The sequence below is a fragment of the Myodes glareolus genome, chromosome 16 (assembly GCF_982192425.1).
Source record: "Myodes glareolus chromosome 16, mMyoGla1.1, whole genome shotgun sequence".
Taxonomy (NCBI): domain Eukaryota; kingdom Metazoa; phylum Chordata; class Mammalia; order Rodentia; family Cricetidae; genus Myodes; species Myodes glareolus.
This window is the reverse complement of record NC_142041.1, coordinates 32,633,880-32,753,555: the sequence shown is the minus strand read 5'-3', so window position 1 is coordinate 32,753,555 and position 119,676 is coordinate 32,633,880. Positions and strand designations below refer to the sequence as shown.

General features: G+C 49.3%; 9 protein-coding genes and 2 long non-coding RNA genes across 18 annotated transcripts; 4 read left to right on the top strand and 7 right to left on the bottom strand.

Moving 5' to 3' along the window:
* Window positions 1-16,697: 16,697 nt before the first annotated feature.
* Rpp25l (ribonuclease P/MRP subunit p25 like) lies at window positions 16,698-18,302 on the bottom strand. Its single transcript, XM_048420164.3, has 2 exons — window positions 18,148-18,302; window positions 16,698-17,500 (listed from the first exon to the last, which is right to left on the bottom strand). Exon 2 carries the CDS (start codon window positions 17,460-17,462, stop codon window positions 16,971-16,973), a length of 492 nt encoding a protein of 163 aa, XP_048276121.1. The 5' UTR covers window positions 17,463-17,500; window positions 18,148-18,302; the 3' UTR covers window positions 16,698-16,970.
* Window positions 18,303-19,474: 1,172 nt separating this feature from the next.
* Dctn3 (dynactin subunit 3) lies at window positions 19,475-27,160 on the bottom strand. Its single transcript, XM_048420163.3, has 7 exons — window positions 27,003-27,160; window positions 25,357-25,441; window positions 24,442-24,528; window positions 21,692-21,775; window positions 20,709-20,767; window positions 19,950-20,009; window positions 19,475-19,783 (listed from the first exon to the last, which is right to left on the bottom strand). The coding sequence occupies exons 1-7, from the start codon at window positions 27,096-27,098 to the stop codon at window positions 19,694-19,696; spliced, it is 561 nt and encodes a 186-aa protein (XP_048276120.1). The 5' UTR covers window positions 27,099-27,160; the 3' UTR covers window positions 19,475-19,693.
* A 788-nt stretch (window positions 27,161-27,948) lies between these two features.
* On the bottom strand, window positions 27,949-34,511 carry Arid3c (AT-rich interaction domain 3C). Its single transcript, XM_048420640.3, has 7 exons — window positions 33,886-34,511; window positions 32,104-32,176; window positions 30,248-30,431; window positions 29,826-30,115; window positions 29,107-29,289; window positions 28,805-28,894; window positions 27,949-28,373 (listed from the first exon to the last, which is right to left on the bottom strand). The coding sequence occupies exons 1-7, from the start codon at window positions 34,192-34,194 to the stop codon at window positions 28,273-28,275; spliced, it is 1,230 nt and encodes a 409-aa protein (XP_048276597.1). The 5' UTR covers window positions 34,195-34,511; the 3' UTR covers window positions 27,949-28,272.
* Window positions 34,512-44,202: 9,691 nt separating this feature from the next.
* Window positions 44,203-46,482, bottom strand: Sigmar1 (sigma non-opioid intracellular receptor 1). The gene is made up of 4 exons (XM_048419948.3): window positions 46,226-46,482; window positions 45,882-46,082; window positions 45,656-45,748; window positions 44,203-44,623 (listed from the first exon to the last, which is right to left on the bottom strand). Exons 1-4 carry the CDS (start codon window positions 46,386-46,388, stop codon window positions 44,397-44,399), a joined length of 684 nt encoding a protein of 227 aa, XP_048275905.2. The 5' UTR covers window positions 46,389-46,482; the 3' UTR covers window positions 44,203-44,396.
* Window positions 46,483-52,277: 5,795 nt separating this feature from the next.
* Window positions 52,278-55,607, top strand: Galt (galactose-1-phosphate uridylyltransferase). Of its 3 annotated transcripts, none has more exons than XM_048419944.3 (11): window positions 52,278-52,539; window positions 52,854-53,023; window positions 53,240-53,315; window positions 53,406-53,454; window positions 53,561-53,690; window positions 53,816-53,872; window positions 54,038-54,160; window positions 54,380-54,512; window positions 54,613-54,696; window positions 54,999-55,153; window positions 55,427-55,607. In XM_048419944.3, exons 1-11 carry the CDS (start codon window positions 52,458-52,460, stop codon window positions 55,505-55,507), a joined length of 1,140 nt encoding a protein of 379 aa, XP_048275901.3. In that variant the 5' UTR covers window positions 52,278-52,457; the 3' UTR covers window positions 55,508-55,607. The 3 variants fall into 3 exon arrangements, with proteins under 3 accessions (XP_048275901.3, XP_087753300.1, XP_087753299.1); XM_087897174.1 differs by having other exon boundaries at window positions 52,477-52,621; XM_087897173.1 differs by lacking the exon at window positions 52,278-52,539 and having other exon boundaries at window positions 52,883-53,023; window positions 53,237-53,315.
* A 1,766-nt stretch (window positions 55,608-57,373) lies between these two features.
* Window positions 57,374-67,182, top strand: Il11ra (interleukin 11 receptor subunit alpha). Of its 3 annotated transcripts, none has more exons than XM_048419937.3 (13): window positions 57,374-57,535; window positions 60,621-60,720; window positions 61,039-61,099; window positions 61,930-62,099; window positions 62,226-62,340; window positions 62,494-62,526; window positions 62,661-62,827; window positions 63,781-63,944; window positions 64,979-65,120; window positions 65,452-65,571; window positions 65,681-65,777; window positions 66,032-66,114; window positions 66,767-67,182. In XM_048419937.3, the coding sequence occupies exons 1-13, from the start codon at window positions 57,389-57,391 to the stop codon at window positions 66,805-66,807; spliced, it is 1,440 nt and encodes a 479-aa protein (XP_048275894.3). In that variant the 5' UTR covers window positions 57,374-57,388; the 3' UTR covers window positions 66,808-67,182. The 3 variants fall into 3 exon arrangements, with proteins under 3 accessions (XP_048275894.3, XP_085533361.2, XP_048275898.3); XM_085677235.2 differs by lacking the exon at window positions 57,374-57,535 and adding an exon at window positions 57,668-58,253; XM_048419941.3 differs by lacking the exon at window positions 57,374-57,535 and adding an exon at window positions 59,357-59,488.
* Window positions 67,175-71,611, bottom strand: LOC125390810 (C-C motif chemokine 27-like). Of its 4 annotated transcripts, none has more exons than XM_048419953.3 (6): window positions 71,548-71,611; window positions 71,186-71,252; window positions 70,908-70,967; window positions 68,755-68,834; window positions 67,535-67,667; window positions 67,175-67,360 (listed from the first exon to the last, which is right to left on the bottom strand). In XM_048419953.3, exons 2-6 carry the CDS (start codon window positions 71,230-71,232, stop codon window positions 67,204-67,206), a joined length of 477 nt encoding a protein of 158 aa, XP_048275910.3. In that variant the 5' UTR covers window positions 71,233-71,252; window positions 71,548-71,611; the 3' UTR covers window positions 67,175-67,203. The 4 variants fall into 4 exon arrangements, with proteins under 4 accessions (XP_048275910.3, XP_048275911.3, XP_048275913.1 ...); XM_048419954.3 differs by having other exon boundaries at window positions 68,755-68,807; XM_048419955.2 differs by lacking the exons at window positions 67,175-67,360; window positions 67,535-67,667; window positions 68,755-68,834 and adding an exon at window positions 70,632-70,793.
* On the top strand, window positions 67,584-68,543 carry LOC148119562 (uncharacterized). The gene is made up of 2 exons (XR_015735110.1): window positions 67,584-67,699; window positions 68,437-68,543. It is a non-coding gene; the product is annotated as an uncharacterized LOC148119562 (long non-coding RNA).
* On the top strand, window positions 71,206-106,930 carry LOC125390812 (uncharacterized). Its single transcript, XR_014997330.2, has 3 exons — window positions 71,206-71,338; window positions 102,164-102,242; window positions 102,339-106,930. It is a non-coding gene; the product is annotated as an uncharacterized LOC125390812 (long non-coding RNA).
* Window positions 95,855-97,889, bottom strand: Ccl19 (C-C motif chemokine ligand 19). Its single transcript, XM_087897172.1, has 4 exons — window positions 97,594-97,889; window positions 96,478-96,610; window positions 96,197-96,287; window positions 95,855-96,106 (listed from the first exon to the last, which is right to left on the bottom strand). The coding sequence occupies exons 1-4, from the start codon at window positions 97,652-97,654 to the stop codon at window positions 96,086-96,088; spliced, it is 306 nt and encodes a 101-aa protein (XP_087753298.1). The 5' UTR covers window positions 97,655-97,889; the 3' UTR covers window positions 95,855-96,085.
* Window positions 106,931-115,840: 8,910 nt separating the features above from the next.
* Window positions 115,841-117,002, bottom strand: Ccl21 (C-C motif chemokine ligand 21). The gene is made up of 4 exons (XM_048420073.3): window positions 116,843-117,002; window positions 116,633-116,753; window positions 116,356-116,538; window positions 115,841-116,274 (listed from the first exon to the last, which is right to left on the bottom strand). The coding sequence occupies exons 1-4, from the start codon at window positions 116,907-116,909 to the stop codon at window positions 116,241-116,243; spliced, it is 405 nt and encodes a 134-aa protein (XP_048276030.3). The 5' UTR covers window positions 116,910-117,002; the 3' UTR covers window positions 115,841-116,240.
* Between the last annotated feature and the right edge of the window lie 2,674 nt (window positions 117,003-119,676).

The following is a 119,676-nucleotide window of genomic DNA, read 5'->3' as shown; positions in this document are numbered from 1 at the left end:
GCTTTTCGCTTTCACTTCCACGGCTCCACCGTGCCGCAGTCTGGTTTCAGGAAGGACTTAAGCTCAGAGAGGGTGGGCCAGGACTTAGGGACTCACAGCGACGACGACGAGCCCTGCTGAGGTCAGAGCATAACCACCGACAGTAGAAGTTTCCTAACTGACTTCTCTGGACCCACCTCAGGTCCCCCAGGCTACAGACCCTAGCAAGGTAGTGGGCTGAGGGAGGGAGCGCAGGAGGTGCAACGAAACACGGAGCGGTGGAGATGGGACACACACACAAGAAAGTCTTTCTGTACTGATGGTAGGCCTGGATCAGGTTAGGTTCTGGAGAAGGGGCGAATGCTGATGAACTCATGCGCTGCTATCAGACTCAGGACAGGCAGGCAAACGGACACCGGGATCGGCGGGTCCTGAGTGGGCCGACTTGGCTTTCCAGATAATCCTTTTTCAAGTTGAGGGGCAGTCAGGAATTACCCGACGACAGACGTCCCCAAACGACACCAGGGCACAGGGAGGCTGCCGTCATCACTGCTGCAGCCACCTGGTGCTGGTCAGGGTTCTCACCAGACGTCACGAGTCCAGGAATACGACTGAGCGTGGGGGAGGACGAGGAGGGACGCAGGTCGGACCCGGGGTGGTAGTAGTGGGGGGGACGTCAGTCGGCTGGCAGCTCCTGGAGCGGGACCAGCAACCGCGCTCTCTTCCCCGGGGCCGCAGCGACACCTGGCGGGCAGAGCGGGGCGTGCGTTCTTGGGCTGCGACTGCGGCTGGGCGCTGAGGCCTTGGGGATCTAGGGAACCAGGCAGGGTCTATCCCCTTTCCATCTTGTGGTCGCCTAGCTCAGAACCCACGATCTTTCCTCTGAGCCGGGCCAACAGAGTACTGGTAGCTTTTCGCTACTGCCGTTTCGGATGCCCGGTCTACTCCCTAGCCTCTGTGCTTCCTCAGCCTTGTGAAAGCCAGCTAGACGCTTAGACCTCTGGTCACCCCCTTCCCAGCTCTCCTGGAAAAAGAGTTAGCCGTTCCATTTCCCCACCAGCCCCTTCTCTTATCCTTAAGGTCGACCCCACTCACGGACACCTTCCCTCAAACCCTATCTCAGTCGATTCTTACTGTCCTTCCATTTTCACCATCTGCCTCACCTGTGACAGAGTGGCAGGATGTCATACCCCCAGACCACAGTCCCCACAATAATGGGGGTGGTGTCCCCAGAATCTGTAAACTTGAGAGGCCTTGGGACACTGGAGAAGTTTTTCTTGACTTCAGGTGTCTTTGCTCTTGTCCTTGTAGAGACTGAACCCAGGGGAGGTAGGCAAGTGGTCTACCACTGAGCTACCCTAACCTCCCTGGGGTGTATGGAGCACTTGACCAGGTCTTCCAATCTCAGCCTCCTGGCAGAGCGACCCTAAGCAGAATCCCCCACCGCTGGAGTTGACTGTGTCATCTCAGGCCTTTAGGCTACATTGACACTTTCCCATCTATATTGGTCTGTCTCCAGGACGGAAGGCGACTTCTGTGGGTCTCACCTTTCCAAGTGCTGCTACAGAATATCGTTTCTTTTCTAACCAGCTATGCCCCCGAAGGTTCCATAGCGAGGCAGCCTCCTGGCCAAGAGCTCCATGCTCACACGAGCCACTTTAAAAGAACCAAACAAGGGGTAACAAACTCACACGCCCAGTCTCACAGAACCTTCAAGCTCACTGTGGTACAGAAGGAGTCATGGAACCCTTGTTTGGGCTAGGAGCCTGAGGTCCTGGGAGAACGGGACTGAACCCATAGCATAGACGTTCAAGGCACAGCCATGGTACGCTGTGTGTCACACAGGCACACACTCAGTCACACACGCTCTCAATCACACTGGGGTTGGCGGGTCGGGGCGGGCTCTGGGAGGCAGTTACGTAAACGCCCTCGCAGCCCCCCCTCACTCCCCCCTTACCCCCCCCCTCCTGCTTCCTCGCACAGTGCCAGCGCCCGGGGCGGCTTGGCCGGGGCCCGGGAACAGCTCGGCCTCGCGGAGGCTCCAGGCGCCGAGAAACCCGATCCCGACACAGCCCCGGGCCGAGCCAGGGAGGGGGGCCCAGAGCCCCCCCCAAGTCAGGGACCAGCCCAGCCACCCCCATGGGCGACTCACCGCCCCCGCCCCCATCCTGAAACAGCTCCAGCACCATCTTGGGACAGCACCTGGAGCGCACTCACAACAACACCCCCCTCCTGGAATCCTACCGTGGAAACCGCTGCCTCTCTGGGCCATGACCCTTCTGATCTCTGAAGGTGGAGGTGGGGGAAGACGGGAGTCCCAGTAGCGAGGCTAAGCATTCAAAGTGAAATCACCCAGATTCCCTAGAACCACCTTCCCTTCCCACCCTACTAGAACCCTTAAATCCACACTGATACAGGGGCTTCCACTACTGTCGTTCTAAACTCACGTCAGATTTTTTTTTTTTTTTTACCTACCAGATTACCAATTCCAACACACCCTATCAAAATCCTAAATTATTCAACAGGCCCAAGGCCTCCATCCCTCCTTAATCTTTCTTTGCTCCCATCAGGAAGTTCTAACTCCAGTCTAATCAGAGTTCCTCCTGCTTCGCTAAGAAGGAATTCTGAGGACAGATGGAAGCATTGGGAATCAAATCCCTGGAAGGAGGAAGGATTAAGGCCTAGGAACCCCCAGGAAGCCAGAAATCTGAATGGAGGACAGAGTCTGCTCCTGTTAAGGTCTTCAATATAGCCCTTACCCTACCCTGCAGCCCAGGGCTCTGTTTTTCACAATAGCTTTTGAGTGTCCAATTGGGCTGCCCAGACCCAAGAAGAAAGGGATTTTCCTCCCATGTCCTCTGCTAATGAACAAAACATTTCGTGTTTAAATTCCTCTACCCCCAGTTCAGAGTCTCTGCCCTCCCCCACCCAATATGCCTGAGCTGGGGGGACCACTAGGAGGGGTTCAGAACGAGAGCAAGCTCCTGGAGGGAGCATAACTTACTTTGGGGGCATCTTTCAAAATAAGTCATTAAAATGTCTTTTTTCTTTCTTTCTGCTTTTGGCTAAAATTACCCACTCCTGTGGCTGCTTCCCAGAAAGGGTGGCCGAAGCTGTCCCAAGGCCCAGGACATGGCCCCCCTCCCCTGGGCAAGGAGCCTTCCCGAAGTTGTTTTCCTGGTCTCTTCCTCTTGGATGTTTTTTTGATTATTAATCACATTTTCCATCCACAGACTCAGTCCAGACCCCTTCCCCCCGCCTGGGGTCAGGGCTGGACAGGAAGGAGAAGGCGGGTCTGGGAAGATGAGTTGGGGCCTCGACAGGCAGTGACCTTGGCCCTGGGTGACCTGGAAGAGACTGTCACCCCCTCTGCCTGCTGGCACTTAGTAGGTGCCATCCTTAAGCAGCACAAGTGAGATAAGTGGATGAACAGGTGGCTTGTGTTCCTAGCTCCCAGCTGGCACTGGGCAGCAGGGCCCTGGGTATTGGTTGTTCTGCTACAGATAGGGAAAGATCCCGAAACCAGGGAGACAGCTGCCAGTCACTGGGCAAGTAACTGCTGAACTCAGAGCAACAGATAGCAATGATGACGGCACCTCCTGTTCTTGAGTAGGCGTGTGTGCCCTACTGTGTGCCAGGCATTGGTATAAGCCAGACACTGTCCTCTGAAGGATGTAGAACAAGTAGATTCCATGCATGGCTCGTGCTGGCGCACTCGGCACATCTTAGAAAATGGCAGGAGCCACTAAAAGGAATGAAGATCCCAGGACCTGGCAACTCTATTTCCAGATACACGCCTCAAAGAAAGGATCCAATGTGCTTTATTCATTATATTCCAAATTTGGAGACAACCCAAATAGATACATAGTGTCCTGGTCACAGCAATGGAAAAGAACCAACTACAGCTATGTATGACACCATGGGCAAACCTCAGGCAAAGTGCCGAGCAAAGAGGAGAAAGGACTCGGAGAAGAAGCGAAGCTAAAGTTGAACTTGTAATTTGAACTATTTATCCTTAAAATTTGTGCACTTTACTCTTTACATTTTGCCTCAAATTTGTTTTAAGTTACCACCCTCATGGGGCTCACATTCTAATCAAGAAAGATGGATATTTTTAAAAAAGAAAATATAGACAATTGCACAGTTATCCCATGCAAAATTCCCAATGCTAACTTCCAGCCTCTTCAGCCAAGAAGCAAAGCTTCGATGTCTCTCCTAAGAGAGGCATGGCCTAAGGTCCTTCCTTTCCTCTCCTGGTACCATATTCCTTTGCCTAATATGGTCAGTGTGAAGTCTAAGTTAATGGCTAATTGGCGTCTAGCTCATTGCCTAGTTAGCTGTGTGATGTCTCTGAGCTCTGGTGGGTGGCCCTGTGGCCTTTATTGCTAGTGCTGGATCTGGCATAAAACGGGGGATTCTGTATGTATTATACTGGAGGAACCGCCTACCGCTGAGTTATACCCCCAGTTCTCTTTTCATTTATATTTATTGATTTATTGATTTTGAGACAGCATTTCTCTATGTAGACCTGGCTATCCTGGAACTCACTATGTAGACCAGGCTGGCCTCCAACGCAGAGATCTTCCAGCTCTGCTTCCTGAGTGCTGGAATTAAAAGTATGTGCCACCTCAATTTTCTTCTTTTTAATTTTCCATTTTGAGACAGAATCTCAGCAAATTGCTCAGCCTGGCTTTGAAGTCACTCTCTAGTCCGGCCTCGAACTCGGGACCTTCCTGTCTCTGCTTTCCAAGTAGCTAGGATCACTGACTTGCATCACCAGACCCAGCTTGAAATAAATTTAAATAAATCTAATTCAATGTTTAAATGCATAAATCCTTCAAAATAGATCAAATGAGTGTGTGGCGTGAGGAGAGTGGGACGGCTCTGACCTATGAGAGGTGGCACGGGGGTGCGAGCCTTGGTGTAGGGGCTTCTGCCATCAGTGATGAGAAGCAGGCTTAGTAAGCTCAACGAGGACAAAGAAGAGGCCTGGGAGGCAGGCTGAGGCAGCAGTGGGTCAGAGACCACATCCTAAAATACCTTTGGTGTCAAGACCATGGTGGTCTGGAAGGCACAAAGTAGATAAGACCATAGAACAGCTGGCCGTTAGATCTTTCTGAAATTTATTTCTGTGTATGTGTGTGTTTGAGTGTATGTGCATGTACCACACGTATGCAGAAGCCTGTGGTGGTCAGAAGAGGGCATCAGATCTCCTAGAACTGGTGGTATATGATTGTGAGTCACCATGTGGGTGCTGAGGACTGAACCCAGATCCACAGCAAGAGCAGTAAATGCCTTTAATCCCTGAGCCGTCTCTCCAGCTTCTGCTAGTGAAATCTCGAGCTGTTTGGCATGGACAAGATCCTGGGGCTGGAAAGAGAGGACAATCAGCGCCTTGGTGGAGAAAAGCCACTTGTTAATCTTTCCTATCTCTATCATGAGCCTGGCGTGGGGGACAAGTCCCCTGGATACCTAATTCAGTGTCTGCTCTCCCTAGGATCTTCCCCATGAACCTGGGGGGGTGGCGTGTCAGGTGTACCTAGAGGACAGGTCCCCTGGATTCCCAATCCAACTCTCCTGAGGATCTCCCCAGGGTGATTGATCCTGGGGTCTGGGTTAAGTTTGGAAAGAGAAGCTGCTGAGAGCAGAGGATCCAGATAAGAAGATGGGGAGGGCCAGGGAGAACAAGGACATTTAAGACCAGGGGACTTTATGTTATATTTCTTTTCTTTTCTTTTCTTTTTCTTTCTTTCTTTCTTTCTTTTTTCTTTCTTTCTTTCTTTTTCTTTTGAAGTCAAAAACAGGGACACAACACAGACTTGCAAAATCACAGATGAAATTTTCATTTTGCAAAAATTCACATGAAACTAACTCACTACTCAGAAATTGCCTCTCCGCCCTGGCGGGCTCTGATCCCCCCTCCAAGTTTTCACAGTGGAGACATCATCTATGCTCAAGGGACCGTCCCCACTGCTGATAATAAGGTCCTCAAGACTGTTTCTCTCCCTTCTCCTTCCCTTCATTCCTGATGAGCCTGTGACCCCTCGGGTAGGAAATAAGGGGGAAAGAAGCACTGACCCCCCCACACGCAAATTCAACGATGGTGATTAGGAAGACCAAGACAATTACAAGATCTGGAGACTTACACTAGCGACACCAAGTACCAAGGATTAGGCAGAGGCAGAAGAGGAAGTCCAAGAGAGAAAATTGAGTTAAATTCAGTTCAACAGACATTTATTAGCGCCTACTGTGTGCCAGGCCCAGAGGGAACATTGTGTCCAAAAGCACAGACGACTCCCAGGCTTTTGGCATGAGTGACTGGGAGATGCTGGTGCCATTCACAAGGCCTTGACATGTTCAGCCCAAGGGTCTGTGGAATGACGGCTAGGCAGGGACACAGCTAGGGCGGGAGAGAATGTCCTCAAAGCTGAGTGAGGGCAAGCTGGCTGGAGGTGTGCGATCCAGCTCAACAGTTCCCAGGGTCCTCTATGCCAGCACATGGGAAGGTTTAGGTATCACCGAAGTCCTGGACTGACCTGGGCATTGTGACAGTGCTGGGGATGGCAAGATTTGAATAAGGGAGCAGGCATGAAATGAGACAAGAGATGGGGGAGGGTTAAGATAGAAACTGTGAACTTTGGTTTGGTTTGACAGAGAGAAAGACAGACAGACAGACAGACACACACACACACACAGAGAGACCAAGAAAGACAGACAGACAGACAGACAGACACACACACACACACAGAGAGAGACCAAGAAAGACAGACAGACAAACAGACAGACAGACAGACAGACACACACACACACACAGAGAAAAAAAGAGACCAAGAAAGACAGATAGACAGAGTGTGTGTGTGTGTGTGTGTGTGTGTGTGCTGGGTAGGTATGGTGGCACACACCTGCAATCTTAGCACTTGAATGGTAAAGGAAGGAGTATCAGAAACCCAAGGCAACCCTTAGCCACACAGTGAGTCCCAAGGCAAGCCTGGACCACACGAGACCCATCTCAAAACAAATGCTACAGAATAGATAATCACCAGTGCTCCAGAGGCTAAGGCAGGAGGACGGCTGTGAATTTGAAACCAGTCTGGGCTACAAAGTGAGATCTTACCTGAAAAAATCAGAAGAGCAAAACATAACCAACTTAACAACAACAATGAATAAGAAAATGAAAAGGAAGGAAGCGGAAGATGTGGGACTCCCAGGAAAAAAGAGTTGTGATGGCCTTGAGAGCAAAAAAATTCTTGGATCAGGGTTCGTTATGAGGCTTGAAAAAGAGCTTAGTGAGACCGAGCCCTAGCTGTCAGCGGCACGACTGGGCTGGGGGCAACAGGGCCAAGATGGAGCTAAGGAACTGGTTGGACCTTGCTCACAAGCACTGTGTTTACCGCTCCTCCCCAGCTTCCCACTATTTCTGGGAGCCCTGTGTGGTCTGGGGGCCTCACACAGTCCTGTAGAAGAGTATGAAAAGGCTCCCTCCAGGCCTGGGCTTCTACTCCGGAGCCCCTAGTTTCTTAGTCTCCCCAGAGACTCCTGAACCTTCTTCAAGCTCAGGAGCCTGTCTGCAGTGGTGGGAGAACCCTGGGGACCTTGAGAGTAATTGAAACCAGGGCTAAGACATTAGAAACCATAACGCCAACTCCCGGGCTCCCCCAGGATAGCTCCTGGTTTTCTTCTCACCCCGATCCCCCCTGTTGTTGACAGGCTGGCTCTCTCAAGCCCCCACCAGCTGGGCTGTTGACCCTCCTCTCCAAACTGACTAGAAGGGACCTCCAACCAGAGACACCCAAGTCAGACCTTGGGGACTTCTCCTCTGCGCTTCAAGAATCCTAGTGTATACCAGGTTAACCTCTTTATTTTGAAGTGTCCCAGATTCTAGTCTTAATTGCTTTTTGCAGAGGTTGTACTGGGGAGGGGGTGAAGTTAGACAATACGGGTTTCTCTAGAGTGAAGGGAAAGGGGAAAGGAGATGTGGGTGTGGGGGCAGGAGTGTCCTGCAGCCAGCAGGTGCTCAATAAATACATGGAGAAGGAAGAATTCCCAAAGTCAGGGGCCCTGTGCAAGGAGGCTTTGGCTGGCTGTTCTAAAGCAGTTCTGGGAGGAGAAGGGTCAGCTAAGGAATCCCATGATGTGGGGGCCTTTCCTCCCTCCCTCCTCTCCTCCCTCCTTCCCTTCCTCCATCACTGACAAGAAGACCCAGAGTTGCTTTTCCTTTTGTCAGCTTGGTGGGAACGCCCTCCCCTAACAGCTGCCTGAAGATTCCTGGATTCCCAGATTACCCAAGAGGGTTGGTATGGGAGTTTATCTGTCCCCACCTCTGTCTCCATGTCTGTCTCTCTCCCTGGCTCTCAGGCAAGCTGAAAAATTCGAATACCTGCATCACAGCTTTCTGGCTTTGAAGCCTCAGGCAAGTGACTTAATGTCTCAATTACTTTAGGAGGAAAATGAGCCTCAATTACCCCAGGAATAAAATGGGATCATAACAGCACCACCTCTTTCCTGAGACTGCTGTAAAGATTCAGTTAAAGGAGACAGCCCACCAGGGTGCTTAGCACTAGGTTTGGCCAGTACTGAAGCCTTCCACAGTTGACGTCATCCTGTCTCCTCTGTCAGGTCTTCTCCCGCTGTCTATGTTATCTCTCATCTCTGTTTCTGTCTCTATCTCTCCATCTCTCTCCCGATCTTTTGCTTTTTCTATGTCTGGCTCTACAGGCCTGTTACTCCACCCCATAGCCCTGTCTGACTTTCTGGTATCCCTTGGCACAGCTCGGGTGGACTGGGGCAAGGGGGGGACTTTTAAAATTTCAGTCATAGGATTCCTGGTAGTAGGATCACGCCTGGGCCTGAACATGGGTGAATCATGGTGGTTCGAGTACCCAAGAATATGGTCCTTCCTGGACGGGTAGGAGAGATGGGGGCTTTGGCCCCACCACCTCTTGGAGGAGAGGGACTTGTCCTGACTGCTTCAGCCGCCCCCACACCTGGGTCCAGGCCAGATCCCCCACGACTAGTGCCTTCCTGGAGGCAAGGCAACTTGCCCAGAGCTGAGGGGGAAGCCCTCTACCTTCAGATAGAGTGGTTTCCTGCTCTCAAAACATTCTGGAACCTCCCACTCTCCGTTCCAAACACTGGATGGAAGTGTCCTTCCTAGACCTCTTTTGTCTCTCAAAATCTGAGCCACGACTTTTAAGAAATAACTTATTTCACTTTATTATATGTGCATTGGTGTGAAGGTGTCAGATCCCAGTGAACTGGAGTTACAGACAGTTGTGAGCTGCCATGTGGATGCTGGGAATTGAACTCGGGTCCTCTGGAAGAGCAGTCAGTGTTCTTAACCACTGAGCCATCTCTCCAGCCCCTGACTTTTGCATCTGCATTGTTATATTCCCAAACCAAGGCTGCCAGAGAAAGGAAAGTGTGAGGGGGCTTCACCTGGCCAAAGACCTCCTTCTTAGTGTTGAGTGAGGCACACAATCTGCAGGTATCACTCTGTGTCACTGAGGGCCCTATACAGGCAGGGGCCATGGGGTAAAGGGACTGAGAGAGAGGCACTTAGAGGGTCCCAAATAAGGAAGTGGATGACCGAGGGACAGCAGAAGGGAGCATGGGCAGACCACAGAAAGAAGCTTCCGCTCAGTTTTTTGGCTCAGCAAGGAGTCTTTACCGGGGACCAGGATAGGTCTGAACTGGCCCCAGACACCTCCACACCTGGGCCTAAGCCAGACTCCTCACGTCAGCTTTTGGGCAGAGGGCCAGATGGGCAAGCAATTAAGCCTCTTCCCTCATTTCCCTATTCTCAGTACATCAGTGCCTCAAGGTGCCCACCGGCTTCAAGGAGCGCTTGTGGGAAGATCAACCCAGAGAGGCAGGGATGCTGGGTACAGTCACACAGCAGGCAAAGGCTGGGACAGAAGACCGCTAGCCTGGCAGCCAGCCAAGGCCTGTCACGGGGATCTTGTGTCAGTGCTGTGACAGGGGCCAGATCCAAACCAGGATTTTATGTGGGGAAAGTGCTTAGGAATCCTCGGACATGTGGGCAGCTGGTCCGGGGTGGTGCATCCCATCAGGCAAGGACAGATGTGCGGCGTTCTGTCTTTCCCATCAGAGACAAGCTGTGGGACACAAGGTCCAGAAAGGCAGACAAGAGCAATTGAGAGGAGACAGACCAAGAAACCCAGAGACCCAAGCACAAACACCAGAGGCTTGGTCAGAGATGTGAGACAGATGCAGGCTGACAGGGAGACGCAGGAGGGAAAGTCATGCAATCACAGATGCAGAGACCGGAAGAGAGAGAGAGAGAGAGAGAGAGAGAGAGAGAGAGAGACAGAGAGACAGAGAGACAGAGAGAGAGACAACAGCATGGAGAAACTCAGGCAGGAAAACTCAGAAAGAGGAAAAAAAAACAGCCGAGGAGAGAGAGAGATCAAAAGAGGTAGAGAAGTGGAAGGAGAGTCAGGCCGAGAGACAAAGACAGAAGGAAGCAAAGAAATAGATCAAAAGCACTATGGTGGGGAAAAAAGGGGCCCAGCAAAGTCTCCTGGTCTCAGTCTCTCCTCTCCGCCCAGGTCTCCCCAGGGTGTGCCCCTCCTTGCTATTCACTCGTTTCCATAGCAACCACGAGGACAGCACCAAATTTGCATACACATTTACATCCTCCCTATCTGCATAATTCAACAGGTTTGTGCATATTCATAAGACGGAATGAAGGTGACTCCTCAATTCCAACTCAAGGCTGACTCTGGTGCTCCCTGCTGGCAGTACGTGGTTATGGCTCCGACCTGAACCTGTGAGACCTGGCAGACGACATTCCTTCCCACTTCTACCTCCAAATGTGCCTTTTATTCTCCCACTTCCGGGCATTTCTCTTAGGCTTGCGCCCCTTTTCCTGGCGGGACGCCCCTCCGACATCAATACGCACGCGCACGCAGGCATGTGAGTGGATTTCGGGAGAAGGTTGTCGAAGGTGGCAGGGCGTGGCCAATACTCTGGCTCCCTCGTAGGGGAGGCCCCTTAGCCGTACTGAGGATACTGTGAGAGTCACTGAGAGACGCTATGATGCAGGGTGAGCTGAAAGTTGACAGATCTACTAACGGGCAGGAATGTAGATGCTGTGGCCTCTCAATATGGAAGCTGACCAAGACCCTGGTTCTAGCCAAAATAGCCAGAGGAGCTAGGGCCAGAGTTCAAAAGACCAGATGGTACAGTAGCTCCTACCCTGGGGCAGAGGGAGCATAGGGTAACAGCACTTTCAGAAGAGCGAACAGGCATTGATAGGCCTGTGGGCTGGAAACGACTCCCTAGGGCCTACCCCAGTCAGAATTTTGGCCTGCTAATATCTATCTTCCTGGCTTCCTCACTGCTATTTCGGCCCTGTGCTCGCTTCATGCAGCAAGTTGTAGCATCCAGGGTTTTCATTCTAAAACAGTCTGACATTTTACCTCATGCCCTCTCAGAGACTTCCGGGACCTCTCAGTACTCTCAAGGTAAAGTACAAACTCCCTGGCCAGGCATGCAGGTCGTTCTGTATCCAGTGCGGCCCCAAGCCATCCCTGAGACTCACTCCTCACAGGCCCTTCCTTGAGCTTCATTCACCAAGTTCTGCTTATTCTTCTTGTCTGCTCCTGTACCTCAGCTCACGACTTCCCTTCATCCTGGTTCTTCCCGTGTCTCTCTCAGAAGGTCTCCAAGCTTCTCCACAGGCATTGCTTCCTTTTCCTTCGAGATTTTTCCTGTCCCTAAGTGCTGGACTAGGGGTCTCTTATTTCTGCACTGAAGAACTTCCTGAATCGGTGTGCTTTTTATGGCTGTCACATTTTAGCTAAAGGTGAAATGCTGAAATTATGGAACCGGTCTACAGCTCACACAAGACGGGAGGTTCTGAGTACAAAGACTAGGCTTGCCATACTGTGGATTTTCAGTCACTGTCTTTTTGAACAGTTGAGATGTCACTCAATCTATTAAGGACCGATTTTCAAGACTAGATTGTTTTGCTTCTATTTGGGGGCTTCTAGCAAAGCAGATTTACAAAGGCTAGATGGGTTATCCCTTTGTGAACGCTGCCACCTTGTGGCCATAGATGGAAGTTCTCCGGGTATTTTGGGACATCGTCTCTGGCAATCACTGTGTTGCCCAAGATGGCCTCAGATGGCGATCCTCCTACTTCAGCTTTCCAAGTGCTAGAGTTTGAACCTCCAAGTCTTGATTTTGAACAGTCTTGAATTTGGTAAGGGAGGATGTCTGAGACAAAGATCAGAGAAAAAAAAATCTAATGATGCTTGGAAGAGGCGGGGCATCGGTGTGGTCAACCCAGAGTGCAACAACCAAGCCAAATAAAGACAAAGACGGCAGGCAAGGGGGTATTCCATGAATAAATCTGGATCTTGTCCTCTCATCTGGGAATGGAGGGCCAACGGAACAGGGTGTGACAGAGTCAGATCTAGGTGTGTCCTCACACTTGGGGGGGGGTCTCAACATCCACCCCTTCATTGAATGATTATTGCACAACTACTGTGTGCAAATCACGTTCAAGATTCCTAGGTTGGGGGCTGGAGAGATGGCTCAGAGGTTAAGAACACTGACTGCTCTTCCAGAGGTCCTGAGTTCAATTCCCAGCAACCACATGGTGGCTCACAGGCATCTGTAATGAGATCTGGTGCCCTCTTCTGGCCAGCAAGCATACAGACAGACAGAACACTGTATACATAATAAATGAATAAATCTTTTTTTTTTTTTAAAAAAAAAAAAGATTCCTAGGTTACCTCAGCAAATGAAGCAGACATCTGCCCATTAGACTCACACTCTAAGCAGCAGACAACAAATAAAAGTTCTATTTTATCTCATTTATGCTTTACTTCTTAAAGAATTTTATGTGTATGGCCTTTTTTTCCTTGCCTTTATATCAGTGCACCACATACATGACTGGTGCTTTATATCAGTGCATACTACATACATGACTGGTGCTTTATATCAGTGCATACTACATACATGACTGGTGCTTTCTCTTTTTTTAGTTTTTTTTTTTTCCCACTACTCTATGCGGATCTACGGATCTATGGTGGAGAATGGAAGATTGTGGGTCGTTCTGCAGGCCGGCGGGGGGCGCTGACAGACGGTAACGGAACTACTTGCGCTGGGCCGGGAATCGAACTCAGGTCCTTAGGCGGAGCGGTCAGGCGCTCTACCCCCTGAGCTGTCTCTCCGGCTGGTGACTGGTGCTTTCTATCAGTGCACCACATACATGACTGGAGCTTTATGTGAGTGCACTACATACATGACTGGTGCTTTATATCAGGCACTACATACATGACTGGTGCTTGAGGCGGCCAGAAGAGGGCGTCAGACCCCCTAGCACTGGAGTTACCGATGGTTTTGAGCCACCATGTGGTTTCTAGGAATCAAGTCAGGGTTCTCCGAAAGAGCAGCCAGTGCTCTTACCCACTGAGTCACCTCGCCAGGTCCCCACAATACTATTTTAAAGAAGAAAATTATATTTAGAAGGTGAAAAAATGCACGACATAAAGGGGGCAGGGTTGGTAAGACTGCTCCCTGGGAAAGCACTTGCTGCTAAGCCCGAGACCTAAGTTTGATTCCCAGGCCCCACTTGATGGGAGGAGAGAAATGACTCTGGCAAATTGACCTCTGACCTCTGTGAGCTACAGCACATACATGCCTACCCAATAAATAAATAGATAGTAAATAGAAAGCGCCCTTTGAATTGTGAGATGGCCTTTGTTATAGAGCTGCGCTTCCCATGGCTGTGGTAGTCCACCTCGCGCACTCCAGGCAGCTCGAGGATTCCAGGCGACACAAACCTGTGCCCCTTTAGCTTTCCTTCCCACTCAGCGTGGGCTCCTGGCCCTACTATTCATCCTTCACTGGCTCCTGTGTCGCTCTCTGTGTAAAACGGGGCATCTTCACCTGTCTCTCGGATGCTACCGGAGCCCACATCCTGCCACTGACACTTCAAGCTCAGAGGCATCAGCCCACACTGGGCTTAGAGCCTCGCAGGACCGTGTCATCTCTCTCTCTTGTAACAACTATTTCAGACTTCCTTCCCATCCGTGGAAACCCTCCTGCCTGACGAAGAAAGGACTTCTGAACGCTCCTATCCCCACCGACAGCTCCACACCATCTGCAAGCTTGCTTGCCCTCAACTCTTTCCCTTCTGATACAGAAAGTCATTCTTGTTCCTACTTACAGAACTTTTTTTGTTTGTTTGTCTGCTTAAATGCCTCCATGTGTGCGTGTGGATGGAGCTAGAAAGCAACCTGTGGGAGTCAGTTTTCTTTTTCCACACAGGTTCTGGGATTGAAATCAGGTTAAGATCAATGATAAACAAGAGAGTCCATCCTCTGAGCCATCTTAGTGACCCCTGCTCTGGCCTGTATGTGAATCACAGGTGTCTGGTGCCTGCTGAGATCAGGAGAGGGCACCAGATGTCCTGGGACTGGACTTGCAGTTGTGAGCTGACATGTGGATTCTAGGAATTGAACAAGTGCTTTTCGGTTTTTTGTTCTCCTTGTTTATGTATGTGACTGTTTTGTCTGCTTGCACGTCTGCACACCAGAACAGGGCACCGGATCTTTAGGTTCTATAGTTAAAGCTGGTTGTAAAGTGCTGTGGAGCCGCTGGGAATTGAACTTGGGTCCTCCGGCAGAGCAGAGCAAACCCCCTGAGCCTGCCTCACTCTCCGAAAGAGATCCTCACACCTCCCCACCTGTCCCAAGGGAAAGCTTTTGTAAGGCATTATGGAAGCAAGTGTCACAATACAGCGGATTAAGGAGAAATCGGGAGTAGAGCCGTGTACAAACGCTCAGCTCAGGTTCTCTCCTAAGGTTGAACTCACTCCCCAGGCCTAATCTCTGGTTCCATTCCTCCTAAAGATGTCAGTCAGGCAGACTCTCTAGGGGTCAAAGGTTAGGGGAAGCACCCTAGCATCTGTCTTCTTAGGGGCTTCTGACCACAGGTGTTTCCGTCTCCAATAGCTCGATATCATCGCCTGCCCTTTTCCCTAGTGCCCTCCTCTCACCGAGGGACAGCCTGCCTTGGAAAGCAAAGGATGGAGTGTTTAAAGTCCAGGTCACAGTCTGATCGTCTATGGTCACTCATCCCTATTGAAATCCATATCAAGTCCTGAATTCCCCCAACTCCCCCATCATGCCAATCTCTCCTGCCCAGACTGCTACAGGAGCCCAGGGGAGCCCCGATTCTATCTGTTTGTAATTGGACATCTAGGTTACTAGACACACTGGAGGAAACCTTGACTCACAGTTAGTGCAGCAGATCAGTTCTCAAGACCCCTGCTGCCTACGATCCCTCTATGACCTGGAGTCAGCTGACTACCAATATAACCAATCTCTCTCTTCAGATGCCTGCGGTAAATCTGAATCTAAGGCCAAAGTGAGGCAGAAAAACAGCAATGGGAAGAAAGGCCAGGGTGCTATCCAAAGAAAGAGGTGGGATTGAGGCCTACTTTAAAAAAAAAAATAAAAAAAAATATTGTGTATAGTGTTCTGCCAGAGGAGGGCGCCAGATCTCATTATGGATGGTTGTAAGTCACCATGTGGTTGCTGAGAATTGAACTCAGGTCCTCTGCCACCTCTCCAACCCACTTTTTTTTTTTGGTAGGGGGGGAATGACAGGGTTTCTCTGTAGCTTTGGAGCCTGTCTTTGAACTCACTCTTGTAGACCAGGCTGGCCTTGAACTCACAGAGATCCACCTGCCTCTACCTCCCGAATGCTGGGATTAGAGGAGTGCACCACCACTGCCCGGCTAGAGGTCTACTTTTAAGATAAGAGAACAGCATGTTTGTAAACTTAAGTCACTATGACATTTATATAGCACCAGGTGCTCAGATGGTATCTAAGTGTCCAATATGTATATATATATGCCTCTTTATAAGAATGCTAATGAGCGGGCTGGAGAAATGGCTCAGCAGTTAGCACTGGCTGCCTTTCCAGAAGACCTGGGTTCAAACATTCCCAGCACCCACATGGCAGCTCATATCTGTCTGTAACTCAGTTCCATGGAATCTGACACTGTCACACCAATGAGTATAAAATTAAATAAATTATTAAAAAACAAAAAAGAATGCTAATGAGAAGGCCGGAGAGATGGCTCAGCAGTTAAGAGCACTGACTGTTCTTCCAGGGGACGCAAATTCAATTCCCAGCACCCACATGGCAGCTCTCAACTCTCTGTAACTCCAGTTCCAGGGATCTGACATCTCCACACCAATGCACATAATTTTAACATATGTGCATATTACATATGTAACATAAATTTAAACAAATTAGCATAAATTTAAACAATTTAAACAAATTATTAAGAAAAAAAAGAACCCTAGTGAGGTAAGCATCCCTAAACCGCCATTTTGCAGACAAGAACACTAAGGTCCAGTAAGTAACTTTATCCGAAACCACAAAGCAGTAACTTGTGAGCGCCAGGATTAAAATCCTGACAGGGAAAGCCTGAGCTCACGATCCCACTATACTAAAGCATATGTCACAGATGGGAGAAATGCCTGACCTAGCAGAGTCCCAAACCAGCTTAATGCAGGGGGCAAAAAGCCATCCAGGTTACTGCTTGAAATTTATTGATACCAGATCCACCCAGCACCAGCCTCGATCTAGCCTTTCTGTCTCCAACCCAGGAGCTCCGGGGAACGGTGGGCCTCACACTCCTTCAATCCCACTTACACACAGCAGGCCAGACACATGGGCACGATCTTTATTTGCCTTGCCTAGACTGATGTCCAAACGGCAAGACAGACATCCTGCAGATGGAGACAGAAGAAGCCCTCCTCAAGCAGTCTTTAACTCAGCGCTGACCCCACCACCCGCCCTTCTTCAGGGCAGTGCCACCCCACATTCCCGGGAAAGGGAGGCGGGACTTCAGTGGTCGCAAGCCTTGCTGGCATGTCACACAAGTGCTTCGGAGAGAAGGCACAGATACTCAGGTCTAGAGTCCAGTCAGGTCCAGCCGGTCTTCAGGACCGGGTGTCCCGAGCCCTTCTTCGGGGTCTGGGACCACAGCTGGAACTAGGTATGGAGCCCAGGCCGGGGGGTGCTCCCGGAGGTTGGTAGCCACATTCATTGGGGTCCAAGGGGTCCCGACTGAGCAGTACCCACACTGCTGGCACATGGCGTCGAACTGTAAGCGGGTCTAGGCCCGTGTCTGGTGAGGTTGGGACCCAGCTGTCCTCAGTCTGCAGGAAGCGAAGCTTGGTGAGTTGGTGCAGGCCTGGAACTCGCCGTTTAACAATCTCCGCACAGCTGACGGCCTTTCCCGCAGCCCGGCCAGAGCCTGAGAACACCACGTGCCTTGTGCTTCCCCCCTCCAGCCGACCCAGCGCCAGTCCGAGCAGATTTCGGATTTTGCTTCCATCTCGGACTCGCATTTCCAGGGTGTCGGGAGGTAGCTGGGGCATCGGGGAGGATGCTGGCAGCTCAACAGAGCCGGCCCTCCGGTAATGTTCCATTCTGCTCCCGTGGCCTCGGGAACCTCTCTTGCTGTGCACTGGGAGAGAGGACCAAATGAGAGATAGGAATATGACCAGGTGCGTCCTCCATCACTCCGTCCGGGACATGGTCCTGTTCCTTGCCACGGAAGGGGATACACCCCTCATCCTAGCTTCTCAAGGCTGGGCCAAGAGTTACCCCTAGTGCCTTCTCGAAGTCCTTTCACGAGTCTCAGACACAGACAGAACCAAGTCCCCCTCCCCTCCCCCCGCACCTAACCCAAGCTATCTGGGATAGGGCCATGCTTCATCATCTCAAGCTCTTCAGGGCTAAGTCCCGGACCCTCACCCACAACTCGCTAAGAACAAGAGCATCTGGGCTTCTGAGGACTGGGACAAGGGTCCCTCACTCTGCCTTCAGGGAACAGGAGCAAGACTCTTGGCCCCAGGTTGTCTGGGGCACAGCCACGAACTCGCACAAAGTACTCCCGAAGGAAAGACCCGACCCCTCCGAGCTCTCGGCCGGGCCGGGTTAGAGGGCTGGAGCCAGGCCACCCGGGAACTCGAGAGTGGGCGCTCGCACGGAGGACTGCTCGGACCAATCGTGGGAGGTCCGGCGAGCTCCCCGGTCGTGGGCCGCTGTCCCAGGCAGCAGATATCCCCTTTCCCCACGTCTGAGTCCCAGCCCCTGGAATTGGGCTCTTACCACTGTGGCCAGTCCACGCTCCAGCCTCCCGGCGTAGACAAGATGGCGCGCGGACCAGGAGCGCGCGGGGTCTCGGGGCCGCGCACGCAGGGGGCGGGGCCTGAGGCGAACCCGGGAGGCCGTGCGGCTCAGCGGACCTGGTACCCGCACCTCGCCAGCCTTCTGCGGTTCGTGCGGTGTTGCCGGAGCACGCCAGCGCTTGTAGAGGTGATGCCCGGGAGAGGAACACCTATCGGAGGAGTCCTGCACCTGAAGAACGCGGATTTGTGCCCTTAAATGATGGATGGCGCGCGTCACCATTGACACACCAGATCAGTGAAGGTGGATACAAACTAAGGAAAGACCCTTAGTTACGGAGTTCTGAACTCCAGGGACACTGGACAACCCAGGCGATCTTCAGTAGGGACTAAGTCTTAGCTTGTGCACAACTCATTGCCCGCAGAAGATTGGCGTATAGGCTGGGAGGATCCGATAGTGGTGACCCTGGGAAGGGCCTGTGCCCTACACACCATCTTAGCGCTTCGGCCCCGGGGGCGTGCCCACAGAGCCTAGTACAGTATCTAGAGTAACATAGGCTCTCCAATATTTGTCCAGTGATATGCTAATTAACCACCGAAATGGCAAGAATTGAGAAGAAATTTAACTTTTAATTTGGTAAAAAACTCATAGGAAGCTTTGGGGAAGAGCCGGCAACTATTTGGTTGGAATAGTCGAGGATGATTGCTAGTTTCCGATTATTTTGGACACGCCGCATTTTGCATGCCAGCAACACTGGGGTTGCGTGGTCTACAGGCGATTGAAGAAGCCGAGGCAGTCCCTCAGACCACAAGAGGGCAGCAGACACTTGGTGGAGCGCGGTGCTTTCCTATCCATATTCTCTGCTTCTCATTCCCTCCCCCAGATTTTGAAATTTACTACATCCAAACCTCTTGGGCTCCTCTTCTGGCTACTGGTATTTGGTAGGCACAAAGTTATGCTGCCTTGGCTCTAAACGTACCTGCTTGTTCCTCCATGACCATCCAGGCAGATGGGCACACCTGGTAGGCCTACCACTTTCCTGGTCTTTCCCCAAACTCTATACGTAGATTAGGTGACCCTACCTGTGCCCTCGTTACCTGCCATGGGATCTGGTTCTTAGAGGGTAGTTGGCAAATGTGGGATAAATAAATAAACAATGCCCCTCGGTATCAATCAGATGAGCATTCTACATCTCTCAGTAAGCTAGACCAGTACAGCTCCCGGGCCCACCCTGATGGGGGTTGACAGCTCTCTGTGTCACCACTCTGTTCTCACAGCCACGCCCATCCTAGCACCGCAAGCCAACACACTCCTTCAGGGGTCGGTTTATTGTCAGTGGAATAAATACACAGGTGGGGTGTGCCAACCACGATGCTAAGGTAATCCGATCTCTGAACGCTGGGCCCCAGTCGAGCACAGAGGTCTTTGCGTTCAATAAATACAAAGCTGCTTCTGCCCTGTAAAGACAGGCTGGCTGTCACAGGACCCTGGAGCTGCCCGCCTTTCCCTGGCCTGGCCTCGCAAGCCGTCATTCTTCTGCTGGCTTCACTTGCTTGGCAGCCTCCAGCTGGCAGAGCAGTTCATCCCACTGCACGAACTGCTTGGAGAGAAGCATTGTCTGCTCGCAAGTCAAGGTGCTAACGGGGGTCTGAACGGGGAAGCAGAGAGACTGTGCATGTGCCCAGAGGGGTGGAGGAGGGAGAGGGCAGAATGGGATGAGAGCTTAGGGGGAGCAGGACAGGCTGGGGGAGAACACCCACTAGGCCCACAAGCACGAAAGATACAGTCTTGTTATACTCCTCCAGCAGAGCCTTGGACTCCTCGGTGATGTCCACACACTGGTCCTGTGGGCCAGAGGATAGCTCAGAAAGGAGTTGAACAAAGTCCAATCCCCCACTGAACTGCCTGCCTCATCTTTCCCTCCAAACCTAGAGAGGACGGTGCTTAGAGAACCCAGAGGAAAAAGAACAAACTGCAAACAGGCATTTTCAGTCCTAGGCCCCGTGCCCTAGACAGCAGCCCAAGGTTTCCACGCATTAACACCCCCTCCTCTTCTGTCCCTATGTTTTTAAAGGATTTATTTATTTTTATTTTATGTGTTTGGGTGTTTTGCCTGTATGTGTGCACCATGTACAGGCAATACCCTAAAAGACCAGAAGAGGGCGTCAGATCCTCTGGAATTGGAGCTACACAGAGGTTGGTTTTTAGTGGCCATGTGGGTGTATGGAACTGAACCCAGACCCTTGGCAAGAGCAAGTAACCCTAAGGGCCAAGCCACTTCTCCAGCCTCTTTGTCCCTATTTCTAAAAAGTCTCTGAACTTGAAGAAAGATATTTCACCCATAGTCAAAAACAAATTCCCAGGGATTATTTGGTTCCTCTCAACCTCACCCTCTACTGTGGAAGGCAAGAGACCTAGGCAAAGTCCTTCCCCTCTCCCACATTTCCTCTGCTGACCACACAAGGGTCTAGGAGCCTACCCGGTGTCAACAGACATGGTGACACCATCTCTGCCTTCCCTTCTGGTCCCCTCTCCTTCCATACCTGCTGCTGGATGTGGATCTGAGCCAAGCGCTGCAGGCGGGCAGCATGCTCGGGAACGGCTGTAAAACACAACGCATGCTGCCAGTGATGCCTGTGCCCTCCCCCGGGACTGCTCGATAGTCTATTAGGTCGTCGGCAGGATTAGAGTATTGAGTAGAGAAGCTAAACAAACGCCAGGCTTCATCGACCCCTGTAAGCTGGAGGTGACGGCGGGGCTCCCTGCCCACCCCAGCCTTGCTCCAGGACCCATGGGGTGGGGGTAAGGGGAGAACAGGTACCCGGAAGGCAGATCCATAAAGCCCTCAGTATTGCTTCCTTAGAGCAGGGCCATGTAAAGAGAGCTTTACCTGTTATAGGCCCTGCCCCTTTTCTGAGCCCAGCAGGGCTAGGGCTCCCTGGCCTAAGGGATAAGGAACTTAGGTGGGCTGGGAATGAATACCAGGTCCCTACACGGGCCCCTTGGGCTCCGACACGGAGAACCTTGACCACCATGTTACGCCTGCAGCTTTAGGCTGTCAGATACTCAAGCGGGTAGCTGATCAGGACAGGGAGAGGGAGCTGAGAGAAATACCTCTAGAGACAGACAAGATGGATATCTGGATTCAATTAAAGCCGCTGCCTGCTTGTCAAAGCTCAGGCCCAGGACTCTCTTAGCAAATGCAGCAGAAAACATTCACACAGTCGGCAGGAGCCCTGACAATAAAACCTGGGCTCTGCAGCACCCTGAAGGAGATGCTTAGGGGTAGAAAGCAGACGCAATCTCCAGAGTTGGGACTGCTGGAGTCTGTGCTGGTGTCCTAGGCCCAAACTGCCTGAGGTCCTGGACCTAGGCTCTTACTTGCAAATTTTAACCATAGTCAGGGGCAGCTACCCACAGGGTAGGGAAACGATAAGGAGCAGATCCCGCATTCACACAGGGAAGCCTTGGCCCCACCAACCACCTCCCCAAGCACGAGAATGGAGCTGCAGCCCCAGAGGGGTACCTTTGATAGATGCGCTGTCCAGCATAGGCATCAAGGCGTCCACTTGTTCCAAGAGTGCCACCTGGGAGAGGATGAACTGTTCCTCTGCGGGACACAGACAAGACAGCAGCGGTGAGGCGAGCATGGGCGTTGCTACAGCTCTGTACCAGCGGGCGCAAGGCTGGGCCCCAGAGCTCTGAGCAGCAACTGTGCCCACTGGTCCCCTCCCCTGGGTGTTCAGTCCTATCCCGCCTGGCCTTTCCTGGGTGCCCCTGCCTGACCCATCCTAAGCCGAAGAGCATTTCAGTCTATACAAATCCCTGCCCCCAAGTTTCAAACCCAGATCCTTCTTCTCCAAGCTCCTACCGACCCCTTAACAAGGGCTCCAGGAAAGATCTGGAAGAGGAGACACGCAGCAGACTGTCAGGCAAGGTCTGCTCATGGGCCTTCAGAGCTGAGACGGACTGGGAGAGGCCAGGGCAGAGAGCAGGACCTGGGCTCTTCATGTACAGGGGGTTTCAGCACCCTGAAATCCATAGAGCGGAAGGAGCTCGAGAGCGAGGCTGTCACGTGCAAACGATTGGGGGAAAGGACACCCGGCCATCAGAGAAGAGAATTCACAGAGCTGGCGGGATGGCAGGTTCGGCAGGGCAAACTGAAAGGCTAAAGTGAGGATCTCATCCTAGCAAGGAGAAGCCGGCACTGGGGCTCATAAGCAGGCCAGTGATGTGCTGGAAATGCTTGTGAAGATGGGACAGCATGCAAAAAGGAAGAGAAGGTGACGGAGGAGACTGCCATTGTCCACGTCTCTGTGGACGCCCACTTCCCAAGGCGGGGCACAGGAAGCGGTGGGGAAGCGGGAAGACTCCTGGAACTGGGTGTCTGAGCCATGGCACTGGATCTAGGAGCCCTCTGAGAACTCTGACAGCCCCCGCAGCAGGAGTTGCCCCTCTTCCCTCGGGTCCTGAGTGTAAATACAGCCATTAGTGTCTCATCAATGACCCCTGCTTGTGCTCATGAGGACAGAGACTTTCTGATTTCACCACTCTGTACCTCGTGCCCAGAATAAAGCCTGGGTCACAGAGTGTGACAATAAATGTTTTGTTTCCCTTTACATTTTTTTCTCTTCCTTATTGTTTTTTGAGTCAGGATCATGCTATGCTGACTCGGGTAGCCTTGGACTTGTAATCCTCCTGCCTCAGTCTCCCAAGTATGTAGGAATCTAGTCACATGCCCACTGTGCCAAACTTGGTGTCTTCTAGATGAATGAATGATACAAGTGCTCAGAAAAACTCTCCCTGGAGAATGACCGAGTGACTAGAATCTCGGCCTAGAATGCTGAAGTCCTAGAGATTTCTCCCAGGGAAGATGCTGCTCTTTCAGGGAGAGCCACCCTCTTCCATAATTTGCCAAATAGCAAACAAAAAGGGAAAGAGGAAAGGAACTGGCTCTATGTTCTCTAAACCTCTTAGAAAATAAGCAATGGGGCTGGAGAGAAAACTCCAGTTAAGAGCGCCTGCTCTTCCAGAGACCTGAGTTAGCTTCCAGCACCCATGTCGGGTAGCTCACAACTACTTGTAACTCCAGCTCCAGGGAGATAGGAAGCCTTTGGCCTCTGTGAGCACCTACGCTCAAGTGCACATACCTATACTCCGACACGCACCAACACATGGGTAAAAAGTAATAAATCTTGCCAGGCGGTGGTGGCGCGCGTCTTTTATCCCAGCATTTGAAAGACAGAGACAGGTGGATCTTTGCGAGTTTGAGGCCAGTATGGTCTACAGAGTGAGTTCCAGGACAGGCTCCAAAGCTACAAAGAAACTCTGCCTCAAAACCTGCCCCCGCCCAAAAAAAAACTAAAAAGAAAGGAAGAAAAAAATCAACCACCTACTAAACAGTTGTTCCTTTGGCCACATTATAGGTAATTCTATAAAGGTGATATTGTCGACACTAAGCAGGTATTGTTCAAAAAGGAATGCCCTGTGTTATCATGGCAAAGCATGCCACAGTGTCACTCGGCATGCTGTTGGCATTGTTGCAGACAGTTAAGAGCAAAGTTCTTGCCAAGAGAATTAGCGTGTGACCTGCATACTAAACACTACCAGAGCCGAGACAGCTTCCTGCAATGAGCGAAGGGAAATGATCAAAGAAGGGAGTCAGAGAAAGGGGTTGGCACCTGGTCCAACCCGAGCGGCAGACCGCCCGCTAGGGAGGCACGCTGCAGGAGGGTGTGAGGGGGGCCTGAGCACTAAGCCATCACCTATGAACTTAAGACTTCACATACAGAAAGGAAGGATACAGACTGTAAAGAACAAAAGATGAGATAGTCTCGCTTCTCCTGAATGACAATGGTCTCTGCGCCCACTCCTTCCAGGAAGAGCCTCTGAGTGAGCGATGAGGAAGACCATAAAGGAGAAAGTCCTAGACGGGCCTTTGATAGGTGTACACTACGCCCAGCGTTGACTATAAACTCGCAGGATCACCATGGGCCTCAGCCCAGAGCAAGGCCCACATTCAAGTGGGTAGTTGGAGCCGGGTGGTGGTGGCACACACCTTTAATCCCAGCACTTGGGAGGCAGAGGCAGGTGGATCTCTGTGAGTTTGAGGCCAGCCTGATCTAAAAGAGCTGGTTCCAGGACAGGCTCCAAAGCTACAGAGAAACCCTGTCTCAAGGCTATATGTATGGTAGCATAGAAGAGGAATGCAGTCACTGCGTGGCTCTTCCACAGCTGATACCCTCAGGAGCCTGTGCACATGGAGTCTAGCATCACCTGCTAAGATGAACTGCAACTTTGAAGCATCAGGCATGGCGATGCGATCGATGTATTCAGGATCCAGGTATTTGATCAGGTCTTCAACTAGCAAGGTTGCAGGAAAGAAAAAAAAAACAAACAAAAAAACAGAAACAGGACCTTAGTTTATAAAGGAAATCAAGAGACTGGCAAAATGGTTGAACAGGTATAGGGAATTGCTGCCAAGTCTGGTGACCTGAGTTTGATCCCTGGAACCTACATGGTGAAAGGAAAACTGACTCCCACAGGCTGTCCTCTACCCCCCCCCCACACACACATACACACACAATACATAAATGTTCATACATGCACACACAATACATAAATGTTAAAAATATTCAAGTTTGGGAAAGGCTAATCCTTGGGGAGATCCCTGAATTATGAGCTGAGCACACAGTGCCAGATCAGCAGCATCCATCGGGTCCCCTACTCCCCAGATCATCTAGTATCACCATCTGCGGGCTGACCTCATGCTTTGGGGCCAAAACCAAAAAAGCTGCCACCGCTCTGCCACACCCCTCCCCCCAGATTCCCGCTGACCTAGTCTTCGCCAGGGTGCCTTTCTCCTCAGTGCCACAAGACATTCTGTCTAATTCCTAGTCACTGAAACAGTTACTAGCTACAGTCATTTAAAATGTTGGCTGAACCAACACTGCCCAGCAAAATGCCACATCCTGTCCCCCTTCTCCACCGGGGAGAGCTCTGTGGAAGAGCTTACTTTCAGCTGCCAACCCTGGACACTGGGCATAGGCCTGGCATTCGTCCATAAGAAGGCACGCCCCAGGCTACCACATCAGCAGTCACATGCCTTCCGTTCTCGAGGGGTTGTTCTAGTGACAGACGGGCTGAAGGGCAGGGAGGCAGAGCAACTGGACGCCTAACAGAAGTACTTACTCTTTTTGTAGAGAATCTTCACCCTCTCCCTCTTGCTGGCAATGTTCCCTAAAGCCACCTGCACCTTGACCAGACCGTCAGCCACCTGAAAGGAAGTAGAGGTTAATTCCAAAGTTAGACACTTGAATTAAGACTGGGAAGAAACTGGGTGTGATGGTTCATGCCTTTATATAATCCCAACACTCCGGAGGCAGAAGCAGGCAGATCTCTGTGAATTAGAGACCAACCTTTGTAGAAATAAAAGCTAGCTAAAGGATAAAACAATTATATTTTTATTTATCATAAGGGGGAAAACTAACGAAACAGGAAATGAGAAGTCTAAGTTCTGCTGTGTCCCGCGGGAATCAGCCAGAGAGAGAGCACCTGGGGAGTGCATGCATTTCTCCCTCTGTCGGGGAAGCCACGCCTTAACTTAGATCCACTTCTTAAAGATAACTGGTTAAAAGGTTTTCCCCTTCATCTCCCCCTTTTGTCTAAACAAGAGCGATCCAAATCCAATACAAAACTATATACAATAAGATTTCAAGTATAAAATTACAAACATCATAAGCAATATTAAGCAAGGAACACAAGACAAATGTTTTAATAAACATTCTATTCCAAGGGGTCTAAATCTTGCATTGGAAATAAACTTGGCTAAATCGTGAGCACAGAGATACACACTGGAGACATGATGGTGTGAGAGGAGTAACTGGACCTATGGAAGCGAATGGGCCTGCGGAGGGCTCAAAAGTACAATATTCCAGCAGTGAGGGGTCAGCTAGAGGGTGAGCTGAGGAAATAAATGGGTTATCAAGGTTTTTGTGTTGCAGAAGGTGAAGAATACTAGTACTGAAGGATCAGATACACGAGGACACACACACACATAACACTGATGTAGCAGCGAGAGACAAGAGGAGAAGGAAAATCAGGAGGTCAGAGACGCCAAAGGGGGAGAGTGCTTTGAAAAGCTGGCTCTCAGGTTGGAACACAATCTGTTGGTGACGTTATCAAAAAAAGCACATAGACCTTTGATGTGTTTAGCTCCGAACTATCCCTGACACTACTGGAAGTTCTCCAGTAAATGATTGCCACATCGTAAAAGGGGATTTAAGGGTATCTAAGCTTTTGGTCAAAATTCAGACACGATATTCGCCCACATGTGAACACCCAGCACTCGGTTCCTAACCTCCCTTATCTGGGCCTACTCAGATCTCAGTTCTCATCCCTGCGAGGCTTCTTCATCCACCTGTGTTCAGCCTGTAAGGCTCTTGTCCCCGCAAAATTCATTTGGCAATTAATTTCTCAGGGTCCCAGAACCGCACTCCATCGCGGCCTTCAGCTCTTACTGAAACTCCCATTAGTCAGTTTTTGAATTTGTCTGGTCTCCTTAGGGCGCCTGTGAGCGCAAGGGTGGAGTTTTAGTAAAAGCTGTCCTGAGCCCATCTCAAACAGGCTTAAGTATCCGTCCCTCATCCCCGCTCATCCTAATCCCCTCGAGAACGGATCCCAAGGGTCCGATTCGTTCCAGGAGGTCCCGATCTTTGTTATTTCAAAGGCTGGGCTGCGGACGACGGTACCGAAGTGGCTGCATCCGTCCCGAGGGCGGAATCACTGAACCGCTCCTGTCCTGACCCAGAAACGGATCATTGCACCGGACCGCTCACCTTCCTGGAGCCCCGGGTCCCGCCCGGCCCGTACACCCAACGCTCTAGTTCCTCCACTCGGGACTGTAGCCGCTGCACATCGGTCAAAGCCGCCATCACTTCTGCAGCCGGGCCGCAGCCGCCCGAAACAGCCAGAGGGTGGGACGTCCGCCCAAAGAAGAAGTCTGGCCAATCCTAGAGCACCGTTGCTCCTAGAAGGAACTGACGTCACCGTTTAGTCTTTGGATGTCGGAAGTAACCGGACAGCTGTCAAAGCAATCTGGTTACCTAGGTAACGTTCTGGGTCCCGGCCCTATCCTGGTTTCCAGGACCTAGTTGTCAAGACTTTTAGTGTTCTAATTTCAGGATACAGAGTCTTTTCCACCCCATTCCCTGAGGGTGCGCGTATAAATACACCCACTATTCCAGGACAGGTTCATACCCACCCGCAACAAAAAAAAAAAAGAAGTGAGCAGAAGTGTCTGGATTTTTAGAGAACTCTACACGCCCCTTGCCACACACTAATACTGGTCAGAAGGCAGCTTCCTGGGGGAGACACCATATATTTTTGAAATCTTTTAAGGTTCAAGTGAATTGCACCTAAGCCTCTCATCGTCAGGACTTACACCAGTCCGATCTGAGTATGTGCTCTGTGTGGTGTGGTACTAGGAGAGAAAGCAGGGGGATGGCTTCAAGTTTGATGCCAGCCTGTTCCACACAGTGGACTCAAGACTGGTTGGGAGACAACACGGCGAAAGCCTGTTTTATTTTTTAAAAAGTGCCCTTCTATTCTCACCGGACTTTGCTATTCGCCCTTCCATTTGGACAGCTCAATGCAGCCTGTGTACCGTTCACCTCCCAGACCCAAGTACAAAGAGGAGGCATGAGAGATGGAGGAAATACAACTTTATTTTCCAGATGCGACCCAAAGGGACATCTTCACATTCAAATCCAATCCTTTACCTGCCCCCTGAAAGGAGCAGAGTGGACTCAAAGAGGTGGGGTACCATAGATGACACTGACATAGGGCTCACATAAGGAGACGAGAGGGGTTACTGGGGGAAAGAACTCTTTGGTAGATGCTGCTGCAATCAGCTAGGGAGGTGGTATCGTCCTTTTACAATGAGGTAGATGGAACATAATAAGACATCCCTTTGGTGTGGCGGTGGCATGCTGTCATCTCTCATGACTGGATCCCAGAGTGGACATCATAGCCTGAAAGAATCAAGGTGGGAGGGTACCTTCTCTCCCGGGCAACGATGCTGGGACTCTTAGCTCTCAGTAGCTGCTTTCAGGGCAAAGTGCTGGAAGGGGGCCCTGTGGAGGGTGGAGGTGCAGGATTGGTTGGCCCCAAGGAAGCTGGCACAGGCTGGCGGCGAGCAAAGAGGATACCTGATAAAGGGGCGAAGAGAGAGTAAAATGCAAACATAAACAGGAGAGGGTGGGACCCAAAACCAAAAAGGAGAGCAGAAGAGTCTGGATTCTTAGAGAACCACAACATCCCTTGCCACACACTACCGAGGACAAGTCCCTCTGGTCAGTGAGACGCTGCTACGCCAATGTTGATACCCGTAAGCGGATAAACAATAAATACTAACGCAGAGACTCATGACAAAGCCGACATCCCATGACAACCATGCCGCAGAGACCATGCTGGGACCCCATGCCACGCAGACATTCTCTCTAGCCCGTTTCAGAACAATTCTCTGAACCCCCATGCATGTTCAGATACCCCTGAACCTCATGCTAGTAGAGAAAATGTAAAATCCCCATGCCAATCTAAACCCCATCATGCCAGTATAGACAGCCTGTAGTACCCATACCAGTGTAGACCACCCCATTGATCTCTAGCGCCATGTTGATACTGCTGATGCCACTGCCTGCCAGATTGAGGGGCCCATCCAAACGCTCTTCTGTCCAGAAGAAGGCAGGGGAGACACATTTTGGGGAGTCAGATTTTGCACTTATTCCTACGGATAGCCCCCATTTCATTTGAATCCCTTACCATAACTATGTGGCTGTCTATAGGAGGATCTGTCTGTACCACCTCCAACATCCATCAAATGAAGTCTATCTTCCCTTGGTACACAAGCCCAAAGCCCTTCACTAACAAGCCCTTCCTCACCCCTTAGAGGAACTTTGCCACGAGGCAGAAAACTGGGGGGCGCCCCCAGTCGAGGTGGGTCCACGGAGCCCATCAGCACAGCCCTCTTCTCTGGAGGCTCTTCTGGGGCCAGCTTCTCCCGTGCAGCCTCGAAGGCCAAGCCCACAGGTAGAGCCAGACGAGGGGGTGGAATCCCAGTCTCTTCTGGGGGGGGGGGGAGAGGAGAACAAGTCACTAGGCTCCTTTGGCCCAAGCTACCTGTGTCCCAAGCTACCTGTGTTTGTATTTGATTCTCCCCTAGGCCTGGGACCAAAAGCAGTCATGCGGGCTGATAAACAGGTTAAGTCGCTCCTCCCATTCATGGTTCTGCAGATGTGGAGAATAAAGGGCCTGCATAGTGGTCTAGGCTGGTTTATGTCAGAGAATGTGCTTGCTCTTTGTTGTTAAACAACCCAAGATACAGGAGTAGCAAACTACATCCAAATGGGACCCCATGTGGACGGCTGTGGTATAATGCTGCCATGAAGAACTTTCTCTTGAGCTTTAGACCCCACGGGTCTCACGACTTTCTTGACCTCAAGGCTCAGGATCACTAACTTAGAGATTCCAAAACCTAGCCCCATCAGATCTTGCTGCTCTCATACCGCAATGCTTCTCACACCTGAGTCCCTATATTTTGATATTCTCTGTGTTTCAGTGCTTGCATAGATCTCAGAAGCGCCATTTCCCAAACCTCGCACCTTTCTTTACAGGGCTCGGGCTCAGTTTAGCGCACGCGTGGGCGGGCAAGCCAGTAGCAGAACCTTGGGCCGGACCTGGGCAGCTCGGGGTCGCGGCCGGGGCGGGGCCATGACCCGAGGCGGGGCCAGAAGCTCCCCGAGGTGTCTGTCCTGCTAAGCTGAAGAGCGGGACCCCGGTGTAAGCCTGGCGACGACCCTCACGGCGATTGCTGTCTATGGCAGCCTGGAGCTCCCCTGGGGAACTGAGTGCCCGCGTCTCGCACTCATATGGGTACAAATACTTCATGTACCTAAGGGCGGACGGATGGGCGGTGGGAGGCTGGACCCAGCGGATCGTCCCACCCCCGCCCCGCTCTTCACTTCCCCGCCCCACCCAGCCCCTCTTGCTCTGCTCCTGGGCCCATGCCCTCTGCTGTCCTCACTGGGTGCGTAGCGTGAAGGCGGCAGAGGTGATGGTGGTTGGCAAACTGAGGCCGCGTGTGACCTCTCTCCACACTTTTCGGTTGATGACTTCTACCAGGCCACCCTTGGCTGTCACTAGGCGAAACAACGCGTACAGGTCCAACACCTGTTTCGCCATGATGGGCACCCGGTTCACTGGCGTCCCTGGTGTGAAGTGGGTAGAAAATCAGGACACCAAGGTTAGGCCTCGTCTGAGGTCATCTCAGGGGACTGAAGGGTATCCCCATGAGGCTTGGGTAAGGACACGACCCACGAAAGGACTGAAGGGAGGGGTAGGAGGAAGGACAGGAAACTAAGACAAGAAATCAGCTCAGTTGTCCTAAAAGGGCTCGAAGGTAAATTATTTACACTTTGTGGGCCCAAGGGTGCCTGTCACAAACACCTAACTCTGCAGCTGTATCCCGAGAACAGCCTTAGAAGATGTCTAAGAGAAAGGGCGTGGCTCTGCTCCAATGAAACTTTTATTCACAGGCTCTGAAATTAGAATCTCACAGTCTGAAAATGTTCTACCTGTTTTAAGTCTATTTTCTAAATATGTAGAAACACGAAAAGCCATTCGAATCTACCAGACTGACAGATTCGGCCAGAAAACTTCAATTTGCTGGGCAGACTGTAGGAAGAACTTCCGTATGTGCTCAAGAGCGATATTCCCCAAAGCAGCAACCCTCGGAGGCTGCAGGAAGCCAGGGGACAGCAGATGTAGGAGAATCAGCTCCTGCCTGGGCCAGCCACCTCCTCATCCTGGCCACCCCCGCCAGCCGGTCCTGACAAAGGGGCCTGTCTGAGCTGAGCGATGGGCCCCAGTTAATTCCTTACCGATCCCTGGCCCCTTCCACCAGCGCCTTTGGACCCGAACAATTAGCTGCGGCCTGATTAATGGGGGGAAATTATCGGCCCCGCGAGACCTCCTCCCCCTGCAGCTGAGCAGAGGGAGGCAGGGCTTGGGGTGTGGGCAGTGCTGTCAGCCCATGCCACTCCATTACCAGGAGAGAAGGTCCCCCAAAAGGCGCAGAGAGGGAACACTAAGACTACCACGACCAAGTGTCCTTGGGGAGCAAGAACGCCTGGGGTCCTCACACGGGGCTCTTAGGAAGGAAGGGACCAGAAAGGGTTGCTGAGTGTTGGGCTGGGGAGACTTGGGCCAGAAGATGTACTAGGAGGGGGGCAGTGCAGCCAGTTAATTAGCAGCTTATCAGGCTGCTTTCTGAGTGAGTTAATTAGCTTTGTAGAGAGAGATAATGAGTCAGTGTTCAGTCCCATGAATCTGGGGAGAAGCGGAAGTGATGGACTGCTGCCCACCCTCATCCCTCCTGGACCCCTTCTCAGAAAACACTGAGGTTTTCTGGAGAGCAATTCCTTCTCTGTTGCCCAATTCATACAGCCCCAGTTCATCCTTCAGTCCTAGTCCTTCCTGCTGCAGAACAGGTAGGGAGTGCCCTGAGCTAAAGCAAAGGGAAACGGAGTAGAGGGAAGGCTGAAGAGGGTTTACTGTCTACAACCAAGGATTCTGGTTGGTCCTAAGTACTGGGACCCTCCTATCTCAAGTCAGTCCCAACCAGTTCTCCCCCCCCCCCACCTTCCTAATTGATCACACACTCATTAACCTGCCTATGGGCTGGGCACTAATTAATCCCTGGTGGAGAAGGGGGACAGGGTCAGAGGTTAAGGACGCTATCGAGAGCCCAAAGGACAGGCACCACCAACCTCAGGCCTCTGCAGGGAGGACCTCACCTGGGGACTATGCCTTGAGATCTTCCTTCCTCAGACCTAGTCAACAGGAGAAATTCCAGGGTGCCCCCACACACATTTTACTCACCTCTCTTCTGCATGAAGCTAAACAGGTCATCCAGAAATTCCTTCCTCTTGGGGTCTGCATCGAGTTCATACAGCTGGGGAAGGACCAAGGTCATTCTCCACTTCCACTGGCCCCCTCCCTCCTGGAACCCCAATTCAGCTGGTACCCTGGACAGGAGTTCTTGGTGAAGGGTGAATGGAACCTGAATGTGAACTGTCTGGCCTCAGACCCACTGCCAGGTGCAGGCAGGGTGCCTGAACCTAATACATTCAAGAGACCTAGCCTAGCTAGTGGTACCCTGGGTAGCTCAAACCTTGCATCTGACAAATATGGGGGTGGGGAGGGAGCAGGAAGGCACTTCAGTGGCTCAGTCTGCTCCTCAGGACAGAGTCTCAACCATCATGGACATTTGGAGTCCCAGGAGGGAAGCCAGGCTGGGGCTAAGCTCCACACCCAGAAGACTAAGTATCTGAAGCATTTATTCATTCCCCTTAATCTGTATAAGGGGATCATGTATAGCCTTGTGGGCCAGGATGCAAGCTAGGGTGAGTTCAGGCAGGAAGGATGCTGGGAAGATCCTTACAGGCGCCATCTTGTCTGATCTCCTTCCAGAGGTGATTACTGTGCCTACCATAGAAGTTATCACACTGGCTACATGACACACAGAATCTAAGATGTCAGAACATAAAGAATCTACTGGTCACCACCACCTCCAACATCACCTCCCAAGTCTAAAACGAACAGTTTTGCAGTAATGGAGTCAGTGGTCCAGAGAAACAGTTTCTCAGCCTCTGCTGGCTGTGAGTAGCACAGACAGTAACATTCCATCCCCCAATAACAACTCTCCAAGTAAAACCCTCCCATAAGTATCAAACCCCAGAGACATAACTTTGGGCCACACACACATGACCCAGAGTTCTAAGTCTCACATGGGTACCTACAATGACACCCACATTTCCTCGGTCATAAGCCCAGAACAATGTCCTAAAGAAGCAGCCACTAGAAATCTCCAGGGTAACAAGGTCCTGAGTGACACTCCCAGTTTTACACTAATGCCACACAACACCAGCACTAGAAAATACCCCAAACTAACCCCCTATGAGTAACACCACGACAATGGCACTCCTGGAAACCACAGCCCTGAGTAATGCCATGGTGACAGCCTGGCCTACTGTCCCTAGAATAACACCGAAAGGGCTCGGATTAAGGTCATGTACATAAAGACCTGTAGTGTCCATTCTGCACAGGGGCCTCCGTTACACTGCAGCTGAAGTGATCAGCACAAGCTGGGAGCTGACACCCTGGAATTTAGGCTAGGAGAAAAATACTGGATGGCAAAGCAGTGTGGCAGGAAAAAGGATGGGTATACCAGCCTGCAAAAAGGAGGAGCAACCTCTATCCTCCATCCAAAGACAGTAGACAGTGGGAGACACTCCCTCTGGTCCTTGTGATTTGTTATGTGAGAGGGTAGATAGGGTCATGTTGCCGTGGGTTCCTCAGGCTCCAGGTCTCCCTCTCTCAAAAACCCTCACACCCACTCTGCCTCCATTTCAGACTCATCAATGGCCTCCAAGGGTCAGTTCGCATGTTTCTGGGATCTCCTATACCTCTTAATGAATTCTGTGTACTTTCCGCATGTTTCCATGGGTGTCTCTCCTGACTCATCACTATCCATCCTCCAGTCTCCTCTCTCTCTGGGTCTCTGTTTTACATCCTGCAGAGGCCGGTAGGGATGTGTGGACTACTTTTGTCAGTGTGGAGGAAGGAGGGACAGCCTGGCAGTGATGGAGAAAGGGTTCCTACCTGCTTGAACTGTTCCTCATAGGTCCACTCATGTGGTTGGAGTCCAGGGGGCTGGCTGGAAGGTGAGTTGGGACACCGGGCTTCTGGATGGCTCTCCTCCGCTGCCTCCTCTTCTGCTAAGGGTGCCTCTCCCTCCTCATCTTCTTCAGCGTCCTCCTCTTCGTCATCCCTAACCACCCCTAAAGCTCCCTCAGCCTGTAGGGTCCGGGCGCTAAGCAGAGGAGACTGTGGAAGCGGTAGGCGTGGAGGGGCCAAAGGCCCCACCCCTTGGGCCAGCCGAGCTGCCTGCTGCCTCTGCAGGGCCTCCATTACAGCTTCCAGGCGCAGTCCCCCAGCTGGGGGGTTTCCTGGTACCAGGCGGGGCCCTGAGGAAAGGGCCGTCTGTGGGGAAGGGAATTATGAGTACTGGGCCTCGCTGCACCCACACCCTACGACAAAGGGGGAGATGCGCATGGATTCAGGGACATACATGGAGCTCTAAGGAAAGGGCAAATAGATCCAAGTGAACAGAGGCAGAGGGATAGAGGGAGCAAAGGGACAAGAGGCCAGACCTAGGGAGTCAGACATGTTCAGAGACTGAGGATAGGAAGAGGTCAAGCAAATTGAAAAGAGTAACAGGAACCAAGGAAGAGTGGTGCAGGGAGATCACACACACACACACACACACACACACACACACACACACACACGTGCACATAGACACAATGACAGGGAGATACGAAGACAGAGACTGGAGGAGAGATCGGTGGAGAGACAGAGGCTGAAGAGAACCAAGAAGGAAAGGGAAGGAGGGAGGGAGGGAGGGAGTGAAAGGAGGGAGAGAGGGAGAGGGAAAGAGAGAGAGAGAGAGAGAGAGAGAGAGAGAGAGAGAGAGAGAGGAAGAAGAAGGGGGAGGAGGCGGAGGAGATAAAATACCTAGAAAAGAGGGAGAGACAGAGAGCTGAAAAGAGACAGTAAGATGGACTGAGAGAGACGGGGGAAGACCGACGCAAAAGGAGAGAGAAAAGACTATGAAGTGTCAGAAAATAGAGGACACTGACGGAAAAACGGGATAGAAAGGTAAAAGACGAGAATCAAGAATCGAAGAGGTACAGAAAGAAGGCATCTGTGGCTGGGTCTGGGACAGGGACAGTACCAGACGGGCATAAGGGTCACTGCGCCTGGATCCCGGGCTCTGGGCGCTCTGCAGCTACACTCACCTGCCTGGCACCGCCCGAAGCCCCCGGTGTCTCCACGGCGGTCTCTCGGCCCCGCCGCCTTTCAGGCGGCTCCTGTTTCTCTGGGTTCCCTGTGCAGGGTCCCCCGCTGTGCGCTCCTGCCGCCTTGCGCTCTTCTGACCACAGTGCGTTCACTGGCGGTCGCGCCGCTGCCTGCGGTCCCGGGGGCGGGACCCGAGTCCTGCAGGGCGGGCTCTGGCAGGAGGGCTCAGTGTGGGAGGCCAGGGTGGGCTCAACCCCTCTTAGCCCCCCAACAGGTGTCTCCCACCTTCCTTACAATCAGACTCAAGGGAGGGGGCGCCGGAGAGCTATGGGGAAATCACACATGGGAGAGTGAGGAGTCCACAGCTCATAAACTCCGACTCATGGCCCTGCTCAGCCTCACAAGTGTCCCCCCCAAACCCACACTCAGTGCCCTCCGTTCACACATTAACAGATCTTGTCACAAATTCAGGCCCAATCTTACACATTCTGTTTAAAGGTCACTAGAGGGGTCAAGGACCTGGGCAGACTGTGATCACACGAAATCACTCTGCAGGCTGTTGGGGTGAATGGGGAAAACCTGGCCAGAACAGAGCTTCACCTCGTGCCTTGCTCACGTGCCATCACCAAGTGCAAGTGTGTGCCAGTTTGTGTACAGGTATGCACAGGCCAGTGGCCCTATGTCTGTGCACTTACACACTCAGAGGTCTTTGGGTTGCCTGCACACCCACACCAGAATAGACACACCGTAGGAGATATACAGGCACAGACACTTCTCTTTTTAAAAACCTCATTCGACATTCTCCTGAGGATTTCCAAGCATGCGTGGAGGAGAGAAGAGTATAATGACTCTTGACTTCTTGTTGTTTATACCAGCAATCAGCATTGCCCATCTTCACACACATTCTCCAGTCATGGGTCCCTGACTTCCAAATCTGTGTGTCCAGACCTTGAACCAACTGCCCTGGGCCTATCCTACCCCACCAATTCTCTGATGCTGTTTTGACTTGGGGAGTCCTGACTGGCAGGCCACAGTTTCTCCTCCGAGCAGCCTGTCTGAGCCTATTCCTCTCAGGTATCCTCATATATTCTGAGTTGCTTTTTGTGGCCAAAGAGACCTACCTGCCAAGGCATGAGATCATAAGCACAAGCTGGGTGAGCAGCAAATGTCTGTAAGGACGACACCTGAATGGCTATGTCACTACAGCAAACCCTATCCTCAGACTTCACACTCAACAGAGCACGTACGCCTCAGGATAGACAAGCCTACATGGCTGGAATCTGTCATGACCTTTGCCTCCTCCCTTAATCTCCTCCAGTTGGCTATCTCCTCTTAGTCTCAGCTTGCCCTAGCTCCAGACCACCAATTCTGGTGCCACCCATGATGGCCTGCCTCTACTCTCTACCTTGTTTTGAAATCCAGCTCCGACTGTTGCACCAGTAGCATCCCTGGCCACGCTGGGGCTCTGTCCATTCATTCCTTCGGCAAGGCTCCATGTCTTTCCCCTCACATATCAGATCTCATAGCCAGTCACAATCCTCTTCCAACTCCCCCCCCCAATCCGTGATGACCCACTCATCTTTAGTGTTGAAGATTCCCTCCCTCCACGCTCATGGATGTCTGAGGATGCGTTCTCTCCTGCAGAACTCCCACGCCCCACTGTGCTAGGCTCACAAAGGGTACATGAGTGGCATTAGCACTTGCATGGGGCAGATGGTCATGTCCTGGGGCGTTGTGGGTGACTGGAGGGTAAAGGGCAGAGATGAGTGTACTGAATTCTGGAGTCCAGCTTGCTCCTTTCTCTTCTAGCTTCTGCTGCCTACTTAGAGGTCTCTGGAGATAAGGATGTTAAGATTCCCTGGGAAAGTAGGTACTGACTTGGGGAAACTCCAGTTCTGAGATGCTGGAGATGACTTTTCGTGGGTCTTGATGGGAAGGGGCACAGAACTAGGCATCTCCCTCACCTCCAAATTCTAGGAGTCAAATGAAATGAACCCACCTTTGGGATCTGGGCCAGAAAAACTACAGCTAGGAAGGAGTGAAGGAGAGAAATAAGGTATCTGGTTTTAAAGGAAAGGCTGCCTCTTTCCCCACTACATACAGGCTTTCCATTCCTCAGAGACAGGACAAATGACCTATACCTTCAGAAACCACACATTTGTTGAGTGCTATGGTAGGTGCTGTTGGGCACAGGCCCGACTAAGACAGCGTCACAGTGACATGGTATCACTCCAGTGGAGGGAATATATACTGGGTCAGATGGAAGTATGTAATTGGAACTGGGTCTGGTGGACACAGACATGTAAACCCAGCTACTTGAAAGGCTGAGGCAGAAGGATCACCAAGACAAAGGACTACCTGAGCAACAGAGTGAGTTCAGAGTCAGCCTGATAATCTTACTAGAAGCAATCTACAGATTCAATACAATGCCCATCAAAATCCCAGTAAAATTATTCACAGACCTCGAAAGAACAATACTCAGCTTCATATGGAAAACCAAAAACCCAGAACAGCGAAAATAATTCTGTACAATAAAGGAACTTCTGGAGGAATCACAATCCCTGACTTCAAACTCTACTACAGAGCTCCAGTACTGAAAACAGCCTGGTACTGGCACAAAAACAGACCGGAGGACCAATGGAACCTAATCAAAGACCTAGATATCAGTCCACACACCTACAAACACCTGATTTTTGACAAAGAAGCAAAAAATATAAATTGGAAAAAAGAAAGTGTATTCAACAAACGGTGCTGACAAAGACCTCAACATAAAGCCAGCCACACTGAACCTCATAGAAGATAAAGTGGGAAGGACACTTGAACACATTGGCACAGGAGACCACTTCCTAAATATAACCCCAGCAGCACAGACACTGAAATAAACAATTAATAAATGGGACCTTCTGAAACTGAAAAGCTTCTGTAAAGCAAAGGACATGATCAACAAGACAAAACAGCAGCCTACAGAATGGGAAAAGATCTTCACTAACCCCACATTGGACAGAGGACTGATCTCCAAAATATACAAAGAACTCAAGAAATTGGTCATCAAAAGAACAAATAGTCCAATAAAAAATGGGGTACAGACCTCAAAAGAGGAATCTAAAATGGCTGAAAGACACTTAAGGAAATGCTCAACATCCTTAACCATCAGAGAAAAGCAAAACAAGACAACTCTGAGATTCCATCTTACATTCGTAAGAATGGCCAAGATCAAAAACACTGATGACAACTTATGCTGGAGAGGTTCTAGGGGAAAAGGAACACTTCTGCATTGCTGGTGGGAGTGCAAGCTGGTACCACTGCTTTGGAAGTCAGTGTGGTGATTTCTCAGAAAACTAGGAAACAACCTTCCTCAAGACCCAGCAATACCACTTTTGGGTATATATCCAAAGGATGCTCAATCGTGCTACAAGGACATGTGCTCAACTGTGTTCACAGCAGCATTGTTTGTCATAGCCAGAACCTGGAAACAACCTAGATGCCTCTCCACCTAAAAATGGATAAGGAAAATGTGGTACATTTACACAATGGAGTACTACACAGCAGAAAAAATAACAACATCTTGAAATTTGCGGGCAAATGGAAGGATCTAGAAAACATCATGTTGAGTGAGGTAACCCAGACCCATGTACTCACTCATAAATGGTTTTTAAACATAAAGCAAAGAAAACCAGCCTACAACCACAATCACAGAGAACTTAGACAACAATGAGATCCCTAAGAGAGACATATGTGGATCTAATCGGCATGGGAAGTAGAAAAAGACAAGATCTCCTGAGTAAATTGGGAGCATGGGGATCATGGGAGAATGTAAAAGGGGAGGGGAGAGGAAGGGAGGGGAGTAGAGAAAAAATATATAGCTCAATAGAAACAATTAAAGAAAACAAACAAAACCAAAGTCAGCCTGAGCAGCCCGGTGGGGGTTCCCAGATAAAAAGTGAAAAGACTAGAGATGTAGTTCAATGGTGGGGCACGTGGCTACCACACCTAAGGTTCTAGGCTAAAGTCCCCGTATCAGGAAGGAAAAAATTACTTCTTGGATTTCGGGAATAGGAAAGGAAAAAGTGTATTGGTAGTTACTCATTTGGCATTTAGCAAATTATCATTCTCCCCAATTTAGAAACTTGAAACAAAAAAAAATGCTTATTTTCTCATATTTTTGTGAACAGAGATTCAAGAAGGATTCTCTCTCTCTCTCTCTCTCTCTCTCTCTCTCTCTCTCTCTGTGTGTGTGTGTGTGTGTGTGTGTGTGTCCTTGCTTATGAGGTTTTTAAATTATTTTATATGTGTGTGTGTTCTGCCTGCACGTCCATCTATGCACCACATACATGCTTAGTACCTAGGAGGCCAAAGAGGTCATCAGATCCCCCAGAACTGGAGTTACAGATGGTTATGAACCACCACATGGATGCTGGGAATGGACAGTGGGTCCTCTGGAAGAGCAGTCAGTGCTCTTACCTCTCCAGACATCTTTTTGGCTGCCGTGTGAGGTTTTTATTAGTTGTTTTTTTTGGGTTATTGTGGCATAATACCTGACAAAAGCAACCCAAGGGAGGGTTGGTTTGTCTACCCTGAAAAGGTGTGGTTCATTGTGGCAGGGGATGTTAGGGCAGGGATGTGAGGCAGCTGGTCACACTGTATCCTCAGTCAAGAGGTAGAGACGAGGAGAAGCTCATCTAGGGAGATGGCTCAGCTGTTGAGGGCACTTCCACTCTCGCAGAGTTCCCAGGATGGATTCCCAGCACCTGCATAACAGCTAGGGGAATTCAGAATCACCATGGAAACACACCTCTGAGTGTGTTAATGAGGGCTCTTCCAGAAAGCGGTTAATAGACAGTGGAAGACCCACTCTGGTTGTGGGTGCCATTCCATGACCTGGGGCTCCAGACTGAATAAAAAAAGGCTGAACATCAGCATTCATATCGGCTGCTGCTTCTTTTTTAAATTTTTGATTTGACTTATAATTTGTAAGAGTATTTCATGTGCATGTATGCATGCTTACTGCATTCATGCAGGTGTCCTCTGAGTCCTGAAGAGGGCATCTGATCCCTTTGGAGCCAGAGTAAGCCACCTGGTGTGGGTGCTGAGAACGTATCCTCTTCAAGAGTAGGAAGCACTCAACCACAGAGTCAGCTCCCCAGCCGGTAGGTTTTGTCTCTTGAAGGACAAAGTCTCAAAAAATGTTCTCAGATTGGGATAAACTGGGGAGATAAAGTTAGACGAGGGTTTACTGCACATACACACGGATGCACACCCACACAGATGCACACACACACAGATGCACACACACACAGACGCACACCCACACCTGCACTCATATGCATGAACACACACACCCCTCCTGACATGCAGACTTTTACGGAGGAAGCTCAAGGCGCAACTCAGTGGTATAGAATTTGCCTAGTGTACTTGAGGCCCTTGGTTCAACCTTCAGCACTGTACACACACGCATACGCACACACGCACGCACACATGCACACACATGCACACACATGCACACGCACATGAGGAAGTATTTGGAACCCATTGCAGAAAGGATGTTACGTGTTGCTATGTGTTAAAGGAAAGACTCACTAGGAGAAATTGAGTGAAGGAAAGTTATATGGGTATCTTAGCTTTGACATTTGGACAGCCAGTGCAGATATCCTGAGGAGGAAGGGTGTTTGATGGGTTGAAAGAAAATCAGAGACTATGGGGCTGGCATCGGGTGTCTAGGGGTGAGTAGCTGGATATTTGGTCACAGGTCACTTTGGCCTTGGGGTAGAGTGGTGGGAAAAGAGGAACCAAATGAGATGGAAAGCCAGTGAAAACATTTCAAAATAAATGTCTGCTTCTAGTTTTTGAGAGGCACCTCCACTATAGAGGCAAGCATGATTAATAGATGATGGTATCCTGAACCAGACTGATAAGAAATGAGGTGGCAAGTAATGGTTAGAATCTGTATATTGTTTTATTGTTGTTTCAAGACAGGATCTTCCTATATATCCCAGCATAGGTCAGAATGCACTTTGTAGGCCAGGCAGGGCCTGGACCCTGAATTCTCCTGCTTTTGTGTGCTAGGGTCACAGGCTTCTGCATGCCCACTGTGTGCCATCATGCCCAGTGAGATCTGGATATGTCGTCAAGATAAAACTGAGGATTTGTGGATGGACTAAATGTGGGTTGTGAGATTATCAGGATTTCAAAGTGTTTAGTCCAAGACAGTAAAGACTGCATGGTGGTGGGATCACGTATGATCGGGAGATATACCGGTTTGCTTTGGACATTCTAAGTTTGAGACACCTATTAAACCACCAAGTAGAGATATTGAGTAAAGAGACTAAGACATAGATGTACTTCTGGGAACCCCTCAGAAGAGGGGGAATATGGCCCACAGAATCAACTAAGCAAGGCTCATAGCGTCTCACAGAGATTGAAGTGACAATCATGAGTCCGCATGGAGCTGAACTAGGTCCTCTGCATATACGTTATGGTTGTCTCTGACACTTTTGCTTGCTCTTGGGACCCTTTTCCTTCTACTGGGTTGCCTCAGCTAGCCTCAATATGAGTCTTATTGTAACTTGTTATGTGTTTGGTTGATACCCCTGCGAGACCTGCTCTTTTCTGAAGGGAAACGGGAGGAGAAGAGGATCTGGGGGAGAGGGAAGGTTGGGGGGTCGGGAGGAGTGGAGAGAGGGGAAACCGGGGTTGGGTGTATTGCACGAGAGAAGAAAAGATATGTAGATGTTACTTATTTAAGTGCATGTTGTGTGCATGCTCTGAAGTCAGAGGATGACACGGGTTCTGCCCACTTTCTGCCTTTTCCCCTTGAGACGGGTTGTGTCTCTGAACCGATAAGTAGGCAAACCCCAGCAACAACCTTATCTACACCACTCACATTACTGGGGTTATAGGCACATGGGTGGTTATGCCTCGCTTTTTACATGGGTGTTAGGATCTGAATTCAGGCCCTCATGCTTTTGTAGAATGTACTTTTACTTCCTGAGCCATCTCTTCAGCCCTGTAGATTAAAGTTTGGACTTTTAACGTTTAAAGTTACAGAGATAAAGATCTGTACATAAATTAAAAAATACTATCAATAAAGAAAAAAAATGTCCTTGAAGTCAAATTTGTTTTAGGAATTTCAAAACAGGAGTTGAGGGCTACAAGACTACCTCAGTGGTAGAACATGTGCTCAGTGTGTACAAGACCCTGGATTTGAACCCAGTACCAATAGAAAAGGTAAGACCTTTGAAATGACCACTGGCTTTAACAACAGAAATGGTGGTGGCTGGGAGGAGAGTTCAATATTTATTTATTTATTATGTATACAACATTCTGTCTACGTGCATGTCTGAAGAGGGCACCAGGCCTCATTACAGATGGTTGTGAGCCACCATGTGGTTGCTGGGAATTGAACTCAGGACCTTTGGAAGAGCAGGCAATGCTCCTAACCGCTGAGCCATCTCTCCAGTCCCAGGAGAGTTCTTTATAAGATGGGCGATGGGCTATTTGGACATCACTAAGATACACGTGCTCCTAGACTAGAGCCAGAGCTGGGTACCATGTAGGGGAAGACCTCTAACGATCTTCAGCCAGGGCGTGTCGCAGCCAACATGGTGGTAGTGAGGGCTGGGGGAAGGTATCAAGATGGCCAATTTGTCTGAGTTTCACATTCATTCAGAGTTACACATTTAAACTGTTGATGCTTTTTGTTGTTGAGATCCTTTGGAAAGAGTGTCTTTTGGTCGTCTGCCTGTGCACGGTGCCTGGTTCCCACCCCATGCAAGAGCTCCCAAGGTGCTGAGTAAGAGGCAAACCAGAACGGAGGACTCTTGTTCCACACAGAGCTGCACTCCATACTCTGGGAGCCCCCAAAAAGCCAGCTGAGAATGTTTCAACTCAAACATGGGAGTATAGTGCCACCCCATGGCCATGCATGGTTAAATTCTCAGGACCATCCCCAGGACTGAACTGGCAAGTGTAGTAGCCACACCTCACACGCTTCAATTCTTCACATTCCAAAACTGATCTCTATAGATGAAATTCAGGCAGCAGGAGACTCAGGGCCCTCTAGGGTTGTGGTCAGTACAGCGCTAGCCTAGCATGCACGAAGTTCTCTGGTCTTAATCCTCAGCCCTAGGAAGTAGAGGCAGGAGGATCAGGATTTCAACTTCATATAGTAAATTCAATGCATCTTGGGCTTAAAAAAAAAAGCTGCATATGGTAGTGCTCACTTTTAGCCTCAGCACTCAGAAGGCAACGGCAGGCAGGTCTCTGAGTTCCAGGAGGCCAAAGATGCATAATAAGACCTTACTCTAACACCACCCACCTCTACAAAGGCTGACTCCTAGGTAATTCTTAAAACCCATTCAAATATATAGTCCCTTCTGTCCAGAACTAGTCCTGCAGACTGGATTGTACAGGAGGCCTTCTTGTGTCCCAGGAGGCAGTGGCCTTTCCTGATATTCACACACACAAGGAAACTAACTGTCTAGCAAGTTTTATTGACAGAGACAGACAGGTAGACAGAGAATGTAACAGAAATGTCTGGAAACGGAGAGGTGTGCACATACACTAAAGGCTTTTTTGGACTTGGGTGGCTCCTTGGACCCAGGATTCCTTCTCCAGGCCCTCTCCTTGGGGGCGGGTCCGAGGCTGAGGCCAGCATTTTCCTTACACTCCCAACAGGGATCTGTGAGAAGGAAGACCTTCCCTTCAGCATTCTGTACATTCCTCTGCTTTCCCAGCTGAGCTGGGTGCTGAGGGCATGGAGGACAAGCCAGAGGGCACTTGCATAGCAGGGGAGTGGAATGGAGCTAAGGCATATGGTGAGGGAAAGGGAGATGAAGGGAAGGACATCATGGCTGCCGGTGAAGGGGGCCTCCCAGGGGCAGCTCCACTTTCCTTCGCCCGAAATCACTACTGGATTGAGGCATCAGAGTGAGGAAGAATATAACATCCACCCCAATCCTTAATCCCAGAGCCCTGAATGCCAGCAGGAAGCTCCGGAAAAGCCTGAGTCAGTGAGTCAAGCTTGTGACAGGTGTTCAGACGTGACTGGCTCCCTTGGTATATATGTAGGGACCCTCTCTGGATGGATGGGAGTGCATGACCTTACAGTACATACAAATCTTAGCATCTCTATGTGTCGCATTTGCTCCCAAAAAGCTGTATCTGGATGTATAACTATGTATGTCCTTCCTTGTACAGCAGGAACTTAATATGCATGGTATATGCTTCTGTCTGTGCACATAAGTTCCAGCAAGTAGATGAGTGTGGTCCTGTCCGCTCCTGTCCATCCACAGGTCTTCCTCAGTCCTGGCTGGTCAGGGGTCTTGGCCAAAGAGGTAGGTGGTAAGCTCAAGCCAGAGGCCCCGAGCATAGGAGCGAAGGGTATAGAAGAGGGTGAGGAAGTCCTGGGTGCTGAAGACAGTGTCAGCCAGTGCAAAGGCCAACGTGGATGGAATGACACCTCGGCCGTACTCCACCATCCATGTGTTTGGTCCCCACTCCACAGCCGTTGCCTCTCCAGGTCCATGCACAACTGTCTCACCTGGGGGACAGACAGGAAGTATCCTCATGAGGAGCCCAGCTCTGCCCTTTCCATGGCCTATGTGCTCTCTATGTAGAGGTGAAGAATGAAAAGACAGTTTCAAGAAAGGAAGAAAAAAAAAATTGGCCTCGCTGTCTAATCAGAGGGGGAAGAGAGACCAAAAAACGCCCACTCCTAAATATCCCATGGCAGCATTACCTGGCCCATGTACTCTCTTGGGGAAAACTATGGAGGGCTACCCCACCCAGCTACAGGCTAATATACAGAAGCTATGGGTATTCGCAAGTCTCACTCATATAAAGCAGAAATACTGTTAACCCCTGAGCTGGGCTAATTTGACAGGGGGCGGGACTACAAGGCTTGCCAGGCTTTTCTGAGAAAGGCAGCTGTTTGATCACAAAGTTTAATGATTAGCCTTACACCGGCAAGTTCAAATCTTTTCTTTTAAATGGATGCAGAAGTCCGTTTAAAAAAAAAAAAACAAAACAGGAGTTGGAGAGATGGCTCAGTGTTAAGGGCACTTGGCGGCTCTTCCAGAGGACCCACACCCACATGATGGGTCACAACATTTTGTGACTCCAGTCTCAGGGATCAGACGCCCTCTTCTGGCCTTTGAAAGCACCAGGCACTGACTGAAGAGGTGCAGACACACAAGAAGGCAAAACACCCACACACGTAAAAGTAAACAAACATTTGAAAAACAACAACAAAATTACAAACCCCTCAACTGTCTCACTAGGTTAAAAAGAAAGATGGGAAACATTTCAGAATCTTCCAAACAATTGCTGGAATTATGGCTGTGTAAAACAGGCCGATAAAAATCAGTTCCCTAGGAGGGAAACTGCCTTGTTTTGTTTCCCTTTAACCAATGAAAGCGACAAGGTTCCTCCTCAGGTCTATCCTAACCAAACACCTGTGGCTTACTGGAGGGAAAGAAGGAATAACTGTGTAGGCCTTCTCAGGACGCCCTTTCCTCGCATTCTCGGCCTTTCCCTAGCCTAGAGGGCGCCCCCTCCGATATAATTTCCTTACCTGGGTAGAAAACTTCACTTTTCGTGGTGCCCTCTCTCCACTGGTGGAAGGTGCCAGAGATGATGGTGTCAGAAATCTCAGCCCAGTACCGCCCTGAGTGACAATAAAATAGACACCGCCCATCAGGGTATCCTAGTCAGCACACCGCCCAGCCAAACCTCAGAATAGGGGGCTTCGGCCCTCGAACAGCCCCAGCCTCCCAACCCGGCCCACTGCCAGCACTGACCCGAATGGCCACGGGAGCCCAGGGCGGTGCCGAAGAGTAGCACGTACTCAGACAGCGAGGCGTGCAAAAGACACATGGCGCCCATCCAGCCGCCCGCGTTCACAAACACCCACTGCAGCTCCTCATCCGGCAGCACGTGGCCTGGGTGCAGCCTCCGCAGCTCCACGATCAGCCGGGAGAAGGCCAGCTCATGATCCAGTCCTGATGCAAAGAGGAGTGGCGTGGGTGAGACCAGCCCCCGGTCGGGGCTCGGCGGGGAAGGAGCCCTCGGGAAACGCAGCTCCGTGCCGCTCCAGGCCGGCCCACCCGGCTCCCCGCCCTCACCAGCCCTCACCAGCTCTCACCAGCGTACTGTCGAGCAAGCTGCGCTATCTCTTCTCGCTGGAAGACGAAGCTCTGCGTACCCAGCCATTGCCAAACGGCCTGGGTCAGCACCGCGACAGCAGCCAGAAATAGGGCGATCCATACCCACCGCCGGCCCACGGCCCACTGCATCCCAGCGGGCATCCTGGCACCAACAGCGTAGGAGAGAGCTACCGCCTCAGGTTAAGCACATACAGACTCAAAAACCGCTGCCCACGGTCGCCCCCGCCACTATGGTACGGCTCGCCTGGGCCAATCGGAACGTCCGGGGCACCTAGCACCGCCCTCTGGATTGAACCATTTTATGACGGGGAGAGCATAGGTTGGGTGGCGCGGTCCTAAGGAGAGGTGAGGGGGCGGGACCGTGCCTCCTGGCTGTAGCCCTAGAGTTTTCTGCCCTGGTCCTCTGGTACCACTTTCTGTGGGGAAGAGCTGCGGGGAAACCCAGAATGGTCTGACTCACCTGGGCTGGCGGTCCCAGAAGTAGAACTTTCTAGAACTCGTGATTGCTAGCTCAGAAGCGGGGAGAAGATAGTGCCACTGGAAAAGGCCACGTGAAGTGTTTATGAGATAAGGGCTTTTGCAGCTGATGGGACTCATTCCAAGAGTCAAAGAGGGAGGAGTATGTAGATATATTTGTAGATAGGGTCCCACTACGTAGCCCTAGCTGGCCTGGAACTCGCTGTGTAGACTAGGCTGACCTCTAACTTACCGGGAGCCTCCTGCCTCTCTGCCTTTCCCGTGCTGGGATTCAAGGCATACACCGCCATGCTTCTTTAGCATAGTATTTTCTCTGAGCCTACAGTTCATTCTATGTTCTGAAACACAAAAATACGAAAGGCCTTGTAAACCACTAAATTTATCCACTGGGGAGCTATGGGATTCAATTTTGCCACATAATGGTACTAGGCTGCATTTGGAGGGGAGCAAAATTGGACTAGAGTACAAGTAAGAGATCCGTCTTTGTCAGTACTACCTAGAGAGAACTTGTTTCACTAAATAAATTAACTAACTCTGGGCACTGCCCAGATGTCTCAGCATTTAAGAGCATATATGGACAGCTTTATCAGTAACATAGAATAAACGAATGAAAAGTATCTGCTTCATAGTCTATACATTTATTATGATGATTATTAAATGACTCAATATCTTAAAGTGATTAGTGCCTGGCACATGGTTAGGCTCATATGTGTTAGTTAGAAAAAGACACCATAAGGCTGGGAGTGTTGGCACACGTCTGTAATGGTAGAACTTGGGAAATGAAGGCACAAGTAGTTCAAGGTCACCCTTAGCTACAGAGTCAGCGTAGGTCACAGGAGACAGCAAGAACGGCCACAGAAGCCATAAAGACCTAGAAAAAATTAGCCTTATACACAGAAGTGAGGGAATGAAGGATCACAGTAGTCAAATGTAACTGAGGGACTCAGGAAACACATGGGAATGGCCATCAGATTCTTCAGTAGGAGTATGGGGCAGCGACATTTCTTTTTGCTCTCGAGCAATCAGAGTACATTCCACAATCTCCACTGCAGTCAAATAGGGCCACATGCCATGTGATCTTATTCTGGGCAATAAAATGGGAGCAGAAACACCGTATAACATTTATTTCCAGGTCTAAGTCGGGCGGTGGTGGCACACGCCTTTAATCCCAGCACTCGGGAGGCAGAGGCAGGTGGATCTTTGTGAGTTCGAGGCCACCCTGGTCTACAAGAGCTAGTTTCAGGATAGGCTCCAAAGCTACAGAGAAATCCTTCTCGGAAAAAAAAAAAAAACAAAAAAAGGGGGGGGGGCTGGAGAGATAGCCCAATGGTTAAGAGTATTGACTGCTCTTCCAGAAGACCTGGGTTCAATTCCCAGCACCCATGTGGCAGTTCACAACTGTCTGTAACTCCTGCTGCAGCAGATTGGACACCATCACACATACATGCAGCAAAACCACCAATGTATAAAAAAAAAATCCAGATCTAGTTTCTAAAAGCATGCAAACTCTTGGGGCTGGAGAGATCACTCGATGGTTGAGAGCACTGCTGCTCTTCCTGAGGACCCTGTTTGATGGCCAGCATGTGCATGGTGGCTCACAATTGTGCGTAACTCCAGTTCCAGTGGCGCCAACGCTGGCCTCTGTGGGAACTGAGTGAACACACGGTGCACTGACATACATGCACGTAAAACACCAATACACATAAATTTTAAAAAACCGTGAAATTCTATCACCCCTCCTCTTTTTTTCACCTTTGGCCAGTTAAAAAAAGGCCTATTGTTGTGTGACAAAATGTCTCCTGGGGAGATACAAAACACAAGTCTACTCCCCTCAGACGGGGAACCCACGACAGACCAAAGTACAAAAAGCACCAAAATCCAGTTTGGGGAACCAATGTGTTTTATTGGGGTTACTTATGGGAGCAAAAATGTCTAAAAGACATTTGCATCACCAAAGCCCACTCCAACAGGGTTGACATCTCAAAAAAGCTGGGAATCTGAAGCACACTGCACAGCCTGCAGGTAGTTCAGCAGGCTGAAGAGCGTCATTTCCAAGTAACTCAGTTGGTTCAAATCTTTTCCAGGCAGCTTAGCTGCTTTCTGCTTCTTCCAGGGAACTGGCTTACTCTTCAGAGTTTACTTTGCAGCTCAGCTTCACTTTGGCTAAGAGAGACTCCCAGCTTTTATTGCTTACTATGGCAAGGTGGGGCCTAGTGAATTTGGTAGGTTTCAGGGACTTCCTGAAATTGGTTTGAGTTGTTTACCTTCCTGCTTAAGGAGCTTCCTTTAGGATGGGACGTTGCAATCCTAGGAGGAAACTGTTACACAACACCTATTATGATGTCTGTTCTTGTCTGTCAACTTGACTACACGTGGAATTTACTAAAACCCAAATGACTGGGCACACCTGTGAGGGTTTTTATTATTATTGTTGTTAATTAAATCAGTTGAAGAGGGAAGACCTACTTCCAATCCAGATCTTTGAGGTAGGAAGGTAATTGTGAATCTGGACCACACCTTCTACTGACAACCTATATAAAGGACATGGAGGTAGGAAGCTTGCTCTCTCTTTCCTGCTTGGTCACTCTCAATAGCAAGTCCATTTCTTCACTGGCATTAAAGCCCACTTCTTTGGATTCCAGTGTATTTTGAAGACCAGATGAGACATCCAGCCTTGTGGACTGAGCAATCACTGGATTCTTTGTCCTTCCATTGGTAGACAGCCATTGTTGAATGACCTGGACCAAAGCCTGTAAGTTATTCTAATAAATCGTTCTCTCTTGCCCCCTGGTTTGTCCACATTGCAAAATATTGTACAGCTTAGAGTAAAGACTGGAGAGATGGATTATGCTGTCTTTGTTTGGTTTTGAGAAATCTAGTGTAGAATGAAAGACTGAGGAGACACATTTTGAAGTCTCTGGCTTTTATGTCATTCCTAAACGGACCATCCTCTAAGACCACTGAGACCCCTCTAGTTAATTCCCTTTTCATATTCCTTCACCAAGTTTCTCATAAATAAATAAATTCCATCTTCTCAGCCTCAAGTACTAGCTGGCTGCACTATAGATAGTAACATGTCTCTTTTCTATATGAGTCAGGGTAAGTAATTGTAGTTGCTGTAACAGCTCCCACCTCCCTGCCGAGTAATACCCAGAGCTCAGAGGGCCCTTCTGTAGCAGGTGTCTGTCCTCATTCCAGGCCGAAACATTTTCCTCTGACACGGTCCATAAAAAAAGAAAACCGTATGCCTTTGAGTGACTCCAGGAGGGAACTAAGGGGATGAAAACGACAGCCACTTTCTCCTCATGTCACAGCAGAGGCCCTATATTTGGGTTCTGGGAGGGAGAGGACCAGATAAGCCCTATCTAGACCATCCTCCTCCTGCCCCACAAAAGGGGTCTGGAAAGACACAGAAAGAAGAGGCATGAAGGTGTTCCTGAAGGGTGGCAAGAGTCAGTTGGAATGATCTAGGGAGTGACATCGAAGCATTGCTCTTCCTGAGTAAATGCAATGCCACAATCTAGTCACTGAGAGACAGCTAAAGGGGTTGAAAGCGTGTTCCCTCGTCCTGTCCTCATCCTCTGATGTACTCTGAGCAGCCGCTGGCCTGGTGAAACTCATATTGCAGTCCATGCTCTCTGCCCTCTACCTAATAGTCTCTTCAGATTCCAGACTGAGGATTCTAGGGCAGAGGTCAACACCAGTGTCCCAATGCTTGCAGCTTAGCTGCCAGCATGCCTGCCTCTGTATAGCCTGCAGAAAGCCAATAGTGAGACATACATATAATACCAGTAGTCAGGAGGTGGAAGCAGGGAGATTAGGGGTTCAAATTCATGCTTTCACATAGAGAGTTCAAGACTGGTCTGGGAGATATAAGACCCTGTCTCAAAAAAAAAAAAAAGACCCTGTCTAACAAGAAATAAAAACAACTTTAAAAAAAAGCTCCCTTCAAACAAAATCAAACTTTCTATAGAAAATACCTCTGGGGGCCCAGGAGAGATGGCTCAGTAGTTAAGACATTTGTTGTTCTTGTAGAAGATCTGGGTTCAATTCCCAGCACCCATATGATGGCTCACATCTGTCTGTAACTTCGGTTCCTGGATGCACAGACATAAATGCTGGCGGAACACTCACACACATAAAGTAAAATAAACAAATCATAAAAAGGGAAAATACATATGATACTTTTCAGGTAGACGGTGAGACTACATGATTGTCTAGGGATCCTTAGATTTTTTAAATATTTATTTATTTCCCCCTTTATTTGATTGTCTGAGACAGGGTCTCTCTTAAGTAGTTTTGGCTGCCTAGCACCCTCTTTGTAGACCAGGCTACTCACAGAGATCCACCTGCCTCTGCCTTCCAAACGCCAGTGTGTACCACCTTGTCTGGGCTTTTGTTTGTTTTGAGACTGACTTCACTATATTGGCCAGGATGGTCTAGAACTCGTGGGCTCAAATGATCCTCTGACTCAGCTTCCAGAGTAGTTGAGACTATCGGCAAACACACCACTGTGCCTGGCATATGCATATGTATATATATTTCACTTTCTTTTATTTATTTATAGATTGGGTCTTGCTATGTAGAACTGTGTGGGCTGAACTTGAACTTGTAAATTTATTGTCTCCGTCTCCAGAGGGCTGGGATTAGAGGTGTACACCACCACACTTCACCTTCCATTACTTAGCTGTTTTCTTCCAACTGCAGATGAGGATGGATGTACTGTTACAATGAAGTACTCATACCTTCAGGCATGAGGGCCAGGCCTCATCTGTAAGTATGAAGTCCCTTCTACCCTAACCTGCTCTGTAGACCAGGCTGGCCTTGAACTCACAAAGATCCGCTGCCTCTGTCTCCAGAGTGCTAGGATTAAAGGCCTGTGCCACCACCCACCGCCCGGCTTTACTAAACATTTTAACCGTCTATCAGACACCTAGGTTCTATGTAGAGTATAGAGATGCCCCTGGGCAAAGAACAGTAGCATCCTGGACTCACAGTGACCTGGGTCACCTGCGGAGTGGCTGTGGTGAAAAACAGATGCTGTCTTCTGGACATGACAGGGCCATCACACTCACTGCAGCTGTGGTTACCTGGCCCATCAATATGTCGTACTGGATGGGGGATGGGTAAGGACTCGTGAGGCTCCATCCTACTTGAGGGGCTATTGGCAGTTAAAGGTTGCTGGCGGGAGTAGTGTTCTTCAGTTGTGTAGCTGATACTAGTTCATGCTCCAATAAATACCCTCCTCTATGCTCAGGCAAGCAACCCTAACTAATTTCAGTGGGTCACAAAAGACCAAATAATAATAATAATAATAATAATAATAATAATAATAATAAAAGAAAGAAAGAAAAAGAAATGAAAGTAGGGGAGGCTTATTGGGAAGAAAATTTTCAGCGGGTGACCAAAAGTCATTCTATTCGTGTGTGAAAATTTCCCTTCCCCCTCAGTAAATATTTGCTGAATTCATGGCCAGGCGAAATGAGTACAGCAACCAGTTTTTCACAGACGCTCCCTAGAGAAGTGGCTCCAAGCCGATGAGGGGGTCTCATTAAAACCACCTGGCGAAGTGTGTGGCGGTCCTGAGCCCCGCCCCTAAGTGGCAGGCGGACCCCGTCACATGTTGGCGGCTAGCCAATCATCTAGGGAGGGCGGGGCAAGAAAAAGAAAGCGAAGTGTGCTCCTGGCCTTGCGGACGTTCCTGTCTGAACTCAGGTCAATTCGGGTGGCCTAATGTCGCAAAACGGAGCCGATCCTGAGCAGCGCCAGCAGGCGTCGGAGGCGGACGCCATGGCAGGGACCTTCCGGGCGAGCGGTAATTGCAGGGCGGCCTGGACCCGCTGCAGCGTGTAGCCGAGCCTACCTTTTCTGTAGGAAGTTCTGGTCCCAACGTCAAGGTTGGCACCCCCACCCGAAGCCCGGGTGGCCGGCCGAGGGCAGGAAGGGCTTGCGGCCATGTGTCACTGCAAGGGTTTAACCCTTTAACTCCCCTCCGTCAGCCTTTAGCTTCTAGAAACACTTCGCGCAGCGAGCGCCCCTGAGCTTGGGTCTGGTAGGGCGTTAGAGCCATTCAGGGAAGGAGAGGGAAACAGGGAGCTTTACTAATTGATCTTGACTGACCGTCCCCAGAACACCAGCATATTCGCTACAATCCGCTCCAGGACGAGTGGGTGTTAGTGTCGGCCCATCGCATGAAGCGGCCCTGGCAAGGACAAGTGGAGCCCCAGCCACTGGAGACAGTGCCCCGCCACGACCCACTCAACCCGCTGTGTCCCGGGGCCACACGAGCCAACGGGGAGGTAAGCCCGAAAGCACAGCCACCAAGCGAGACAGGAGGAAATTGTTCTCCCTTATTGCTGCCCTTCACCCACAAGAGGGAGCAGTGCGCCTCTTTTTGGGTCACATCCTGTCAAGCAATTTTGATCCCTAGAGTGGGCCTTCCTTGCTCCCTAGCAGCTTGTGTAGGCCTTGAAGCCCGCCAGGTGGTAGTATTTCTAGCCTCTTCTTGTCAGTAGGTGAATCCACTGTATGATGGCACCTTCCTGTTTGACAATGACTTCCCAGCTCTGCAGCCCAATGCTCCGGATCCAGGTACCGTCAATCTAACCAGTGTTGGGTACAAGGGAGACTGTCTCTCTTGGGGGAACTTGTGCTGCAGAGAGTAATGCTCCTTTATCTCAGGACCCAGTGACCATCCTCTTTTCCGTGCAGAGGCCGCCAGAGGAGTTTGGTAACTATGGATTGCCCTATTTACAGCCCAGGGTCAAAGACTAAGACCTGGACTTGGACCAACCAACCCCTATCTCTCTGTCTTCCCGTCTTCCCTCCCCACGTAGTAAGGTCATGTGCTTCCACCCCTGGTCGGATGTGACGCTGCCACTCATGTCAGTCCCTGAGATTCGAGCTGTCATCGATGCCTGGGCCTCAGTCACAGAGGAGCTGGGTGCCAAGTACCCTTGGGTGCAGGTCTGTGAGGGGGAGGTAGAACTTTGGTTTAGGGGAATACCATTACTGCTTCCGCAGGGTGTAACCAGGAGGGGGTTGACTTGATGTCTCTTCGACTCTTAACCCTCTCTACTCATACCCGATAGATCTTTGAAAACAAAGGAGCCATGATGGGCTGTTCTAACCCCCACCCCCACTGTCAGGTCAGTATGTCAGGGCTGGTAATGGCTTTCTTGGCTGAGTCTCCATGCTGAGGTTGTGGACAGAACTAGATTAAGGGATGGATCCAAAGGAATGCATTAGCCATGTGGAGGCTTAGCGTTAGATAACGGACTTGCCGACCCTTCTTTTCTCTTGCCCCTTGACAGGTCTGGGCCAGCAGTTTCCTGCCAGATATTGCCCAGCGTGAAGAGCGATCCCAGCAGAGTTTTCACAGCCAGCACGGAAAGCCTCTGTTACTGGAATACGGCCACCAAGAGCTCCTCAGGAAGGTGGGAGAGCTCCAGGCCCTGTGTTCCCAAGGAGTCTCTAGCCCTTTGGCTGTCAAAGTGCACAGAAGGGGGATGGACTTCCTGCAGTCACCTACAGGAAGGTAGACTCGGGTGGTGGCAAAAGTGGAGAGACACAATCAGATCCTTCCCTTTTGCCTTCCTGATACTTTTCCCCTTCCCCTCTTACATGTACGCCCCATTTTAATCCTGTGTGTCCAGGAGCGCTTGGTCCTATCCAGTGAGCACTGGCTCGTCCTGGTCCCCTTCTGGGCAGTGTGGCCTTTCCAGACTCTACTGCTGCCCCGGCGGCATGTGCGGCGGCTGCCTGAGCTGACCCCTGCTGAACGTGACGGTAAGGATCCCACGTAGGCCCCTGGGACTGGGTGCTGAATAGACGGACCCTAGTGGGTCCAGCACCTATTTCCAGGTTGAAAACCAGGCTCTGATTCCAGATCTAGCTTCCATCATGAAGAAGCTCTTGACCAAGTATGACAACCTATTTGAGACGTCTTTTCCCTACTCCATGGGCTGGCATGGTAAGGCTTTTGGTGGCGGAGTAGCCCCAGTACTATTTCTGGGTTTCTAGGTCCTGGCTTAGGGAACTGCATCCCTACCAGGCATTAAAACATTTGGTGGCCTTAAAACATATCCAGAGCAGGGGTGCTGGGACTGAGGGTGGAGTAATTTGATGAAATTGTCACTGAATACTAATGGTTGAGTTTCCTGGTGGAAAATACTGGGAACTGTAGTATTTAGGTACCTAGTGTACTTTAGGGGAGGGACCAGACTGAAGACTTGAAAGAGAGCCTTCCCGATCATTCCATCTTTTTCTTGCCAGGGGCTCCCACGGAATTAAAGACGGGAGCCACCTATGAGCACTGGCAGCTGCATGCTCATTACTACCCCCCACTGCTGCGCTCTGCTACTGTCCGGAAGTTCATGGTCGGCTACGAAATGCTTGCCCAGGCTCAGCGGGACCTAACTCCTGAACAGGTCAGGGCTCAGCATCCTGAGTCTTCATAGCCCCTTTCATCTCATAGCCCCCCAACAGTCGTGATTCTGGGGGTCCTCATAGAAAACACAGGTATTCCTAAGAACTTGGAATTCCTAAGAACTTGCTGTTCAACCCCATCCCCTGTGACTTCAGCTGTCCTTGTTACCAGTCTTCCAATACCATAAGCACTCCTCAGTAATTCCGGGGATCAGAACCCCCATACCATTCTGAGTGACCCTTACTCTCCGTGTTTTCTCCTTGTCACCTTGTAGGCTGCCGAAAGATTAAGGGCGCTTCCCGAGGTACATTATTGCCTGGCAAAGAAGGACAAGGAAACAGCAACTACGGCTTGACTTGTGATGACAACAGAGCCTTGAAGCTTTCTGCCTGAGAGAACTGGGGCCTGGAGTTTGGGCAGCTGTGACATCAATAAAACTGCTTCTCAGATTTCAACCATGTTTTCTGACACGAGAGGAGTGTGAACTCTTACGTACTGGAGTCTAGGGGAAAGGCTAAGTGTGACTCCAAACACACTCTTTCCTGCCTACAGATGTTCAGAATGTAGGCCAGAAAGATTTGATGCAAGAATTCCCTCCCAAGCCAGAGGGATGGTGCATACCTGTAATTCCACCACCTTAGAGACTGAAGTAGGACTGTGAGTTTGAAGCCAGCCTGGGTTACCTAGCAAGACCTAGACTCTGAAACCAAAGCCAAGCTGGGCCTCGTGGGGCAGGGCTGTAATTCCAGCTACCCAGGAGGCTGAGGCGGGAGGATTGCAAATTCAAGGCAAGCCTGGTTAGCTTAGAGAGACTGTCTTGAGAAATAGCTCAGTGATAGAGTATTTCTCTGGTATGTGTGAGGCTCTGTGTTCAACTCTTAGTTTGGGGGAAAAAAATTGGACCTCCGATCTCTGAAGAGTATTCACTATTGTATCTGATCCTCTTGTGATACAAACATCATTCTAATTTTGGAGACTATTTTAAACTCCCCTGCTCATAGCTTTGCAGAGTCTTCGGGAAGGCCAGTGTCCTTTGTATCACCGAGTTTATTACTGTCAGTTCACCAAGCCGGGGCCTCCAAGCTTGGTGGGGAGAGGGTGAAGAGAATCCTAGTCCCAGAGGTCGGTCCAGACGCTGGGCTGCTGGCCAGGACCCTGGTTTTGTGAGTGGTCACAGCTAGACTCTGCTCCAGACCACAGGGGCTAAAGGGGCGGCTTGGGAGTGTGCATGTGGCTTGGTGTTCTTAGCTTCCTCGAGCCTCTGTGTGCAGTATATGTGGCCTCAGCTGTGCTGATAAAATAGTAGCTGCTCAGGCAGAAAACAGTGCTAACCATGAAGAGGCCAGCCAGGGTAGACCCAGAGTCTGCCCTCTCCTTCCTGGATCTGTTGTTTTTTTTTTTTTCTCTCCCTCCTTGTGATAGTGGAGGAACAACAGGCTTTTCAGTTTATGACACCAGATGTCACGTGGTGTTCTCCAGATTCTAAAGCAATGTTGAGAGTTGTGAGTGACGTCAGGAAGGCTAGAATGCCTTTCTTCTTTTGTTTCCCATGGGAACTGAGTCTTCGGGATGAGAAGTCGGCACGTAAAACCTGGACAAGTGACGGGATGACCTAGAAGAACCCTGGCTTCCTCTTCCTGCCTTCCAACCCAGGGCCCTTCCTCCTGGCACCTTGGAGGGATGAGGGGTGCCTGGGATTGGGAATATTGTGAGGGTCTGGGAAATCAAAGTAGGCATCTCCCTTGACACTCCCTGGGTAGTTAGCTGGTTTCTTAGGGCATAAGTACTCCCCTCCCCGCAACCTTGCCTGTATTTGGGATCGCCCGAGAAGTTCTAAAAACAGTACTGGGGTCTGGATGCAACAAGCAGAGATTGTGATTTAGCTGGCATGGGATGGGACCTGACTGTTTTAAAAGTACAATACTCGACAAAGTTTGAGAACTAGACCAACCCTCCGTTTTCCTATCTTATCTGAAGTCAGGGGCACCTTCAACAAATGCAGTCAGCTGCCCAGTGGTTCAGTAGGGGACCTGAGGCTGCGTGGACGGCTGGGAGGGGAAGAGCCAGAGCACCTTCAGGCCTGCAGTCCCGGGGAGGACAGGCCTTCACGAGAGGTATAAGGAATGCAGCTTCAGGTTTTGTCCTAGGAATCCTACTCTGGTACTCTCCTCTCAAGTTCCAGACGGGACAGGAAGTGTCCGGAGGAGGTGGAAGTGATTGGCAGTTGGAGGCTCCAATGGGCCGAGAGCCCCCTCTGTTCACCTCTCTCGTTCTATTGGCGCCTGGAGGAGCCGCCCCGACTTGCGGGAGCCCAGCGCAGGAGGGAGTAGTGGCCGGGGCAGAGGGCGAGGGTGGAGGGCGCTGGCGGCGGCAGCCGCGGAAGGTGAGGCCTGCTGGGACCCGGGTGTTGACACCCAAGCCTTGCCAAGAGGGGGCGGGGCAGGGTGGTGTGTGATCTGAAAGGCGGAGAGTGGCTGATGGACTATGAGTGTGTCTGTGTGAGTTCGAGGCAGTGTCTGTGGGTGACGATGTCAGTGTGTGTAGGCTCCGTAACTGCTGTCATCTGGTGTGTCTGTCAGCGAATGTGACTGCGTCTGAGAGTGTGATTGTAGCTGAGTCTGCATGTGGCACAGCAGTCAGTGGGTAATTTTTGGTGCGTGTTCGTTTGTGAGAGGGACTGTGACCGCACCAGGGAGTGTGTTTTGGGAAACTCTGTGGGGTCTGCCAGTGTGAGAGTGGATGGTTGGGTTTCTGTGTGATAGCGTGTGATGTCCGAAGTGGAAGAACAAGAGACTTGTGACTGCAGTGTGTCCTGTGTCCTCGCCTAGACGGTTTAGGAGTGAGGCTGTGTTCTGATATTCCGGGAAACTTCAGTTGTTGAGGGAGACTGACTTTCCTACCGGGCCTGCAACATAGACAGATCCACCCCCAGTGCACATGGCTCTCCATCTTCCTCTGCCCAAGATTTGACGGGGGCTGAGAATGCAGCTCTATGGTAAAGTGCTTGTCTAGCGTGAGCCAGGGCCTGGGTTTCATCTGAGAAAGTGAGTCTCGTCACTGGGCCACATGTACTCCAAGCCTCTGGATTGCTGGGATTACAGGTGCGGCACATCTGTTTTTATATGGTGCTGGGCATCAAACCTAGGGTTTTGTGCATGTGAGGCGAGCTCTCCCGAGTGAGCTCTATCCCTAGGCCCCTGGTCTACTGGTGTTCCTGTTTCATGCCTGACTCCGTTTCTTTCCATGGCTTCCTCTGTCCCCGGGATTATCTTTCCGGAGAGCTTTCTGTGTGTCTCCTCACAGCTTTTCCTCCCAGGTGTCTCCATGTTTCTGCTTTTCTAGTTCGGTCGCCAAGCCCTCTCCCAGTGTCCCTCTGCTTGACTTCCCTGTTTGCTCATGTTCCTGGCCACACAGGGCTTGTAACCTTGACACGATGCTGATCTGTCACTAAGAGTTCTTGTGAGCTCCTTGTGGTGAGGAGTCGCTTTTAGGGAACACTGGGAAGGCCCTGCACCCCCTCACACATCACACGTGTGTCTTTGTGTCAGTGGGACCACTAGTAGACTGAGATGTGTAAATGTGTCTGGGTCTGAGTGTGTCAGGGTGACTGTGAGTGATCGTATCCAAGAATATGAGTCTGAGGGTAACCGTGAGTCTTGTATATCTGGCACCAAGGGATCAAAGGCATTTCCTGGTGCTGAGGCCCACCGGGTGAAAGGGGAGAATAGAAATGGCCCGAACTTGCAGGGAGGGGGGGAACTGGACTCTGGCCTTTCCTTATATTCTCCAGTGTGAGGCCTGTTTTCCCCTGGAAGCACAGCCAACTGTGCCCTTAGGAAACATCCGCTGGAGAATGGAAAGAATAGGAAGGAGTGTGTGTGTGCGTTAAATTTTTTTAATTGTGTCCACATGTGTTCAGGGGAATAGCTGTGTGTTAGTTCACTGTGCCTAGTGAGTGCTGGAGTAAATATGGTTTGGGTGGCTCCGAGAAAACCCAGTTAATCTTCTAGCGACGGGGATAAGCAAAAGCAGCCAGCCCTCCTCTCTCCCTCGGTCCTGGCTGTGTCTCTGGCTTCCTTCTCCAACTTGAGGGGGGAGGCCTTTTCCCTTCCCAGGCCCTGGGGTGGGAGGGAATGAGAGAGGAGGGAAGAGGAAGGGGTGGGAGGAGGGGGCCTGGCTAGGGGTGGCTAAGCTCAAGGCCCAGAGGGGGCGGGGCAGGGAATGGGAAGGAGAGGATGGTTCTGGGGTCCTAGAACTGAGTGGAGAGGAGACAGTGCTGGAGGCTGTAGGAGGAAGTCTTGGAGGCCATGGACACTCAGCCACTGTGATTATCGAGGTAGGGTGTGGCTACACGGGGTAAATGGGACTGAGGGGTGGGCCAATAAGATGTTCAGGGTGACACAGATATGTGGAGGCCTTATTCTATTCTACTCTGGAGGGGTCTTCTGGTACCCCTTCATTATGCCTTCAATCTGCTGCTCACCTCCAGCCCAGAGTCCTTTCTCCCAGCACCCCACTCCTCTATATGGACATTTCTCAGACTTTACGTTTCTGCTGCCCCCACTGTGCAGACTTTTGCACACTGGCCCCTACCACCATTGCCTTAGGTCCTAAACACTGTTCTTTTAACCCCTACTTGGTGCTGTGGCCCCCACACCAGGCGCCTGCTCCTGTAGGCTCCCAGCTCCCCTCGCTTCTCCGCCACCCCGGCTCCATCTCCATCTGCTGGCTGCTCGCCCGCTCTCAGCCTCTGGCAGCAGCCAGGGCATCTGGATCCGCTTAACTCTGTAGCCCCAGCCGGCACCCTAGCTCTATCCAGCCTCACAGGCTGAGACCAACAAGATTTCAAGCCAGGCCCATCTGAGTGGCCCAAGTACTGGAGTAAGACGCCAGACCCAGGCCAAAGGCTTGGCAGTCAGAGAGGGGCTAGGCCTCAGGTTGCGATTATAGGGTGCATTTGGACCCATTCTTGTCAGCTCTTTATCTTAGAGTGATGAAGTCTTATCTCACTTGCTGTGTGTTGGCCAGAGGCAGTAATTAGCCTTGGTCAGCTTGGGGGGGGGGGGGTGGGGGGGGGGGGGAGTGGATGCCAGAATTCCCAGTGGCTGGATTGCATGGGTTAATGGGAGTGGCTGAGCCAGTGCCAGTCCTTAGTGCCAGGGGTGGGCGCCAAAGGTGATGTGTGTGTGTGTGTGTGTGTGTGTGTGTGTGTGTGTGTAATCCTGGCACAGTCTGTTGCCTCTGGCTTTTGTTCTGGGCCCTAAGCCCAGAACTGAGATGAACTTTGTGTTTGTGTGTGTGTCCTCCCGTGTGCATGCTCACACACACACAAGGACAAATATATACAGCACTGGGTATTTGGTGGGAAAGGGGCCTTCAGGTTAGAATCCTCAGTCATTTCCAATAGCTTCGTTTCTCTTGATGCAGCTCATGGATGGGGAACTCCTAAGCACCCCTTTTCTCCACAGATGAGCAGCAGCTGCTCAGGGCTGAGCAGGGTCCTGGTGGCTGTGGCTACAGCCCTGGTGTCTTCCTCCTCCCCCTGCCCCCAAGCCTGGGGTCCTCCAGGTAAGAAAATGACACTCTGTGACCGCCTTAGGAGACTTACTATTCTCACCCTGGCCCATTCCTGTGGCCTAATTTAGAAGCCTCCCCGCCCCCATCACACACACACACACACACACACACACACACACACACACACACCATTTCTAACAGCCTGGGTCCCTTCTCTGTCTTGTCCCATCTCTGGCTCGCAAGTATAACTTAATGTTTTGACACAATGACCCCACCCAGGTCTTAGCAGCCTGCTCCATACCCTTACCAGTCTCATAAATGGAAGGGGAGTTTAAAAGAAGTGCTTCACCCCAGGAATGCCCTCCACAGGGGTCCAGTATGGGCAGCTTGGCAGGTCCATGATGCTGTGCTGTCCTGGAGTGAACGCAGGGTAAGTGTTCACCTACCCGCTAATCTCGTACAAATGACTCTTCCTTGACCCTGCCCAGACCTCATGCTTCCTCCATACTTGCTTCTTCTGTCGTAGTTCTTGCCTCTGTGTCCTCACCAACTGTCCTTATTCAATAGAAAATTCAGCCAGTGTTGGGAATGTAGCTCAGTGTTAGAGCTCCTGTCTGGTACATATAAGGCCTTGCGGTTGATACTAGTACCAAAAATCATCACTTAGTTAGCTAGCCGTAGTGTTTGAGTACCTGCTAAGTGCCTGGTCTGTTTATTGGAGGCTCTGAGATAACAGCAAGATGCATGTCTTCAAGAGGTTGCATCCTAGTGGGGAGGACAGACAGTAAGCACTCAAGAATCTTGCTAGGTCTAAAAGGAGCAGGCATGCACAGGTTAGAGGAGGCACACTCCTGGCCAGGCAACAGCTTGTGAAAATGCCCTGAGGTGGGACTGACCTTAGTAACAAAGAACTGAGGAAAAGAATGTGGCCTGTGGGGGAAGGAAGGGTGAGGTAGCCCAGGAAAGGAAGGCACAGGCTAGATCACAAGGGGCTTTATATTTGGGTTTAGTCTCTTTTTGCATTTACTTTATTACTTTATCTATTTATTTTGGTACCTGGGAATGGTCTGGAACTTGCTCTGTAGCCAAGACTGGCCTCAAACTCATGAGTCTCCTGCTTCAGCTTCCTGAGATAATTGGCATGTACCACCGCATCAGGCATGGGGGTGTGGTTTATTGCAAGTGTGCTTAGAGGCTCTGAGAGAACAGCTGCATGGCCTGACTTCGTCTCTCTCTGTCATTCCTTCGTCTCACCTTCAGGACGCCAGTGTCCTGGTTTCGGGATGGGGAGTTAAGGCTGCTTCAGGGACCCGACTCTGGACTAGGACACAGACTGTTCTTGGCCCACGTGGACAGCACTGATGAGGGCACTTACGTCTGCCAGACCATGGATGGTGTATTTGGGGGCACAGTGACCCTGAAGCTGGGCTGTGAGTTAGGGAAGGTGGCAGTGAGGGGCCATTGGATTCCCAAGGGGACCTGGGACCTGAGCAAGCTCTCTGGGATAGGGAGGAGCTAGGGATGTCTCAGTCTGTAGCTGGACCCTGTGTGTCTAGTTCCCCCAGCTCGTCCCGAGGTCTCCTGCCAAGCAGTAGACTATGAAAACTTCTCCTGTACTTGGAGTCCCAGCCAGGTCAGCGGTTTGCCCACCCGCTACCTTACTTCCTACAGGTATGTGTGGGTGTGTCTAGTATGTGTGCTTATGCAGCTTGGGATGCTGGCACGATATGGGTGTGGCTAGCAAGGGAGGGAAGTGCTGACAAATTCGCAGAGAAGGCAGGGGGCTCTTTTCCTCCTGACCTCACATGGCACCCTTTCCATCAGGAAGAAGATCCTACCAGGAACTGAGAGTGAGAGGTAGGAAGGGAGTGAGAGGGAGGGAGAGAGAGAGAGAGAGAGACAGACAGACAGACAGACAGACAGACAGACAGACTGGGTACTCTTAACTTGTGACCTATTTGCAAAACTCAAGACCATATCCTCCCTCCTAGGGAAAGTTCATCCACAGGGCCTTGGCCATGCCCACAGGACCCTCTAGAGGCTTTCCGATGTGTGGTCCATGGGGCAGAGTTCTGGAGTGAGTACCGGATCAATGTGACTGAGGTGAACCCACTGGGTGCCAGCTCATGCCTACTGGACGTGAGATTACAGAGCATCTGTGAGTACCCCAACCCCCAGACTCCCATCACAGAGACTCCAAACAGATTCACACCCTCCCTGCCCCAACTTCCAACTGGTCCTCTCCTTCTTGTATATAAAGAGCAAGTAGTCACAGGGATGGGTACACACTCCAGAGCAGTGGTTCGCGGCCCAGTGGGTGGCCACATGTCAGACATCCTGCTTGTCAGATATTTACATCATGGTTCATAACAGTTGCAAAATTACAGTTAGGGAGTAACAACAAAAACTTTTTTTTTTTTTTACCTTTTTTTTTGTTTTTTCAAGACAGGGCTTCTCTGTGTAGCTTTGGCTAGCCTGGAACTCATGCTGTAAACCAGGTTGGCCTTAAACTCACAAAGATCTACCTGCCTCTGCCTCCTGAGTGCTGGGATTAAAGTTGTGTGCCACCACTGCCTGGTGCAACGAAAATAATTTTATGGTGGTGGGGGGTCACCCCCACATGAGGAACTGTATTAAAGGATCACAGCATTAGGAAGGCTGAGAACCACTGTTCTGGAGGTTGCTACCACTATCTACAAGTTAGTTGCTGCTATCTTCTTGGCCGCCTAGGTAACTCCTGCTTATAGGCCCTAGGCTGAAGGCACTCCAGTCTCATGCTCTCCCTGCCCAAGGGAAAGGCTTGCTGATCCCTTTCTCTTGATCTGAGTGTGGGAGAGGAGATGACTGTAAAACTAGGCTGGAATTTGGACCAGTGAATCTTCTGTGGATGCAAAGAAGAATCCTTTATCACTCAAACTTATCAAATTTCTGCTTATTTTATAACAAGGATAACAGATAGGCCCTGAAGCTAGATGAGTAACCAAATTTGACATTTTCTTGCCCTCCTGGGAGTGTCTGATTAAAACATCTTTACGCACACACTGTGGGAAATGGTGAGGAAGGGATGAATACTTGTCACTCACCTTGAACTTTGTGTCTGGCTACCCTTAGTGCGTCCCGATCCACCCCAGGGACTGCGGGTGGAATCAGTACCTGGTTACCCGAGACGCCTGCATGCAAGCTGGACATACCCTGCTTCCTGGCGCCGCCAACCCCACTTCCTGCTCAGGTTCCGGCTACAATACCGTCCAGCACAGCATCCAGCCTGGTCCACGGTGAGGTCTGCAGTGTGTCTCAATCTTTCTCTTCAGGTTCTGTGTCTTGTTTTGAGATCTTGAATACTGTGTATAGCTTCCAGGCATGGGCAGGTCTCAGAAGACCCAGTTTTCCCCCTATATAGCATACCCGGGTGTTGAGCCGGGGGCTGGAGTTGCCCCTGGCAGGACAGAAACTTCTGTCCTGGGTAACTAACAATAATGCAAGCCTGTCTATGAAGACAGAAATCGGTTTAAAAATCACTTATAGGGACTGGGAAAATGCAAAGCAATTGTGCAAACATTGAGTTTGGATCCTCAGAACCCACATAAAGCCAGGTGACGCCATGCAGTTTGTAACCTGAGCGCTCCCATGGCAAGATGGGAGGCAAATCCAGCAGAATCTCAGGAAGTTCCTGGGCCATATGCAGCTGAGAACAGCAGCCTGTTTCAAACAATGTACACGGAAAAGACTTACCCCTGAGTTTGTCCTCTGACAACCACATGCATGTTGGGTTTGCTCACATGTGCATGCAAACACATACACACCAGATAATAACTTCTAGAAAAGGGGGTATCTTACCCAGAGAACCCCTCATATGTCTAGCTGAAACCAGTGAATCTCCCCACAGAGTGGTCGGCTTCTGTCCTGGGAGGAGCCCCACTCGTTTGTAACCTGCATTCGGAGCTGTCTGCCTGCAGGGTACCTTGTTACACATTTTACATACGTCACCTCTGTGAGGTATATTCACCCCTATTTTACAAATGAAGAATTCAAGACGTAGAGAGACCCCAAACAACTCAGCAAGTAGCTTAGCAAGGTTTTGACCTAGACAGACTGATACAACAGTCCCTCTAAGTGACCACTGCAGGCTTCCATTTTTCTAACCCCAGATATAGTTTCTGTCCCACAAGCCACCCAACATGGGGCCTAGACCCTCTCTACCTGATGATGGTGACAGTGTGAGAGAGGGGTACTTTTTTCCTGGCTGGGGCTGGGTAGGCTCTCTACTAAAAGCTTGAACCACATCCTGAGGAACCATTTTTGCCTCCAGGTCGAGCCAATTGGCTTGGAGGAGGTGATAACGGATGCCGTGGCTGGGCTGCCCCATGCGGTACGAGTCAGTGCCAGGGACTTTCTGGATGCTGGCACCTGGAGTGCCTGGAGCCCAGAGGCCTGGGGTACTCCTAGCACTGGTGAGAGACGAAGACAAAGAAGAGGGCAGAGCCCTTACCCCCAAATCAGCTGTCAGCTAGACAGCTCACACATGCCCTGTCAGGGTCCTTCAGGCACTGCTATTGCTGTCCTACGCAATAGCCTGCAGCCCTATCCTAACTTTAGCCCGGAGTCCCTACGGCTGCACTTCTAGACTCTATGTCTGCAAGTCTACAAGCCAGATCCCCAGAAACTGACCATACCCTCTGAAACTGCTTCTTAGGCCCCACCTCAAACTTAGGTTCTAGTCCTGCCCTTGCTTTAGAAAGGAAGAAGCTTCTAGGTACACTTCTCAGGTTTCGTCTTCCTCAGGTCCCCTGCAGAATGAAATATCTGATGGGAACCAGGGACACAAACAGCAAGAGGCAGTAGGTCAGGAGGACGGTCCCACCCCTCCAAGGCCATCCTTGCAGCCAGACCCAAGACCGCTTGGTAAGCTTGGGCTGATTGGTAAAGGTGTATGGAGGATAAAGGTCCAAGAGAGGTGTCACCAAGCATGGCTAACGTCGCTCTCCCAGTGACACATGGCCTTCTCCCTCAGATCACAGGGACCCCTTGGAGCAAGTGGCTGTGTTAGCATCTTTGGGAATCTTCTCTTTTCTTGGCCTGGCTGTTGGAGCCCTGGCACTGGGGTTCTGGTGAGTGAGTGCCACTGGTTCCTTAGCTGTGACTCCCCCCTCCCCCTCCCAGCAGCTGCTGTGATGCCCAGAGACCACATTCATCCCCACCCGAAGGGCCTCCTGCTGATTGCCTACTGAACCTGTCCGATTTGGGAACCACTTCTTCCCCCTAACTGTCCTTTCCCTCGTGATTTTCACTCGTTTCTCACTCCTTGCTAATAAATCCCCAAGAGACCTGGTTCTGGGGAGACAGCTACCCTTTTATGCTACAGGCTGAGGCTGAGACGGGGTGGGAAGGATGGACCTCAAAAACCTGGGCTGTTGGCACCAATGATTCCAGTGGACAGGCTTCCAGGTGAGTAGCACTTAGTAATGCATGCCCCAACTCGAGTGTCTGGCTTAAGAACCTGATGCCCTAGTAATTTTATGGGTACTGGGGATCACTGGAGTTGGGAGCTCCTCATGTTTATATCTATGCAAGGGGAGTAGGGTAGACCTTTCACTTTTCAGTGCCTGGTCTCAGAAATGAGTCTCTTCCCTCCTGGAATATTGGGAATTCCAGGTAGCTCCCTTCATTTTCAAGGTCTCAGAACTGGATATCACCCCTTCCTCCTTAAATGTCTTGGATAAATGCTTGCTCCTCTCCCTGACTTGAAAAATTAAAATTTATTATTACTGTGTGTTTTGTGTGTGTGTATGGTTATGTGTACGCAAGCACATATGTGCCATGGCACATGTTGGGAGGTCACAGAACTTGTGGAGTTCTTTTTTCCACCTTTACATGGGTTCCAGGGATTGAACCCAAGTCATTAGACTTGCTTGTCTGGCATATACCTCACCCACTGAGCACCACTACCCACTCCTCGCAGGCCCCCTAGACCCAGAGCTATGTCTACTTCCTTATCTTTAGGGTGTCAGGGCTCCCTCAAAAGTTCCTCCTCAGAGTGTTTTATTCTCAGGATGTCAGGACCCAGTCCTGCTGTCTGACTTGCTCCCTGCCCTTGTAGGCATTCCAAACCTGCAGAGGACCCAGGAGAACTTCAGCTGATTCCGCCTGTAACCCTTTCCGGCTGGGGTGGTTAAATGGACGGGCAGAAAAGGAGGCAGAGCAGTGTGGATCCCTATGGATGGAGGTCTCAGTTGGAAGTCTGAAGCCCTTTTTTTTGAGACCCTATATTCCAAGCTTGCTGCCAGCTAAACGCTGCCTGGACTTCTGATGTCATCCTTGAGGTGGAAGTTCACCCAAGGAGTGTGTAAAGATGTGCATGTCTGTGTCCACCTGTGACTGTGCATACGTGAGATAAGGAACAGACATTCTCTGTATGTGTGTATATAGATGCTCGGAGAGTGTGTGCAGACCTTGGCCTTGGCCCTTGTGGGGACTGTGAAGAGTTGAAATAAAGAGACTGAAGAAGTTTTTGGATTGCTGTCTAATGTTGTTTTATTAGTTTTGCTGCTGGGGGCTCGGGTACATTTTCATTTGTAGTTCCAGATTTAAGTTGGACAGAGTCCCCTGGAGCCTTTTCCCGTGACGCTCAAGCCACCGAGCCAGGCTGCCGTTCTGAGGATGAACACAAACAGTACGCCGCGGCAGGTGAAGCCTGGGAAGGGAAAAGTCCAAAGCTATGCCCAGATTTGGGGAATGAGCTTAGGGAGGGTTCAGGGGTTAGGGCCAAGAGACAGATGAAAACTTGAGGAGGCACCAGAATTAGCACTGGGGCTGGGATTGGGAGGTAGAGGCAGTTCCAGGTATCAGGGCTGGGGGCAGAGCTCACACAATAGCCTGAAGGTGACAGTCCCCATCGGCCTCCTGCAGTTCCACGTGGAGAATCTTCCTCAGTAGCCTGCTTGGGAGCGGTTGTCTATAGAGCTGAGTACAGCAAGTAGAGCTGGAGGGCAGTGGCAAGCCTGCAGAACAACAGGGTCCTGTCTTCAGAAAGGTCTGGAGCCACAGCCACTCTATGAAAGTTGAACTTTCTGGGTCCCATCCCTTCTAGTCCTCCACTCATCATTCTATGCCCTCCGAGAACTTACCTGTTCCAGAGTCTGGGCTCAGAAGCAACAATATCAACAGGAGGCTGCTGGTGGGCGAGAGCCCCTCCATGCCGCTCAGCCTCGGTGTTTCTTTCTCCTCCTCTCCCTACCTTTTATCTAGTTGCATTTTGCCTGGGGCACTAGGTGAGTCAGAGACGGGTGGCAATACCTTGCTTATCTTGTGATGTGGCTCTTGGCCTGTGTCACTGTCCCCAGCCCTTTCTCGGACAACCATCTTTTCCCACTGGCTCATAAGCCCCAAACAGAGAACACTGAAGAGAGGTAGTGAGTGATGTAGGGGCTGATGTTACAGCGGCTTAGGGCAGCCACGATCCACTTGGACATCTACTAATAGGCATTTACAATCATAGTGTAGCCACACATTCATCAGTCATACGTTGGTCACGTAACCTCATAAAGTTACACCCATGACTGTGTAATCATAGACAAAATCATACAGTTCCAGTTATTCCCAAAAGCCCCACTGCAATACATTTGCATTCCCACCACTATCCCTCTGTGCTATCATATTACATATTCCGACAGAAGGGTTTATGAGTGGGTAGGAACAGAAGGCAGGCCAGCACTAACCTGCCTTTATCTTCTCCTCCCTACTTTCTGCCCTGGCCTGCCTACTTATCAGGAGAAAAGACTGGGTCCCTAAAACAGACTCTACTTGGCAAAGAGAGACTCTCGCCATGAAGCGGAGGTAAAGGGTAGTGGATGAGGGGAAACAGAAGCTCTTTCATGCCCGACTGCTGCTGTTAAAACAGGAGGAGGGATATCGTGGCACATGTCTTTATTTCCAGCATTTGAGAGGCAGAAGCAAATCACTCTGAGTTTGAGGCTAGCCTGGTCTATATAGTGAGCTCCAGAGCAGCCTGGGCTACATAACGAGACCCTGTCTCAACAAACAAACAAAACTCCCAGAAGATGAAAAAGCCCCTCCCCCAAATCTCACCTTCTTGCTTCTGCTTGGTCTTGTTCCACGGATGCCAGCTTGTCAGTGCGAGCCTGGGGGTTTCCAGACTTAGTCTCTGGCTTGTTGGAGATATCAGACTCAAGAGCTAAGTTAGGTCTCTTTTGATTCAAATTTCATCCTCTTTACACTCTGGGCTTGAAGGAATATACCCCTCCCAACCCAGGTTCAGAAATACCCATTTCCCCAAACTCTGAGCACCCATTCTACTATTCCCTTCCCTCCCTTCCATGCAAAAGCCCCTCTCATCTTGAGGCAGTTCTTTCTGGAAAATTATAATCTGCTGGGGGTGGGGCACGCTGGTTGGGTTAATGGTCCAGACGCCTAATCTGAGGACTTCAATTTTCAAGTCCTGTTCTGGATTTGAAATACAAACTGAGCCACAACCCTAAGAATCCATCCCTTATCTATACGTTGTGTTCTCTGCTCAGAGGCCAATCATCTTCTGTAGATAGAGCTCTTGGACTGCCATGATCTCTGAGCAGCTTGTTCTGCTATAGCTAGGCTGAGAATCTAAGTCTTGCTTCCTCCTGTCTAGGGTGAGACCCAAATGCTCTTCTGGATACTGTCTCAGAGGCCTTCTGACTGTCTGGATGAGGCCCAGTGCTACACGAAGCTTGTGAAGGGGTCTTTGATGTAAACACGTGAGGAGATGGCTAAAAGTTTGCACAGTTTCAGGTATTTGGAAGTAACCACAACCTAGAGGCTACTCATCCTGAAGGTTTGGAACCCGAGGCTTTAGGGTATCTCTTACTCCCTTTCTAGACCTGTGTTCCAAGGCTTGGGTGTAGTACCCCCCCCCCAAAAAAAATCCCCCAGGTTGTATCATCCTGTCTTATTTGTTTTGTTAGCTAGTTGCCTGCTATTTGGGAGCTCTTCTGGACTTGTCAATCTAGAGATCTTTGGAAAGGAGAAACATTTTCCTGGCTGTGCACCCATCTCTTCTTTGGCGTCTCCAAAGATATAAAGGCCAAGCCTTCCTTTCCAGCACAAATGGTTATGGCGGGGGCTGTGCCAGGCTAAAAGTCAGCTTTGGGCTCAGCCCAAATCCAGGCTGTCTCCCCTTTCCGGTGCTGGAGTGAGTGTCTATGGGGAGGTGAAGGAAGCAGCCTGACTCTTGCCACCTAAGAGTTGGTTCCAGAGTGATTTGGGTTGGCAAGATAAAAACGGGTGGCGGACTCTTCTAGGGATGCCAAGTATCTTTAAAACTGGGTTCAGGGGCTGGCAAGATGGCCATGGTGACAAGCCTGAGGACCCGAGTGAACCCTGGAACCCATATGGTAGAAAGAGAATGGACTCTCTCAAGTTGTCCTTTGACCTCTGCATGCACATGCACTGTGGTGAATGGGCACACATACACACTTGTAATGAAACAAACAAACAAACAAACAAAAAGGGATCAGACTGGAGGGAGCCGGTTTGGGGTTTTAGCTGTAGGAAAGGCCTTAGACCCTTAACCCTTGTCACTCTCTTGAACTGGTTCTTCCTCTCTCTGACTCTGTAAAACTTTGGCTAAAATGTTTTAGAGTCACTCTCAAGTAGGGAAGATTCTTCAGACGTCTGGCCAAGTTCCAGCTAGAGGAAGGCAGTAACAGCTGGAGTTGTGGGAACACTGATAAGTGGGGGAAATATGTGGCCTACTGTGTGGGTGCTTTTGGGGAGGGTGTGGCAGGGAGCCAGTCACTGATAGTAATTAGAAGAGGACGATAATTAGGGGCCCTTAGGAGCAACGGAGGCCTTGACATGCAAGGGCATCCTACCAGGGAGGGACGCCCTGTGGGTAAGAAAACAGCAGGTGTGAAGTGGGATTCCCAGCACCAAAGGCGGCTGCGGCGGTAAAGTCAGGAAGGCAGTGGGCGTGACTTTAAATCTTTAATGCACCGGCTGTCTGTGCAGCGCTGGTGGGGGTGCGACATAGGAGACCACGACCTGAGCGCTGGGGAGCAGGCCTCAGGCCGCTCGACAAACAGCTCATTAGGCCCCGCAGAGGCTCCAGCTTCTGCTCCCGGGGGTGCGCCGAGCTGTAGGGCGACCCGACAACGACATGAGGCCGGGCAGGGGCTCCTGAACTCCCCCACATCCGTCCTCCGACACTAAAACTCGTTCATGCCCCCACGAGATCGCAGCCCCCTCACCTCCGCTCCCTGCGCCACATTCGCAGCCAAGGAAAAAAGTAGAAGCAGCCCCAGTAGATCCTGCAAAGAGAAGGCAGAGCCGGACCCGGAGGGGCGGGGCTGACCCACAGACCCCACCCCTGGAACCTAGCCCGCAAAGAAGCCCCGCCCCCAGGGGCTGGATATCCTCAGTCCACGCCCCTCTAGGGCCCGCTCCGCCCGCCCCGGGATGCGCACCTTCCCCCCCCCCCCCACCCCCGGCCTCATATCCCTCCTCCGCACCACCCGCCTCCACTCACTCCTCCTCCGCTTCCAGCGCCACTTCGTATCTCCTCAATCGCGACATGTCCCGGGCTCCAGCGGTTCCTGGGGAGCAGCATGATAGGAACACTTATTCCCAGCCGCGAGTCCCCTTCTCCATCATTCCCAGGACGATTCTGAATAGTCCTCAGGTACTCCGAGGCAGGTGGCCCCCCGCAAGCCAATTGCCACATCGGGACAGGATGGGATTGATGATATGGAAGTCACTGGAAGTTAAGGCGTTAGAAGGACGGTTATCTAGGGACCGGGGCGTGGAGTCGTCAAGGAGAGCGGTCTGGCAGCAGTGGGGCTGGGTCATTTAGGGCCCTGGATGAAGATTTTTTTCAGGGGCTGGAGTCACCTGAAGGGGGGCTCAGGGGTCGGCACAGCCTAAACTCCCCGCCCTCCCTGGCTCCGCCCCGGAAACGGACCGTTAACAATTACATCACAGGGATACCTTCGCACTTTAGGGGTGTGGCTTGCGTATCACCCGGAAGGGGAGGAGCCAGTTTTTCGTCGGTGGAGGCGGGTTTGAAACGTTACGCTAAGTAGTGGCCCTGAGTTTTATCACTGAAGGGACGTAGTCGGAGTTTATTAAGATGCCGGTTACGCAGGACCCTCTTTTTCTAGGGACGGAGCCAGGTTTTAGAGTTCCATACTGGTAGGCTGTGGCCTTGGCACGAGGCCGTAATAAAAAGTGCTTTGGGGCTCTTCTCATAGTGTCTTCCCTACCCCGCGCCCCCACTTTCCTGACTTTGACCCCGTCAATTGCTTTTCTTGCTTGCCAAGTTCTTTAATGACCTCAGGCCAGAAGGAATAGGTCACCAGAGAATGCAGCCTAGAGCGAGTTAGGGTATGGAAATATTTCTTAGTCAAATCGTCTAATGGACAGAGTATCATCGTTCCTCTAGGGCTGAGACTGTGATTTTTATTTTTTTCAATCATTTAGTCAAATGCTATTGAATGTCTGTCTAGCCAATGTTGTGCCCATCTTATTTATCTCAGATTTTAGCTTGTTGATAAGCGTCTTGGGAACTCTTCCTGTAACGGGCGTCTAGAGTGGGACAGCTGTTGGAGACCTTCCCCTTAAGTCTGTGGAGATGCTTTGTGGTGTTACTGTTGGAACTGAGTGCAGTACAAGTTGGTAATTATACTTTCTCATTGGGTGGATTCCACACTGGCTTCCTGTTTGTGAAAGCTTTTGCGGGGAGTGGTCCCTTTTAAACTTCTTGGTAGGTGCATTAGTTTATTACTCCTTGGTTTCTGTTCTGACAAAGACAGCAGTCAGGAGTTTGGATAAAACGTCTGGTGGGAAATAAAGCTTAACATCTCCCCCCCCCCCACACACACACAGGGTTTGCTGTCCTGGAACTAGCTCTTGTAGACCAGGCTGGACTCAAACTCACAGATTCGCCTGCCTCTGCCTCCGGAATGCTGGGATTAAATGATTGCGCCACCACCACCAGGCTTGGCTTAACATCCTGCAGACGGCTGGAGTTCGGATTCCAGCACCTACACTGGGTGGCTCACAACCACTGTAACTCCAGCTCCAGGGAGAGCTGATACCTCTGACCTCCAAGGGCACCAGCCCTCATGTCCTTATGCTCCCTCATAATTAAAAATAAAGTAAATCTCAACCAATGCACATAAAATAAAATTTAAAAATACAATAAATCTTTAAAACAATTTAAAAGTATGTGTGTGCAAACTTAGGGAAAGTTTGCAGTACTGACCTCATAAAGTATTTGAACTGTCATTCTCAAGGGTGGAGTCAGGGTGTGGCACAGAGTTGAGTAAAGAGTAAGCATCCCTTGCTTTCACCTGTCATGATGGACAGACTATACCTGTAACTGTGCGCTAAAATAAGCCCTTTCTCCCCTAAGTCACTTTCGTCAAAGGGATTCATGACAGCAAGAGAAGAGAAGGTAAGACACCGCACCTCTTTTCTATAGCTGAGATCTGTGGGCGTTGGAGGAGTAGGGAAGAGGAGCACAATTGCAGGAGCAGGACAAGGCTAGAGAAATTCATCTCTCAGACTCTCCAAGATCCTCCCAGACCCGCAGAGCCGTCATCTAGCTCCACCCCTCCTGTGCATGAGCAAAGCCAAAAGAAAGTTCTTTAAAATCAGATCCAATCTGATTTAAGCCTTTCTGGTTGCCAAGATTTTATCCTCTGGGCCTGGCTACTCTTGCCCCTCTCTTCCATTGACCCATACTCTATGTTCCGTAGCAGCCAGGAATCAAGGGATGGAAACAGTCCCAAACACCCCATCCTACCATACCCTCCCTATCTTGGGGATTGAGGGATTTTTGAGGAGAGAGGTTGGTCAGCTCACAGATAAGCAAGGGAAATTGGGATAAAAGCGGCCTGAGAAGCAGGTTCAGCTACAGGGGTTACCAACTTGTCTGAGTTCACTGAGGAAAGTGTATAAAGTACATAAGAGGACTCACAAATAGACAGAAAGGGACAATGGAGTCTGGTGTGACTCAGGTCCCCAAAGCTGTCTTTGCCCAGGACATATGTCATCTTGTCCCGTGCTGCATTTACACAGCAGCTGAGGGACCCTAAGGAAGCCACTCCGGGTTTTATACTGAGGCGAGGTGATTTGCTGTGCTATTGTGTTGAAATATTTCCTGTTTCTGGTCTGCTCGTCTCAAGATATTTCATTCCTAGCATATTCGATGGTTATTCTTGAGAACAAGTTAGAAAGGGGTGAGTGTCCAAGAGCACTTGGAGAACTGTCCTACAAGACTCAAAGATTAGAGGGGACAGGCTCTTGGGGGATGCTAGGCTGTTTTCTAGTTCTCAGCCTTGGGCTGTGTAATGTGATGGATTTAACTGTGGTCTGCATTGTTCTGGTCTTTCTTCTCTTCCCTCTGTCTGTCTACTTATGCCTATACATCCACCAATCTTTACCCACTCTTTCCTCTCCCATTATTCTTTTCACCTTTTTAAACATCTTCATCTCCATCTGTATTACCAGTTATTATCTATCACTGTGTCCATTGATCAGTTGTGACATTAACATTTGTTAATCCTTAAATGACAAGTCCCATGCTGAATACTTTAAGTTGTCTCATGACCACTTGATAAAATAATTGCTTGAGGGCTGTTTTTGTTCATTCAGGCCACTTTTCTTCCTCTTTCTTTTCATCATCATCATTATTAGAGACAGGGTCTCACTGTGTAGCTCTGACTGTCCTGGAACTCGTAATGTAAACCAGGCTGTCTTTGAACTCACAGAGATCTGCTTGCCTCTGCCTCCCAAGTGCTGGGATTAAAGGCTTGCAGCACTACACCTGGTTCTGACTTACTATTATGTTTGAGACAAGGTTTTGCCATGTGTTCCAGGCTGGCTTTGAACTCAGGCAATCTTTATGCCTCACTCTCTCCAGTGCTAGGATTATAGGAGTTTGCCACTTTATATGGTAGTGGTGGTGGGGGCTATCAACCACAGTGCTGTGATCCCAGTACGCCAGTCCCCTAACATTACTGATTAAAGACCTTAGCATCTAATACAAGCACAACTGACAAGAGCTTTTCATGATATTTGAAGTTTGGATGCAGGAGGGCCAATGTTTTACATCTGTCTCTATGAAAATTTAGACCTGACAAAGCACTGAAACCAAAGCGGCTGAGCGTTCAGAGCTAAACAGGACACCTGTATCAGCCCTTTTCTGCCCAGCTGTGGCTTGGGCAACATTGCAGAAGAGAAGTGGGAAGAATGTACGGGCTGGAGGATGGGGCAGAGTGCTGTGAAATGCTCCTTTCTGACCATGAGTGATGTGAGTAGCCCACTCATGAGTGCACAGGAGTAGTGGTTCCCTGCATAAGACCTTCAAAGATCAGCTGGCCAGAATTCTGTCATAGATGGGGCAAACGATCCCCAGCCCCCACCCCTGAGGATCCCCTCCTGAGGAGCTAGTAGCAGGTAGTAGCTGCTGGGGGAGGAAGAATCATTTCTTTTGGAGGATGTGACCACTGGCAAGTTTCTCATGCTCTAGTGGGTGGCCCCACACCCATGCACACATCGGCAGTACTAATTGGACTTAGTTGGTTATCAAAAAAACCTGAGCAAAAACTTGGGAGGGAGATGTGTTGGAAGGATATGGGGGAGCTAGAAGAAGGAACTGGGGGTAGATGTGTTTATTCCATTGTATGCCTATATGGAATTCTCAAGAATAAAGATAGGTTAACAAAAATCGGGGAGCTAGAGAGATGACCCGAGGGTCCTGTTCTTGCAGAGGACCTGAGTTTAGTTCCCAGTATCCATGTCCGATGGCTCACAACTGCTTGCAGCTCCAGCTCCAGGGCATCCATCACCTCTGACCTCTGAGGACATCCAAACACGTGTGTCCATAGCTCCATGTATACACAACTACAAAACAGTAAAAACAGATCTAAAATAACCCCTTAGACTCAAGGTGTTTAGTGGCCATGTTTGCTGCTGCTAGAACGGCAGGAAATGACAAGAATATCTTATGGTAAGAATAAGAGCCCCCACACAGAATGAAGGGAGGGATGGAGGGAAGATGTAGACAGAAGAACACTTGCATCCCTGCATTACTGGTGATCAGGGTCTGGGTTGGGCCTTTCCAGGTCCTTGACTTCTTATCCAAAGAACTGAAAATAGAAACTCAAGTTTGTATAAGTAGCAAGGAAGCTATTCAGACAAAGCAGCAGGAAAGGTCAGAATACCCTGCATGAGAGCATCCAGCCACACGAATGAAGACCCTCAAGGGCCCTGATTCTCTTTCTTTTCATTTATTTTTAGTTCATGTTCATTGGTATTTTTGCCTGCATGTATGTGTGTATTAGGGTGTTGGACCCCTGGAAGCAGAGTCATAGACAGTTGTGAACTGCCATGTGGGTGCTGGGAATTGAACCTGGGTCCTATGGAAGAGCAGCCAGTACTCTTAACCCCTGAACCATCTCCCCAGCCTAAGGGCCCCAATTCTTATTTGGGGCTTCTTTTCGTGGGGTTAAAGAGGAGGAGTTTGGTAACAAGGGGTATAGTGGGGGTGCTTTTTTTTTGTTACTGATAGATTATGTCCTATAATCATTTTCTTACTACACAGGACCATTTTCATAATGCTCTGACTTTAATTATGTGGACATCCACATGATTATACATTGAAGAGTATTCAATATACAATAGGGTAGCCTCCCTGCGTTTACTTGAAGACAACATTTTGACTTATTTCACATGCTACTCAAGCTGATTAAGGCTGAATCAAGTCTTTCTATCTTCAAACTGGGTACATTGGGGATACAGTTGAGTGAATAGAAAGGTCTAAATTTGATTATCACTAGGAGCTGAGAAGTCTATTGTTCAGAGATGGTGGTGTACAGGAGCTCCGAGGGTATCCTGAAGTGGCCAGGGGCATTGTTTCAAGGGAGGTGTATGTGTGTAGTGCAGCATGTGAAGGAGCTAAGCTGCCAAGTTCATTATCACTAGGAGTGGGGATGCTGAATGACCCAAATGGAGTCCTAGGTTACTAAACTATTTCCTATGCTTGCCTGTTTCACCTGGATACAATCAGGGATAAAGGCCATCTTCCCCCACCCCACCTAAGATTTTATTTTTTAAAAATTGTGTGTGTGTGTGTAGGTGCCCATGGAACCCAGAGAGTATACCAGATCCCCTGAAGCTGTAGTTATAGGCGTTTATGAGTCACCTGAGCTGGGTGTTGAACGTGAACGCAGGTCCTTTGCAAGAGTAGTACGTGCTCTTAACCAAAGCCGTCTCTCCACTCCTGAAGACAATCTGTTAACAGATCTAACGAATTTTGTTGCATGACATGACAAACTTTTTGCATTCCTTTTGGCTCTGTTTCCCAAGGGCTTGGAACTGCACATCACTGTGCCTTTGATTCAAGTTTGTCTTTTTCAATATTACTATCCCAGCTCTTTCCTAGCGCCCATGAAGCCCTGGTTTTGATCTCTTCAACCACAAAAGCTGAGTGTGGTAGCTTGTAGTTCCAGTCCTTGGATCCTCTACTACATAGTGAGGTCCAGGTCAGGCTGGCTTATGTGAGACCCTGTCTCAAAGTCCAGACAAACAATAACCAGACCAAAAACAAAAAACAAAAAACAAAAACAAAACAAAAACTCTGCCCCAATTCTCTTTTAGAAAGGATTTATTTTTATTTTATGTATATGAATGTTTTGCTTCATGTATATATGTACACCACTTGCATACAGTGCCCATGGAGGCCAGAAAAGAGTATCAGAACCCCCAGAAATGGAGTTACAGATGGTTGTGAGCCACCACATAGATGCCAGGGTCCTTTGTAAGAGGAGTAAGTGCTTTTAACCTCTGAGACATCTCTTCAGTCTCTCTATTTCAACTTTTTTTTTTAAAAAAGATTCATTTATTTATGTACTTTATATATATATGGGTTTTTGTCTGCATATACACATGACAATAGGAGAGGGCATCAAGTCTCTTAGGACTACAATTATAGATGGTTGTGTGTTGTATGAGAGAGGCCCTACTTTGGGTCCTGGCTACCCAGCTAGCTTACACCCAAAATAATCACACAGAAACTGTATTCATTTAAACACGGCCTGGCCCATTAGCTCTAGCCTCTTACTGGCTAACCCTCACATCTTGATTCAACCCATTTCTGTTAATCTGTGTGTCATCACGAGGTCATGGCTTACTGGGAAAAATTCAGCATGTCTGACCTGGCAACTCCATGGTGGCTCTCCCTGCCCTTTTTCCCAGCATTCAGTTCTGTCTACTCCACCTACCTAAGTGCTGCCCTATCAAAAGTTTCTTATTCAACCAATGAAAGCAACACATAGACAGAAGAACCTCCTACACTAGTTGTGAGCCACCATGTGGGTGCTGGGAATTGAATTCATAACCTTCGGAAGAGTAGCCAGTGCTCTTAACTGCTGAGCCATCCCTCTCCCTATTTCAATTCTTATCTACATTGTTCCAAACATAAAGCCACTCTAGTACAGAACAAAACAATAAATCTAGAACTGAGCAAAAATTTCCATTAGATCACCCCTTTTTAATAAGTCAGTATATCACTGTGCTCTCCAAGTGGTTTCCGAAAGTAGTTCTCCAAATAGTTCTCCTAGGAAAAAAGAATTGTCTTTGTATGATTGTGTGTGCAATTGTGTGCATGCCCGTTTAAGTCTGTATTGTGACTACACAGTTGTCTTTGTATGATTGTGTGTGCAATTGTGTGCATGCCTGTTTAAGTCTGTATTGTGACTATACCGTTGTCTCTGTACGATTGTGTGTGCAATTGTGTGCATGTCTGTTAAGTCTGTATTGTAAACTATACACTGACTACGTGCCCATCCCCCTTCTTCTGCTCTCCCCATCTTCCTAGCACCCTTCCCAGTCCCTAAATAACCTTTCTGATTTCTTCCTACTCTTCTTCCCCATCCCCAGCATCCACCATTGCAAGATTCTGTTTGTTTGTATTTTAGATGATGTCTCCCTTTATAGCCCAGGCTGATCTGTAACTCACTGTGTAGCCCAGAGCAGCCTCAAGGCTTCATCCTCTTGCCGGAACTACTACTTCTTCTCCTTCTTCTCCTCTTCTGCCTCTTTTTCCTCCTTCAAGAGAAAGCCAGGAGTGGGAGTGGTGGTGCATTCCTTCCTTCCTTCCTTTCTTCCTTTCTTCCTTTCTTCCTTCCTTCCTTCCTTTCTTCCTTTCTTCCTTCCTTCCTTCCTTTCTTTCTTTTTTCTTTCTAGTTTATTTAACTTTATTTTATGTGCATAGGTGTGATCGTATCAGATCCCCCAGAACTAAGTAACAGACAGTTGTGAGCTGCCATGTGTGTGCTGGGAATTGAACCCTGGTCCTCTGAAAGAGCAGCCAGTGCTGTTAACGGCTAAGCCATCTCTCCAATCCCTTGCCTCAACTTGTAAGTGCTGGTATTACAGAGGACATGTGCCCATTCTGACTTTCTTCAAGACTGACCTACAGTTGTCATAACTGAGTGAGGACAAGTGGTATTTGTTTTTCCATGCCTGGCTTGTGTCTCTTGACCAAAGATTCTGAGGATGTTTTTTCAAGTTATCTCTCTGCGGGGCTCAGCTTCACAGGACCTGCAGGGGACGTTATATGCCCAGGGAAAGGAGGACATAGGGCTGACTTGAGATCTCAACTTTGAGGCCTGCAGAAAGAGTCTAGTGAATAGGCTAACTTCCAAGTCAGAACCAGGGCTCTGGCCGAAAACATGAGGATGTAATATTCCAGAAAGAACTGGAAATGAGCAGGAGACCAAATGACTCAGCTTCTGAAATTCCCTGACCCTGGGGAGGGGTCCATTTCACTTCCCATGATACCCCAAATATAATCATGTCTAGAGGGTCGTGGCTCAGACCCAGGGGCAGAGCTTGGCCCTGTAGGCCCGGAGTAAGTGGAACATTGCCAGAGTTCCAGAAGAGCTGGAACACAAGGAGGGGCAAAGTCTTGAGCAACAACACAGCCCCCCTTCCCGTTTCCAACCCTCTGGAACTTGAAGTAATGTCATGTCTGGGGTTTGTTTTTTAATGTCTTCCTCTGTTCGCACAGCCCCTGGGTGCCTGGGCTTCTATTGAGCTTGCTTGGGAGAAATGCAGGAAACTGGGGCCCTGGAAACTAAGCAGAAGTGCTCAGTTAGAGATGTGGAGTTCTGGAGGACTAGAGAAAGACAGGGGAGGCGCATGATGGAGGGAGCTTTGAGAATGAGTGTGGCTGGAGAGGTTGAGCCAGCCCCAAGACTCGGGGGAGACAAAGGGATTGTGGTTCTCTCAGTGTAGGTAAGGAGCAGAGCAGAGCGGTGGTGGTGGTGGTGGTGGTGGCAGCGGCAAGAAAGACTGCAGGGGCTGGGGACTGAGAGAGCTATTTCTGATCAGATTCCTGAGGGTGGAGTCGGGATGGCTAGCCCAACTCCAGTGCACAGTTCCAGAGGCTAGGCTGGAAGACAAGTGCCTGGACTATTGGGCTTTTAAGAGAGCCCTGTGTTCAGTACTAAAGCTGCCCTGAGAGGGAGGGGCTGGAGTCAGAGGTGTGCTTAGTACCAGGGACTGAAGAAGCTGTGCAGACTGCAGAGACAATGAAAGAGTAAGAAACCCGTGCCCTTAGCCCACTCCGGAGGAAGAACAGATGGACGAGCCAGGGAAACATAGATCCATGTCTGGCTTCCAGGCTGTGTGGAGCCAACTGCCTATTTGGGTTTTTTTTTTTTATTTTTTATTGGCATTCTGACAGATGTCTAATTCCAAAACTAACATCTAGATTCTCAACACGTCCCTCCCAGTTTGTCTCCTTCCCAGGCACCCGTCTCTGAGAATGTCACCACCATCCTGCCAGTTGCTCAGGCCTGAAGCCTGTTATCCTGGGTTTTCCGTTTCCTTCATGCTTCATAAATAGAATCTCTGTGATTAACCTGTTGCTCCATTTCATATGTGTGTTTAGAATCCCTACTCTTTTCCAATTGCTCCCTCCTGGGATAGGCCAGTATCAACTCCGTTCAGGCTGTGACTCTGACTTTCTCTCTCTCTCCTATATTATCCATTTTCCAGGCCACCAATGGGGTCTTTTAAAACTTTAAACATGGTCATGTTACTCCTTGGCGGCAATCTCTCAGCGTACTTCAAATCAAATCTTCCTTCCTGTAACCTGCAAAGTCACAGGTCATCAGGTCATGTGACTCTGGCCTCCTAGTCCCTCCTCATCTTATCACCCTCCCTTCCCTGTCTGCTAGGCCTCAGCCACACCAGCCACTTCTCTTTCACGACTGACTTTTCTTTTAGGCATCACCTCAAAGAGGTGTCCCCTGGGCGTTCTATCCTAATGGTAATAGGATATACCTATAGGCTGTGGCCGTGGCAGTGTCTTGGCCCATGAACTCAGAAGTGTGTAAAATGTCTGTGGCCAGTTCTTAATTAATATAAAAAGAAAGTAACAAACACCTACTAAACTCTAGGAAGGGTTTCAGAACTCATGACTATAGATAGCTTTTCTTTCTTTCTTTTTTTTTTTTTTAAAGACAGGGATCTCACTATGTAGTTCTGGCTGAGCTGGAACTCACTGTGTAGATCAGGCTGTCCTTGAACTCACAGTTATCCTCCTGCCTCTGCTTCCTGAGTTCTGGGATTAAAGGCGTGCACCTGGTCCTATCTATCTTTTTTACACAGTTTCCCCTCTCTGTGCTTGTACTTGCTTGAGTTTTTCCCTTTTCTTTTTCCCTCCTTTGTTCCATTCTTGAATGCGGCTTTTTATGGTGCTGTTATTACTCCCACCAAGATTCTGATTTAGTTCTTTCCTTGGGGTAGCTGTCTTGATATTAAGTACGGTCATGTGACCCACTTCTGCTTAAAAAAATGTGAGCAAAAGTGGTATGTGTCACTTGTGATTAGAAACATTTAAGAAAATGTCCTCTCTTGCTGTCTTTCTCAACTGTTCATGGGAACATGTGTTGAGATGAAGTGGGTGTGTGGAACGTTCAAAGCAGCTTGGCTTGGCATGTGGCGCTGCCACATGGAGCCCAGCTGTGCTAAGTGCTTGCCTGGACCCAGAGTGGCTCGGTGTTGGTGTGGGAATAGAATTTTGTTGTATTAAAGTGCTCAGATTTGGGTGCACTTGTCAGCGTAGCGTAACTCAGTCTGTCCTGTCAATCAGAGGCAGTTTGGTGGTTGCAGAATAGAGAGATCACAAGAAAGCTAGAGGAGGAAGGAATGTCACCCTAAGGTCTTGGAGTTGGATCTTGTCGTAGACTGACTCATGCCCGCTCTGAATTCATATGATGGAGACTTATTCTCAGTGCTACCATATCTATAGACAGAACCTTAATCAGCTCCATTCAAGAGGTAGAGACAGGAGGATTAGGGTTCAAGGCCATCCTCAGCTACATATAGTGAGTTTGGGGTGAGTCTGAGCAAATGAGACCCTGTCTCCAAAACAAACAAACAAACAAACATAGAGTTAAATGAAGTCATAGAGATGGGAACAGTAAACCAATGTGAGCCTATAAGAAAATATTCTCTCTCTGTTACACACACACACACACACACACGTACACACACCCATGTACACACACACACACACACAGAGAGAAATGAGAAGGTTCTAAAGTGGTTAGGAAAAGAGCCCTCAGGGGCTAGAGAGATGGCTTAGTGGTTAAGAGCACTGGCTGCTCTTCCAGAGGACCTGGGTTCAGTTCCTAGCACCCACATGGCAGCTCACAACTGTCTATAAGTCCAGATCCAGGGAATCTGACACCTTCAGAACAATAAAATAAAGTTAAATTAATTTAAAAAAGAAAAGAGCCCTCATCAGAAACTGACCACATTGGTACCATGATATTGGGTTTTCAATCTCTAACATTGTGATAAAATAAATTTCTATTGTTTAAGCTGCCCTGTCTATGGTGTGTATGTATGTCTTAATGTTAACCCGAGCTGACCAGAACAGACATGCTAGTCACTAAGGTTCTAAGTGAAGCAAAGGTGACACTATGTTGTTTTTAACTCTAAGGATGGGAGGTAAGATGTACACCAGTGTTGGATAGTCATAAGAGCAGACGGTCGAGACATTTCTCTTTCTCACTGCCCACAGACTTCACCTTCTTTTTTTTTGAGAGATTGTCTGCTCAGCTTGCTTTGTGCCATCGAATCCAAAAGTCATGCTCTGGTTTCTCCAGCTCCTTCTGCAGGTGAGATGCAGACGCACAGCATAGACTTCGCTAATTAGAAAAACCTTTCAAGTGCCGCGACTAGGAAGCTAGACCTGATGAAAAGGAGCTGGGTTATCAGAGAATCTACTTTTGAGAAGATAGGAGCGGTGGCAGAAATAATGTCCATCTTACGGGGGCAACTGAAGCTAGTATTACAGAGCTTGTGACAGCCGGTAGGCTGGCCATCTGCACAAGTGGAGGATCTGTCTGTCCATCCATCCATCTGTCTATCCACCCACCTACCCTTCTATCTATCTGTCTCTCTGTCTATCAATCATCTGTCTGTATATCTGTTTATCTCTGTCATCTATCTCTGGGATAAGTTAAGCACATGTGCTCCCACTGAGCTAGCCCCCTGCTCTGTCTATTTAAAAAGATCACAACAAGAGTGACAGATGCGAAGTGTTTGTCCTCGTATCTTGAAAAACTATGCTTCAAGAACAACGTGAAGGCCAAATTTGAGTTTGGAATCTTTGGACCTTGAAAGTTCCATGGTGAAATGAGTTTCAGCTCACTTTCATTGCTAATAACACACTACCACACACTGGTTAGTTCATGAAACAAGGAGGCTTATTTTGGCTTATAGCTCTAGTCTGAGGTTAAAGGTTCACACCTGGTGATGGTTTTCATACTGTGAGAGTCCTGCGGTGGCACCAAGCTGTCGCATGACAACAGTTTTCCCTGATCTCTCTACTTCTTACAAAGCCACTAGAATCACGAGGCTTACCCTTGTCTTGTTCAACCCAAAATCACCTCACAAAGGCCTCAGTCCTTCGATGGTCTCCTCCTTCTATCAGTCGATGAGTATTGAATTTCTGCATGAATTCCATAGAAAGCCTACTCAAGCCATTGCGAGTGATAAGGAAAGGCCAATTCTCACCCGACTTGTTCCTTTCCTCTTCCTACTCGAATTCCTATCTTATTCACTTTAAGGGTCTCGTAATTCTGACGGCAAACATTCCAGTCCATACTTAAGTACAAGCTCCATATTCCTTGCACACAGCTACTTCTTGGCCACACTCTGGACCTAATGCTGTATCATCAGTGCCATGGTCCATCCTGGGAAGGACAAGACAGAAGAAGAGGAGGCCCACGATGGTACTGGGGTGTCTGGGACCAGCCTCGACAAAAACACCTCTCGCCAGTGTAGAGGCATGGGAATTCAGAAATATAGTAAAGTATATGAAGACGCGAATGAAAATAATAAAGCAGAAACATATAGGACAGTATCGGGAAGGAGTTCCAGTGAGTACTAAAAATTCACCCTCATTTAATTTCCAACTGCTTGAAATACCCCTGACCCCAAAAGGTAGGAGAAAGACAAAAGACTGCATTAACATGATACAAGGAAATGGAATTACCAACTGAAGGTCACAGACTACATTCATAGTTAAACAGTCTGTTGCTAGAACAAAACAAGTCACGCTCACCCACTAGACTAAAAACACTCTGAAGGCAAACCACTCCCTGGGTGGAATTCCAAGTTATCTCCTTAAAGGGAACTGGGACTTGGTTGGATCCTTAGACTCTTGTCTGAGGTAGGAACAATCTACTTCTCTATTCCTGGAGCACAGCTCTGGGCTATTAGCCAGGCTTGTTGATGATAACCTTGAGAGAGCAGAACTCCACTTCTAGGTGGGTCCTTTGTTTGAGGTAGAGGCACAAAAACCTTGAAGGAACTAGAGGTAAATTCCAACTCTCTGACCTTTGGTCAAGGTGGAAATAGGTTCACATTTCCGGGCCTCCACACTGAGGGCAGAGAATTTCCTGTTTTTTAGGCTCTCTAAGTGTTGAACAAGAAAGAGAAACATGGGATCGGTGTGGGCACGCTCTGTTGGCCCTGGGACTCTTGATGCTGTGTTTAGAAATATGACTGGAGGAAGGTCAAGGGCCATGCTGTCCTCTAGAGCTGCCTGGGTTTGTCCTGACTGTACTGCATGACTGCAGAGTGATCTTCCCTGGGCTACCCACCCCCGCTTCTGTTTAAACCTACCAGTGGATGTCAATGGCCTTGCAAGTAAGAATCATAATAGAAATTACCTGGTGCGAGTGAGAAGGAAACATGGAACACACAACAAACCGCTTAGGAGTTTATTAGAGAGGGCGTGTATAGGCCTTGGGAGTCAGTGTGCAGAGAGAGAAAGATGGCGCATCCAGCTTTTAAAAGCTGCCTAGCGCATGCACACAGGGGTTTGATGTGGCTACATCATACACAGGGTTCATGCATGTGTGCAAGGACTTAGCCGAGTCATACATGGATGATATAATCCATGCCGCACGTGGGTCACGTGGGGCCCTTTAGCATCCCCGGGAGGCCATTAGGCATTTCTGTCTGAGGGCTTGTTTGCACATTCATGGACCCTGGAACTGGGAAGTATCAGCCTTATGTGCCTGAAATCATTACATTCCACCCTTTAGTTTATTATACACATTTGGGGAGCTTGGGGTCTTTAATGGATGGGAATGGGGTGTTGTAAGGTCTCCTGTGACTGCTTCCTGCTGATTTTGTGGGCATTGGAGAGTTGAGATGCTTGACCTCATCCTGGGGTGGCTGATTACTTTTGTATTTTTTCCGGGTTCTGTTGGCAGCTTGGGCCTTGCAAGATGCTGGAAAGGCAGAAAAATACGTCTGGAAAAAATTTTAGATCCCGGTGATTAAGGGAGGAGAGTCCCAATATGGAAGACAGAAGTCTTGTTTTTTGGAGGGGGAGGTGGAAGAGGGAATTTCCCAGGGGTTCCAGAAACCAGGAGTGATAAGGGAAGAATTAAATGATACTTATTTTGGGTGAGTCTGGTCCATTTAGATAGGTCCAATTGGCTCCCTGGAACTTATGAAAAAAAATGTTTGAAAAGAAATAAATTTTAGACATAGTTACGATGGTATAGTGTTGGAATAGAAGATGGTGGGAAGCGGGGAGGAAAAGAAAGGGGAATTATTAGGCCCTTTAATGTTTCACCTGAAGCAAATCTTAAGGCACTTGCTCTTTTAGCATCATGGTATTACCTTAACATCCAGGAGACATGGCTGCAGTCAGTGGTAAACCTTTTTTGTTAAAGTCTGTTTTGGGAGTTTTTGGAGTTTGGGGCCGTAAGCAGGGTGCCCAGTCCTGAGTGGTGAGGTCCAGCTTCTTTGACAGGTACACTACAGGTGCAAAGGAAGGTCCAAGCTGATGTCCTAGGACCTCAAGGACATATCCTTCCTTCTCTGTTACATAGAGGGAGAGAGGATGAGTTAAATCTGGGAGATGAAGACCTGGGGCCGGGGTAAGGGCTTGTTGGAGTCTCTGGAAGGGTTTAGTAATGGGATGGAGAAGGGGCTCGTGCAGAGAGCTGAGAGCTGCCTTGTATAAGGGGCAGGTGAGGAGAGAAAAGCTATTCCTAGGAATGATAAAACTTCTTTTAAAAAAGGAACTGCAAGGGACTGAATTAGCTTTTTTTCTGTCTAGAGTAATAGCTTTTTGGGTTGGGGTAATAGTTAATCCCAAGTAATTGACCTGAGAGGTAAACAGTTGGGCTTTAGAAGGTGAGACTCTATAGCCCTTTTTGGACAGGAAATTTAAAAGAACAAGGTATCAGTTTTGCTGATCTCCAAGGATGGACTGCAAAGTAAAATATCATCTACATACTGTATGAGTTTAGACTTAGGGAGGAATAGTGAGAGTAGATCAGAAGCTAAAGCCTGACCAGATAGGTGTGGGCTGTCCCGGAATCCCTGGAGAAGGATGGTCCAGGTGAGGTGAGTGTCAGGGTCAGTCCAGGTGAAGGCAAAGATACTTTGAGATTGAAAACTAAGAGGAATAGAGAAAAAAAATCCTTGAGGTCTAGAACTGAGAAGTGGGAGGTTCCTGGGAGAATAGTGGAAGGAAGTGTATAAGGATTAGACACTACAGGATGAAGAGGGACCACTGCAGAGTTAATGAGTCAAAGGTTCTGTTTAGGTTTTCTAACATCAAGTATAGGGTGTTAAAGGGAGTAGAGGTGGGGCAAAGTAGCTTTTTTCTTAGAAGGTCAGCGATAATAGGCTTAAGTCCCTTAAGACTCTGGAGAGAGAGGGGGTACTGAGCTTGGGTAATGTACTTAGTAGGATCTTGTAATTGGATAACGATGGGGAAATGGTGTTTAGCAACAGAGGGGTTTGGGATGTCTCAGACTTGGGGGTTCACCTGAGAGGCTGGTAGAGGAAAAGACACATTGGAGCTGGGAGGTTGGGAGGCTGGAAGGAGGAGGAGGGGAGCTGTTGGAGAGTCTGGGGTAAGGGGAATGGAAGGAGCAAATGAAATGGAAGCTTCTACTTTTGCTAAAATATCTCTTCCCAGCAGGGCGGTGGTGGCGCACACCTTTAATCCCAACACTTGGGAGGCAGAGGCAGGTGGATCTCTGTGAGTTCGAGACCAGCCTGGTCTACAAGGGCTAGTTCTAGGACAGGTTCCAAAGCTACAGAGAAACCCTGTCTTGAAAAACAAACAAACAAACAAACAAAAAACAAAAAAAAACCCAAAAAACAAACAAACAAAAAAACCAACTTCCCATAAGAGGTACCGGGCAGGTTGGCATGACTAAAAATGAATGAGTGAGATAAATACCCCTAAAAATACAGTTAATTGGTGGGGTCTGCTGAGGTATTTAAGGCTGTCACCCAACCCGACAATAGGGAAACTAGAAGGAGAGGGAGGACTCTAGAATTCCCTCAGTACCGAGTATGTGACTTCGGTGTCTAAGAGAAAGGAAATGGGCCATCCTGATACCATGATGTTTACCTGTTGCTCCCTGTTACAGATGATGGTTGTTGCAGTTAGGTCAAAGGAGCCCAGGGGGCCTCGCTTGTCCATGGCCAGACCTAGAAGGTCAACTTGGGAATTCTCTGGGTTTGATGACTACATGCTATTATGTGCATGAGGACAATCAACTGCCCAATGTCCTTCCCTATGGCATCTTGGACAAGGTCTCATGGGACCAAGATGAGGATTAGGGCATGCTCGGTTCTAGTGACCAGTTCTACCACATTTGAAACACGGGCCTGGCGGTTCTTGAGCTCTGGGGGGCAAGGGAGCAGCATGGACAGCACAGATTGGACGGTCTGTCGCCTTGGCAGGTCAGAGGGACTTGGTTAACACATGACAGTGATGATTGCGGGCTTTGTGATTCCTCACATGGTACACCTTAAAAGCAACTCTAAGACTTCTGCCTAAATGATCAAGGGGCCTTTCTCCAAACGTCTAAGTTTAGCCTTAATGTCAGGGTAGCACTGAGAAAAAAAATGAGTCATGAGTCTGCCTTCCGTGGTTAGCATATTGTAGCAGGCTTTAGTGAGGCACTCCAAAAATGTAGAAGGATTTTCCTTGTATCTTAAATGACTTCTGAGAGATTATTATAGTTTACTGGCTTGAGGGCAGCTTTATGGAGACCGGCCAGGAGACAAGTCAAAAACCAGTCCCTAGCTAAAATCCCACTGGGAGTATTATAGTCCCAGTGAGGCTCTTGCTCTGGGACCGCCTCTGCCCCTGGAGGGTGTGTTGCATGAGTTTGGTGAATATCATCCGCATGTAGTCTGGCCTGCTCCCAAATTCACCTGTGACCTTCAGGAAGTAGGTTATTAGATAGGATCATATAGATATCATGAAAGGTGAGATTATAAGACTGGGTAATATATTGGAATTGCTTAATGGAAGTGGTAGAATTAAGATGTATAGGACCCCAGTTTTTGTTCTATATGGGAGAGTTCTGAGAGGGAGAAAGGAACGTGTACCCTAATCAGTCCATCTATGCTGGTCACCTCTCGCCCGGGAGAACTGCAGCTGACTTGGCTTGATCAGGGTTGGGTTCCATAGTAACACATGAGCGTATGAGAGGAGGGGTAAAGGTGGGTGCCAGAGCCGGATGGATGCTGTGGTCAGGCACTGGAGAGGAAGAATGGTCCAGCAGGGCTGATGGAGTAGTTAGTCGGGGGAGAGAGAGAGCTGAAGAGTGAGCAGAGGGAGGTGCCGAGGCAGCAAGAAGTAAAGGAGTGGGAATATCTGTCTGCTGAGGATGGGAAGGTGTGGATCCCTTAGCAGGGTCCAGAGCAGTAACTGAAGGAATGGGGGTAGGAGCTGAAGAGATGGCGGTAGGAGCTAAAGGAACAGGAGTAGAGGCTGGAGGAATGGGGTAGGAGCTGAACGAACGGGAGTAGCTACCTGCCAAGGTTGAAAAAAAGGCAGGAGTTCTTAGCTGGATCCAGAGCAGAAGTGGAGGGTTCTTCCAGCTCAGACGGCATAGCCAGGAACATGTGAGCAGGTAAACAACTTGCGAGGACAGAGGGGCTTAGGCTTAGGCTTAGAGCTTAGATAGTGAATGGTTTGGATATAAGGAAACTCCTTCCATTCGCCTGTGCGCTGACGGTAGTTAGAAATCTCCCATAGAATATTGGGATCAAAGGTGTCATTAGGTGGCTACCTTAGATTGTTATCTACATTGTAACAAGGCCATTTTTTGGAACAAAGATGGACAAGTGTGGGACTCTGTAAGTAGGGCATTAAGGCCTGGGTTTTAGGGCCTCTAAAAAGTATCCCAGGCAGGAGGCTGGATTGATGGGCTTGGATGGCTTGTTACCCATAGCTGAAACTGTGAAAACCCGTGAAGACGGTGGCGGCAAACACCGCAGGACTTATAGGAGAGCGTCCTCTGTCTACAGGTGGGGTGCTAAAGCCTGACTGGATCTGGTTGGGGCGACTTGGTAGCCGGAGAGGCCAGAGGCCGCTCTGAGTGGCCTTTCACGGTGGGGGAAAAGAAACGAAAAGAAAAGAAAAGAAAAGAAAAGAAAAGAAAAGAAAAGAAAAGAAAAGAAAAGGACAAAAAAAAAAAAAAACGAAAGAAGAATCTGAGGGACTCTGGGTCCCCAGTCTCGGGAAGACTGACCCCAGGTTGTCCAAACACGATTTTAACTTAGGGAAGCAATCCAGAGATGAATGTCAGCAAAGGACTCAACCGTTGCCATAAAGACTGCGGTTGGGGGCTGTCCCCTCATTTCTAGGAACACCAGATTCTTTCTGGGAGCTCAACAGTCAATTCCTTGGGTTCAGAGAAATACTAAAGCTGACCAGAATGGGGGAAACTCAACAACTGAAGCCGGTGGTGTGCATAGAAATTGTGTTCAGGCAAATGGAACACATGGTTGTTTTGGAAAAAATACCACTTCCTGATCCCAACCCTGGGAGAGGGGCTCGGGATAGGAGAGCCTCCCGAGTCTCACAGTACCAATGAAATTACCTGGCACAAGTGAGAAGGAAACACGGAACATGCAACAAACCTGCTTAGAGTTTATTAGAGGGGGCGTGCACAGGCCTGGGGAAGTCAATGTGCAGAGAGAGAGAGACAGAGAGAGAAAGAGAGAGAGGAAGATGGCGCATCCAGCTTTTAAAAGTTGCCTAGTGCATGTGCACAGGGGGTTGAGTTGGCTATGTCATACACAGATGACAGGGCTCATGTATGTGCGCAAGGGCTTAGGTGAGTCATACGTGGATGATACAACCACGCATGCAGGCAAGGGCCTAGCTAAGTCATACATGGTTGATGTAATCCACGCCACACATGGGTCACATGAGACCCTTTAACATCCCTGGGGTCCATTAGGCACTTCTGCCTGAGGGCTTGTCTGCACATATTTGGACCCTAGAATCCGGAAGTATCAGTCTTATGTGGCTAAAATCATTACAATAATGATGCTTTTGTTTGCCTCCTGTAAGCAGGAGGCACTCCATGAAGCCTGAGACAAAACTCATTTAGCCCATTATTAGGTTATCAGCTACTAGACAATGCTTGTCATGAGTAAATATTCTGGGTTGCAGCCAGTGGCAAAGCACTACTTTAATGAAAAGAGATTTGATAGGACCCTGTATGATGACAGCTCTGAGAGTCCTGGAGGCCCTTAACATGGAGAGTCACACTCTGACCCTCAATGCTCCCACTCTGGGAGATGTCATGGATGTAGGCTATAAAGAAAGTGTTTCTGGCCTATCTTGTCAGGCTCCTTGCCTGATGGTGGTGGAATTTCTGAGGGAAGTGGTGATAACGGGGAGAATTTGACATCAATGGCAGTCCTGTTGTTGATGAGGATACAATAGGTACCAGGACTGCTTGTCAAGGCTGGGTGTTCTCAAATTGCTGAGATCTTCACAGCATTGGATCCTGACAAGGAAGGCTGGCTTTCTTTTGGGGAGTATCCTTGAAATAATTGCTGGATACGCATGTGATGGTAGTGACTGAGGTGTTGATGGAAATAGGCTCAGACTTCCAGGGATGGAGAGTCTGAGATCCACAGCTCTGGGGGATCCAGTTGACTCAAACTCTGATATCACTCTACCTGGTATTAAAAGGTTTCCCATCTCTACCAGATTGGAGACCAGGATGGCTCATGTTTTCTTCCCACTGGAGTCAAAGGAAAGAGCTCAAAGTTCTAGGCACAGAAACAGGGTAAAAGTCTCCCTGATCCTCAGAGTCCCCTTCTGCATCCTGTCTTCTGCCTGCCTGCTTGAAACCCTCCAGGAAATAGAAGTTGTCCTTGCAAATGTGTCCTCCGGGAGACTATCCCTCCGCTGTCATCACCAAATACTTTGTTCTTCAGACTGGGTCCTGGCAGGTTAGCACAGAGGCCCTCAGTGCCCTGGCCCATCAGAGGGTGGCCCTGGCCCTTTCTAGAAACCACATACACAGAACCCCTAGTTCTCTGAACCCCCAGGTCCGCCCTTCCATTTTCCTTCCTTCTCGGCACCACCAGGTCCTGGTCTCTCCCTCGTCTTATACCTCAGGAACACGGAGAGGCGGGCGAGCTCCGCAGCCTGGTCCCACATTCCATTAGGAAAACTGTTGCCCTGTGCAGACTTCCTCATCGCAGCCCTGGAGAATCTCACTGCCCTTCTGCTGGAGAGTGTCAAGAGGCTGGATGCTCTCCAGGAGCCATTGCTATTTCTGAGTTCAAGCACTGCCTGGGTCTTCCAGCTTCCCTCCTTGTTTCCCCCACTCAGCTCTTGTTCGCAAGCCAAAGCCATTCTACCCCAACTAGACAACACAGCCCCTTGGCCCTGAGTTCAAGGACTACCGATCAGGCAGACTTGGGCTTCAGTGCCTGCTTTGCTATGTACTGCTTTTTTGGACTTGAGAGATCATGCTACTTTTTTGTACCACAATTTCGTCATATGGCAGTAATAGTACCTACCTCATAGGCTATTCGAGGATACAGTGATATAATGCAGATAAAGACCTGGGTTTGGAGACTGGCACATGGTTGCTATGTGGGAGTGGTTAAACCTTTAGATCTGGCCCTGTCGCTCTGTTCTCCATTTTTCTTCTACAGCATGGGCCAGTTCAGAAAGGTGGTGTATGTAGCATCCTGGGTCCAAACTGCCCTGCTGGAACCCCAGCTCTGCCATTCTCCTAGCTGTCTAGCTTGGGCAAGTTACCTCCCTTCGGTTCCTCTTTTTTTTTTTTTTTTTTTTATCTACAGCATGAGATTGGTCTTAGTACCAACACAAGTGTCCAGCACCTGGAAAGCTACAGAGCCATGTTCATTCATGTGGACAAAGCCTGGGGGACAGGGCATCTAGGAAGTCTGGTGTCCAGAGAAATGCCCATTCTTGAAGGAAACTCCCCAGCTGGAAATCTTGCTCCCTTGTAAGACTATTTCCAAGACTTTCTGCTGATTCTGAATTTCCCGGAGGGTAGAAGAAGGGGGTGGTATGGAGTGGGGGCTTGCCGAGAAGTGGAACCCAAGATTATCAAAACCGTATGGGGTTGGTTCTGGCCAAACACTTAATCCCACAACAGAGGCGGCTCCGACTGCCTTGAGAACTGGGTGTGTGCTGTGCTCTCTCTCTCTCTCTCTGTGTGTGTGTGTGTGTGTGTGTGTGTGTGTATGTGTGTTAGGAAGGGTCTATGCTCAATTTAATTTTTGGTTAATCATATATGTGTTGGAACTTATTCTGTGCCAGCCATGAAAAGCACTGTTGGCAATGGATGTGGACAAGGCTCAATCTCTTCCCCAGGGAATTCTCTGCGGATATTGATGGCAGGAAGCTTCATCTGAAAAGGCTGGGAGCTCCCTGAGCAGGAGAGACGTTAGGTGCTTTGCCAAGCTGTTAGCTTCAGGGACTCTGGGCCTTCAGGAACCATGAGTCTTTATGACAGAAGGTATCAGCCTACTTCAGGTCTTGAGCTTGTAGTCGGTGCTGTGTGCCCCAGGGAGGAAGATGTCTGCATAGTGTAGCAAGCCTCCATATCCTGCTTGGGGAGCTAGGAATCCACGCTTCCTGTCAGAGAGCTAGCACCTTTGTCAGAGACAAGCAAGTAGCAGGCCATCCTCATCAGTGGATTCTAGACAAACTGGAGACAGTGGAGTCACCATATTGAGCAGGAGGAGGCAAGACCCCCAACCCCCATTTCTAGAGAGACTAAGACCCAGTGCCTGAGGTGAGGTGGGGGTGCGGTCATTACAGCTTGGGTATGGGAAGCAGAGGAAGCCAACATGGAAGGTAATGGCTGGGGGAGTTATATATACCGGTAAGGAGAGATTATATGCCTGTTTCTTGTGGGCATTCACTCCCTACAGTCTTACTTTACCAGGTTTTCCTAGTCAAGCAGGAGACTATTTGATATAAAGCATGCCACTAGCTCCTAGATTTTTTTTCCTTAGCCCTGGGGTCCTAAGAAGTGGGAACATTACTGGGTATGTCGGCTATTGGGGAAGCCTGTACAAAGCTGAAGGTTTAGTGTGAGATCAGAAGGTCCAGGAGTCAATTCTCTGGAAGGACTCAACAATCAGGCCATTCCTGCTGCCGGACACACGGCGCTGCACCCTGGTCAGGCCTTTCCTGCTGCTGGACACATGGCACTGGAGGCCTGGGCTGGAGATTGCGGAGGGAACTTGCCCAGAGTCACTCAGTGACAGGGTAGAGACAGGGCTGTGAGGCAGGCCCGGACACTGGGATCAGGATGTCCTCTTTCACCTCCCAATGTCAGAGCCATGGATTTAATGTCCAAGGGTTTCTGTCCTGGCAGCACCTTGGGCTGGCCTTCCACGCTCGCCTCTTCTGTTCTTTCTATTTCTCTGAGGCCCAAGGCACCAGAGAGAGGATTTATGTCTGACGTCTCAGTGCCCCTGGGACCCGAGCAAGATGTGAGGCAACATCTCTCACCCCTTATGTTTATCTGTTGTCTGTGGGAGGCAGAGAACTCCACGGCTGGGCGACTCTACAGATAGACTAATGGATTGGTACACCGGAAGTGGGTATGGAGGCGGTGGGTGGGTGGAGGTCAACTACAGGCGTGGATGCATGAAGGGGTGGGTGATTGACGTCAGTAAAAACAGCTTTCTAGCCATAGCAACTGTTCTGAAAACCACCCTTTGGGACTCGGAGACCTGAGATACTTGAGGTTTTGAACACCTGTCTGTAGAAGAAAAGAGACGGCCACACTTCCCGTAGCCCAAGGCTCTCTGCTTCTCCTCTTTGCCACATTGTAACTCTCTCCCGCCACCCCCCTGACACTCAATCTCTCACACACCTGGATGCTTGAACACCTGTCTGGACAGCAGAGACAGGGGTGCCTGAGAGCTGGAGAGGAATGGGGGGGGGCAATGATCCCCTCACTACAACTTCCCTTTAGTCTTGTCCAGCCAGGCCTGGCTCAGTTCCTGGCTCATGTCTATCTGATAAAACGATGATTTCTCTTCCCAGACAAGAGAACAAGAATCTATCTGACCTCAGAAACTCACACTCGCCAGTCCCACTGGACAGACCCTTGGAGGTCATACCCTGTAAGCTTCCTTAGGAAGCTCCCCAAGCACAGAGCATTGCTGTGGACAGTTCCAAGAGCTACAGGGTCTTTGTCCTGCAGATAAGACTCTCTAAGACTCAGTGTTGCATGTATGCACAGAGGGAGTGGCCTGTGTACACAGAGAGTGTGATTTGTGTACATAGAGGGGGTGGCCTGTGTGCATGGAGGGGGTGGCCATGAGGTTCTTCCATACTGAATCTTGCAAGCATCCCTGGCTGCTCTTTTCTTCTACCCCATGGGCCTGTCTTCCTTCCCTGATCCTTGGGTCCCAGTCAGTGTCTTGGATATCTGGCCCCAGGATTGCTCTGATGGGCTAGGGCCCTGCTCAGGCTGTCTGAGTCAGGGGGACTTATCTTGAAGTCAGATTTAGAAGGGCTAGAATGGGAGATGGGGTCTACCCTCCATGGCTGCTGACCCCTGTCTCTCGTATTTGTTCATTCTCTAAGCAAATGTGTATTGATTCCCTTTCTTGTGCCAAGCGATCTGTTGGAAACCAACACAGAAATGACCTTTGTCCAGGGAGAAGGACAAACTAGCAAAATAGGTTACAGTAATGAACTCTCTGTGTGTGCGTGTGCGTGTGTGCATGTGTATGTGTGTGCATGTGCATGCAGGTGGGTGGTATGTAGGGGAAAACAAGGGCGGGGGGGCAGAGCCATGGGCATGGGAGGAAGCAAAGCTACCTAACCCAGTCTGAGTCAGGGATGATCTTCTGGAGGAGGAAACCTCCAGCCCCAGAATAGAAGGGGGGAAGGGGAGGGGGGAGGTAGAAGAGTGCGGAGGGAGCGCATGGTGGTTGGGAAGTTCTCCTGGACAGTAAGCCACATCCTCTGCCCCTCCTCTTATCCCCATCAAAGCTTCCCTACTCCTCATCCCTGAGACACCTGGATGCCGAAACTCCCGCCTGGGTGGCAAAACCAGAAAAGCCTGAGGCTTCCGGGGGGGACTTTGTTCAGCCAGCTGATGCAAGCTTTGTGTGGCTGAATAGAGTGAGGAGCTCAGGAAAGATGAACTAGGTCCTCGATGGCGGGGCTGGCTCTGGGAGCGGCAGAGTGTGAGGTGGAGGCCGACGAACAGATTGCTTAGAACTCAGGGTGCAAAATATATGCTGCCATTCCACCTCCTCCCTTCCTATTCCTGTCCTCCTGGGAGAGAGTGAGCAGACAGACAGATCCATGCGTACCAAGCAGCTTTATTGGAAGCCCTGCAGTCTAGCCAGGGAGAGGCTGTGCTCTCGCCACACAAACCCGCACATTCACATTGATGCTCCAGGCACAGCCCTGGCTGGATTAGGTCTGGAGCATCAGGAGGCCTGGTCCTCTCTTCTGGGCCTTGGTTCCTTGAACCAGGGTGATTCACATCCCTTTGCTCGAGACACAGGGCTCCTTCTGGTGCCGTCATGGTTAACTGCTGCTGCGTTTGCTCTAATGGAGGAAGGAGAAGCAGGGTCATGGGCTGGAATCTTGGACAGGGGTTTGGAGGATGGAGGCGGGGCTGAGGAAGGTCAGGCTTGCCTTGGCTGACTTCTTCAGTCTTCGGATGATGCGTTCCACCCAAGGCTGGTCTGGGGGTGCACAGAGTTGGTAGCCCCTTAGTGTGGTGAACCTGCAGCCAAAGGTCAGAGGGAGTGAAGCCCTGGAACTCAGTTTCCTAGAAGGCTCTAGAATGAGGGGCAAAGGCTTGGAGGCCATGTGTGGGGACCTGCTTCTGAGATTTTATTGAAAGGTGGCCTCGACCATGGGCCCAGGGATAAGGCTGACGGGGAGAAGGGCTAGACATTCTTCCCACAACTCACACAACAGCAGGCACCCTGCAGCCATCCTTCATAAGAAGGTAGCGGAAGGCTTTCACGATGTTCCCAGGGATGGGGCGCTGGGTCACAGACAGACAGCAGTCTTCCGCATCGTTGGCACCCCCAAGAACTGGGGCTGAGATAGGAGAAAGAAGGGGAGAAGACGTGGAGGCCGTGAGGATGGAAGACCACAGCCCTAAGTGGCTTCAGCAGCGTCTCTGTGTGAGAGGGAACCGGACCTGGTACGCAGTCATCGTGTGCCACTGTGGCCCTGGCAGCTGCCGAACATATCACAGTCGTCTAAGGCATTTAATAAATAACCATTTCTGTCTGTCTTCTTGCTGCCCTGGCCACACACCCTCCTCTCCTAGATTTTCTCCACTTTCACCATGTTTCAGCAAATAGAGAGTTAATGGTAGTCACAGTGCTGGGACAGGGGAAGCTTGCCTCGGCTGAGGACCTTTGAGGTCTTAAAAATTACTACATGGCCAGCAGATGGTTGTCCCACCGAGAGGTCCTGCTATTAGGGAAACTGAGACAAAAAGATCGATCGCTTGAGCCCAGGACTTTGAAGCCAACCTGGGTAACGCCAACAGACCCTATCTCAAAAACTAAACCAAACCAACAAACAAGGCCCCTAAAAAGGAACAACCAGAAGGGAACAGACTGTTAAGCACGCCTGCTTCAGTGTTTCTCATTCTCTCAAACTGAAGTAGATACACAGCAAAGCTCTAACCCACAACCCCAGTGGTGGGTTCGAAACCAGGGTTTCAGACATGACACACACACTCCATCTTAGTTATGTCCATAGGTCCCTGAAGCAAGATATACTGTTCCACCCTTCTGCTGCCCGGAAACGAAGGTATCAGGACATGAAAGCTGCAGAGAGATGGGCAGCTATACGCCCTAGGATACGCCAAGAGTGGAGCCACATTGGAACTCAGGGATACAGGCACCCTCGTACTGGCAGGCACACACAGAAGACACAGGACACCCCTAGATCCACTATGAACTTGCAGGGTCTTTCATGAGCATCACGACAGACTGAGATTAAAACATTACCCACAGCCATTCCCCCCCCCCCCCACACACACACCTTAGTTATCTCCTCAGCCTTACCTGGGAAGGTCACGAGAACCAACAGGCTGAAGACCAGTAGTGGGGCCGCACGGGGTGCCATGGCGGGTGAACTGAGGCAGGCCACAGAGAGTGTGTAAGCGTGAGAGTCCTTGGGCGTGTGCAGGAGTCTGTGAGAGGCTGAAGCCCTGAGGGGTGTGCGGGGGAATTATCGGAAGCACTCGGTTGCCCTGGTGTGGTTTGAAGGAGTCCAGAGGCAAGAGGGTGTGAGGCCGTGTGAGCCCCTGTGAGCCCTAGACAGCCTGTACAAGCCTCTGTGAGCCAGTAAGAGACTGCTCCAATTTATGCCCTTGAACTTTCTTTCACTTTCTGTCCAAAAATTCCCTGTCATTGCTCCGGTTTGGGTCTTCCCGTTTATCCCCCTCTGCCCCCTTTTTTTTTTCTTTTGGCAAAACATGACCTTGGCTTCCTTCTTCCCCTACTCAGTGGCTTCCCCCTCTGCTTTCTTTGGCTTTAGCTCTGAGAACTTTAACAGTCTGGGCAAAAAAAATAAAAATAAAAAAATAAAAACCGAAAAGCACTGTGTCCTGTCCGCTCCAGGGAGAGGGTGTGTGTGGTCCTGTTAGTGCCACCGGCATTGTCTGCTGAGGCCTGGGCATCGGAAGTGCTGTTAGGGCAGGGTAATTAGGGCTGAGTTGGGAAGTGGAGCTGGAAGGGAAGGCTCCTGAGGACAAGGCCCAGGACCCTGATCCTACATCTTGAGCCCCTGCATCCCAACCACCTGAGCATCTACAGGCATTGCCCATTTTCCCAAATCCGGTGCCTAGGTCAGAGGAACAGCTGGAAGGAACCTGGACCGGAACAACCCCTGCCATCTTTCCCTTCTTAATCCTGGGAACCAAGAGGGGATTTCTAAGGAGAGGGGCTGGCCAGCTCTTTCTGAGACAAACCCCTAAATTTCAAGGAATTGACAGATGAATAAATGATTTCCCACCCTTGTGGGAGAGATGAGAAGACCTCAGAAGAATAGCTAATATGGGTACTCATCCAGCCCTCTGGACCCCAGCTCTGGGCCCTCTGCACGTGTGAGTTGTATAGAAACGTGTGCTTGTATACATGCCCATGTAGAGGCCAGAGGTTGATACCTGGTGTCTTCTCCCATGACCCTACACTGTAGCGTTAGAGATAGGATCTCTCACTGAACCCAGAACTCACTGACTTAGCAATACCAGCGGGCCAGTGAGCTTCAGGCATCCTTTTGCCTCTGCTTTCCCAAGCACAAAGATTACAGGTGCCTGCTACTGTGCCCAGCTTTTAAGGTGGGGTCTGGGGATCCAAACTCAGGTCCTCTTGCTTGCACAGCAGATACTTGACTGTCGTGGCCAGCTCTCCAGCTTTTGGATCCTCTTTTTAACCAGGAAAGGGGAGCAATGTCTTCTTACATTTCTGACTTAAAACTTACTTTAAAATTGCATGTATTTTTTGTGTGCTTGGGAGGGCCACATGAGTGGAGGTCAGAGGGCAACTTTGAGGAAGTTGGTTCTTCTGCCACTTTGGAGATGCTGGGGATCAAAGCCAGGTCATCAGGCTTGATAGCAAGTGCCTTTACCACCTAAGCGGGCTCTGTATTTCTCAGATTCATCTTTATTTTCATTCATTAGTAATAATAACAGTAGCATTTCCGACTGTCCCTGGGCTCTGAATCAATCACTCTGCCGGCAGTACCTTGCGTCACCTTCCCAGGCATAGTACAACACATGTTTATTATCCTGTGTTGTAATTCCTTTTCACATATACAGAGAGCGAGGCTCAGAGAGCATAATCACACAGACAGTTCTATCCCCCAGCCATCTGTGCCAACCATCTACTGGGCATAACATGCAGTGCAGAGCCCACAGTACACAACAGAGGTCAGAAGTCGACAACACCATCCACCAGCTGTGTGACTGGGCAAGTTAGTCTCCGTGTCCTGGTGTCCTTAACTGCGAAAGGGAGACCGCTATACATTTGCCTTTCACGATTTAATGGGCTGAGTCATTTTAGCTCAGAGGCTGGTACACTGTGAGCCCTCACTAACCTTCATCATCCTTGCCTCCTTCCACACAGGACCTGTCTGTTCACCCACAGGGTTGCCTATTCTGCCTTTTCTGCCTTCGTCTGTTCCCTGCTCTAGTTCTGCTATGTTCCCTGGAAGGTTGACCCATGCAGGCTGCATTACCCAGGATCCTTTGCCCTTGGCTTCTGTTTGGGTGTGGTCAATGAGGGACAGCAGCAGGAGAGAAGCAGACAGGAAAGAAACGTTGGGGTGTTCATTCCCCAATGCTTTTGTGCTGATGGGGTGCTGGCAGCTAAGAGCGCAGTTATTCTCCAAGACTAAACTCTGTCAACAGCATTAGCATCACCTGGGATGTGGTTGGACATCCGAACTACTCAGGCCTAGTACTCACATTCTGGAGATGGTCCAGCAAATTGTTTAACCACCTCCCAGATGATTCTCGTGCAAGCTAGAATTTGATATAGAGTTGCAGGTCCTTTTTATTGTGGTTGTTTGGACAGTGTCTCACTGTAGAGTTCTGGCTGGACTGGCATTCCTTGTGCAATTCAGAATGTTCTCCAACCTCTGAAACTGTTAGAGAGACACTCCAATTAAATGTTTGGATTTATAAGAGTTGCCATGGTCCTGGTGTCCCTTCACAGCAATGAAAACCCTATCTAAGACACTTAGTCATCAGGGAGTTGCACAACTTGAGAAGAATTGGGAGGTGTGGCCTTGTTAGAGGAAGTATGTCACTGGGGTTGGCCTTTGAGGTTTTAAAAGCCCAAGCCAGGCCTGGTGTCAGTTTCTCTCTCTCTCTCTCTTTGCCTATGAGAGGAGCAGGCTCTTAGCTACTGCTCCAGACTTGCCTGAATGCCTCCATGCTCCCCATCATGATGATTATGGATTAAACCTCTGAAACTGTAAGCAAGCCCCAATCAAATGCCTTATTTTGTTAGAATTGCCTTGGTCATGGTGTCCCTTCACAACCATAGAGCAGTGGCTAAGACCACTCTGTAAGACTCTTTATCACAAACAGTATATGTATTTTCTCCATGTTCTCTGGGCTGTTCTAGCAAATTAGTGAAGCCAAAGGTGAGGCAGGATGGAAAGATAGAGAAAACTAAAGGGATAACAGCAGGGAAAGGAGCCCTTTACCTGTAGTGATATTTCATTTGTATTTTAACGAATAAAGCTTGCCTGAAGATCAGAGAGTAAAGCAGCCCCACTGGCCAGCCTTACAGACCAGGCAGTGGTGACACACACCTTTAATCCCAGTAGCCACGCTAGTTTGCTACAAAAACCTGGCAGTAATGGTGCACGCCGATAGTCCCAACACTAGAGAGGGATATAGGACGGGAGGACACAGTTCCCAATCTCAGTCTCATTCTGAGATTCTGGGAGGCAGGATCGCCATTTTGACTGAGGCAGAGGTAAGAGCCAGTGACTGGCTGTTTTGCTTTTCTGACCTTCAGGTTGAAGCCTGATTTTTGTCTCTGGGTTCTTATTAACCGTGCTCCATTACCCAGGATCTAGATCGCTTGTTCTGCTGTCTGAGGCAAGAAATTGTAGCTGAAGTTTAGGTAAAGTACAACTGACAACCGATAAAGCAAAGGATTGACTGACTGTGAAATCGTGTCTTTTCCTAATGATGTCTTAAGAGAGGGGGCCAAACGCAACAAACAAATTCTGTTTACACACGGTCAAAACGTTTTTAACCCTGAGTTCTAAAATAAGTACCCTTTTCCTACCCTACGTCTAAACATCTAAATAAAACTACCTTATAGAAACACCTTACATTTGCATTTGCACAAGAAAATTCTTGAAGAAAATAATTCTGCACACACTTTTACTTAAATTTAATTTTGCTTAAGTTTTAAGCTTTGTTTAATATTTGACCGTCATGGTAAATTACATCTTTTAAAGAATGTAACAAAAGAGCAGGGTGGTGGCGCATGCCTGTAATCCCAGCACTCGGGAGGCAGAGGCAGGCACACACTGGAAAGACACCTAAGAGTGATTTTCCAAAGCCAACACCCCTTTGGATGTGTTCTGTCCTTCTCCCTGTAACTCTGATGACAATAGGAACAAGAAGCTTATCAGGCAGCTACGGTGGGGCTTGAGAAATGAGTACGTCTGCTTCATTTCTCCACAGCCAGCTCTGTCTTGGCCAGAAGTCATAAATGTCCTTAGACAGAAATGTTTAAGAATACTGGTCTGTGTTCTGGTTTCTTGTTATCCATCTTTCCCTTTTATATAGCAGCCTAATGGCTATAACTGCCTGGATTCCAATCACAATCAGAGACTTCATTGGCTTTGAAACTGTCTCCAAAACCATGAGGATGTAGAGGTGCATGGTCATCCACCATCAGTCCAGGTAGACCAGCTGGACCAACCGACTCACCTCCCTATGCCTCTAGCCAGTAAAGTCTTATTAACCCTTAGCCAAAGACCCTCAGTAGCAACCCTTCCTCGAGACCCTCCTGTTGCGTGGGAGCCCGCCTGTTTCCATCCCCTTAGATAACACTCCTTACTGAAACACTCACCATTTGTTGCCTGTGTCATCCATTTTTCTAGGTCTTGAGACAAAGGGCCCAGAAGCTTTGGTGGCTATTGATGGTCAGGGACTCTTGTCCCCAGAGTTGTATTCACCTAGGTGAGAAAACCTTTGCCACAAGCACAGAATCTCTGCTTTTTCCATTTCAGTCCTTTGTCTAAATCCTTAATAAGCTCTGATTTTTGCCTCACTCAGCCATCCTGAAGTTCCTCGTACATTCAAACATCAGCTCTGCCCGAGTGGAGGTCCCTGTGGGGAAGGGAACTCTTCAGGCCACCAGTGGCTGTGCAGAGCTGTGACCTCCTGCTGCCATCGATGACACCATCTGTGTCCTCTAATTCACTTCAGTTCCAACACTCCTGAATGGAAGACAGTGCCAGTCCATCAGCCGGAGGACTCAGTCCCAGGAGATTGCTGCTAGATTCAGATGCCTGTGACAAGCACGGGTTGTGATTTGTGCTTCTGACCTATGGTTCCCATGATCTTTTCATCAGTTCAGAGCTGCAAGACTGACCCAGTACTGCCATCAGCTGCCTGGGGTAGGAAGAGTCTCCTTATGTGGGGACCAGAGGCCACTCAAGTGCTGAGTAATGAGTAGAGCATGGGAAATATTTGATCTCCTTATATCCTTACAGTGAGCCACCTCTTTTCTGTCAGAATCTCCAGGGACATTGTAAACTTTACCAGAAGAGACCCTAGAAAGTAGATTCCCCGAATGGAATGCTGGGATTGGGTTGCATGTATATTTAAGTACATAGACAATATCTTTGCATGGACAAAGAGGACCCAGGAAATCAGGAGGACACAAGAGTTTCACAAGCACCAGCGAGGTGACACAGGATGGGACTTGTCAGGATCCCAGTTTGATCCCCTCTTCTCCCCAGTCTTTGCACTCCCTCTTGAAGACCCAGGAGACAGAGTATAGCAGAGAGGCAGAGGTTATTTACAAGTAAAATACACACTCAATGGGGAGAACCGACAGTGGCCAAAGAAACCATTGCTCCTATCTACGTTCTAGGCAGGTTACTCTACTTCCGATAGTCTCTGTAACAAGCTGCTTTCCTAGGGGACTTTGTCCTGTCTATGCGACTGAAAGACCTGCTTGTTCTTTATCAGGAAGCCTCTTGCCATGTAGTCCTCCTCCTTGTAAGACTCAGGGCTGCTAGAGCCTGGTTTAGATATATTTCCACTGATGATAATTTAATCAGTTCAAGATGCCATATCTCCTCTCAGGGCCAGAGGTATGAATTAGGTCTAATTCTTCTGAATGATACTTAAAGTCCTCCTGGGTTTCATAGACTGTTTGTCGCCTATGAAGGAAGTGTCCAGTCCTAACTTCCTCCAAACCTGCTAGTGTGTAACTAAGAACCTAAGACAAGGTTTGAAGACAAGAAGACATTAGGCGATAAAGTCCCTGAGGTACATAACTGCCAGGATTACAAACGATGATTGCAAGTGGCTTCTTTCTGATTGTGTTGACAAAATTATGATTTAAAAAAGGACCAGGTTGGGACTGGAGAGATGGCTCAGAGGTTAAGAGCACTGACTGCTCTTCCGGAGGTCCTGAGTTCAATTCCCAGCAACACATGGTGGCTCACAACCATCTGTAATGAGATCTGGTGCCCTTTTCTGGCCTACAGGCATGGAGGCTGAACACTGTGTGCATAATAAATAAATAAATCTAAAAAAAGGGGCCGGGTTAAGAGAGCATAAAGTGGATTTTCCTTTTTCTCCTTCCTTCCTTTCTTTTTTCCTTTTTCTTTGATGCAGAGTCTCTCTCTGTAGCTCAGGCTGGCCTTGAACTCATGACAAGGTTCTTGTCTCCGTCTCCTAGTGTTGGGATTACAGGCATGGTATGGAATCACCAAGCTCAGCAGGAACCTTTATTTTATGTGGCCCTTATGTTCCCCTCCTCCCCCCTCCTCTTCCTTGCCCTGCCCCCCACTCCTGGAGAGTTGCTGATCTTCAATTTATATTGAAATCCTGAAGAAGCAGGTTCTAACACTGGAGAGGGAATGCTGCCGCAACAAGACAGATGGGCTCGCCATCATGAGTGAGTGCAAGCAGGCGAAAGAGCAAAATTTCCTTCTACTGTATTCTTCTATCTTGGCTGCCCCTAGAAGGTGCTGCCTAGACTTGGGGTGGGTCTTCCTGCTTCTTCACATGAATGCCCTGAAGCTTGGATTTTTGTTGACTGTAGATGTAGCTAAGCTGACAAAAAGGTTAACCATCACAAGGATGGCTCATGAATGTGAGGCCAGCCTGGACTACATAGTGAATTCCAGGTCAGCCAGGCTGCAGGATGAGACTTATCTCAAAAACACCCAGAAACTGGGTGGTGCGGAAGAATTATCTGTATTCTGTCGATCATATTTTAATAAAACGCTGATTGGCCAGGCAGGAAGTATAGGTGGGTCAACCAGACAGGAAGTAGAGGTGGGGTGATGAGAACAGGAATATTCTGGAAAGCAGGAAGCTCCCTCCGCACTCCTGCGCAGACCACCGAAGAGGCAGCATGTAATTTGCCCAGCTGAAAAAGGTACCAAGACATATGGCTAACATAGATGAGAATAATGGGTTAATATAAGCTATAAGAGTTAACAAGAAGCCTTAGCTAATGGGCCAATCAGCTTTATAACTTATAGAGATCTCTGTGTGATTGATTTTCTCTGGGACTTGCCGGCGGTGGGTTACCGGGCGGGAACAGATATCCCAACAAGCCGGCCCTCATGTTACAACTGGGCTGGAGAAATGGCTCATTGGTTATGAGTTTGGTCCCCTGTACCCACACTGGGAGGCTCACGACCACCTGTAACCTAACCTCTAGGGGCCTCTGAAGGCACCTGCACATACATGCACGCACACAAACACACAAATAAAAACCAACCAAACAAATCAAGTCAAGCCAAACAGAGCAGCCCTTTACCCCAGGGCCCTAGTTTGAAATTTAGACAGTGCCCCAGCGACATGCGACCTAAGCGTGTTGCTGTCTATACTAGAAGCACAGCACCTAGCTGATGTGCACACCGTATGCACTATTGAATGAGCACTACATGTAGAAGAACCGACCTCTGATGTTCCAGAAGCCAAGGGGAAAGCATGGGAGGTGGTTTAGCTTGTTAGTTTTTGCTTCTTTCTCTGATTACATGGCTTCATGGAGACATTCTCTAGAGTTGAGGAAGTGAGAGAAACGGGTGATCTTGACTTTCAGGTGAATTTCTAAGGTTTGCTGGCATGAGGGAGAGAGCTGCTTGCAGCTCTAGGGGTGGCCTGCAAGATGATGAAGAAGCAGAATTTCAGGCAGTACATCTAGTTTCTACTTTGTTGAGCAGAGAAGACCCAAAGTTTGAGACTATGCTAATTCATGTGCTTGCCCTCACCTCTGTAAATGGTCCAGTCATGAATCCCTCTTTACTAAGCCCTTTGGAGTATGCATTTGCCTCCTGCCAAGGTCCTAAGCTGCACAATAGTATAGTGCAAAGCTGGTGTGGAGTTTCAGTTGTTTGATTACCATTTGCCTTGAGTGCCTTTTGGGAACGACCCCAAGAATCAGCAGGAAAGAGAGTAACAATGGGAGAACCATATACAGGGCATTTGTGCCGCATTCACTCAGTGAGGTTATAGTGAGTCCTCAGTGCCAGGCTGTCCCCAGCCCTGGGAAATAGCAGCAAACAGAACAGAAACGTTCCTTCTGCTGCAGAATTTTTATTCCAATGAGGGAGACGGACAACAAGCAAACAACAAAAATCTAAAGTCAGGTGACAACGACTGCCAAGAAGAAAGATAGAGAAGGCAAGAGTCAGGGCTGGAGAGACGGCTCAGTGTTAAGAGCATTTGCTGCACTCACAGAGAGGTCCCAACACTCACATCGGGTGGTTCACAACTGCCTATGACTCCAGCTCCAGGGTTTCTGACATCCTCCTCGGCCTTTCCCAGGCAGCTTCACATGTGTGCACGTACACATATGCTGACATACAAATACAAATAAAAATAATAGAAAAAGAAGGCAAGAGGCTAGGTGCACATACGTGTCTTGAATTCCAGCATTTTAATCCCAATAACAGGCAGGTGAATCTACTTCCAGGACAATCAGGGATACATGATGAGATCCCATTTAAAAGAAAGAGAAAAAGAAAGAAAGAAAGGAAGGAAGGAAGGAAGGAAGGAAGGAAAGAAGAAAGAAAGGCGAAAGTGATAGGGAATACACAGGCACGTGTTATTTTAAATCAGATAGTCAGAGGAGCCTTTAATGATATAAAAGCAGAGATCTGACATAAAGAAAGAAAGAAAGAAAGAAAGAAAGAAAGAAAGAAAGAAAGAAAGGAAGAAAGAAAGAAAGATGTGGAGGGCCGCAACCACATTCTCCATTGCTTCAAGGGACAAAGGTAGAGATTGACCTCTGTGACCTCAAGGTGTGGTGGTACGTGCCTTTAGTCCTGATGCCTGGGAGGCAGAGGCAGATTGACCTCTGTGACCTCAAGGTGTGGTAGTACACACCTTTGGTCCCAATGCCTGGGAGGCAGAGACAGGCAGATCTCTGTGAGTTCAAGGTGTTGTAGCACACGCCTTTAATCCCAGCGCACGTGCTTGGTAACTCTCTACTGCTGCATCCCTGCCTACTTCCGAGGCATCATCTGGGATAATGGGCAGCAGACCAATCCAAGAGTGACACGTCAGAAGCGAGGACTGTTTCCTTTATAAGGGCTGGGTTCCCCTCATTCTGGGTCTCCGCAATGTAAGCTTATGCTCTCCCTCTCAAGACGCATTAAAGCTTTGCTGCAGAAGGATCCTAAGTGTCCCGCGTCGTTCTTGTGGGCGAGACGGTAGCGCGGGGCAGAAAGAAAGAAAGAAAGAAAGAAAGAAAGAAAGAAAGAAAGAAAGAAAGACAGACAGACAGACACAGAGCTCTGGGGAAAATATTCTTGGTAGAAGAAAACAACAGAGTCAAGTGCCATGAAGTAAAAGTGTGAGGAACAGCCTAGAGGTCCAAGGTGCAGAGCAGTCGGAGGCAGCCATAAGGGATGACTATTGGAGGAAGGGACCGCTTGTTGGTTCCCAGCCGCCCAGCTAGCTTAGATGCGAAATAATAACACAGAAACTATATTAATTACATCACTGCTTGGCCCATTAGCTCTAGCTTCTTATTGACTAATCTCTTACATATTAATTTAACCCATTTCTATTAATCTGTGTATCGCCATGAGGCTGTGGCTTACCGGCTAAAGTTTCGGCATGTCTGACTCTGGCAGCTCCAGATGTCTGTCTGACTCTGCCTTCCTCCTTCCATGCTATAGGCCAAGCCAGTTCTTTATTCATTAACCAATAAAAGCAACACATAGACAGAAGGACCTCCCACACTGATGACAGTGCACGGGTCTCTGCATGGTAGGCTTCTACTATACTGGGTGACCCAAGGGGACATTAGAGGGATGAACAGAGCCCGACACGACCTGACTTAATGTCTCAAAGATTCCCCATTGCTGTGAAATGTAAGCTATACCAAAGTAGTGAGGATGGGGGCAGGGAGGTGGGGCTAATGCAATAATCCAGGGGGACAGAAGATGGTGCTTGGAGTTGGCAAGAGGTGCTCAGATTCAGGAAAGAATGTAGGACCAGTGGGCTGGTGCTAAGCAGAGGAGATGAGAGTGAGTGGAAGCAAGAAAACCACACAGGCTTGAAGAAAAAGGATGGAACAGTCATCAAGCTGTGGATGACTGCAGAGAAGTGGGTCTGCGGGGAGACCAGGAGCTTGATTTTGACTTAGTTTGAAGCTGCACATTGGATACATAAATGGAAATGCTAAGTAAGTAGCTGGCATGAGCCCGGGTTTCAGGGGGAAGATGCTAGCTGAAGACATGCATTTGGAAGCATACGGGTGGTATTTAAGGCCAAGAGAGGGAGTGTAGGTAGAAGAGGTCCCACGTTCCAGGTCTCGAGGCCTGTGCATTAAAAAGCCAGCGGTGGCGAAAGCAGAGAGATGGTTCGATTGGTATAGCGCTGGCTGTGCCAGTCTGAGGATCTCTGTTTGGATCCCAGCACCCACACGAAAGCCAGGCACAGTAGTGCGAATCTGTAGTCCCATCACTGGGAAGGCAGAAATGGGTGAGTCCTTTGAGCTTTCTGGCCAGCCAGTCTAGCCCAGCCAGTGAATCTCAGGGTTAGTGGGGGGACCGTGTTTCAAAAAATAACGTGGAGGGTAGAGAGGTGGCTTAGTGGGCTTGGGTGTTTGCTGTTGTTGTAGAGAACTGGCATCAGTTCCCTGCACTCATACTGGGCGGCTCACAACTGCCTGTGATGCCAGATCTAGTGTATCTGACATCGTCTAGCTTTCCTTGGGTACTACTCACATGCACACACACCTCCGACTCTCTCTCTCTCTCTCTCTCACACACACACACACACACACACACACACACACACTAATATATGGTAGAGAGTGACTTCCACACACTTGTATACAAGCGCACATACACCCAAATGACATGCGCAAATGCACACACACAATTGGAGCGGTGAAGAGGAATCAGGGAAGGAGGGGCAAATGGAGTGTTAGGAAAGTGCCTACTGGTCCAGTATGGCAAAGAGGAAAGGACATGGCATTGTAATGGTTAATCTTGACTGGATGTGGTTAGATTTCTTGAACTGAGAAGACCCACTCAAAACGTGTGCTGGGCAGCTTCTTCTGTAGGTGGGCCAGATCTGAGGAGGCTCCCGGGAAAAGCTTTGCTGTTTTCGGGCTCGCCTAAGCATGCGTTATGCTGCTAAGTTCATCTATCTCGTCGCTGCACCTGCCATATTTAGCAGCTGCAAGAGAACTCAGCTGCTTCAGTCTTCCAATACGGCCAGAAGACTAGCCACTGTCTAGGAATTCCCCGCCTCCCCGGCCTTCATTGCCGGACCGGAACTACAAACACATTCAATTCTCCCAGACTGAGTAGTTTACCCGGTTCTCAGTCTTTGCAGTGTAAAGACAGCATTGTTGAAGTACCCAGGCCATCTCAGGCAAGCCCTTCTGGTGATCCCCTTCTAATAGATATTAGCGGCTTTCCGTCATCCACACCCAGCCATTGGTTTAGATTTCGTTGAGAGTAGGGGTGGAGGTAGGGATGGAGGCCTGCAGGTCACGGAGGAAGGTGTGAAAGGTTTCCGACTACTTGCATGGTGCCTACAGCCTCACTCAGTTCAGCCTCTACTAGGCTAAACTGCCTTTATGGGGCTCTGAGTTGAGTGTGAACGCAGGGAAGATTGTCCCCGATTATTAGGACGCCTCAGGTGGGCTTAGGTCAGTTTGGTTTCATACTCCACAAAGGAATCTACATTGTCTTCATGTATTCTAGACTGACCAAATCCTTGTACCAGAGATGAGAGGACAGGAGGAGGGGACTCTCCATCCCCTCTTTGAGCCTGGGAAGTCAGTTAAGTTTGTTGTGGAAGTAGGGGTGCAAGGGGGTGAACGGGAGAGGACCCAGGCTGAATGTTTGAATGAGTGTGTGTCGTGGAATTGTGTCATTATCTGTGTGCAATTTGCGTGCGTGTGTGGTGGCAGTTGTACCCGTTGATGTGCCCAGAATGTCTCTACTCCCAGGCCTGCAGATGGCGCCTGGAGCCTGGAAAGCAAGGCTCGGTCCAGGCGTTTAGTTCTGAGGTTGCGCAGGCGTTAGCAGAATGTCTTTTGTCCCTTGCCTGTACTCCGGAGACAGGGTGAGGGTAGGGCATTCAGGCGAACCAAGGCAGTGTGGGCTCCTGTCCTGCAAGTTCTAGGCCCAGATCCCCAGCCAGGCCCTTAAGGTCCGCAGGCATTCAACCCCGCGAAAGGGTGGCGGTGTGTAGAAGGCGTTTACCTCAAAGATGCCCACGCAAACATCCCAGTGTACCCGAACGCAGGGCACCAAATGTTGAAGATACGGAATAACTGATGTTCGACTTAAAGGCTGAAGGAAGTTCACATCACACCCAGCGCTTTTCTTCTCGACTTAGGTTCCTAAATTACTCAGCAGCAGAACCCGCTCTAAGCAAAGGTTTCTTTATTCCCCAGAGGTTTCTTGAGAGATTAAACGCCGCTTCTGTGCTTAATAAAAGACTTGAACCCGACGAGCGGGAAAGAAATTTATCCTATTCTTAAATGAACACAGATAAATGATAAACATTTGATTTAACAGTCACACATCAAGTAATAAAAACAAATTAAAAATACAGTTTTAAATTTGGATAAAGTGAAGCAAGGATGAAGCGCGCAATCCAGGGCTGTTTTGACTTTAGCCGCCCTAGGACCGCGGCAATGATGCTGCCCCCTGGTGGCTGAGCCAACGATGGGGCCCTCTCCTCTCCCGCGGCAGGCAATGTCCATAACAGAAACAGACCACTGTGTAGGTGTTCACAAGAGATGTATCCACTTAAGTCTCTTAATCCTGGGCTGAATTATGTCAGTACGCTACTGCCACGATCAATGTATCTATAAGCAAAAATTAGCAGTATCAACATAGTTGTTCTGGAGTGTTTTAGTTTGCCACCATGGGAGAAACAGTAATCTTGAAGAAAGTAAATGTTTAGATAACAATCTCTGTACCTGGAGAGATGGTTTAGGTTTCAAAAGCTCTTGCTGCTCCATCAGAGGACCTGAGCTGGGTTTCCCGAATCCCCATGATGGTGAAGGGTGGACTCCCAACCATCTGTAACTCTAGCTTCATGGCATTCTGCCCCTTTAGCTTCTGAAGGCATATGCCATATTCACAAAATACACAAATAAAAATATACTATAGAAGTATGAAATTGCGGCTAGCTAGGTATCATGGACTGACGGTGGTTAAGAAACCTGGCTTCTGGGGCTGGAGAGGTGCCTCAGAGGTTAAGGGCATTGGCTACTCTACCAAAGAACCCAGGTTCAATTCCCAGCACTCACATTGCTGCTCACAACTGTAGCTCCAGTTCCAAGGGACCCGACACCCTCACAGATATACAAGCAAGAAACCTGGCTTCTGACCTTGGAATTGGCTTTCAGGTGTATACTCAACCTTGTGAAGGCCTCGGGCCTGGCTCTAAAGAGGTTGAAGGATTGACAAGGACGGAATGAACCAAGGGAGGCAAGAATAGTCACATTCTGTAGCAACTCTAACAACAGAGAGCGGGTCCAGAGTGTATGTGTGGTTGTGTGTGTGTATGTAAGTGTGTGGTGTGCATGCACATGCGTGTGTGTCCTGTCATGGAAGAGAGAGTGCTGAAATAGCTTAAAATCAGACATTAATAGTTTCCTGAATGGCCCTGAGTATAACGTACTGTTAGAAGGTAATGATGAGTCAGCTAGTAAAAACAATGACTCAGCAGTTAAGACTGCTTGCTATTCAATCTTGAGATCCTAGTACCCACGTAACAAGCTGCATGTCTGCAAACCTAGCTCTAAGGCAGAGCAAGTCGGGAACTGCTGGGACTGCAGCCTGGCCAAGAAAACCTGAACCTCAGGTTCGGGTAGAAACCTTCCTTCAAAGGGGTAGGTGGACACGGATAGAAATAGGACACTTGATGTACTGTTCTGGCCTCAGTGTGTGTGCCGAGGCTCATTCACCTGCATGCGTGCATGTGCGCGCGCGCGGGCGCGCACAAACACGCACACACACACACACATGTCAAATAAATAAACCAACAATAAGGTACTTTAGTACTCCAGAGCTAGAAGAAAACCCAAGATTCCAGAGAGTACAGTGTTCTCATGTTTAGAGAACAATTCTGTAAATTTTTGGAGAAACTTTAATGGCTGTTTTTCCTTTTACTTTTAGAGTAGAATCCATGGATTGTTTTCTGATGCCCATTGCTCTGGTATTCAGTGAAATCAATACTATTGGTATGTGCAGGAAGAAGACTTGAGAAATTCTTCAGATTTAGTTTCCTTTTATGGTTTGTGCTCGTCTTTGGCTGAAGTGTCTACTTTTTCAACCAGCAGGGGTCTGTTGTTGTTACTGTTGTTTGATGTTACCTTTAAAAGAAGATTTTTAAATTTTTTATTTTATTTTATTTTTGTTTTTTTTTTGATACAGAGTTTCTCTGTAGTTTTGGGGCCTATTCTGGAACTAGCTCTTGTAGACCAGGCTGGCCTCAAACTCAGAGATCTGCCTGCCTCTGCTAATGTATGCATCTGTGTCTGTGTGTCTATGTGTGTGTCTGTGTGTGTGTCTGTGTGTGTCTCTCTCTCTGTGTCTCTCTCTGTGTTTCGGTATGTGTATCTCTGTGTGTCTGTGTGTATTTCTCTGTGTGTCTCTGTGTCTTTCTCTATGTGTCTCTGTGTGTGTGTGTCTCTGTGTGTATCTCTGTGAGTGTCTTTCTGTGTTTATGTCTCTGTGTGTGTTTCTGTGTGTGTCTCTGTGTGTCTCTGTGTATGTCTCTGTGGGTATCTTTCTGTGTGTCTGTGTGTGTCTCTGGATATCTCTGTGTGTGTCTCTCTGTTTGTATGTCTGTGTGTGTGTGTCTCCCTGTGTGTGTTACGCCCTGCATGTTATGTGGCCCATAGAGGCCAAAGAGGGCTAGAAGAAGCTTGTAGCTGCTTGAAACTTCAGGGGCTCAAATGCCCTCTTTTGGACTTCTTGGGCACTATACATTTGCACAAATGCATATACATAATTGAAAAAATAAATCTTAAATAAAAGAAAAACAAAAGGCTACATATGTCTGGGCTGGTAGAGCATTATAATTGAGCACTTAGATAGCATGCATGAGGTCCTATGTTCAATCTCCAATATAGCTTAAAAAGAAATAAAGAAAAGGGAAAAATTGAGTGACAGAGGAGAAGTGTGTGAGTGTTTGCATATATAAAAAAATAGATCACGATGTAAATATAGGGATCATGGTAATTACATGCAGAAGGTGGGTGGCAAGAGAATTGGTAAGAGAGCTAAATCCCCACTTTTTATAGTAAGAAGTCTATTGACTACACTTCGGCATAAATCAATAAATAGTTAGAAGGATTTGGATACATGGAGTAGACTCCCAGAAGAAATATCTTAAGAGTTGAAAGTGTTGGAGAATGGTATTGCTCAGAGCGAGATTCTCTGATGAAAAAATAAGCGACTGCATGTTGATCGAGAGCAGGGCTTGAGGCCAGCGGTCACAGAGGCGTGGCAAACCGTTTAGTGAACTGTGAGCTCTCTCTCTGCCTTTCTTTTCTCTTTCCTTCTTTCTTTGGCACTGAACGCAGGGTCTCTCGTGTTCTAAACAAACATTCTGCCACATCTATCCCCAGCCACAGCTTTTACTTAAAAGAATTTTTATTTTAAAGTTGAGACAGCTTTGGTAATGTGTACCCAAAGCAATGTGCCTCACCCTCTCTGAGGAGTGGATGGGGGGATGGGATAGAGGGGGACAGGTGGAAGGAATGGGAGGAGAGAGGGAGCGGGAACTGGGATTGGTGTGTAAAATGAAAAAAAGATTGTTTCTTTTCTTTCTTTCTTCCTTTCCTTCTTTCTTTCTTTCTTTCTTTTTCTTTTTTTTTCTTTTTGAAGTTGAGATAGTGTTTCCTAGGCTAACCTTGAATATAGGTTACAGTCAGGTAGGCTGTTAGTACATGGTCCTCTGCCTCCCAAGGAGCAGGGATTACATTCCCGTACCAACAGGCCTGGCTAGGTTTTGCTTTGGCCTGATTTTCCTCTCACTTTCTAGCAGATAGGAGTTTGATCAGAGCTGAGGATAGGAGCTTCTAGGTATTAAAGGTCCTTTTGTGTTTTGTAAAAGTCTGACTCTAAAGTAAGCCAGGGAGGAGCTTAAACTCTGGAGGGCTGGGGAGGACGACAGACTTCTTTGGACTGTGGAGGAGACTGTCCTGTAGGTCCAGTCACCGTGGACACTGGGCTCCAGTTCCTGGAAGCCAGGGAAGTGACTGACAGTCAAATGGCTTCAGGGGTGTGGGGGGACATTCAGATCCAAGTTCAGAGGCTCTAGTGTCGGAATTCCCATGTCTCAAATTTGGCATAGATTTGAAGAGGTATAACCTACGGGGACCATAGGAGTCAGTTTTCCCTGGCAATGTCCCACGATGGCATGTTGTGGGGGTTGGTGGATGCAGGCAGGAGGTCTCACACCCGGGCCTCAATTTGAGAGATGGGGTTCCCTGTGAGTGAGAATCTAATGCCAAGTTTTTTGCTAGCATTCCGGTGTAGGGGCTTGGAGTGAGAATGACATTAATTAGATAGACAGTTAATGCTGTGTTCGTGATGTGCACGTCTGAGTTTCTAACTGGGCAGTGGTAGAGCACACCTGTAATCCCAACACTCAGGAGGCAGAGGCAGGTGGATCTCTGTGAGTTTGAGGCCAGAGTGGTCTACAAGAGCTAGTTCCAGGACAGGCTCCAACGCAACACAGAAAAAACCCTGTCTTGAAAAAAAACCATAAAAAATTAAATAAGCTGGAGCCAAGTTCAGTAGCTGAGAACATTTGAGTTTGTAGGCCAAGGTCACCCCTGACGGCCTTGTCTTCACCAATCCCCAGAGGAGCGAGGGGCAGATGTGGACACTTGGCCCATTTTGTAAGTGGTGTGGCCAACTCAGACTCTGTGCAAAGGGTGTTGCTGTATCCACCACTCACTGCCTAGGTCCCTGCCTTTCTCATTTGTCCCCTGCTTTCTCACACCGCCATGGCTCATCCGTGGTTTTCTTTGCCCTTGCCTGGGGATTGGAGGGTCTGTGCTCTGAGGTAGAGGGAAACCTGGCTATAATCTTCTTGAAGGAAAGATGGATTTATGTTTGAATCCTGGACTTCCCAAGACCTGTCCTGGGAGGCTTATTACTTGGCTTCAAGAGGAGACAGTTGAGAAGATGACTCAGTGGGTAAGAACACTTACTGCAAAACCAAAAGACCTGAGTTCAAATTCCCAAGCACCCATGTAAAAGCCTGGGATTACAAGGTGGAGACAGGTGAATCCTAGCGGAGTCAAGATGTGAACTCCAGGTTCAAACAAGAGAAGGTCTTAAAATAACAAGGTTGAGAGTTAAGGAAGCCACGTGATGTTCTCCTCTGGCCTCTTCATGTTCCCCCGCAAATGCAAATACATAACACATGCACACACACACACACACATGCACACACACACACACACACACACACACACACATGCACACTAACCTCAGCAGTAAAAGAAATTAGAGGAGCCCGAGGCTGTAGGTCCTAGCCACAGGAGAGAGGAAAAGAAGGAAAGAGGCTTCCCTAGCTGGAAACAAGCTAAGGGGTGCAAGGGACCCACATTGGGATAGGAAGAAATCACAACATGAAGCCACAGAAGAGTCTGAGATGGGAGCAGGGGCTGCATTAAGCTGTCAGAAGGGAGTCCTCTGTATCTTTGAAGGGGATCAGAGCTGTGGGGTTCCAAGAAACAGGCTTTTCATTCCTGGAGTAAGTGTGTGGAACAGGATGGGACAGGGAGGGAGCAAGGGAGGCCTCAAAGGCCTGCAGAGCCATGAAGTGTGTGAGTGAGTGTGAGTGTGTGTGTTCCCCCCATACTCTGGATCTTCCCATTAGCAGTTTCCTCAGAGACCTTGGCCCACCCTGACCAGCCTCCCTTTGCCTGTCAAGGATCTGGGCACCCTGGAGACAAAGCAACTATTGCAGTAGGTAGGAACATAGAGTTCACAGTTCTGAGTTCCCAGCTGGGACCCACAAAGTATGACTTCACTCTGAAATAGCATTGACTCCCTGCAAACACAAGCACCCAGGAACAGGTATTCCAGCTGAGGCTTGAGCAGTGTTTTATTCAATTAGGTATAAATCATATTTGCAAGGAAAAAGGTAGGGTGCCGGGGAGAGCAGGTCAGGTCTTGGGACCCGAGTGACCTCCTACAGGGGACAGTCCTGCTGTCTCCTTCTTTATTCCCTGGGAGACTGTCTTTCTTCTGACTCTCCGGGTCTGGCCAGGGAAGGCAGCTCAGCCGTACAAGAAAGGGATGACCATGCAGATGGGCTGTTTGAAGCAGGACAAGAGTGTGGCAAGGCCAGCATGAGGAGGCTGCTCAGGGGCTCCTCAGTCCTTTCTGTTTTCTAGCCCCTTTTTTGTCCACGAGGTGGGGGCATGAAGCCATGACGAAGTTCATGGAGAATCTCCTGGGGTCCAGGGTGATCACCAGGCTATGGAGCTCTTGGAGTCTGTGTCGGTCCAGTCCTGGGAGAGCAGAAGAGGGATGTGAGAGACAGGTGGGGAGGCAGCTCTTTGCTTCCCTTCCCACCCCTTCAGCATCCTCACCTTTTGCAGTTTTTGGAGCCCCTTCCTTTCTTTCCAGGCTTAGAGGCTCCTCTGTTCTTCCTGCAACCCAGGCTTTGCTTCTCTGAGGCTGAAAACTGGTCCAGCTGCCTCATCAGCTTCTGCACCCAGACTTCTTCAGGGTTGGCACACAGTTCAGGCTGAGAGCGCTTCCGGGGCAAGAACCTGAGCATTGGAGGGTAGTGAGCTCTGAGTCTGGCCCACCATAGCTCCCCTACTCCACCACCAGCCTGTACCCATCCCTCTCTGTTGCACTCACAGGATGGCTGGGAGGGCGCAGCCTAAGCTCGGTTCTTGCTTCCTGTAGCCTCGGACAATCTTGAAGGGAATCTTCCTCTGGCTGTAACTGAGGCAACAATCCTGACCTCCGCCGTCACTGCCTGCATGGTAGGGGCGCAGAATCAGAGGTAGTTCAGAAGGTGTCTCTTTAGCTCCCTTCTCCCAGCCAAAGCCTCTCCCTCCTTGGTACCTTGGGTCCAGGGGACGCAGAGAGCCAGGACCAGGATAAGGAGGCTCAGAGCCAGCGTCTGAGCCATGGTTGTGGTTGAGTTGAGGGTGACAAAGCCGTGGGTGAAATGGACAGCCTCAAGTTGGGGTCTGTGTGTGGGCTGCCACTGGCTTGCTGCTTATTTATGCATTCTGACACTTGGGCTTCCCTCCCTCCCACTCCGTTTCCTGCGAGTGTGTGTGTGTGTGTGTGTGTGTGTGTGTGTGTGTGTGTGGCGGGGAGGTGTTGGTGTGAACTCTAGCATACAGTCAGTCAGCCCCTAACTGCCTGTCTCCTCATCTCTTCCTGGTCCTTCCTCACTGGCCCTGCAGGCTCCACACATTTTCGCTCCTTCCAGCAGCTAACTGTCCAGTTAACAATGAAGAGTTCTTTATGCATCCCTGATAATAGACCTTGATTTAGATGCACGATGTGCAATCGTGTCCTCTCAACCTACAGGTTTCCTGTTGTTAGTGCACAAAGCCGAAAGGAAAGTTCTGTCAAGTCCAGTTTCCCCCTTCTCCCCTATGGCCTGGGATGCTGGTATCACAATAGCTCGTTTTAAAACAGCATCACCAGCTGCAGCCCCGTGAAGGTTTCCTCTGACTGTTTTTGTTTCTAAGTCTAAATCATGTATTTATGTGTGTCTGTGAGTGGAGTGGTGGGTGAGGGTGCAGAGAACTGAACCCACGTCCTCTGAAAGATCAGTACCTGTTTTTAAGTGCTGAGCCATCTCTCCATCCTTGTGTTTTGTTTTGTTGTTTTAATTGTTTCTTTCACTTTTTGAGATTATAATTACACAATTTCCCCCTTGGGATTCTGATACAGACTGAACCAAATCTGAACAGGGATATCTTTTTATTTATTCAGGCCTGCTTCATGGTTGATTGATTGATTGAGACAGGGTTTCTCCGTAGCTTTGGAGCCTGTCCTGGAACTAGCTTTTGCAGATCAGGCTGGCCTCGAACTCACAGAGATCTGTCTGCCTCTGTCTCCCAATTGCTGGGATTAAAGGGGTGCACCACCCCCATCTGGCTTCAGGCCTGCTTTAATTAGCAACATTTTGTAATTTTCAAAGCACAAGTCTGATACTTACTTGATTAAATTTCCAAGTATTCTGCTTTATGCAGTTATAAATGTAATTGTTTTCTTAAGTTCCTTTTGGTATTTTGTTTTATTTATTTATTTATTTATTTATTTATTTATTTTGAGATAGCTCTGACTTTATTTAGCCCTGGCTGGCCTGGGACTCATTCTGTAGACTACGCTACCCTTGAACTTAGAGATCTGTATGCTTCCCAAGTGTTGGAGTTAAAGGTGGGCACCACCACACCTGACTTTAATGGCTTGATCTTTTAAACATTTTTACTGTTTTATTTCAAGTACATGCATGGTTTTTTTACTATATGTATCTGTGCACATGTGTGTGTAATACTCATAGAAGCCAGAGGAGGATGTCAGATCACTTGGAACTGGAGTCACAGATGGCTGTGAGCCACGTATATGTTTTGATAAATGAACCTGAATCTTATGGAAGAGCAGCCAATGCTATTATTATTATTATTATTATTATTATTATTATTATTATTATTTAAACAGGGTCACTCTTTATACCCGTGGCTAGCCTGGAACTAAATTTGTAGACCAGGCTGGCTTTGAATTCGCAGAGACCCACCTGCCTCTGCCTGAGTGCCGGGATTAAAGGCCTGCGCCACCACGCCCAGCTTTTATTTTATTATCTTCTTTCTGATCTCTCTCTCACTGATCTCTGCCTTTACAGGCATCATTTCCTTCTTTGTACAGATTTGGATTTAGTTTGCTTCACTTCTTTTGTCTTTTAGAAAGAGCTGACAGCTAAGACAGACGCTGGCTGGCACCAACACCTCTGCTGGCGTCTCACTGAAGAGCTCGGATCAGCCTTGCTCTTGTTCTGTGATACAGACAGACCTTGAACTCAGATCATCCTCTTCTGCCTCCTAAATGGCGGATTAGGGGTGTGAGGTGCTATCTCTGGCCTTTCTCAGCATTTTCACACACTGCTTTCTGAGCTTCCTGTCCCCAAGGCAGTATGGCTTCCAGGTTTCCTTGACTTCTTTGTCCCAGAGATCCCTGCGACCATCTGAAGGGAGTTAAGTAACAATAATGTAAGCATCTTTTTAGTGTCCCCAATGTTCTTAGTGACGGTTTCATTTTCAGTGTTTTCCCTGTGAGTGAGCTATACTTTGCCGCTTCTTTCAATCTTTTGTAACTTTTTGGTGACTGCTGGAGATGTAGACCATTATTGAGGGACCGTTGGACAACAATTCTTAGGCTTCTCCGAGGCTGGTGGCACCTGCGGGCCTCAAGTTCAATCAGCTATCTACCCGCCTCTGCCCTAAGCGCTGAGTCTAGAGGAGTGTGCCACCACGCCTGACTGGTGACCCTTGTTGAGGGACTGTGACATCTATTTGTGGCTTTTTCAAAGTCATTTTGCTAGGTGTGTTATGTTGCCTTTGTTGCAGAGGGTAGTATTTGAGGGTTACTTTTGGGGGGGAGGGGGCGATAGAGAGGGTTTGGGTGGGAATGCTGCTGGAATAACTTATAGAGAAGAGGGACTGGGTATGAGAGCTGGGAGGAGAGCTGAGCCCTCGAATCAGGTTTTTCAACAGGCTGAGACCTTGTGCAGGACATGGAGTGTCCTTGCCAGCAAGAAGGTGGTATTTCTGAAAGACACCTGGGGAAACTAGGAGATAAGCTCTCTTGGATCTTTTACCTAGATCTTGGTACCAGAAAAATTTTAATAGCCATCTCTCTATCTCCTCTGGGGAGGTGACAAA

Bases quoted from the DNA above. Each gene is read 5' to 3' on its own strand.
- Rpp25l (XM_048420164.3), bottom strand. From the start codon at position 17,462: ATGGAACATTACCGGAGGGCCGGCTCTGTTGAGCTGCCAGCATCCTCC.
- Dctn3 (XM_048420163.3), bottom strand. From the start codon at position 27,098: ATGGCGGCTTTGACCGATGTGCAGCGGCTACAGTCCCGAGTGGAGGAA. The intron at 24,529-25,356 runs GTAAGTACTTCT...CAACCTTGCTAG, and splicing joins GAAGATTCTCTACAAAAAGA to TTGAAGACCTGATCAAATAC. The intron at 20,010-20,708 runs GTATGGAAGGAG...TCTGGCCCACAG, and splicing joins AGATCCACATCCAGCAGCAG to GACCAGTGTGTGGACATCAC.
- Arid3c (XM_048420640.3), bottom strand. From the start codon at position 34,194: ATGGAGGCCCTGCAGAGGCAGCAGGCAGCTCGGCTGGCCCAAGGGGTG. The intron at 29,290-29,825 runs GTGCGAGGTTTG...CCCCCCCCCCAG, and splicing joins CCCGAGCCCTGTAAAGAAAG to AAGAGACTGGGATTCCACCC. The intron at 28,895-29,106 runs GTGAGGAAGGGC...TCTTCTGGACAG, and splicing joins TGGCAAAGTTCCTCTAAGGG to AAGAGCGTTTGGATGGGCCC.
- Sigmar1 (XM_048419948.3), bottom strand. From the start codon at position 46,388: ATGCCCGCTGGGATGCAGTGGGCCGTGGGCCGGCGGTGGGTATGGATC. The intron at 46,083-46,225 runs GTGAGAGCTGGT...TCTTTGCATCAG, and splicing joins GCTTGCTCGACAGTACGCTG to GACTGGATCATGAGCTGGCC. The intron at 45,749-45,881 runs GTCAGTGCTGGC...ATTGTCACTCAG, and splicing joins GGGCTCCCGTGGCCATTCGG to GGCGGTACTGGGCTGAGATT.
- Galt (XM_048419944.3), top strand. From the start codon at position 52,458: ATGTCGCAAAACGGAGCCGATCCTGAGCAGCGCCAGCAGGCGTCGGAG. The intron at 53,316-53,405 runs GTACCGTCAATC...CCTTTATCTCAG, and splicing joins GCCCAATGCTCCGGATCCAG to GACCCAGTGACCATCCTCTT. The intron at 53,691-53,815 runs GTCTGTGAGGGG...CATACCCGATAG, and splicing joins CCAAGTACCCTTGGGTGCAG to ATCTTTGAAAACAAAGGAGC.
- Il11ra (XM_048419937.3), top strand. From the start codon at position 57,389: ATGGGCCGAGAGCCCCCTCTGTTCACCTCTCTCGTTCTATTGGCGCCT. The intron at 61,100-61,929 runs GTAAGTGTTCAC...TCTCACCTTCAG, and splicing joins TGTCCTGGAGTGAACGCAGG to GACGCCAGTGTCCTGGTTTC. The intron at 62,100-62,225 runs GTGAGTTAGGGA...CTGTGTGTCTAG, and splicing joins AGTGACCCTGAAGCTGGGCT to TTCCCCCAGCTCGTCCCGAG.
- LOC125390810 (XM_048419953.3), bottom strand. From the start codon at position 71,232: ATGTCGCGATTGAGGAGATACGAAGTGGCGCTGGAAGCGGAGGAGGA. The intron at 70,968-71,185 runs GTGAGTGGAGGC...TTCTCTTTGCAG, and splicing joins GCGCTGGAAGCGGAGGAGGA to GATCTACTGGGGCTGCTTCT. The intron at 68,835-70,907 runs GTGAGGGGGCTG...ATCTCCAACAAG, and splicing joins ATGTGGCGCAGGGAGCGGAG to CCAGAGACTAAGTCTGGAAA.
- Ccl19 (XM_087897172.1), bottom strand. From the start codon at position 97,654: ATGGCACCCCGTGCGGCCCCACTACTGGTCTTCAGCCTGTTGGTTCTC. The intron at 96,611-97,593 runs GTAAGGCTGAGG...CTCCTATCTCAG, and splicing joins GGTTCTCGTGACCTTCCCAG to CCCCAGTTCTTGGGGGTGCC. The intron at 96,107-96,196 runs GCAAGCCTGACC...TTCCTCCATTAG, and splicing joins GACTGAAGAAGTCAGCCAAG to AGCAAACGCAGCAGCAGTTA.
- Ccl21 (XM_048420073.3), bottom strand. From the start codon at position 116,909: ATGGCTCAGACGCTGGCTCTGAGCCTCCTTATCCTGGTCCTGGCTCTC. The intron at 116,539-116,632 runs GTGAGTGCAACA...TCCAATGCTCAG, and splicing joins TGCGCCCTCCCAGCCATCCT to GTTCTTGCCCCGGAAGCGCT. The intron at 116,275-116,355 runs GTGAGGATGCTG...CTGCTCTCCCAG, and splicing joins GGCTCCAAAAACTGCAAAAG to GACTGGACCGACACAGACTC.